Here is a 144,179-nt window from a genome sequence, read left to right as displayed (position 1 = left end):
GCCCCTTCTTTCATTTCCTCTGGTGAACTCCAGTCTGACAATGCTCTCCTGAGAAACTTTACAACAGGTAAGACAGCAATAAATATATGAAAGTGAGCGCTAATTGATGAGCTGCTGAGTACACCAAAAAGATACCAAAAAATCCTTCTAAATATGAATATATGCAGGTGGTGCAGCGCTAGAAATATTGCAATACGCAACAAAGTGACTATGGGCAATACCAGTTGTGTACTGGAGATCAGCAATGAAGTTTCATTCCTCCCTTTTCACATTGTCCTTGTGAGTGACAGATCAGCCTGACACAGGGACTTTGCACCGGGACCGGAGCTCGGCTCTACACGCTGATCATGTTGGCTTTTACAGCGAAGAGCATGACTTGGACCCCACCACCTACAGAATATCCATTCAGATGAGAGGTGCCAGTGATGTTCCAGGAGCGAGTCCTTACCTTGGAATTGACGCTTTCATGACGATCCAGCTGACTTCATGAGATATATATTCTTTTATGCACTGCACTATTGCGCATCTGATGAGTGCGTATTTTTATCATTTGTTTCACACCAGAAGAATTCTGAACGACCACTTGGATTATGAACCTCACGTCTATTCTTTAATGGAAGAACTTTTTCACTTTCACGCACCTGTGACCACTTTGTCATGAGTTATATGTATATCTATGTGCACTTTGTCACTTTAGGTTTGACACTATGTTGGCACTTATATGTCATTATTCTGTGAGAATTTAGCTCTGTACCATCAAAGCCTTGTCACACTGTGCTTTGATTTTAGGTTTACTATCTCTTTGTTGCGTACTGCAATATTTCTAGCGCTGCACCACCTGCATATATTGTTCATATTTAGGTAAGACAGCAACACAGAAGTTCTGAAAAGTGAGGAGGGTCTGTAGCTTGTACTTCCATAATGGTGATTTACCCATCGATTCCTATCCAGCTGATGGATGTCAAATAAAACATTAAGAGTAATCTCCTCTATGAAAGTAGACTATTTAAAAATGGACTGGTCTGACCGACTCTTTCCCACCCCATTCAAATCTAGGAAAAGTGCTGGCTTTAGTTACACTTTAAGCAAAAGCAGCACATAGATAGTGTGGGAGGCTTGATTGATCTATAAAAGATATAAAAGTAAAATTAACACTCTTTAATAAGAGGCCTTGAAAAAACTAAACAAAAAAATAAATAAAAAACACAAAAGCAATGGGAACATACAGTAACTCTTCAAAAAAATTTTAAACCCACACCTTGCACTTCTTTCCCTTTTCTATAAACAAGAGGCTGAAGAAATTTTGATTTGTGTCGGAGTCATTGTTCTTATGACACAAAATGCATGTACAAGAAATGGAAATTACACCAACATGGTAAAAAATTATTCAGGTTCCATACAGCCAAGAAAGTAAGTGGCTGGTGACAAAGACTTGCCTACAAATCCTCTGCTTTCAAAAGGCACCGGAACTAAAAAAAAAAAACAAAAACAAAAAACCTTGATGTTTATGAGGGACATATGATAAAAATGACTTACCATGTGCCAGCATTTTGGGGAAAAAAAGTGCTTTTTTGTAAAACATACACAGCTCGATTTGTAAGTGTGAGGCTGCAGTGTGGTCAGCTTACACAAACTTTGCAGGTTTGACAGCACTGAAAAGGCTCAGAACTTGCTCGCTTACCTGAATGTAACATGCACTGACAATAAGAATGCAAAAGTATATATAAAACATTCTCAAGAGATGGCCCACTCCATCGTGGACCCGAAGATTAGGCTTTCTTGCTTGCATCCAGCATGCTTTGTGCTTGCCGATTGCCCACACACAAGTTCTGGTATATTTTTCTGCTTGCAGCCTCTGCTCAGTGGTCTCACCTCCGTAGTAGGGAAAGGGCAGATATGCAAGGATTTGATTCATATGTATAAACTGGATAATTTTAGTTGTACTCTGGTCTATGTGTTACCTACTCCTGAGTGTGTGATACACACTACTGAGCTCTGTACTTCGGAGCCTTGCACTTTGTAGGTACACTTTGTTGTACCCTTCATACTACTTCATGCTATATATTACATACTTCTGTCCAAAGTGTTTTGTATGTTAACAGTAGCTGGTTGCTAAGCACTCATGGATTATTTTAAGATGTTCTCCTTTAACCACTTCCCGTCCAGCAATGTACCAGTACGTCACTGGATTGGAGGGGTAATAGTTCAGTTTTTGCTGCAGTTGCATTAAAATTAATTAAAGTGTATTTCTTCTAAAAATGTGAGTTTGAAAAACAGCTGCACAAATATCATGTGACAAAAATATGCAACACCCAACATTCTATTCTCCAAGGCCTCTGCTTAAAAAATATATACCATGTTTGGCGGTTCCAAGTAGTGGTACACCGAAATTAAAACTCTGGTGCCGAAACTGAAACTTTAGGATGCACTTGGCCAAAAAAATAAAACCAAAATGGACAGATTTTAAAAATTAATATATTTTTCAAACAAAATTTTTTTGGAAAAAAAATACACTTTAATGATTAAAAAAACCCACAATATATACTCCATTTTTTGGTAACATACAGTGAGGAACAGAGGTATTTGAACACCCTGCGATTTTGCAAGCTCTCCCACTTAGAAATCATGGAGGGGTCTGAAAATCACATTGTAGGTGCATTCCCACTTTGAGAGACAGAATTTAAAAAAAAAAAAAAAAAAAAAAAAGTCAGGAAATCACATTGTATGATTTTTAAAGAATTTATTTGTCTTGCACTGCTGAACATAAGTATTTGAACACCTAAAAAACAGCAAGAATTCTAGCTCTCAAAGACCTGTTACTGTGCATTTAAAAAGTCTACCTCTACTCCACTCATTAATCTAACTTAGTAGCACCTGTCTGAGCTCCTTAAAGACACCTGTCCACCCCACAGTCAGTCAGACGCCAACTACTACCATGGGCAAGACCAAAGAGCTGTCATAAGACACCAGAGACAAAATTGTGGACCTCCACAAGGCTGGAAAGGGCTACGGGGCAATTGCCAAGCAGCTTGGTGAAAATAGATCAACTGTTGGAGCAATTGTTAGAAAATGGAAGAGGCTAAAAAGACGACTGTCAGTCTCCCTCGGACTGGGGCTCCATGCAAGATCTCACCTCGTGGGGTATCACTGATAAGAAAGGTATCAGCCCAGAACTACAAGAGAGGAGCTGGTCAATGACATGAAGAGAGCTGAGACCACAGTTTCAAAGGTCACTGTCGGTAGAACACTACGCCTTCATGGTTTCAAATCATGCATTGCACGGAAGGTTCCCCTGCTCAAGTCATCACATGTCCAGGCCCATCTGAAGTTTGCCAATGACCATCTGGATGATCCACAGGAGGCATGGGAGAAAGTCATGTGGTCAGATGAGACCAAAGTAGAACTTTTTGGTCTAAACTTCACTCGTCGTGTTTGGAGGAAAAAGAAGGATTAGTTGAATCCCAAGGACACCATCCCTACTGTGAAGCATGGGGGTGGTAACATCATGCTTTGGGGGTGCTTTTCTGCGAAGGGGACAGGACGACTGCACTGTATTAAGGAGAGGATGAATGGGGCCATTTATTGTGAGATTTTGAGCAACAACCTCCTTCCCTCAGTCAGAACATTGAAGATGGGTCGTGGCTGGGTCTTCCAACATGACAACGACCTGAAGCACACAGCCAGGATAACCAAGGAGTGGCTCCGTAAGAAGCATATCAAGGTTCTGGAGTGGCCTAGCCAGTCTCCAGACCTAAATCCAATAGAACATCTTTAGAGGGAGCTGAAACTCTGTGTTGCTCAGCGACAGCCCCGAAACCTGACAGATCTAGAGGAGATGTGTGTGGAGGAGTGGGCCAAAATCCCTGTTGCAGTGTGTGCAAACCTGGTCAAGAACTACATGAAACGTTTGACCTGTGTAATTGCAAACAAAGGCTTCTGTACCAAATATTAACACTGATTTTCTCAGGTGTTCAAATACTTATGTTCAGCAGTGCAAGACAAATAAATTCTTTAAAAATTATACAATGTGATTTCCTGAATTTGTTTTTTAAATTCTGTCTGAGTGGTAATGCACCTACAATGTGAATTTCAGACCCCTCCATGATTTCTAAGTGGGGAGAACTTGCAAAATCGCAGGGTGTTCAAATACTTCTGTTCCTCACTGTACAAGTGGTGTTTATGGATCTGAACATAGTTGCATTATTTTCAATGGACATTCACACAGGTGCGTAAACATGAGTTTCTTTCAGAAAAGAAATCTGCATGTAAGAACATGCGATTTACATGCTTTCACATATAAACGCATGTATACAAATTTGTACATGCGTAAATTAAGTCTAAACAAAGGGGAAAAAAAGAGTGATAATAAAAATAAAGTTATGTATTCATACACATCTTTACACATTTAAAATGCATTTATACACAAGTATTTTACTGATCATTATCCTAGAAAACACACGTGTAATAACATTAGTAAAATTTTTACGGCTGTATGAGTGAAACCTAATGCAGAGTGGAGGCAAACCAATGTAAACAGTAGACTGAGTGACTCAATGATGCAGGAGTATGGATGTTCTAGGTAACAAGAAGAATATGAGGGATATAGCTACATTTAGTATGTTCAGTCCATGTTCGCATGCTAATCTTCCAGGTACCTAGTTTCCATCCACAAAACAAAAACCTACTGGCAGCTTATTCAGCTTTCAACCAAAACTGGTCCTAGTGTGATAGTGGTACATACGCTGTGTTAGGGCAAGCAGTAATGGGAATATTCTATTCTGACAAAAAAAAAAACTTGATGTTGATGTATTAAAGTGGAAGTAAACTATATAAATACAAAATCCACTGACAGGCAAGGCTTTTATACCAGAAGAGACCCTATGTCTCTTCTGTCATAACCCTCCCCCCTGCCTGTCAACGGGTTATGTGATCTGAGCCACACATGTGCAGCTCAGACCACATTTAAGGCATGTGCATGCGTGGGAGAGATGTCACCGCTGCCTGACCACTCAAGCGGCCGAAGATTCCAAATCCAGAAGGAAGACCAGGTGAAAATGGAAGCGCTGGAAAGCCTCGACAGCACAGCACTGGAGGGCTCCAGTTGTAGGTACAGTCATGGCCAAAAACATTGGCACCCCTGCATTTGTCAGATAATGCACCACTTCAGCTAGAAAACTGTTGCAATTACAAATGTTTAGGCATTCTCATGTTTACTTCTTTTGTTTGTATTGGTATTACACAAAAAAAGTGGAAAAACAAAAAGCCAAATTTGACACATTCCACGCATAAAACCAAAAATGGACTGGACAAAACTATTGGCACCGTCAATGTAATATTGGTAGCACACCCCTTGGAAAAACTAAAATCAATTGCTTCTTGTAAACATCAGTGAGTTTCTTATACCTCTCTAATGGAATTTTGGAGCACTCTTCTTTCTTCAACTGCTCCAGGTCTCTCAGATTGGAAGGGTTCCTTTTCCTAACTGCTGTTTTGAGATCTCTCCACAGGTGTTCTATGGGATTGAGATCTGGACTCATTGCTAGCTTGTTCAGTACTCTTCAGTGCTTTGTCTCAAAGCATTGTTGGGTCATTGTCCTGCTTTAAGATTCATGACCTATGACGGAAACCCAACTTTCTGACTCTGGGCCTTACATTGCACCCCAGAATTCTTTGGTAGCTTCAGATTTCATAATGCCATGCACACTGTAAAGACACATACTTCTTGAATCAGCAAAGCAACCCCAAAACATCAGTGAACCTCCATGTTTGACTGTAGGGACTGCAATCTTTTCTTTAAAGGCCGCTGCTTTTTCTCAGAACAGTAGAATGATGGGCTTTACTAAAAACCCATAATTTTGTTTCGTCTGTCCACAGCACATTCTACCAAAGGGATTTTAGCTTCCTCAAGTAAGTTTTGGCAAACTCCAATCTGGCTTTTTTTTAATGTTTCTGTGTCAACAGTGGAGTCTTACTGGGTCTCCTACCATAGAGTCCCTTTTCTTTCAGATTGCGACTTATAGTGTGAGCTGACACAGTTGTACCCTGTGCCTGAAGGTCAGCTTGAATTTGTCTGGAAATTGAATGAGGTACTTTATCTACCATTCGAACAGTTTTTCGTTGCAAACCTTGATCAAGTTATTCTCTTTCATCCACATCCAGAGAGATTAGCTACAGTGCCATGGGCTGTAAACTTCTTGACAATGTAGTGCACAGTGGACACAGGAACATTAAGATCTGTTCATTGATACAGGTGAGTTTAATTACAAATTACAGGAGCATCACAAACTTGCAATGCAATTATTTCTTACAACTTTGAGATGGTGCAAATAATTTTGTCCAGTCGATTTTTGGGGTTTTGCATGGAAAGGTGTTAGATTTGGCTTTTTGTTTCTCTACTTTTTTTGTGTCACACCAATACTAACAAAAGAAACATGAGACTGCCTAAACATTTGTAACTGGAACAATTTTCTGGACAAAGTGGTGCATTGTCTGACAGAAATGCAGGGGTGCCAATATTTTTGGCCATGCCCCAGTCTTTCATTAAGTACTAGTATGCAGTGCATTACGACTTGAACCTACAGGGGCCCCATTTTCTTCATTTAATAACAAGACTTTACTATAGCAGAAGAGTAAATTCAAATGGAAAGATGGAGAAATTGAATTGTAATAAATGAATAAATGATAAAAAGGAGGAAACATACTTTCTTCATCAATCTTCAATTCCTCATTGTTCTTCACCTTTTCTGCAACCTCTTCTTCATTGAAACCCTTGCTAGCGAGAAACTTGATCTTATACTCATCCCAAGACACATGTCCTGCAAACGAACCAATGTGAAGTTTAATAAAGGGCATTCAACCTCCGAGAAAAGGGCAAACACAAAAGGATGTGTATTACGTAAATGAAGTCATGCTGCAAATATTTCCAGTGGTACTAAGTGAAATTAATAATTTTTATTGTGCTTCAGATTAAGAATAAAGTAATGATTTGCTTCTGATGCCTCTCCTGACACCAAGCAATCCTTGGAGGAAACCTTGCTCTACCCCCCCCCAGCACACAGGTGATCAGCAGCGTCAGCTGTGCATGTTTCCCTATGAGACAGTGCCTCCAGGTGAGTGGCGATCATGCCTTTTAGCAGCTTGTGTCTATTCTCCCAGGTCTCCTGCCCTGCTTGTTAACGTAATAAGTTTGGCAGCTAACGCCCTCCATCCCGATCTGCAACACCTCCCACCTCCTGCCCTGCTGATAAGATGACATCGGTGGCCAGGCAGGAGACCTTGGAGAATAGACACAGGCTTATAGCTGCCTATACCAAAAGGTACGACTGTGCAGGGGAGGCAGAGACTGGAAGGGGCACGGTGTTGTTAAAGAGGAAAGGGGGTGGGGGCATGACTGCAAAATGGACTGTGATGGGAGAGGGAGTCCCCTTACAGTGCAGTCCCCTTTAAATCAGTGACCCTTTCAGTGCAGTCTCCTTGGGACTGCTTTAACCAGTTCTTGACCGCTTTAGCCAAAAGATACAGCGCAGTCAGCTAGTTCTGGGAGGGTGTCCATGTACGTACTCCCAAAACCATGCTCCCTGGGGTGCGCAATCTGGATTTAGGTAAAGGGCCAGAGTGGTCTTTTACCATGTGATCAGTTGTGCCTAATCACAGCTGATCATAGTGTAAACAGGAAATGCCGTTTTTTGGCAGTCCTCTCGCTGACACGCGTGTGAGAAGAGGAGCACCAGTAAGCGGCATTCCTCAGAGGGGACATCTACACTGATCATCAAGGAACTGATGATCAGTGTAGCCCCATCAGTGCTGGTTAATAGTGCCCATCAGTGCTTTGTATTTGTGCTATCAGTACCCACCAGTGCTGGCCATCAGTGCCTCAGTGCTGCCTATCAGTGATGCCTGTCAGTGCCCATCAGAAAAACTTATTTCCAAAACATTTTAGAATTTTTGTTTAGCAAAAAATAAAAACCCCAGTGGCGATAAAATACTACCAAAAGAAAGCACTATTAGTCTCAAATGATAAAAATTTCATTTGAGTACAGTGTTGCATGACCACGCAATTGTCATTCAAAGTGCAACAGTGCTGAAAGCTGAACATTGGCCTGGGCAGGAAGGGGGGATGTGGTTAAAGGGGGAACTGTGGATACTGATATAAAGAGGGGTTGTAAGACTCCATTAACACTGCATCACTCCCCCCCCCCATTCTCAAAAAGGTAAGGAACCGCTGCTTAATGCTGTGCAGTGTGTGAGACATCAGATCCCCATTCCCTGCCTCCTGAAGCTCAGAAGTGCTGTGTAAACTGTGCACTTTGAACAGCTGTAGCAGAGAGAGGGCTGTAAGAAAAAGGTACAACCTATGTAGGAGGATAGCCACTTGAAGGCCCCCTTTCACACTATAACGCGCGGTACATTCCAATGGACTGCCCTACGTTCGCAAAGCAAAAATAAAAAAAAACCCTGATGGTTGACTATCACTTTGCATTAAAGTTTTTGTGCCTAGAGATTAGCTTTGAAATGACCCTGTTGGCTTGCTCAAGCTGGTCAAAAAGAAACAGCCTCACTTTAATACCACATACTTGGCATGCTTTCACTCCTTTCCAGCCTGTTCAGTCTGAGTTAGCGTTAAAGATATTTTGCCCTCCCTGGTTCCTCCCTTTACCAATGAACAGACTAATTCATTTTTTTGTAATAAAACACATTTTCATTACATTCCTTATCTTAGACTCGGTGATATCATCAATGGGTCTATGCGCTTCTGTATGCAATTTGGACAGATCATAGCTGGTAGGATGGGCTGTACATAGCTTCATGAAAACATCACTGCAACCTCAGTATTCCTCTCAAAATCCTTGATGTAGGTTGGCTCTTTGAAGGAGTTATGCAAATATCAGAATTCCTCAATGGGCTGATGTCAGTTTGGAGAAGTGGGTGTTCCTAGTCAGACTATATTCGCAGGCAGAATGCCCTAGTTAACTCCCACATGTGATGCTGAGCCTCTATTATTATTATTATACAGTATTTATAAAGTGACAATAGTTCACTCAGCGCTGTACATTACAAAGGGGGACAGAACATGTGACAGAACAATACCAATACAATGCAAAACATGAGAGGATTGAGGGTCCTGCTCTTTCGAGCCTCCATAGCTGAAATCCAATAAATTAAAGGGGAAGGCTAGGGACAGTCAGGCTGGGGAGGAAAGCGCTACATGATGCTGGACCAGTGGTGTATTTAGGTTTCATGCTGCCTTAGGCAACACAAAAATCCCCCCCCCCACAGAGAGACTCTGACACTGACAAACACCCCCCTCCCCCATGATAAGAGCCTGACATTGACCAACACCACTTTGTTCATATTTACATTCCCATGAATTAAACTATATATTTTCTTTTGTTTTCCCTCATCAATTATTACTTCTAAATCCCTTTCCCATTTCTCTATAAATTATGGCCTTATAGCCGTGGTTAATCCTGTGAGAATCTTATATATTTTAGTAATCCCGTGCTTCCCATCTCCTCGTGTATCTAATAAGTGCTCAAAGGGTTACAATCTTTTTTTCTTAATGGCATTGGGAAACTCCCTACAGAATGTTTTAGTTAACAATAACGCCATTCATCCATTCTCGTAAATATATCCCTCTTACTTTCCAGTTCACTAAGTGGACATATTTCTTCTCCCGCCATTATATCTCTTAATTGAACATCTTTCTTCTTTATCCACTTCCCTGTAATACTCTCTTTACCTGGAGGAAAAAACTCTGTGGATCCTAGGGGCATTAACAGTGAATTAAATTCCCTCCCCCTTTGCTTGTGTAAAGTATCCCAAACTCTCAAAACATTACGTGTAAACAGACCTGTGCTATCTTTTTATCTAATCCTCGAAATTGAGGAGGTAACCAGATGATTCTACTTAAATTAGTATAACTTAGTGTGTTTTCTATATTTACCCAACTTTTCTCCTGTGCATTATGTGTCCAATCAAAAATTCTTGCCAATATTACTGAGTTATAGTATCTCTTCAGGTCCGGTACCCCCAGTCTGCCTTTTCCTTTATCTCTACTTAAGATTTCATAGTTTATTCTAGGCTTCTTATTTCTCCAGATATATGTTACATGTTTTTTAATTATTCTGAAATATGCCTCTGGGAGCTTAATTGGTATCATTTGAAATTTATATAGAATTTTAGGAGCAATTACCATTTTTATCAAGTTTACTGACCAATCCATGACTGAAATCCTCTTCCTAATTTCTTTATTTCGTCCTTAATCTCATTTAGTAGTGAGATATAATTTAATCTATATAGATTCTTTAAGGATACAGTCAGCTTTATACCCAGATATTTTAGATCTCTTTCCCTCCAGATGAAAGGAAATTCCTCCCAAAGCATTCATATATATTCTCAATTTAGGTAGTAAAATTTCTTCATATTTTTTATAATATCTCACTGTATACCCATCGGGTCCTGGACTTTTCCCAGCTACTGTGCTTTTTAATGCAAGGTGTATTTCTTCCTGAGTTATTGCAGTTTATTGCAGGGATTCTAATTGTTCTTCGCTTAATTTCGGTAATCCCGCCTTTTTTAAATATGCCTGTCTTCTCTCTTTATTTCTTACTTCATCTTCTCCTATGGTACCATGAGGCTTAATATTATATAACTTATTGTAATATTCTTTAAAAACTTTTACTATATCTTTGGTTGAATGAACCAATTCTCCTTTATTATCTCTTATTTTCTCAATATGATTCCTAGACTTGTTTTTCCTCTGAGCCCTCACTTTCCTGGTCTATCCCCCCATCTATACCTCTCACTTAGTTTATTAAACACTCTCCTCCTCTCTTCTTCCAGGATATTATTTAATTCTTCTCTTTTATTTATTATCTTCTGCGTGATCTCTTTTGTTACTCTATTTTTGTGTCAGCTCTAAATCACAGTTCCCTTAAAAGTGGGTTTATTTTTTCTCTTCTTTCCCTCTTCTTTTTTGTTCCTATAGCTATTAAAATTCCTCTAATATAGATCTTGTGTGTTTCCCACACCATAGCTACCAACACTTCCTCAGAGTAATTTTCTTCAAAAAATTGCACTATTTCCTTCTTAACTTCCCCGTCCGTCTCTTGATCCTGGAGAAGTGACTCATTCAGCCTCCATAATTTTCCTCCCCTCTGTTCATTACGCCAAAGCAATTGCATTGTGACAGGAGCATGGTCAGAAATCGACATAACTTCTATGTTTACTTTGACCAGAGACTCAATAAGCCTATGGTCCAACAATATGTATTCCAGTCCTAAATACATCTAATGTGCATGAGAGTAAAAAGTGTAGTCTCTTTCCTTTCCTTAATTATTGATCTGCAACACAGATTGACCATTAACACTAAATTTGTACATTTTCACCCAGAGCTTTACAACTTAGCTTACAAGGCATGTCCTCTGGCAGTCTTTTACACAATCTAACTGAACCATTTCCTACCATCCCCATCTGGATCCACAGCCTGGAAGTGAAGCTTATTCTCCTTCACAGCCTCCTTAAAATGCTCCTCGGTCTTATCCATTATCCATTGCTGCATCTCCTGTGCACTAATTTGGTTGTCTTTGTTCACATCCACCCTTGAAAAAAAGGAGAAAGAAAATAAAGCAAACCTGTTTTATCACATGAAAGATAAACTATGCTTTTACAGTGTGCATAGAAAAGAATCACTCCCTTTAAAATAATCACATTTTGTTGCGTAGCAGCCTGAAATGAAGACAGTATTTGTTTTATCCAGCTGTATTTACTCACTGCAACATATAAACAATCGACATGTCAGAGAAAAAAAAAATAATTCAAAAACAGAATCACTGAACAGAGTTGGAAAAAGGATCACCCCCTTGTATCAGTATTTTGTTGACCCACCTTTTGCTTTAATTCCAGCCTTTAGTCTGTTGGGATATGTCTCTACGAACATCTAGGCTTTGAAATATTTGCCCACTCTTTGCAGAACTGCTCAAGTTCAGTTAAATTTGATGGTGACCATTTGTGTACTGCAGTCTTCAAGTCATCCCACAGATTTTCAATGGGATTTAGGTCTGGGCTCTGACTAGGCCATGCAAGGACATTCACCTTTTTCTCCTTCAACCACTGTGTGGTCATTTTTGCTGTGTGCTTTGGGACATTCACCTTTTTCTCCTTCAACCACTGTGTGGTCATTTTTCCTGTGTGCTTTGGATCGTTGTCATGTTGGAAGGTAAACCTTTTACCCAATTGACAACTTTCTGGTTGAGGGCAGCAAAATTTTCCTCAAGAATTTGACAGTATTTTGCCTTCTATACGGACAAGTGCTCCAGTCCCTGATACAGAGAAACACCCCCATAACAGGATATTACCACCTCCATAGTTTACTGTAGGAATGGTGTGGTTTGGGTGGTGAGTTGTATTATATTTCCGCCACACAACATTTCATTTAGTGTTGAGGCCAAATAATTACATTTTTGTCTCATCTGATCAGAACATTTTTCCATGTGGCCTCAGAATCTTCAAGGTGCATTTTGGTAAAGGTCAGTCATGACTGCATGTGGCCTTTCTTAAGGAGTGGCTTTTTTCTTGCAACCCTCCCATACAAGCCACATTTGTGGAGAATTTGTGATATTGTCACATGCACACAATGACCACTCTTTGTCATCAATTCCTGCAACTGCTTCAGAGTTGCTATAGGTTCTTGGTAGCCTCTCTTACCAGTTTTCTCCTGGCTCTTTCTTCCAGTTTGGAGCAACATCCTGATCCAAGGAGGGTCTGTGTTGTACCAAATACCTTCCACTTAGTAATAGACTTCACTGTGCTTCTAGGCATTGACAAAGAATTTGAGAATTGTTTTAGAACCATCTCCTGACTTGTGCCTGTCCACAACTTTATCCTGGAGATTTTTTGACAGTGACTTGCCACCCATAGTTGATAGATTGCTTCAGTTGCACTACAGGCACTGAAATGCTCCAGAAAAGCTCTTCTCATGCTAAGCCAATTTAAAATAAACACAGCTGTTCACAGTTGAAAGTCAAATGGCGTTGTGTGCCACTGAGAATGTGATTAGCTACACCTCTCTGAGTTTACAAGTCATGTGTAGGAAGTTGGGGGGGGGGGATTTGATTTGGATGCTATAATTTTCACTGAGTAAATACAGCTGGATAAAACAAAAACTGTGTCTGTCTTCATTTCAGAATGCAAAGCAACAGCAGGTGAATACTTTAAAGGGGGGTGATTCTTTTCTATACCCACAGTATGTGACCGCAAAGTATTTTTTTTAACCCAGATACAAAAATTTAGTATAGGCTGTCATATTCAATATATTTAAATCTGCAGCTTCATTAAAATAATACCTGGTGATCCGACCATGGCGTTCCCCACTTCAGGCACTTTTGTTATGCTGACAATGTTGTATCCCAATTGTACTCCTGTGCTTTCACAATGGAGACTGCAAGGGGTTGTGTGGATGCACATTACATAGGTATGGTCTGCTATTGTCACAATCAGGAAACTCACCCGGAATACTATTCAGCCTTTGCTGGAATACATGTAGTCACAAAGTAGCTGCAAAGAGGTTGAAGGAGATCAGCAGTGCTGATGTTCAACACATTATGAAACTGTTTATGCTTTAGCAAAGTAAATGTCAGTTAAGTTTTTCATGAGCTTTACTGTAACAGAGAATGTGGTCACTCTCTTGGTTGTTCTATCTGCAAGTGAATTATGAATCAGAAAAGTGACTGGGTTTATCCACAAATCCTTTGCCAGATAAGACATGTTACCTAAGTGTCAGTCCAACTGGGTACTTCGCAGTTTGACACAAAAAAAAAAAAAAAAAAAAAAAAAAAAAGGACACCCTTTGGGTATGTCACTGGGTCACCTCAAATAATGCTTAAAGAGTTTTTTTTGTTAAATAATGAAACATCTACCCTACTTTCTCTCCTCTGAACTACCCACTATCATTCTCGGAGATTTTAACATCCCTATTAATGTCAACAACCCAGCTATATCCCAACTCTTCACCATAACCTCATCTTTTGCATTAGCACAGTGTATACAGTCCTCCACTCATTGATGGGGAATACATTAGACCTTGTTTTCTCCCATCTTTGCCCTCCCTACATCCTCACAAACACCCCCTTTCCTCTCTCTGATCACAATCTCATCACCTTTAAAGTGTTGTCATCTTCAAACACCTATCCCTCCAAGCAGCAAGCAATTACCTGCAGAAACCTTCACAACTTGAACCCTGTTCCTTTCCACTTTGCAACTGACTAACTCTATAACAGAATCTCTCCCTTGTCCTGCCCTGACCTGGCCACAACTGTCTACAACAGTTCGCTTTCATCCGCATTAAACTCACTTGCTCCTCTAACAACACAAAGCATCAGGCCCCGACCGTTACAACCTTGGCAGACTGACAACACCAGAAATCTTAAAACGACATAGCCGTGTGCTGGAGTGATTGTGGCGTAAAACCAAATCCCAGCAAGCATTCACCCTATATAAATCTGCTTTTTTAACATACAATTCCTCCCTTTATGCTGCCAAACAAGCCTACTTTGTCACTCTTATTAATACCTTGTCATCCAGTCCCCGTTGTCTCTTCTCTACTTTTAACGCTCTACTTCCTCCACCTCCACCCAGTACCTCACTAACTGCTCAAGAGATTGCAAATCATTTCAAAAACAAGATTGATGCAATTCGTAGGGGCATCGCCACTGCACAGACATCCATCCCACTTAGCATACCTTATACTAAACCTCCCTCAACACTTTCCTCAATATTTCCCTCTCTACTGATGCCTTCCCCCCTAAAGCATGTGCACATCACTCCCATACTTAAAAAGCCCTCCCTGGACCCCACCAACCTGAACAACTTAAGACCCATCTCCCTGCTGCCATTTACCTCTAAACTCCTAGAACGCTTAGTCTACAATCGCCTGAGCTCCTACCTCACTGACAACCTTCTTGACCCTCTACAGTCTGGCTTTCGCTCACTACACTCCACTGGAACTGCCCTACCAAAACTCACTAATGATCTACTAACAGCTAAAACCAATGGCCACTACTCCATACTCTTACTACTTGACCATCCCCTCCTCCTCAAAAAACTCCACTCTCTTGGCCTCAGAGACTCTGCTCTCTCCTGGTTCTCCTCCTACCTATCGCAGCACTCCTTCAGTGTTACCTTTAACTCAGTCTCCTCCTCTTCACTCCCTCTTTCTGTAGTGGTCCTTCAAGGTTCTATCCTTGGACCCCTTCTCTTCTCCATCTACACCTCCTCCCTTGGTCACTTGATAAACTCCCATGGCTCTAAGTACCATCTCTATGCTGATGACACAAATCTATCTTTCTACCCTTCACCTCACCTCTTCAGTCTCCTCTCACATTATTAACCTACTAAGCGACATAACAGCATGGATGTCACTCCACTTCCTCAAACTCAATCTTTCCAAAACTGAGCTCTTAGCATTCCCCCCAGCCCGTGCCCCCTCCCCTGACTTCTCCATCAAGATCAATAACACAATCATCAGTCCCTTCCCTCATGCCAGGGTACTAGGTGTAATCCTAGACTCCCATCTGTCCTTTCAGTCCCAAATCCATTCACTGTCCAAATCTTGTAGACTTCACCTCCGCAACATCTCCAAGATAAGTCTGTTCCTAACCTCGGAAACCACTAAGCAACTTATTCACTCCCTCCTCATTGGCCTACCTCATCGCAGGCTATCCCCTCTTCAGTCTATCATGAATGCTGCTGCCAGACTCATCCACCTTACTAACTGTTCTGTATCTGCCACCCCTCTCTGCCAATCCCTCCACTGTCTTCCCATTGCCCCACAAATAAAATTCAAGACATTAACAGTAACATATAAAGCCATTTATAACTCTGCCCCAAATTACATCACCGATCTTGTCTCTAAATATCACCCAAACCGTACTCTACGCTCCTCACACGACCTCCTACTCTCTAGCTCCCTTGTCTCCTCCTCCCATGCTGGTCTCCGGGACTTCTCCAGAGCTTCCCCCATCCTCTGGAACTCTCTACCCCAATTTATCAGAGTATCGCCTACTCTTCTCACTTTTAGGCAATCTCTGAAAACCTCTCTCTTCAGGGAAGCCTATCCTGCCCTCAGCTAATAATGGAACCTTCTACTCTTTCAACCAGTCCATCCCCCACAGTTACTACCTTTTGTACCACTAGCCCCTCCCTCCGAGATTGTAAGCTCCAAGGAGCAGGGCCCTCCTATCCCTCTTGTATTGAACTGTATTGTTACTGTACTGTCTCCCGTTATATTGTAAAGTGCTGAGCAAACTGTTGGCGCTTTATAAATCCTGTATAATAATACTTTGTAACGCACTGGACACCGCAAAGCACTGTATTCTGTAACTTTCTGTTCCAGAGACAACAGAAAGTGAGAAGAAATCTCTCCTAGGTGCTGAGAAATCCACTGTACTGGTGGGCACTGCAATAGGTGTGTCTTCATTGAAAAAAAATCCAAGGTAATGGATTTCCCATCACTTTTAGTGACAATGACCACCAGGATAAATGGGGGGAATTTTCCCAGTGGGGACACACAGTAAAAAAACCTGACCTGGCTTTTGACACTTTCCCAGTTTATCCAAATTTAATAAGAAAGGAAGAAACTTTGGCTTTAGATCTACTGCAAGTGGACAAGATGCTCCTAGATTGTAAGCTCCAAGAAGCAGGGCCCTCCTAACCCTCTTGTATTGAATTGTATTGTTGCTGTATTGTCTCCTGTTATATTGTAAAGCGCTGAGCAAACTGTTGGCGCTATATAAATCCTGTATAATAATAATAATCTGGGGGTGGGCAATGGCAGACTTGGAGTCCAGTGCCTGGTGTTCTGCCTTAACGCTCAGTGTCAGCATACTAGAGTACAACTGAACAGTCTTTATCTGAAAGGACCTGCAGAACATTTTTGCTGTAATAAGTGGTGACATTTGGAGAGAAGCGGAACTTCCTACATCCGCACAAAGCCCGATCAGAAAAATAGAAGATGATGTGGTTGTGTGGGCACACTTTAAGCAAGGCTTCATTTCCCCAAATCAGATATTCGCTTAGCAGGATGACAAACAGCCACAGGTGACGAAGCTGCTGGGATTTTTTTCTATATCTTCAGAATAAAGAAAACAAGATTTTTTAGAAAAAAAAAAAAAAAAAAACACAAGTTGTTTACAATATAAAGTGAACTGATATCGGTGACCATCTGACATGTATGAAGTCAGTTGTATGACTGATGACAAGACTCCTATGCCCCAGAGGCGAGTAACTAGAGAACCGTGGGCGCAATGCAGAGAAATCAGATTTCACATCTCAAAAGAAATAAAAGGAAAAGTATAGTGTTTTTTCAGTGAGTAGTGCTTATCTCTAAATAGTAAGGACACTTAAGCTAAAGTACACACGGGCTGAATATCGGGCGTTACCGGAACAGAAACCGGCTGACATTCAGCCCGTGTGTACGGCAGCCTGTCCGGCTTCTGTCGAACAGGCTTGACCGAAGGTGGTCCACTGATTGTCTTCAGATCGGCACTCTCAGCCAATGGCTGACAGTACTGACTGGTATGTTCTGGGGGGGCAGTCCCCTGTTAGAACACAACACACAACAGTATGGGGGGGGGGGGAGATTGGTGTACTTGTGTTGGTACAGCGATCAGTCGGTCTGTTTTCCGTTCAACCCTCCTTAGTGTGTACAAAGCCTTACACACGTTTCCTTACACCTTCCCCCCTACCCTAAGTAGGTGTAACCTCAACCCTGCCCTCCTTTTCCCATCAAATCCCTATACTTAAAAACTGGCTAAACATTCGGCAAATTCTGGAGAATTGGACAAAATTCTAACTGTCGGTGGCCCTGCCAGCTTGCCCAAAGTGGATTACTCAGATTGACTTTTGTCAAAAAAGCTGGTGTAGCAGCTAACAGAATACAATATCCATTCTCAGTGTTTGTGTGGATAGAGGAATCTGATGAACTTATTTTGTTCAAGTCTAAGGCTGAATGAAAGAAACCCATTTTTGTTCAGCCAGCTTTACCTAGATCTCACTTGGTGGTCTGTAGCATTGGTTACATTCCTCCACTGACATCTTAATCTGAGGTATAGTATGCACATGTGCAGTTTGGCCCCACAGATTTCTACAGGGCCATGGTCAGATCAGATACCATCTGCCAACCTCACAGACGTCCATGAGTGGAGGAATGTAATGTATGCCATTAACCTTGGAACAAGATCTAAGTAAAGCCGGTCATAGATGGATCGAATCTCAGTTGGGTCAGCAGGGACCAGCCAACATTTAAAGCACCTATGGACAAGCTAGTTGTAATGAAGTTGATCCATCGATTGACTTCAGTACAACTAACCTGTCAGATTTTTCACGTGATTACTGTTGGTGGCTATAGCCACTAGCAGTAATCATTGGGTTCTGCTGACAAAAAAAAGCTCCCCACCAGCAAAACACAATTGCTCCATGGGAGGGATTACCCCATCCACACGACTGTGTTAATAGGAGAATCGTGTGATTTTCTTTCCTGCAACCTGTTTTTGCAGAAAAAAAAAATTGCATCATCTATGGCTTGCTTATATTTTGTGTGAAAGTTTCCTTACCCTTAAAGAGGAACTGTACATCAAAAAAGACCGACAGAGGATAAAGGACTAGTCATCAGTACTGCCTTTGATCTCCTTACATTTGATCTTTTATCCAATGCTAATTTCCCATGCCTTATTCTGTGCTGTCGTTCTGTTTGCAGACAGCCATCCTAGCAGACACAGGGTCTTGCTTTCTCATTTTAAAGCCTCCAGCAAGGAGAACAGTGAGCAGCACAATGGAGACATTACTGAATTTTCCTCCAAATCTCCTGACACTAACAGCCAAAGGCAGCAGTGCCTTAGCTCTCACACTGCAGATATATAGCTATGAGGATGGGGGCACAAGAGTGCCCAGGCACCTTATCTACCAAGAAGTGCACTGCTTTTTTTAGGAGGAATTCCAGAAAAAAAAAATTTTTTTCACTATCAAAGCTGTGGAACAAGTGTTTAGTCAGGTTGTGAGTACAATGAACACTAAAGTTCAGCATCTGTCCAACAGCTGATGAATTAACTACTGGCTTTCTAAGGCAGTCCATAGACCCTCTGAGTGAAGGGGAAAAAAAACAAAACAAAAAAAAAACCAACAACATCAATTTCCTTATCCACACATTCTAGGTCAGCGGTTCTCAACCTGGGGGTCGCGACCCCTTTGGGGGTCGAACAACACTTTCCCAGGGGTCGCCTAAGACCATCGGAAAACACATATTTCCGATGGCCTTAGGAACCGAGACACCACTCCTTGATCCGTCTGCAGGTGTGGGCGGGATGACATGCCGTCCCTGTCATCTGGACACACCCCCGGGATCAATCCTTCCTCGTCGGTGATTGGCCGCCGGAACTGTAGCTCAAGAGAGGCACACAGGCGGCCAATCACCGGCGAGGAGGTGGAGCTTGGAAAGGAGGAGCCGAGCGGCACCGCGAAGCACGAGCGAGTGAAGAGGAGGAAAGCGGCCGGAGAAGGAAGCCATCTGACCGGTAAGTGTTTGTACCATGGGAGAGGGAGGGAGCGAGCGAGCCCTGGCTGGAGCAGGGGTCAGCAAGGTAAGTATCATTGGTGTCAGTGGGAGGAATAGTGCCCAATCATTGGTGTCACTATTACCAATGATGGGGCACTATTCCTCCCCCCACTGACACCAACGATGGGGCACTATTCCTCCCACTGACACCAACGATGGGGCACTATTCCTCCCACTGACACCAACGATGGGGCACTATTCCTCCCACTGATACCATTTATGGGGCACTATTCCTCCCACTGACGCCAATGATGGGGCACTATTCCTCCCACTGACGCCAATGATGGGGCACTATTCCTCCCACTGACACCAATGATGGGGCACTATTCCTCCCACTGACACCAATGATAAGGCCGTATTCCCCCCACTGACACCAATGATGGGGCACTATTCCTCCCACTGATACCATTTATGGGGCACTATTGCTCCCTCTGATGCCAACGATGGGGCACTATTCCTCCCACTGACGCCAACGATGGGGCACTATTCCTCCCACTGACGCCAATGATGGGGCACTATTCCTCCCACTGACGCCAATGATGGGGCACTATTCCCCCCACTGACACCAATGATGGGGCCGTATTCCCCCCACTGACACCAATGATGGGGCACTATTCCCCCCACTGACACCAATGATGGGGCACTATTCCCCCCACTGACACCAATGATGGGGCACTATTCCCCCCACTGACACCTATGATGGGGCACTATTCCTCCCACTGACACCAACGATGGGGCACTATTCCTCCCCCCACTGACACCAACGATGGGGCACTATTCCTCCCACTGACACCAACGATGGGGCACTATTCCTCCCACTGACACCAACGATGGGGCACTATTCCCCCCACTGACACCTATGATGGGGCACTATTCCTACCACTGGCACCAATGATGGGGCACTATTCCTACCACTGATACCAATGATGGGGCACTATTCCTCCCATTGACATCAGTGATGGGACACTATTCCTCCCACTGACACCAATGACGTGGCACTATTCCTCCCACTGATACCAATGATGGGGCACTATTCCTCCCACTGACACCAATGATGGGGCACTATTCCCCCCACTGACACCTATGATGGGGCACTATTCCTCCCATTGACATCAGTGATGGGGCACTATTCCTCCCACTGACACCAATGATGAGGCACTATTCCTCCCACTGCAAAATTACAGTTATGAAGTAGCAACGAAAATAATTTTATGGCTGGGGGTCACCACAACATGAGGAACTGTATTAAGGGGTCGCGGCATTAGAAAGGTTGAGAACCACTGTTCTAGGTGGATGGGGCAATCCTTCCCATCACACCTTTGTATTCTGACAGTGGGGAGACTTCTGCGCTGTCAGAATACACTGATCAGTACTGCCAGCTATAGTCGGTGGTGCTGAGTGAGTGGCAAAAATTTGACAGGGCAGTTGTACAGAAGTTGATCGGTAGATCAATTTCTGTACAACCACCCTGTCCATACAAAGACTGAAATTCTGCCTGTTCATGCTGAACCTGCCAAATTTTGATATGTGTATGCTCAGCATAAAAGGAATAAAAAAGGAGAAAACCCCCTTAAAACACCCAGGAATGCTGAAAAGGGATCTCTGTTATGCATCTGTTTACAACGATCATACTGCAATCACTCTACTATGAATGGCACCTAATTTTTGTAAACATCCCATTACTATAAAACACAAACTAAAAGCAAAAACAAACTAACAATTCTAGGAAATAAAAACCACAAAGTAAAAACAATATCTCTTCATGAAATCACACTTGAAATGCAGATAAAATACACAAACTAAAAAAAAACAAAACAAACAAACATTGGAGTGTAAAAACCACAATTCTCTTCACACTCCTGTGCAATGTGATTATTGTAGGAAACCACCTAGCATGCATGCCCCCCCTTTCCTTACACACTGCAGCCCCCACAGATATGGTGAGGAAACCCAATACGTGAAAGTGAGGATGACACCCACCTAAGAGGTCTGAGGTTTCTGCTTAGGAGGGCTCTGTGTGTTTACAAATCAGACACTTTCTTCCCTCTGGTCAAACAAAGGAAACAAGCAAGATAGGCAGCTTGGTAGCAATATGTGGCCTCCTAACCACTTGTTTTACCCTCTAAAGGCTGAAACACCATGTCGTAGCCATGCACATTGCACACAGCTGCAGCCCTATCATCTTGAATGGGTCACGTTAGGTGGTGGTGTTGCCCACCAAACTTGATAGGGGGTTTAATTTTTTGCCAGAATGTGTACAGCCCTTAATGGCTTCATGTCCTTGTTTAGGAGGTGGTAAAATCACAGCACGACCATTTGCTTTTACCACCCCTGGTCACCCACGTGAATGGGCATAAAGGCTAGCCATATACAGTCAGGTCCATAAATATTGGGACATCGACACAATTCTAACATTTTTGGCTCTATACACCACCACAATGGATTTGAAATGAAACGAACAAGATGTGCTTTAACTGCAGACTGTCAGCTTTAACTTGAGGGTATTTACATCCAAATCAGGTTAACGGTGTAGGACTTACAACAGTTTGCATATGTGCCTCCCACTTGTTAAGGGACCAAAAGTAATGGGACAATTGGCTTCTCAGCTGTTCCATGGCCAGGTTTGTGTTATTCCCTCATTATCCCAATTACAATGAGCAGATAAAAGGTCCAGAGTTAATTTCAAGTGTGCTATTTGCATTTGGAATCTGTTGCTGTCAACTCTCAAGATGAGATCCAAAGAGCTGTCACCATCAGTGAAGCAAGCCATCATTAGGCTGAAAAAACAAAACAAACCCATCAGAGAGATAGCAAAAACATTAGGCGTGGCCAAAACAACTGTTTGGAACATTCTTTAAAAGAAGGAACGCACCGGTGAGCTCAGCAACACCAAAAGACCCGGAAGACCAAGGAAAACAACTGTGGTGGATGACCGAAGAATTCTTTCCCTGGTAAAGAAAACACCCTTCACAACAGTTGGCCAGATCAAGAACACTCTCCAGGAGGTAGGTGTATGTGTGTCAAAGTCAACAATCAAGAGAAGACTTCACCAGAGTGAATACAGAGGGTTCACCACAAGATGTAAACCATTGGTGAGCCTCAAAAACAGGAAGGCCAGATTAGAGTTTGCCAAAAGACATGTAAAAAAGCCTTCACAGTTCTGGAACAACATCCTATGGACATATGAGACTAAGATCAACTTGTACCAGAGTGATGGGAAGAGAGAGTATGGAGAAGGAAAGGAACTGCTCATGATCCTAAGCATACCACCTCATCAGTGAAGCATGGTGGTGGTAGTGTCATGGAGTGGGCATGTATGGCTGCCAATGGAACTGGTTCTCTTGTATTTATTGATGATGTGACTGCTGACAAAAGCAGCAGGATGAATTCTGAAGTGTTTCGGGAATATTATCTGCTCATATTCAGCCAAATGCTTCACAACTCATTGGACGCTTCACAGTGCAGATGGACAATGACCCAAAGCATACTGCAAAAGCAACCAAAGAGTTTTTTAAGGGAAAGAAGTGGAATGTTATGCAATGGCCAAGTCAATCACCTGACCTGAATCCGATTGAGCATGCATTTCACTTGCTGAAGACAAAACTGAAGGGAAAATGCCCCAAGAACAAGCAGGAACTGAAGACAGTTGCAGTAGAGGCCTGGCAGAGCATCACCAGGGATGAAACCCAGCGTCTGGTGATGTCTATTCGTTCCACACTTCAGGCTGTAATTGACTGCAAAGGATTTGCAACCAAGTATTAAAAAGTGAAAGTTTGATTTATGATTATTATTCTGTCCCATTACTTTTGGTCCCTTAACAAGTGGGAGGCACATATGCAAACTGTTGTAATTCCTACACCGTTCACCTGATTTGGATGTAAATACCCTCAAATTAAAGCTGACAGTCTGCAGTTAAAGCACATCTTGTTCATTTCATTTCAAATCCATTGTGGTGGTGTATAGAGCCAAAAATGTTAGAATTGTGACGATGTCCCAATATTTATGGACCTGACTGTATGTATAGATTTCTTCAAACAAGAGAAGTCTAAAGCTGGCCATACATGGATCAAAATTCAGCCAGTTCAGTGGGTACTGGCTGAATTTTGATCCATGCATGGGCACAAAGATTGTACAGAAATAGATAAACCAATCAACACAACCGCCCTGTTAAAATTTTCCCCACTTATGGATCATTTCCCATATTTTTCCTTTTTCACACTAAATACAAACGAGTGCAATGGAGTTCAGCAAAAATCACCTAGCTCAGCAAAGTCTGCAAATACTGTAACAGAGATCTATAAGTGCGTGGGCGATTATTCTGCACCTCTCAGAACCACAACGTTCAGTCAGGTTTCAGGTTATCAAGCTGTTTCAATCAGACAGGTTTAGTTTCTTGTAAAAGTACGTGAAGAGGCATTGCTTCCAACAGGAAGAGCCAATGAGCACTCTCTTACCGAAGACGTGGGCCACGATTTCTCAGAATCAGGTATTTGCTCTAAAGCAATGGTGAATAGCCAAATGTGATCACTTATTTTGCACAGATATGGGATTTACCCTATACCCCACATACAAAAAAATCAGCCTGCCATGCATATATAGTATAAAGCAGAGCTGCAGCCAAACTGCTGACTAAACAAACGTTAACTGTTTTGCTCACCAAATATTTCTAATTCTGCTCATTCTGCTAATTCTGTAATTGACAAGAACAGAAAAAAAAAAAAAAAAAAACACCAATACAGCGGGTAGGCTGTGTCCACTTAATTTAAATGCAGAATCTTTGTTTGCGTGGGCCACACATTATGAGATTTAGCAGGGTCAAGCAATTATGACCTTAATGACCCTACAGGGTCATCTAGCCTTGTAATCCTTGCCTATAAAGAAGATACCTCTGAATACTCTTTAGAGAACCGGAGGATTCCCAAAACATGGGCTCTTTTTTTTTTTTCCAAAAATAAATAAGCTTCCATGGGCAAGCTGTGGCCCACCTCTTCCTGCCCTATATTCTTCTGTTGACCCATGAAGACACCAGTTGCATGTGGGGAAGGTTGATATTTTTCCCAAAACAGTACAAAGTGGCTGCCATAAACCTTTGAGCTTTAAACTGTCTGGCTTTTGGTATTTGTGAGACACCAAGAAGCCTGTAGTGAGATTAATTGGGAATCCCTTCCTTCACTGCTAAAGTGTAAACAGAGGTGTTCCAAAAATTACCAGATGTTCCTCATAATGGGAAGGGGAGGACTTGTATATTATAACTTTGCTTGCAGAATATGTTGGGCTTATTCAGATGAGTGGCAGTTCCTCTCTTTCAATTCCTCTCTTCCTCTATTAATTATCCCAGTGTTTTTTCAATGCAAGTGAAAATGAATGACAGCATTCTTCTGTTAATTCAAAAACAACACAACAAACACTTTACTCCAGCGCTAGGAAAGGACTCAGTAGACCCAATAGGAATGTTCTGGAATTTTCTGGAATATGCACAGCTTGCTGCCCTCGACAAACCGGGGTGGTCCGAATACACTGGATAAAAAATGGAGAAACAGAAAAAGGGCGCACCGACCTAGTGCATTATTGTTTAAAATAATTTATTAAAGAAACAAAAAATAGGTATCATACTCACAATGGACATAACACAGGCATGTCAAACTGAACGGATCATACACCTTGTTCAGTTTGACATGCCGGTGTTATTATGTCCATTGTGAGTATGATACCTATTTTTGTTTCTTTAACAAATTATTTTAAACGATAATGCACTAGGTCGGTGCACCCTTTTTCTGTTTCTCCATTTGTATCTAATTAATTCAAAAACCCTGACTGCAGCAATACATCCACTGTAATGATTTTTTCACAGTACTTGATGTGCATGTTAGGCCTCACGCACACTAGCGCTTTTTCCTGTGGGCATTAAATCCCAGTATTTTCAGGTGTCCACCCCCTGCTACTGGCAGCCTGTCAAAATTTATGACAGGCTGAAATACGTAGCGACTGGACACTGTACTTAGTGGTATTGTGTGCAAGGCATATGTCCAAGAATGCAAATCATGCGAGTAGTATGCATCCCCATATATATAATTAAACCTGTTGGCTGTAGACCCTGCACCAGTTCCTCCCAGGCACACGAAACACCAGGTTCCAACACACAGACTAAACCACTAGTATACATGAGGCCTAAGAGTATATATATATATATTGCATCAATCACAAATCAGCTTGGATGTTAATTTTCAGCTGACCTGACCCCCCCCCTAGGTTCTACAACATGGAATAAAAAAAAAAAAAAAAGGACACATGGCAGCGTTAGGCAAGCTATCACAAGCATTCCCGCCCCTTTGTGCACATGCACCTGTAGGTAAGCATGGCCTGGCCACAGCTGATTAGCCTAGTTGTGATGCAATCATATAACAACTTCCCACAGGTTCTGTACACTGGGTTTGGACAAAAGCCAGCTCATCTCTATTTTTAGCCTCTCAGAGCTCACAGTTTTCCCCGACAATGCCATAAAGCCCATCACTGGGATAGAGAAGCCCCACAAAACACAAAAAATGAAAAAAAAAATAAAACACAAAAAAACTTGCAGTGAGATTGTTATACTTACCATATTACTTGCTCCGGCAGGCTCTATACTTTAATTTGATGCTTCAGGCAGGCCTTTGGTGCCCTCACGTATAATGCAGGGCTGCTAGTCCTGCATTCCACGTGATACAACCACTGGCTGGAGTGCCTTACAGAAGAGGCTAGGAGATAGGTCACACAGATTGAGGGAGCCTGCCAGAGTGAGCAGTAACCCAAGTATTGTATAAATAGAAAGTGCAGCACTTGTAAAAATATGAATGATAAAAATAATAATAAAAAGTTCAGATCAGTTCATCCCCTCCGTAGCAGAATTCAAAAAGCTTGTGCCTGGAAACAACAGTAAAAATGCGCACTCACCAGAAGCGCATAGGTAATGCGCATGTAAATATATCCACCATGGACCACTTAGGCAGGCAGGGTGTAGTAGGCATCTGGTGAGCTTCCTTTTAAAGGTAGGTCAGCACAGCGGTAGGTCTTGGAGTTAGTTACAACTTTTTGGTAAAGCCCATCATTCTACGAGGACACAGCACAGTATACCAGCTTCCTAACCCTTCTACAGGCCCTGCTGCCACCAAGCGTAACCCAACTATTACACCTTATTCTTCTACCTCTTGACCTAACAAGCATTTTTTTTTTGTTGGAACTTTAATATGCTGGCTTATAGATGACGCAATCATGTAAATCCTGCCACTTTTGCAGTTCTTTGCTATGCTCACAAATATATGACACAGATCAGCCACTGCAGCAACCTCTCGCCTTGTAACTTGCTACAAAGTGTAACATCTGATCACTGGGGGAGAGGAGATTGAAGAAATTCATACTCAAGTCTGCAGCAGACCGATGACATCATCCTTGACTAGGCATCACCACTGACTGGAGCTCAAGGATGACATTTTAATGGTAAATGGAGGGTTTTTTTTGTAAATAATACAGTTGCTGTATATTGTGACAGTCAGAAATGTAATCATGCAACCTTGTAAAATTACTGAGAGGTTCATGATAAAGTGGTTGTAAAGGTACAAGGTTTTTTACCTTCATGCATTATATGCATAAAATGGTAAAAAAAAAAACCACCTTCTGTGTGCAGCAGCTCAGCTCCCCCCTAAATATTTACCCGAGCTTCATCTGGCTGTCCGGGACTCCCCCTCCTTATTGGCTGAGACAGCAGCGGGAGCCACTGACTCTTTCTACTGTCAATCACAACCAGTGAATAAAGAGCAGGGGAGGGGTCGAGCACCATGTGTAAAGGAACACACAGCAGCGGCTAGGGACCGAGCCTGCTAGGGTGCCCCCATAGCAAGTTGCTTGCTCTGGGGGCACTTGGCAGGAGGGAGGAGCCAGGAGCACAAGTGGAGGACCCGAGAAGAGGAGGATCAAGGCTGCTCTGTACAAAACCACTGCACAGAGCAGGTAAGTATGACATGTTTGTCATTAACAAAATACCTTTAATATCACTTTAACAAAGTAAGCCACAAAGTGCAGTAACCTATATGAGCAAGTAAAAGCAGATCTTTCAGTGACATAACTTCAGTGAGCTAAACGCTTTCTGGTTGATAGGCGTTACCACATTTTGTACTTTACTTCGTCAATAAACATGACTAGGTAGTAGTCTTTCGACTGATTATTTTTTCGGTCAAATTAATGAGAAAATTATTGGACAGGCTCGAAAATTTTCATATGGTTGCAGCAAGTGTTGCATAATAAGCTCAATTTTCTAATAAAATTATTCTGACCAAAAAAATGTAAAACAAAATCCAAACAATTAACATTTGATGAAAACTCAAACATTGGATGGCATACAACAAAAAAGCAAACAGAATGTTGCATCACCAAAAGAAAATATTTGCTAATGTGACTGAAAATTCCAGCTAAACCCAAAACTGAAAAACAATGCAAAATTGATGTGTTACCAGCTGGGAGACCTTTATACCTGCCGTCAGCACTGCACTGAGGAGTAGAGGATCTTCACTCAAAAATGTTTGTTAACATTCAGTAAAAATTAGCCTTTTCTCATTCCAAATCCATGGGCATTAAAGAGTTGGCAACCACCCTTGGTGGCTACAACAGCCTCTACAAGTTCTTGGAGTATGTTGTAGTTTGTGCCCATTTAGCCAAGAGAACTTTTGTATGGTCGGGTATGAATATTGGATGAGAAGACCTGACTCACAATCAACGTTTCCAATTCATCCTAAAAGTCTTCAATAGGATGAGATCAGGACTCTGGGCAGGCCACACAAATTCCTCTACACCATCTCTTTATGAAGCTGGCTTTGTGCACATGGCACAGCCGAAATGGACCTTCCCCAATCGGTTACCACAAGGTTCAGCAATGCTCAATTGTCTTTTTAAGCTGTAGCATTAACAGTAGCCTTCAACAGAAACACTTGAACTCAGAGTGGGTGCATACTTTTTGCCATATATAATGTATGTAATTCACCTGGGAGAGGTGGGGTAGCCCAAGTCTCCAATACTACGCAAGGTATTGCGTGGTGTTCAGTATGAGACCAGGGCGCAATCTAAAACACAAAAGATATCTACAAACCTTCAACTTGTGCATGACCAGTAAAGCCATAACCACCAGCCTAAAGGTAGCCTCTGTGCACCAATTATGGAATTCAGTTTAAGCAGCTCATCTGAACTATCCCACCTCAATCTTCCAGCTGTGTAAAAAAAAATATAGGAGGAAAGAATCATTGGGACCCTTTCACATGGGGCGGATTCTGTTGTGATCAGCAGGAGATCTGTGAGCTGATCCCTTGCTGATCAAAGCAGAGCGGGCCAATGACACATCCGTCTCCACTCAGTTTCTGCAGAGCGGACACAGACACAGCCCGCTCTGCTCTATGGGTGGCCAGGAGTAAACGGACTGTGCTGTCTGTTTACACTTAGCTACCTCAGATCTGCTCGGCCTAGAACACGTGTCAAGCACAAGGCATGGAGGCCAAATCTGTCCCTCCAGGCCATTTCACGTGGCACTTGCACCTCTCAGGTGCTACAGCACTCCTCATCTCTACCCCCATCTTGTCTCAGCAGTCAGCAGCAGAGAGGACAGGACTACACCACCAGATCCTGATCCTCTTTGTGCAACCACAGCACCGCATCGTCTCCGCCTTCCCTGGTCTCAATATTCAGCTGACTCTGCCATCTTCTGGTTCACCTCCAGACCCTGCTTCCCAACTCTGCCTCCAACTTCTTCCTGGCAGCAGCACAAGGTGGGGGGGGGGAATACACTGATGTAAGGGAGGATGGGGAACTCTTGACTTCTGATGGTGGGAGGGGCTCTTGACATCTGATGTAAGAGGAGTGGGGTGCTCCAAACATCTAGTCTTACAGATATGGTTGCCATTGTAACACTGAGGAATTTAGTCTGACACCCCTGGCCTAGACAGAAGAGGATGGAGTTTTTTTTTTTGTTTTTTTTTTAAAGCAGACTCGATTTACGCTCGCCTGCCCATAGAATTGCACTGACCTCCCAATTAGGTCTGCCTGAAAAACGACAGACAGATCTGATCAGAATGCCAGTCTGAAAGGGACCTTACACTGGACCTAAAGCAGAGAAAAGAGAAATACATGAGCCCAAAGTTAAGGGAATAGGAGGACACCCACATGCACACAGGTATTTGTTAGAAATTATCTGGACACAAAAGAAGAAGAAAATGTCAGGAGACCTACCACAAATCATTAAAGCCTCAGCCCAGCCAATACTGAAATCCAGTGGATCAAAAGGTGGCATGGAAAGCCAGTAAAAGAGAGATCAACTGCAGAAAGCAGATAGTCCCCTTGTACCGAACCTGCAGACATTAGTCCATGTTTTGGCAATGTCTAGAAATCTCGGCTAATGTGTCTTCAGTCTATGACCGTGTTTAACAACTCCTAGAACATTACCTTCTCTTGTTGGTAGGCTCTGACCATCTTCTGTTGTCTGTGGTCTCTGTTAGCTTTCTGAAATATTGCATATATTGAATATAATGTACTGCCCTTTGGTGATGTCAGGGGGCCACACTTCAGGCCTTCTATAACAAATGCATTTGACTACCACTAACGTAAGCAATACTTGTGACTAGTTCTATGCCCCTTAGCTTGCATTTTTGGAACCCGCTGATACAATACAGGTCCTCTTTAATGAAAAATGAAACACAGAGAGTGGAAACTCCTTTGTAAGGGCCATCACAATTGGATGGAGCAGGATATTTAGGAGTCTTCAGCAGAAACATCCAGATCTGTTAAACAATTCATCCTAGTGGCATCTTTTCAATGCTGAAATATCGATTCTGAGTGATCTGTTACTCTACTGCACCAGAAAAACAACTTGTGATTCAGACTCATGTCACAGCAGTCAAATGTCTAGCACTTTTAGGTTGTGATATAGTAGTGATGTATTGTAGATTAGTCATATTAGTCAGTACTAATAATGACTAACTTTTCTTAAAATCCACCATAATTTTACTATGGTTTCTACATATAAATTTCAAGGATGCATCCCCTGATCACATTACTGCAAAGTTTCCAAAGACTTCAATAGAGAGGTGTGCCATAACAAACCCACATAAAGAGCTATTTCTGTCTCAGTTTTTGTTCCTTCTTTGTGTCAGTCACACATGCTTCCATTCCGGGGGCCGAGATGCTCCAGTAAAAAAAAACAAAACAAACTATCAATAACTCCTTTATTTACTTTGAAAAGCCTGTAAGGAGGGCAAATATGTGGGTTCCTATGACTAATCTTGTCTCCTAAAGCAGTGGTCTCCAAACTGTGGTCCTGGGGCCAGATGCGGCCCTTTGCTTGCTTTTATCCGGCCCTTACAGCATTATTCCCCCACTGTCAGCAACAGTGGGTCATAGTTCCTACCACTAACACCAATGATGGGGCACCAGTCCTCCCACTGACACCAATGGGGCACTAGTCCTCCCATTGATATTAGAATAGACAGAATATAGGATTTTATTGTTTCTATTTGGGGTCTTCTTTTTAGGAGGTTCTTTCTTGTAGGAGGTTTATACTTTTTATTATTGCATAAGAAAATAAAGATTATTGAGGCATATCTATACCAGATACAGGATTTTTGCTTCTTGGAGTGAACTATAGTTTCCTATACATGCCTCTTTAAATGTTTTATGGGTTTTAGGAGTTAATATCATGGCCAATTAATCTGGCCAGTCAGCTCCCTTTTGGACTGCCTCTATCCTTATGGTTAAGGCCTGGGATGGGTGACATGCATTAGAATGTAGCCTCAGGTGGGAAGATTCTCAGCGTGTGCCGTTTCATCTGTATCCCCATAAAAGGTGACTGAACTTTCTTCACAGCATCGCAGTATGGTCTGATTCTTCAATTCATGTGCAGTGGTGGGCTTCTGAGCATTACACCTGGCTCCTCCACGGTTATAAGGAACTTTGGTACTTTGCAGAAGTGACCAATACTTAGATCGTCTAACAGTCACATTATGCTCCACCACACTGAACTGAATATGAACTTGTACTGTTACTAATTTAAGGGAATTGTGCTATCTTTAAGCTTTTTCAGACACTGCACTACAAAAATTAATTTCCCTATAAACATATATAATCACTAACCTTTGAGCGCACTGCCTGACTCACGTTGAAATCACTAACTTACTTAGAAAAGATAGCTGATAGTTTCTTCCTATTCCTGCTTGGCTCAGAGTCTTCATTGAAGTCATCTGTGCCCAGGAACACCTCTTGATGGAACTCCTTGTTCAAATGGCCATCCATTTCCAACTTCACCCCGTTCAGGTGATCTGGGGGCAGTATCTCATTCTCGTTTTTGTTGTCCAGGGGTTTCTCCTTTAAGGATGAATTGTTTGCAGGCCTGGCATAAACATCCATGAGAAGGAACACAAATAGAAGAGAGAGATAGAGGGAGCCCAAGCTGAACATGAAGGCCTGCTTAGATACCATCATTTCTGGCAATGTTGAGGAGTAGAGCGATACCTGCCAAACAAATACATAAAAAAAAAAAAATTATTACATAGAACAGAAACCTTTAAAAGGGTTAGTTCACCTTTAAAAAAAAAAAAAAAAAAAAAAGTGAACCAACATCCACTGTACTTACCCAAATGGGTGATAAGCAGTTAGAGCCCACACAGCTGGTGTAGAGGTCTGGGGATTTTAAATCCCCATTTTTTTCCTCTCTTCTTTCTGTACGGCTTCCAGGACAGATCAGAGTGGTTCTCTGTGTCAGTGCTGACCAATCAGAATCGCTCTGACCTATCCCAGATGCCTGGCAGAAGGAGGGGGAAAAGGAGGGGGAAAATAGTAGCTACACTGGCTACATGGGCACAGACAGTTCATCACCCACACAGGTAAATATAGGGGACTGATGAAGGATGTTGTGTTAGTTTATCGTTTCGTGTTTTGTTAAAGGTGAGTTTACACTTTAAAGCTGATCTCCTTATCTTCAGTCTTGCACAGTTATATGTGCTCATGTCTTGTAGTGAAAATGCTTACACTGATTTCAGTGCACACTGTGAGATTCTCGCAGAACGCATTAAAAGCTGCTGCAAGTCAAATAGAGCACATCTTGTTTCTTGGCTGGAGGACATCCAGCGTCATCTAGCGCTTTCCTCCCCAGCCTGTCTCTGCCCTGCCTTATTCATTTGTTGAATTTCAGTTCTTTAAGCAGAGACTCAGCATCCCATGTGGGCTGGGCTTATTTACAAATGTCTACATGCAATTACAGCCTGTGTAGGACTTCCAGTCCTCCAGATTGATATCCACAGATCAATGAATTTTGATATCTGCATACCTCCTCCCAAAATGTACTGTGAAGTTTTCAGGAAGCTATGTTCAGCACCCTGCTGGCCCCACCCACCAGAAGTGCAAAGAGAAGCCTAGAGACCCAGTGATTATAGGTATGCAATGAAAAATTTACTTTAAAAATACATCAAGGGGATAGGGAGGAACCAGACACAGCAAAATATACACAGATCAAACTTCAGCTTTAATTCAAGATGAAGAACTCCTGGGATGCTGTGCAAATGTAGACTGTTATGGCTCAGCCATACATGCCGCAATTTATAGTTTTGCTTTAATGCGATCACAATGCAATAACTATGTATGTGAACCTTATGATATATAATGAACCCAACAGAAGTTTTAGACCCCATTCACACTGTGTTACTCTGCTGTACATTTCCTTACAAGGGTAATACATGTGGCATGTGACCAGGCGGACCTACCTGTGAAGAATGCAGTGCCCATCCCCTGCCCTTTTCACCAACATGTGACAAGTCACTGGCCAATCTCACACCACACTGTTACTTACAGTGGGAAAAATAATTATTTGATCCCCTTCAGATTTTGTAAGTTTGCCCACTTACAAAGAAATGACGTGTCTATAATTTTTTTTAACATTGGTGTATTTTAAATGATAGAGAGAATATCGGCCAAAAAGGATAGGATTGGATTAAGATCTGGAGACTGGCTAGGCCACTTCATGATCTTGATGTGCTTCTTTTTAAGCCACTCCTTTGATGCCTTGGCAGTATGTGTTGGGTCACTGTCATGCTGGAAGACCCATCCACGACCCATCTTCAGTGTTCTGGCTGAGGGAAGAAGGTTCTCATCCAAGATTTTACTATACATGGCCCTGTCCTTTGGCCCCTCAATGTGGCAAAGTCAGCTTGTACCTTTAGCAGAGAAAAAGCCCTAAAGTATAATGTTTCCACCTCTGTGCTTGACTGTAGGGATGGTGTTCTCAGGGTCATATTCTTCCTCCAAACACAGAAAGTCGAGTTAATGTCAAGGAGCTCAATTTTGGTCTCATCTGATCACAGCACTTTCTCCCAATCCTTCTCTGAAATATTTAGATGTTAATTGGCAAACTTCACATGGTCCTGTACATGTGCCTTCTTGAGGAGGGGACCTTGCGGACACTGCAAAATTTCAATCCTTGGCAGCGTATTGTGTTACCAATGGTTTTTTGGTGACTGTGGTCCCAACTGCCTTGAGATCATTTACAAGCTCCTCTCTTGTAGTTCTGGGCTGATCCCTCACTTTTCTCATGATCATCCTTACCCTAGGAGGCAAAATCTTGCATGGAGCTCCAGACCGAAGGCGAATGATGGTTATTTTGTATTTCATACATTTGTGAATAATCTCTCCAACAGTTGTCTCCTTCTCACCAAGCTGCTTGCTGATGGTCTTGTAGCCCAGTTCAGCCTTGTTCCGATCTACAATTTTGTCCATGACATCCTTTGGCAGCTATTTGATATTGACCATGATGGTGAAGTTTGAATGGAAGAAAGATTCTGTGGACATTTATCTTTTATAGACATAATGTCAAATCAGAGCACCTTCTTAAATTGACAGGACTAATCTGTGTACCACATAGTGTTGGTTAGTAGGGGATCAAATAACCATTTTACTCACTGGACTGCATCTCAATTTATAACATTTGTATCAGGTGTTTTTTCTGGAGTTTTGGTTGATATTTTGTCTCTATCATATAAAATACACTTATGATAAAAATTATAGGTCCTTCAATCTTTGTAAGTGAGCAAACTTACAAAATCTGTAGGGGATCAAATAATTATTTTCCCCACTGTATAGAATGCCACTCTCAGCATAAAGATTTTCCAGCTCGTGGGACCACAATCTAGATGCCAGCCATCTGAGAGCAATTGTCACTGGGTTAAGTTAATTAAGCAATTTAATCACTTTCAGCTACCACCACCACCTTTTGACTGAGAAGGCAGAAACTCCAGGTGCCCTACAAGACATGCTCGACAGAACTGACGGGTTTTGTCAGTTTTACGATAGGTCAGAGGGAAGTGTTAATCTGTAGAGTTTTTTTTGTCATTAGAAACTAAACAGGCATCCTGTCAGGACTCAATTAGCTGTTTACAGCTCTGACCAAGGCTTGTGTGCCGGTGTCTACTGTTCCTAAGTTGAGATAACAGGCTCTTTTGAGGTGTGTTAAAAGTTAAGGATATGAATTCCATAGATTGTGTGAAGAGGGTGGAGGAAACATCACTGAGCTCATGAAAAAAAATGTCTGAGACCTGAACAAGATGGCTGTCACCTACAGCTTCCATGTGTCTAATGCGCACAACCATTACATTACCCATCTCATCTGCAATGTATCGGGCTGCGTATGGATTTGGAACTGTGGTTCATGTGATGTGAAGTGGATGTTCTGCTGGCTCTAGCAGTGTCAGTTTGTAACATTAAGGAACCTCTGCTGACTGTGACAAAAAATTTTTTATTTCTGACACACAAGCATTTAAAGGTCAATTAACACAGAAAAGCAGTAATAAACAAATAGCAGGACAAACGTGACAGTTTAATGACCACTGATTAAGAAAAAACAGAAATAGATCACAGGGAGCAATGACACACCATAACAGGGCATATGACACTTGACTAAATTCTAAACAGAAGATGAGGGAATTTTGGAGAGGATAATGACAGATGGCTTGAGTATAGTCTGCATGACACTTGCATAAATAGCATAAGGAAGACAAGGTAGTTTTGTAGAAGGAGGATACCAGATAACGATTACTTACATTTACAGGTCACCCAACAGAAGTTTTAATAAACAGGACAGGGACACCGGACAGAGTGTACTGCACTATTGGGTATTGAGGCAACACACATTTTACTGTTACCACAATGTACAGGCCGGGGGGCATAATGAAAACTCATGTGGAAGTTCAATGACACCTGACTGAAGGTTAATAGAAGAGGAAGCATGGACAATGAGATATGTCCAAAATGAACACCACATGTACAGGGAGTTCCAGGGAGCTGCAACAAGACTTGTACGAGGTCTCAGGGAGTGCTGCAGGAGAGTTAAAGTGAAACTGAACTTAGAAAGTGAAGGTCTTCTATGTCCTAGGGAACATCTAGAAATGTTATTTCTGCCGAAGCAGTACCCTGAATAGACCTTTTGTCTAGAATTCCTCCCGAACAATATCAAAGTAAGTCCTGGTATGTGAGGATGCCTATGTGTTTACAGCCCTATGGGTGTGTATCTGCAGTATGAGACTAAGGCACTGCAGCCCCTAACTGCTAGTCTGAGGAAATTTAGAAAAAGATTTGGTGATGTCATTACTGTTCTTATTATCCTCCTTGCTGAAGGCTCTAACATGAGGAAGCAAAGCCCTGCTGTTCCAAGTTGGCTGTCTACAAAGATACACAGAGTAAAACAAAGCATGGTAAATCAGTAAAGGGGTAAGATCATGTGCAAGAAGACCACAGACAATACTGGTGAGTAGTCCTATGCTCAGAGCTCACCACTGTCACTCTGCTTCCTGTCAGCACATGAATTTATTGGGTTATTATACAGCTTTTTCCACACACACAACCCCAAAGCACCCCCCATGTTGAGGGCACATGGCCTGGTACGGTTCAGGAGGGGAAGTGGGGGGGGGGGATGTCGATCGCCTGCCCAGATAAGGGTCTGGTATGGAATTTGCGGGGGCCCCCCATGCCGTTTTTTTGGCATGGGGTTCTCCTTAAAATCCATACCAGAACCAAACGGGCCTGGTAAGGATTGGGGGGAGACCCAACACTGTTTTCTTTTTTTTTTTTTTTTTTTAATTGCTGGCAATAGGTTTATATTCAGCTGTCAGCGGCTGTCTGCTCCTTAACGACCATGTTTACTGGTTGTCAAGGATGCCGGCTGCCAACCGCTCCTTGACAACCAGCTAAAGTCACACAAAGCACAAAATGCTTTAAAAATATGCAAAAAAAAAACCACACACATCAAAAACGGGTGTGAAAAAAAAGGCAAAACTGTACCCTGAAATGCATCAACCACAATCTACGTAGATGTGAACCTAGCCTTATAGTATAAAGGCAAAACTTTTTAAATTTTGGTCATATTGGAGGTGGATTAGCACAGCTGACATGTTTTTTTTTTTGTTGTCTGTGTCCCTGTTAGGGAGATTCACACTATTTGTGTCTTGCTTTCCACTATTACTGAATGTGAAAGCAAAAGAACCACCTGAATTTTGGGTTGTCCCCAGAACAGTTACAGAGGGAAAACCTTCCAATGGGGACCCTAGTTTTGTGATAATCAGGGATTTAGAGGGATTTCTACTAACTTCCTGTTTTAGCTGTGGGAAAGGTAGTGAAGGGAAATCCCCCCCCCCCCCAATGGTACACATAAAAATACATAAAACTGACAGGGATTATAACCCTCTCTGATGCTAGGTTCATATTTATGTTTTTAGTGACTTTGCTGAACTGAAGAAATGCAACTACAATCCATTTTAAATGATTTCCTATGGGTCCCAATAACATCCATGCAGTTTCCTGCAGTGTGTTTTTTGGAAAAGTGCAGGGATTTCTTTTTTTTTTCACATGCAGAGCATGCATTTTTGGGCCCATAGACTTCCATGGAAACACATAAAAAAGCATGAAAAATGCAGATACATTTGTTTTTGGTGTGTTATCGGTGCGCACATGCAGGCATGAACATAGCCTAACCAAAAAAAAAAAAAGGGTTTGCTTTTAGGGATGCACCGATGCCAATACTGAGCATTTTCACGAGTACTTATACTTGTGAAAAGGCTTCCGATACCGGAAACTGATACTTTATGGTGCAATTTGCATCAATAAAAAATTCAAAATGCTTGCAAAGCATAGTATGAGATTTGAACAGGAATGCGATTCCTGTCCAAATCGCATGCGGTTTCACCACCGCTTCTGTGTGAACCCAGGCTTGTCAAAGCCAGAGTTCACACAGGAGTGGTGCAGGAAACCTCCCTGCAGGCATCCCATGCTGACGGAGAGTGGACGTGTGGGGATGTATACCATGGAGGCAGATGATCCGTACTTGAAATCCCTGCCACTTTCTCTCCTCTCCTTGCTGGGATGACAGTTTGGGCTAGAGGGCTTTTAACTGGTCAGCACCGTCTATGTGTAAAGCCGCAGGGATTTCAAATCTCCAGATCTGTGAAGCAGCTTTCTCTCCTCTCCTTGCAGGGATAACAGTACAGGCTAGACAGCTTCTGATTGGTCAGCATGGTCCATGTGACAGTTCTAGACCGAACTGTTATCCCTCAAGGAGAGGACAGAAAGCCGCAAGGATTTCAAATCACCGCAGCTTTCCCTCCTCTCCTACAGCTGAGAATAGGGAGCATCTGCCTCCATGGTATACATCCCCACGTCCCTCTCTCCCACTCTCCGCTGTGGGAAACCTCCCTGCAACATTCCTATGTGAACTCAGGCTATGACAAGCCTGGGTTCACATTGGAGCAGTGTGGAAACTGCATGTGATTTGGACAGGAATAGCATTCCTGTTCAAATCGCACCACAAAGTATCGGTACTCAGTATCGGCGAGTACTTCACTAAAAGTATCGGTGCTCGTACTCGCTGATCAAAAAAAGGGTATTGGTGCATTGCTTTTATTTCTACTTTAAATATTATTGATTACAGAGCTGCATTAATTTCTGTTTATTGTATCAGCTTTAAAAAAAAAAACAGTCTCAAAGACTCCACACAGATGTAAGAACTAGAGACAGGGAGGGAGTTGTATCCCTTTGAATCAATTAGTTGTGTGTGTTTCGAATGGAGCTAAAGATGGGGGACTAAATCAGATTCTCATTGCAACATTTTACATACTTACTTGCAAGATTACTTGCCTGTGAAATTGATAGAAAAGCTGATTATTCCAGAAAAGTCAATTCTGTAGCACAGCATCCTGCCTCCTTGCACATCATAGCCCTCCTCTGGGAGTGACAAATTACTCTCTGTGCTGACCCAGCTCCTCCACCCCTTTCCATACACAAAGTTTGATGAAGCTGTTGGAGGAGTGAAGAGAAGGGTTTCTCAACCAGGGTTCCTCCAGAGGTTACCAGGGGTTCCTTTAGCAATAAGTAATTTCTGTCTCTCATAAGTTCCCACTGGCACTATTGATCTTTTTATCTATCTGTAAGGGGGCACTTCTTCCCACTGACCATAACACAAAGTATCATGAGGTGTAGATATAGTAATTTCTAGCAGGGGTTCCCCGAGACCAAAAAGTTATTTCAAGGGTTCCTCTGTGTTGAAAAGTTCGAGAAAGGCTGCTATAGAGTGTCAATTGAGTGACAGCTTTAAATCTGCTGGAGCTGCAGACATCATATCCAAGATGGAGGCACCCACCAGCAGTTTCAGGGCTTTTGGATGTCTGCATAAAGGGAGGTTTTACAGATAAACAACTCACATAATATAGGTTTACTGCTTCAATACCACCGTATGTACACGTACAACCTCATATTGAAGCAGTTATACCAAGGTCATGACTGCATTACGTTTTGTTAAAATAATAGATCAACGCTTTACATTGTAGAGGAGAGATGTGGGGGTCTTATTGACCCCATATCTCCCCATAAAGAGGACCTGTCATTAATTATTTCTATCACAGGTGATGCATGCATTCCTTGTGAGAGGAGTAAATAGATTAATTTTTTTTTTTTTTTTTAACTTGTTGCCGACCGCAGATAGCCCAATGACGGCTGCACTGCGGCCAGCCAGTTCTGGGTGGACGTCATATGAAGTCCGGCCAGTTCTGGGTGGACGTCATATGAAGTCCGCCCAGAACGCGCTGGGGCGCGCACCCGGCGATCTCCGTGATCGCTGTTTCCTACGGACAGAGCTGATCACGTGATGTGGTAAAAGGCCAATAACAGCGGCCTTTTACCACCTGATCAGCGGTGTCCAATGACACGCTGATCAGAGGGAAATGCAAGTGCCGGTTCTCGGCTGCACTTTCCTCACGCTGTCAGATCGTGAGGAAAGTACTGCCGAGAACCGGCAGTTGTCAGAGCGGGGATCGGCACCGATCATCAGGCACCTGTGCCCAGCAGTGCGCCCACTAGCTCCGCCCACCTGTGCCCAGCAGTGCACCCACCTGTGCCCAGCAGTGCACCCACCTGTGCCACTCTGCAGTGTCACCCACCTGTGCCCAGCAGTGCACCCACCTGTGCCACTCTGCAGTGTCACCCACCTTTGCCCAGAAGTGCCACCTACCTGTGCCCAGAAGTGCCACCCACCTGTGCCCACCCACCTGTGCCCACCAGTGCCACCCACCTGTGCCCACCCACCAGTGCTGCCCACCAGTGCCACCAGTCAGTGTCCAGCGGTTGTGCCAGTCAGTGCTGCCAGTCAGTGCCCAGCAGTGATGCCAGTCAGTGCCATCTATCAGTACCCATCATCAGTGTCACCTATCAGTGCCGCCTATCAGTGCTGCATTTTAGTGCCACCTATCCGTGCCACCTCATTAGTGCGGTCTATCAGTGCCGTCTATCCGTGCCACCTCATTAGTACTGCCTATCAGTGCCCATCAGTGCCGCCTATCAGTGCCAATCAGTGCTGCTTCATCAACGCACATCAGTGAAGGAGAAAAATTACCTGTTTGAAAAATTTTATAATAGAAACAAAGAAACTTTTTTTTTTTTTCAAATTTTTTGCACTTTTTTTATTTATAGCGCAAAAAAAAATAAAACGCGCAGTGGCGATTAAATACCACCGAAAGAAAGCTCTATTTGTGAGAAAAAAATGATCAAAATTTCATATAGGTGCAATGTTGCATGACCGCGCAATTGTCAATCAAAGTGTGGCAGCGCTGAAAGCTGAAAATTGGCCTGGTAAATAAGGGGGTATAAGTGCCTGGTAGGCAAGTGGTTAATAAAGGGACAGTGTAAAAAAATAAGTAAATAAATTAGACCAAAAAATAAAAAAGGAAAAAAGTAGACAAAAATAGTTTAAAGTGCCCCCGTCCTCCCGTGTGCACTCAATACTTGGTCGGGGCTCCTTTTGCATGAATTACTGCATCAATGTGGCGTGGTATGGAGGCGATCAGCCTGTGACACCAATAAGGTGTTCTGTAATGAATCTATATAATATAGGAATTTCACTTTTTGAACTGAATTACTGAATTAACTTTTTGATGATATTCTAATTTATTGAGATGCACTTGTACTCTATGATAACAGAAATCTGCAGTAACATATGTACTTTGGACAAAAACAATAAAACATCTACAACAGCTTACTCTTTTCTACTGTCAGTGAGCACTGTAAACAGAAAACCTCTGAGCAGATGCAGGACACAAATAGGATTTTATAACAGAGCAAAGAAAACTTCAAGGACACTGCAGGAATTTTAGAAGCACTCAGTCTCCGTAGTCCCTGATGGGGAAAATAGAATACAGGACCATAGGCTAAAAATGCCGACATGGCACTGATGGCAGGATTTCATTACACTGCAATTTGATGATTCATAGCCATTAAAGAGGTTTTTTTTTACCTAATCAATTATAAGTGATCTCCTGCACCCTCTGCAGCCACTTTCTATCTACATATACAATCACTGGCCACTTTATTAGGTACACCTGTTCAATTGCTTGGTAACATAAAACGTTAATCAGCCAATCACATGGCAGCAACTCAATGCATTTAGGCATGTAGACGTGGTGAAGACAACTTGCTGAAGTTCAAACTGAGCATCAGAAGGGGGAAGAAAGTTGATTTAAGTGACTTTGACCGTGGCATGGTTGTTGGTGCCAAACGGACTGGTCTGAGTATTTAAAAAACTGCTGATCTGCTGGGATTTTCACGCACAACCATCTCTAGGGTTTATAGAGAAGGTCCGAAAAAGAAAATATACAGTGAGCAGCAGTTCTGTGGACAAAAAAGCCTTGATGTCAGAGTAGAATGGGCAGCCTGGTTCAGCTGTGACATTCAGATGGTAGGGTCAGAATTTGGCATAAACAACATAAATTATGGATCCATCCTGCCTTGTATCAAGGTTCAGGCTGGTGTTGGTGGTGTAATGGTGTGAAGGATATTTTCTGGCACTAGCAAGGTGTACCTAATACAGTAACCAGTGAGTGTATACTTTAGTGATGGCAGCATGGCATTTCTCAGGGTGGGGATAAAAACAGTGGACCATGCCATGCAATGGCCTCTTCAAAAGAGCTCTATCAAAAGCCCATGTAACAGGGTGATCGCATGGGAGAACAATTGGGACACAGTATTGTTACCTTATTACAAGACGTTTCTGAGCAAAGACTTTCATGAGAGGATAAAGTCTGCTTAGAAATTCAGAAGTCAAAATGCTTCAGGAAAAAAAAAAAAAAAAAAGTACATTTATGCATCGTAGCTTGGGGTTCTGCACTGCAACTCATGTCACCATTCCAGTGAGATCTTGAGAAATAGTGAGCACTCAAATCTTGCTAGAAGACACTCCTGAACTGTCCTGGAATGTGACCCGGAGTGCTCAGCATTTCCTGGGAACTTACAAGATGGACTGTGTTGTTACTCCAGCCTAGGCATAAAGAGCAGGGAAGCCATGGGAAAGGTATATAATCACAGGTATAGGGCACCCTCCGGCTGCCATATCAGACTTTCAGTGGGCGGTAAAAATGCAGCCGAACTGCTTGTTTTAACCACCTGTGTGAATGAGGCTTAAAAACGTGTCAGTCATGAACCACAGGCCAACTGTGGAACAGTGCATTCTTACCAAAAGTGAACATACACCCTTTTCTCTCTGGTCATACATACATGCTCACATAATATAAGCTTCTCTTGCACAGTAAATTATTCTGTTTGACTGTCATATAAAGAAGACAGTCCTGTCTTATGACAAAAGCCAAGACACTGGTCACAAGCTTTCTCCAGAAGAGGCCTTATATTGCAGGAGAGCTAGTCATTAGGCACTGTAATAAGTCTGAGCTTTACTTCTCAGGAATTAATCAATTGATCTTTAGGCTTTGGCCATGAAATTGCTTCCATGTGTATATACATTTGGAGGGTGTTGTAGAAATGAGGCTGGTGTGTAAAGAATGACTAAGGTCCTATATACAGGGGTTGGACAAAAAAAATAAAAATGGAAACGCTACATAATTTGCAGGTGACATGTTTTTGTGTCGATGGAACGATCTTTTGCTTCCACCTAGCTAACACACACAGAGCAAGATAAAGGGGGAGGATGAAGCTGGTATGTAGGCGATAACAGGGGGCTCCATGTAAACATACAGCAAAGGGGGGTGGAATTGAGTCTGGAGAGTATGTGGGGTTCCTATGTAAATGTGGAGTAGAGACAGTGCAGTTGTGATGGCAAGGGTATATATTTAATAATAAAAAAAACAAAAAACACTATATTGCCAAAAGTATTGGGCCAGCCCTCCAAATCATTGGATTCAGATGTTCCAATCACCTCCATGGCCACAGATGTATAAAATCAAGCACCTAGGCATGCAGACTGCTTCTACAAACATTTGTGAAAGAATGGGTCACTCTCAGGAGCTCAGTGAATCCAAGCGTGGTACTGTGATAGGTTGCCACCTGTGCAATAAATCCATCCGTGAAATTTCCTGGCTACTAAATATTCCACGGTCAGCTGTTAGTGGGATCACAAAGTGGAAGCAACTGGGAACAACAGCAACTCAGCCATGAAGTGGTAGGCCACGTAAAATGACAGAGCGGGGTGTGTGTATGCTGAAGTGCGCAGAAGTCGCCAATTGTCTGCAGAGTCAACAGCTAAAGACCTCCAAACTTTGTATGTCCTTCAGATTAGCACAATAGTGCATAGAGAGCTTCATGGAATGGGTTTCCATGGCCGAGTAGCTGCACCCAAGCCTTACATCACCAAGTGCAATGCAAAGCATCGGATGCAGTAGTGTAAAGCACGCCGCCACTGGACTCTAGAGCAGTGGAGACGTGTTCTATGGAGTGAAGAATCACGCTTCTTTGTCTGGCAATCCGATGGACATGTCTGGGTTTGGCAGTTGCCAGGAGAAAGGTACTTGCCTGACTGCATTGTGCCAAGTGTAAAGTTTGGTGGAGGGGGGGGGATTATGGTGTGGGGTTGCGCTTGACTTCTTAGTTTCAGTGAAGGGAACTCTTAAAGGGGAGCTCCACCCAAAAGGGGAAGTTTGGCTTTAAGGACCCCTCCCCTGCTCCCCATTAAGGATTGGCACCTTTGGGGGGGGACCCGAATTTGACAGGTACCTGCGCCCACTTCCAGTCGGATCGCCTAGGTGACCAGAAGGTGTCCTCCCTGTAGTCTTTTGGGACATGTGACAGGTCCTAGAAGACTACAGGACCATTCATGCAGCGCTACTTGTGCATGCGCAGTGGGTACCCGGCTGTGAAGCCGCAAGCTGTCACAGCCAGGTGACCACACTGAAGATACCGGCCTCCTGGAATACAGGACGGCCGGTGAAAGGGGCTGCAGGGGACACACAGAGGGACAGGTAAGTAGCTCTTTTTTTTAAAAGTCAGCAGCTACAGTTTTTGTAGCTGCTTATTTTTTTGACAGGGTGAGTGGAACTCTGCTTTAAAGTGTCAGACATTTTGGACAATTTCATGCTCCCAATTTTGTGGGAACAGTTTGGGGATGGCCCCTTCCTGTTCCAACATGACTGTGCACCAGTGCACAGAGCAAGGTCTATTTAGACATAGATGAGTGAGTTTGGGGTGGAGGAACTTGACTGGCCTGCACAGAGTCCTGACCTCAACCACTTTTGGGATGAATTAGAGTGGAGACTGTGAGCCAGGCCTTCTCATCTGACATCAGTGCCTGACCTCACAAATGCACTTCTGGAAGAATGGTCAAACATTCCCATAGACACTCCTAAACCTTGTGGACAGCCTTCCCAGAAGAGTTGAAGCTGTTATGGCTGCAGGGGGGGGGGGGGGCAACTCAATATTGAGCCCTATGTACTAAGACTGGGATGCTATTAAAGTTCAGGTGTAAAGGAAGGAGTCCCAATACTTTTGGATATATATATATATATATATATACACACACACACACAGTAGGATGAGGGGGGGTAGAAATGTGTGTAGTATACGATGACAGAGGTCCCGTGTATATACAGCAGAGGGGTGTAGAAATGAATCAGCATGCACGTGATGAATGAGTTCAATGAATATATACAGCACAGAGGGAGGTGCAGACATCAGCCTGGTGTCTCCATGTACACATACAGCAGAGGGATGTAGGAGTGACACTGAACTGTAGGTGATGCCAGGAGCCTGTGTGTATATAAAAATAAATATATATATATATATATACACACACACACACACAGCTGCCTATAGGACCCAGAGTGAGACTGTCTGAAATCGGCTTCCACACACACAGAAATCTATCAGTACATACGATCAGTTACCTGAACACAGAGCCACAACCCGCAGACCAGCTCCCCCGCACCTTCCTTCCTGCACACCGGAAGTAGGAAGAAAGAGGCGTAGGGGGAAGGTGAAGGAGAGGACACGCCCGCACATAGGTGACACGTTCCGACTCTACCCGTGTGCTCCAGCCAGGGCGTTGGGAGGACGCCGGGCGATTGGGCGGAGTCTGAGCTTGCTGCAGTGCTGATAACCACAGAGCTGACTACGAGGAGAACGACTGGGTCAAAGGCAGTCACATGATAGTGTAGAGTGCTGGCTCCCCCTGCTGGGGGTTGGAGGTGCTGCTAATGTGTACTAGCTGCTTATGTGGGAACTGCAGGCAGAAGAGAACCCCCAGCAATGCATTGATGACGTGTAAAGTATTCATTCCAGATTAAAGCTGAACAGTAGATTTTTTTCATATTTGGGGAGGGGCGGGAATACAGAACCAAACACAGTAGTTGCCTGTAATAAGGTGTAACTCCTTACCTGCAGGTTGCTGCTTCATGTAAACATCCTCCCTAAATGCCAGATATTGTCCAGAGCAACAATATCCCGGGGATAATAAGAGTGGCTACTAGTGCGTACGACCCGCGACACTCATTTCCTGTCTCCTGCCCCTTCACCATTCACAGAGCTATTGACCCCTTACATTGGTGGTCAGTGTAGATGTGGTCTCATACATTGGTGGTCAGTGTAGATGTGGTCCCTTACATTGGTGGTCAGTGTAGATGTGGTCTCATACATTGGTGGTCAGTGTAGATGTGGTCCCTTACATTGGTGGTCAGTGTAGAAGTGACCCGTTACATTGGTGGTCAGTGTAGAAGTGACCCGTTACATTTGTGGTCAGTGTAGATGTGGTCCCTTACATTGGTGGTCAGTGTAGAAGTGGTCCCTTACATTGGTGGTCAGTGTAGAAGTGACCTGTTACATTGGTGGTCAGTGTAGAAGTGGTCCCTTACATTGGTGGTCAGTGTAGATGTGGTCCGTTACATTGGTGGTCAGTGTAGATGTGGTCTGTTACATTGGTGGTCAGTGTAGAAGTGGTCCCTTACATTGGTGGTTAGTGTAGATGCGGTCCCTTACATTGGTGATTAGTGTAGATGTGGTCCCTTACATTGGTGGTCAGTGTAGATGTGGTCCCTTACATTGGTGATTAGTGTAGATGTGGTCCCTTACATTGGTGGTCAGTGTAGATGTGGTCCCTTACATTGGTGATTAGTGTAGATGTGGTCCCTTACATTGGTGGTTAGTGTAGATGTGGTCCCTTACATTGGCAGGAGAGGAGTGAAGGGAAATACTGTAGTGCAGGGGTCTCCAAACTTTTCAAACAAAGGGCTGATTTATGGTCCTTCCAACTTTAGGGGAGGGCCGGAGTGTGGCCAGTGGGGGTAGAAAATGTTTTGGGACTAGCATCAGTGAGAATAAACATGGCCTCAGGGATGGCGGTCAGTAGGAGGAAGAGTAGTGCCCCATCATTGGTATTAATGGGAGGAATAGAACCCCATAAGTGTTATCAGTGGAAGAAATAGTGCCCCATTGTTGGTGTCAGTGCACCAAGGGCCAGATAAAGGCTAGCAAAGGGCCACATCCGGCCCTCGGGCTGCAGTTTGGTGACCCCTGCTGTAGAGAATCAGTTGAGTGACAGCTCAGAGCCTACTGACATCACATCCAAGATGGCGGCACCAGCAACAGTTTCATGGCTTTTGAATGTCTACACAAGGGAAGTTTTAACTGGTAAATAAAATGCATAAACGTTATTAAACACAGATATCATTTTATGACATGGTCTCTTTATAGATTAAAGGGGAACTACACTATATCTGAGCACCACAAACTGAAAACACTATGAAATTCATTTTTTATATTCACAACAAACTCTCCCATCCATCCATATCTCCATGCTTTATTCTGTTGAGAAATAACTTTGACACCTCCCCCGGCATTTCTAGCCATGGCCAGAAAGGGCAGATGATTCATGTAGAATTTACCTCCTGGAATCCATCTTCCCTTAGCTCAGGCATGCAGGCAAGAGGGTATGTGTACGTAATTGAGAAAGCCTCTTCTCCCCTTTTCCCCTCCTCCAGATGAAAGAACAAAATGCCCATGAAGACTCCTGGGATGTATGAAATCATTTTGGTCTAGGCCAGAAACCAGGAAGCAGCTGAAGAAATGTAAAAAAAAAAGTATATATAATATACCTCCCTATGGACCTACGAGGGTTAGCAGCATACAGATTCAAACTATTTCATGTTGATTGAGAGACTTTAGTTCCTCTTTACATAGGTGTTCAGCTAGATTTCAGCATTGGGGTATATTGTACACAGGTGTTTGATATCATTTCTTTTCCATACATGTCAGTGTGTGTGCATGCTAAGCATGTCAGATACATCTCATAGGTCAGTGTACAAAAGTCCTTCAATTGCTGGAAAAAGTGACCACAAGGATTATTACTGTATCTACATCAAATAAAAATGGAATGCTGCTGACACCTGCTGGGCACTTTTACTTATTACAGATTCCTTTTAACTACAATAACACCAATTTTGTAAAAGAACAAACTTTGTAAATATGGGAAAGGCAAAAGCATCAAAACTGTAAGGTATATAATGAAATAATAACCCAAAGTATACTGTATTTTCTCGGAAAATGTCCTGGGCTTTCCCCCTTATTAAAACCAGTGTTTGGAGAACTACATTAGAGCAAACAGGTCTGTATGTCGTGTCAGTATTGAGTCAATGTATGGGAGAAATGTCAAGAAACAATGTGCATGTTCTGGAGAAAGTCACTAAAGGAAAGTATTTGTGATGCAAATAGGAGCCAATAGGATTCTTTGATACAGTGTTTCTCGAAGTTCTTTAAAGCTGAATTCCAAATATGGATTTTTTCGCATAGGTACATTGGTTCAGCTTGGTCCAAGGTAAGTATGCATATGCCATACCTGTGGGACCAGTGTGAAAGTGGAGAATCACTGTAGTAGTCTTTGCTACTACAGTGATTGCCACAGTCTTCTGGGTCCTGTGCCAAGTGGCTGCCATGCTGCATAGTGAACACAGGGGCTTGCTTGATGGGTACAGGCACTATTCACAGAACACCTTGCATTTTTCTCAATTAAAACAAAGCATATCTAATTGGAGAGAGTGGAGATCATGACATCACCTTTCCATCCTCTCCACTTCATCCAGTCAGATTCATTGAGAATAATGCAAGGTGTTCTGTGAGTAGCACCATGCCAAGCAAGCAACCTCCTGCGTTCAGTAATCAGATCTACTGCCCTGTCAGAAATACAAATTTGGTGACTGGTAAACAGCTCTCATATACAGTATGTTTTTAATCTGTGTTCCGCTTTAAAAGCGGTATTAAACCCAAAACCAATCATGCATTATATTGCAGCTTACCAGTCATAAGATGTGATGGCTGCATCAGTGTTCGTTGGCTTCTCCCCCTATATTTTCACCTGGTGATCTGGCCAGTAACATACCTCCTGTATTAGTGAGACACAACTCTGGAGGAATGTGTACAGGACACAGCAGACAACAGTATTGTCAGTCTGGGATGGGAGGGGGGGGAGTGCTAAATATATTAGCAGATTTGAATACAAATAACAAATTGAGGCCAAACTCCAGCAAACACTTTATAATCAATTACAGTAACAGTTTTTTCTTTTGGATAAAAGTTCTATATGAATAAAAAAAAATTGATCATTTTAATCACCCATCAGTGGTAAATGGATGGGCTTGTAAACTGACACATTCTGCTGGAGAGCTTAAATTTCTGAAAAACAACAGACTTGGTGGCTGAGTCACCAGATGAAGATAGAAGAAAGATAGCCAAAAAGGAAACGAATACAACCATCACATCTAAGAATTGAGAAGCTGCAATATAAAATATTTTTCTTTTGGGTTTAATACTGCTTTAACACTGTAGTTCACATCACACACATTCAACCAACTCTGGATTGAGAGGTCTGAAAACTGGTCTTTCAATGTTGCACACCCATTGCCGCACACATCTGTTCCTTAAGGGCATCATACACAACAGTGAGAACATTTTCTAGAGCTCTTAACATGTGGCCTGGAGGTAATTGTAAATCATACTAAATCACAGTGCTTTTATTCAACTGTGCGTGCCTTATTACTGCAGGGCAAGGTATGAGTTTCATTTAAAGCATATAACATTTCATTTAAAGCATATAACATTTGGGCCCCCTCCCCCTTTAAAAAATCACCCAATGTAAGTAGTTCCAAAATGTACCTGAAAAAAAGATCCAATTTATGTGCCACTGCTTGCAGCAACCTATGCTTGCCCTTCGCTTAGCACTCTACATTCCATAACCCCTGGTTCACATATCCGCATTCCTGCGGGCCATGTTTTGCGCGGGCACAAGAGCCCATTCATTTGAATGGACTCCTGTGCCCCAGGACACGCAGGGAAGAAGTCCCTGCACTTCTTTGGAAACACCAGCCCTCGCGGGAACCTCAGTTCCCAGTGCAGTTGCGATTTCCAGTGCGGGCGGCCTGCCATTAGAATTAATGGAACCCGCCCGCAGGTCCGCATTCTTCTGTGTGGGTGGTGCGGCTGCACAAATATTTGTGCGGATCCGCAGCGGCACCACCTGCACATATGTGAACCTAGCCTAAGTCAGGGTTTCTCAATCATTTCACCCGAGAGGAACCCTTGAAATAATTTTAAGTTCTCAGGGAACCCTTGCTAAAACTAGTGGGGAGAATGTCCCTTACATTTGTTGTAAGTAGGAAGGAGCTCCTTTACAGTGGTGGTCAGAATCAGGGGCGGACTGACCATTTGGAATCTCGGGCAGTGCCCGAGGGCCCGGGGTCAGTAGGGGGCCCCATGAGATGCCCCTGGTACCTTTTTCATAGGCTTTTTTAAGTTTGGGCAAGGACACAGGGGCCCCATGATCCCCTATTGCCCGGAGGCCCCATGAGTTGTCAGTCCGCCCCTGGTCAGAATGCCACCCTTACTAACAGCTAAGAAGATCATTAGTATCATGCCGCTCTGCTGAGTGGAATTGGACCTAGAACCTTGCAGGCATCATCAGAATAGAGGTCCTTTAGCTACAGATCAAGGAACACTTAGCAACCTCTGGAGGAACTGTAGGGGTTAGTGTAATCCTAGTTGACAATGTCTGCCCTAAGTAAACGTTACATGCCTGCTACTTCCCAGTATGGGGTAACATGTTGCTCCCCTTCTCACATCACAGGGCTTATGTTTGATGGTTGACCACTTAAGCAGGCTATAGAACATAAGATTTTACTTGATCGCTTGATTCCCCCATCAACACAGTCAGTGTTGATGGGGAAATCCCTCCCATGAAGCTATTGTGTTCTTACAGCCCGGGGGGTTGGGTAAGGGGAACTTTCCCTGCCGCAAGGACACAGTGATTATTGCTCTTTGTAGAGTGAATTGGGAACATACTGCATTATGGCCACCAGATGGAGCTGAAAGAGTAAATAAATCATGTATTTCATGTGATCATCAGCTCCATTTAGAGATCATAATGCACTAGTTTTCTGATTCCCCTATGAAGAACATTCAAACTGGAGAGAAAATATCCCAATAATATTCAATTTTGCCCCCATTTGCACAGAACAAATGTGCATGCAGTTTCACAGGACAAATAGCTTGGATTTTTTTTTTTTCATAAATACACCACTACGTAAAAACATGTTTCTTTGGCTGATGTGTGGACTCTAAAAACACACTTTTGTAGATGATGCATTCCCTTTAATCATTGAAAAAAGTGTTTATATTTTTCAGACTTGGATAAGCCTTGTGGCTTCATTCTATTCATTCGGTTTTACAAAAGAAAAGAAAAGGAGGAAGAGGGAAAAAGTAGGAAGGAGTGCAACAAGAGGATAGAAGGGCAACGGCAAACAGCAAAGGGAGGAGGAGGTGATGAGTGAGCTGGATGGGGCGAGGGAAGTTTGAGCATGGGGGTGCTCCTAGCCCACTAGGGCATCCTACATGGCATACTGCGTTAATTAAAAGTCATAATAGATGTCTATCTAAAGTAGATGAAAGGAAATACCTAACCCAAAGGTTCCAGCAGCTTTGCTGTTGTTTTCTTATAAATTATTGGCTTTGACTTTGTGGAAGTTTAGAGTTGAGGTTTTCCAGTATTTGGCAAAGTCTTTTAGTTGCTTTGTGGCTTCATTCTAGATGTGCATCCTCAGTTAACCCCGCTTGTTCTTGAAGGTAAGTAGACGCTTGGAAGTGTCCCAGCAGAGCTGCCCTTTGTATTGCATTGAGGCCAAGACTATCTTTTGTATTTAGAGAGGCTCCATTCTGAACCAGCAACTGTATGACACTGAGGTGTCCTGCACCCGCTGCTCTGTGTAGCGCTGTTCGCCCATGCTTGTCTGCGATGTCCACCTGAGCTTTTCTCTCTAACAGCAGCCGGACCACCTGTGAGAGTAGAATAACAAGGTAGGGATGTTGATATCAGCAATCTGGAAACTGTTCAGTAGACATGTAAGGAAATAAACTCCAGAGCAACATACTGAAAGAGGTGCTGGGAACTTTTAAACTTGTACATAAAGTCAAAACAAGGACAATTTCAAACAATCGCAAGAACTCTGGTGAGTGGCTCCCACACAGCAAGGCTTCCCTCAATGGGCACCCAAAAGTAGCTCAAACCAAAGAAATACAAAAAGGAGCAAAAGACCAAACCTAGATGAAAGAGACCAATGTAGTTTTAATTGTTAAAAGTAAGTAATATAAAAACATCCAAAGCATTTTGTGCTGAACGCTCCACGTGGAGTAACAACTTGACACTAATTGCTGTAATCAAACTGGGTGTTTTCTGGAGACTGGACCCCAATCAGTGCTGAAGCCATTTTTGCACACATGCTAAAATGCAAATTTTGGGCCTGAAGATTAGTCAAAACCACCAAACATTATATATTTTCTGAAAGCAAAGACCCTGGGAAACAAATGGTAGTTTTTACTATTTTTTATTTCACTTGTTATTAGCACATGTTATGAAAGCTATATTTTTAGTAAAGAAAATACTGGTGGTTTCTTCATCAGTGTGTCATAGTGATTGGGCAGCTTTACATAGTTGCATAGTTAGTCTGGCTGAAAAAAGGCAAAAGTCCATCCAGTTCAAAAAAAAAAAAAAGTTATAATCCTATACCCACAGTTGATCCAGAGGAAGGCAAAAAAAAAAACTCAGCAAAGCATGATCCAATTTGCTCCTGCAGGGAAAAAAATTCCTTCCTGATCCCCCAAGAGGCAATCAGATATTCCCTGGATCAACTTAATCTATAAATGTTAGTATCCAGTTATATTCTGTGTATCTAAGACATAATCCAGGCCTTTTTTTAAAGCAATCCACTGAGCTGGCTGGAACCAACTCTTGAGGGAGTCTATTCCAGATTTTCACAGCTCTCACTGTGAAGAAACCTTTCCGTGTTTGAAGATTACATTTCTTTTCCTCCAGACATAAAGAGTGTCCCCTTGTCCTCTGTGATGACCTCAGGGTGAATAGCTCTACACCGAGTTCACTATATGAACCACTGATGTATTTATACATGTTGATCATATCCCTCCTTAATCTCCTCTTCTCAAGAGAGAATAAATTCAGTTCCTCTAATCTTTCCTCATAGCTGAGCTCCTCCATGCCTCGTATCAGTTTGGTTGCCCTTCTCTGTACTTTCTCCAGTTCCCCAATGTTCTTTTTGTGAATTGGTACCAAAAACTGAACTGCATATTCCAGATGAGGTGTTACTAATGATTTGTACCGGGGTAATATGATATCTCTCTCTCTGGAGTCTATACCTCTTTTAATACAAGAGAGGATTTTGCTCAATTTAGAAACTGCAGCTTGGCATTGTATGCCGTTATTAAGCTTGTGATCTACCAGAGCCCCCAGATCCTTCTCCACCATTGATTCCCCCTGTTGTACCCCCCATAGTATGTATGATACATGCATATTCTTAGCCCCCAAGTGCATAACCTTACATTTATCAACATTAAACCTCATTTGCCAAATAGTTTACAGATGGTAAATTTCTATGACTGACTCCTGGATATCAGTAAGAACCTGACAGGGTTTCAAACTCTTTACCACTCCACCCATAACTAAGTAAACAGTTTTGACTTGACATATACTTACGTGAAGGAAAAGAACATAAATATTTCACCCACCTATGGACTCTAAAAACACCATGTGGAAACTGGCTCATATGTGCAAGTTTTGTACAGCATCATATACTTATAGGATTTTGGTAGTATTGCTCTCTAATTTGTGACTACCATTGCACACTTTTGCTTTGTATAGAATATTGCACATTTTTGGATTGTTGCACATTTTTGCTTTGTATAGGAACGTTCTACAAAAACAGAAATCTATAATGGCTCAGATCTTTAACAGCTTTGGTCGCACATAAGGATAGCCCATAGCAGGATAGCAGGCTCTTGGCATCAGATCCCAGCATTGCTTTACGATATAGAAAATCAATATGGACTGGGACAGAGACTGGGTGGTATAGACAGGGTTCTGTAGTCCAGTAGGGGAGAACATGGCTCACAACACTGCTTGGGATTTATGTATAGAAATTTTTATTTTGTTGTGTTTTTTATTGCCAAGACTAGATTTTTAGAGTAACCCAAATTTAAATAATCTATTGGCAAACTCGGTATAAGATGTTAAAGCCATCAAGTATTTAATTTGACTATATTCTATTGTCGCTATGGCAGGAACTTAGGGAAAGTCTTCCCAAAAGAGACAGCAATAAAGCTGACGATGTTTCCACCTTCCCTATTCAAAAAGACAAATAAATGAAGAGGATAAACTGTATTCCACATGCCTCTCTAACCTTCTGTGTTGTCTAACAACGTGCCAATATATGTTCCTGCATGTGCATTTATTCTCCTTTGTCCAGATCAAAGGCATCTTTACAAGAGACCAGTGCCTGCCAGGACTAATTACCTGTCTTTCTTTCCTTGTGTACTGTAATTAAGTACATCTTGTTCTTTGTGTGGGGGAATTCAGTCGTCCTAGTTACTGAAATGAGAGTTCCTTGCCATAATCAGTCTAGCTCTGTTGCTTCGTTTACTCACCTCCAAGTTCCCATTATTGGCTGCCACAGCCAGCGCAGTCCTGCCTAGCTGGTCTTGAATGTTTACATCAGTTCCCTTTTCTAGCAGGTAGTCCAAAGCTTCTAGTTTTCCAGTCTCTGTAGCGATGTGTAATGGGGTCAGATTCCCAGCAGCCTCTAGGGCTAGGGGGACCCCATAGTCACCAAGAAGCTCCATGATGTGAACATGATTACTCACTGTGGCCCAATGTAATGGACTCCATTGGTTGTTATCACCTATACAGGGGTCCAGGTTTTGTTTTAGCAGTAGCTGGGTGATGAGCGTGTGCCCATTGGCAGCAGATAAGTGCAGAGCTGTGAGGCCTCCCTTTGTAACAGCTGTGGCTTGGGCTCCACGCTTAAGAAGTACTTCAGACAGGTTGGTATGGCCACTCCATGCGGCATGGTGGAGAGGTGTGCAGCCTGAGGCATCTTGGATATTCAGAGAAGCTCCCCGTTGTATCAACAATTTTGCTGTGGCCAAATGACCGTTTGAAGCTGCACAGTGTAGAGGGGTCCAGCCAAGATCATCCCTTAAGGAGAAATAAATATGAATGAAATATTTTAACATTTGCATTGAGAAAATAATTGCAATGTTAGTATGTGCCCATATGCTGAAAAATGTTAGCGGTGATGGCATGGTATTTGTGGACAATAGCAAAACCATTTATTTTCTGTTTTTTTGCACCCTTTACCCACTACAACAGGGAGATCACTCCTCAGTCTCCTGCATTGTTGTTACAACCTACAGTACCTCTGTTTTAGCACTTTAGTCCATTGTTGGGGCATAAATGGTCACTAACAACGAGAATTTTGGCTAAAGAAAAATTAGGAAGCTTGGAGAGGACAGAGACCCCTGTGTTTGGATACATAGCAGAGTAGGGTGGTAATCCTCCATGTGATGCTGTCATTGGTTATCCTCCAAGTTATGCTGCTGGAAATTATCTAGTGAACCAAGGGGTCCTGCTCATCTATATGGGTGCTATGGCCAGTGACATTCCTGCCTTTCAGAACTAGAATGCATAATCCCAACATACACGTTCCTGCGCTTAAAGATGGCTGTATGTGAAAGCAGATGCTGCAGCGACCATCGGCTGGAACCGAGAGCAGTCAGAGGAGAAGAATGTCACCAGCACACCATGGATCTCCAATGTGGGTCCAAAGATAATGAAAAAAGTGTATCCTATGCCACCTATAGGTGAAATATGTGATTCAATACACCACTGTATAATAAGCTGTAAATAATATTAAGTCTTATTCTGGGAGTGGCTGCAAACATAAGAGAGTGTTCCCACAGTAATAATAATAATAAACCAAAAAATATACTGTATACGCTGCACCTCTCTGTGATCATGTGATCTGTGCACCAAAAACTCATCATCAAATAAACAATTTCCTCATTTTAAACAATACAACAAATATCTTCTTTAAAACAGACCACATAACATATAGGCCCTGATTCACTATTGGGCGTGGGCGCATATTTATGGGCTTAAGCCCAATTTTCATGGGCGTCCGTCATTTTTTACCCTGCAACCTAATTCACTATTGACCAGAGCCCATAAGCAGACGCCCAATCTAATTCACAAAAAGACACACGCCCGAAATCAGACTCACAAAACAGACTTGCTAAGAAGCAAGTCTAAAACCATGAAAAATCACTGCAGAGACATGTTCACTTAGAAATTTGCTTTGCCAAATATCAGGACTTCACTTTAAACAATATCTGCTATTTCCAAAAAAATTAAGAATGTGTTAAAAATGGTTTTTTTCAAGGAAATCGACACAGTAAAAATCTAGAAGCCCGTGCAGTGTCTTTGGCAGATACAACTGAGCATGTGCAGAACACATTTTAGACTTCTGCCATGGGCGTTTGCTTTTTAGCCACTGACTAATAGTGAATCTTACTGTGGATTCCTCTGACAGCCGGCACTCGGTCGCGTCTATTGTGTTTAATAAACAGCACTCGGCATATCTTCATGTAATCTAACTAGATTTCCTTAGTTCTAGTGATTCTATTTTTGTTTCTTATCCTTTATAATTATTTCTGTAATGATTTTACTTATTTCAAAGGTCTAGATAATATTTATTTTGACAGCTGAATGTAAAAATAAAGGTCCACAATAAAAAAAAAAAAAAAAAAAAAAAAACAGCGTGGGTCCCCCTTCTCATCCTTACCAAGCCCTTCAGGTCTGGTATGGATATTAAGATGGAACTCCACGCTGAAATGTAAAAAAAAAACAGCGTGGGTCCCCCTCAATATCCATACCAGACCCTTATCCGAGCATGCAGCCCGGCAGGTCAGGAAAGGGGGGGGACGAGCAAGCGCCCCCCCCTCCTGAACCATACCAGGCCACATGCCCTCAACATGGGGGGGTGCTTTGAGGCAGGGGGGGCTCCCCCCCCCAAAGCACCTTGTCCCCATGTTGATGAGGACAAGGGTCTCTTCCCCACAACCCTGGCCGGTGGTTGTGGGGGTCTGCGGGCGGGGGGCTTATCAGAATCTGGAAGCCCCCTTTAACAAGGGGGCCCCCAGATCCCGGCCCCCCCCCTACGTGAACGAGTCTGCGGTACATGCTCCCGCAGACTCCTTCACAAAAAAAAAAAGTGTGGTGTAAAAAAAACACAGTACAGGGTCTTTGACAAGTCCTTTATTAAAACAATGTCCCCCGAAGTAGATCCAACGTCAATCGCGGCAGCGGCAGGGACCCGAAAAAAGGAAAAAAAAAAAAAAGGTTCCGCTCCAGTCCCAGGCTTCCAGCCTTGTGAAGAAAAGCCTAGCTGACATTTCTTATATAGGTATGGGGCGGGGCCAGCCGGGGACATCATCCGAGTGACCCGCCCCATGTCACATGCTTGCTGTTCCCGGCTGGCCCCGCCCCATAGCTATATAAGAAATGTCAGACTGTCTCCTGCATTCAGCTAGTTAGCCTCAGTGGAGAGACAGGGTGACATTTCTCAAATAGGTAAGGGGCGGGGATGATGTGCCCGGCTGGCCCCGCCCCTAACCTATTTAAGAAATGTCAGCTAGCCTCTTCTTCACAAGGCTGGAAGCCTCCGACGGGAGCGGAACCTTTTTTTTTTTTTTTTTCTTTTTTCGGGTCCCTGCCGCCGCCGCCGTGATTGACGTTGGATCTACTTCGGGGGACATTGTTTTAATAAAGGACTTGTCAAAGACCCTGTACTGTGTTTTTTTTACACCACACTTAGTTTTTTTGTGAATAAGTCTGCGGGACCATGTACCGCAGACTCGTTCACGTAGGGGGGGGGCCGGGATCTGGGGGCCCCCTTGTTAAAGGGGGCTTCCAGATTCTGATAAGCCCCCCGCCCGTAGACCCCCACAACCACCGGCCAGGGTTGTGGGGAAGAGGCCCTTGTCCTCATCAACATGGGGACAAGGTGCTTTGGGGGGGAGCCCCCCCTGCCCCAAAGCACCCCCCCATGTTGAGGGCATGTGGCCTGGTATGGTTCAGGAGGGGGGGGCGCTCGCTCGTCCCCCCCCCTTTTCTGACCTGCCGGGCTGCATGCTCGGATAAGGGTCTGGTATGGATATTGAGGGGGACCCACGCTGTTTTTTTTTTTAATTTCAGTGTGGAGTTCCCCCTTAATATCCATACCAGACCTGAAGGGCTTGGTAAGGATGAGAGGGGGGGACCCACGCTGTTTTTTTTATTATTTATTTAATTCACGGAAATAATTTGAAATTCAGCTGTCAGTGGGAAACCCCGATGACAGCTGAAACATTCCTTCTGTCCCTGCAGAGAGCTCCGCTATTATATTTGACATTAAAAAGTATAGAGACTGCAACATTGTATCTATTTGTATCCATTTCGGATATAGATGTTTTTATTCGGATACAAGTAGATACAATGTTGCAACCTTTATACTTTTTAATGTCAAATATAATAGCGCAGCTCTCTGCAGGGACAGAAGTAATTACTTTGCTATTATATTTGCAGGCCGTAGACAGGGCGAAAATCGAACAATTTTTTTACCATTGGTGGTAACGTCGGCCCATTGAACAACCAAATTTTTTTTTTTTTTTTTAAAACGGTCAGTTTTCGCCCCATCTATGGCCTGCATTTTTCTTTTTCTTATTCTTTTTTTTATTCTTCTTTTTTCTTGCAGGTCATGGCTCATGTGCAGATTTTTTATCTGTTAAAAGATCAGCCAATTTGCCAATCATTGCAGCTAAAATCGGCCGATCTGCAAAATCGGCCAATTTTTATCCAAATTTACCAATTAAAAAAAGTTGCAAAATCCCCAAAAATGGCTGACCAATTAACCCACTAACGGGCCGAAAATCAGCCGATTTTTTTTGCGCACGATTTTAGACCCATGTAAAGCAGGCCATAGATGGGTCTAAAATCGGCCGATTTTTCTGCCGAAAAAAATATCGAACGATTTTCGGGCCGTTAGTGGGTTAATTGGTCAGCTGTTTTTCGGGATTTTGGCACATTTTTTTTATCAGTAAATTTGGAACAAAAAATTTTCAACTTTACTGGTAAACAAAATATGCTAAAATCCCAAAAAATGGCCGACCAATTATCCCAATAACGGAAGAGGCCCTTGTCCCCATTAACATGGGGACAAGGTGCTTTGGGGGGGAGCCCCCCTTCCCCAAAGCACCCCCCCATGTTGAGGGCATGTGGCCTGGTATAGTTCAGGAGGGGGGGCGCTCGCTCGTCCCCCCCCCCTTTCCTGACCTGCCGGGCTGCATGCTCGGATAAGGGTCTGGTATGGATTTTGGGGGGATCCCCAAGCTGTTTTTTTTTTTATTTCAGCGTGGAGTTCCCCCTTAATATCCATACCAGATCCGAAGGGCTTGGTACGGATGTGAGGGGGGACCCCACGCTTTTTTTTTTTTTTGTACATTCAGCTGTCAGTGGGGAACCCCGCTGACAGTTGAAACATTAACACATGGCTGTCGCTCCTACAATCCCGCATGAGTTATGTTATCAACTCATGCAGCATTTTAGTAGCGAAAACCAATGCAGCGCTCATGTTTCAGCTGTCGGCGGAGTTCCCCACTGACAGTTGATGTAAAAGTATTGCAGGGAATTATAAACAATTTGTAAAAAACCCGGCGTGGGGTCCCCCCTCTCATCCATAATAAGCCCTTCGGGTCTCGTATGGATGTTAAGGGGTAACTCCACGCTGAAATTAAATAAAAAACAGCATGGGGTACCCCCCAAAATCCATAACAGATACTTATCTGAGCATGCAGCCCAGCAGGTCAGGAAAGGGGGGGGGACAAGCGAGCGCCTCCCCCCCTCCTGAACCATACCAGGCCACATGCCCATACCAAATTATTCAAACATTTGTAAACAGACCAATTAACTGAAATGGTTTGGCATTTGTACCCCAAATATGACGTTCCCTGAGGCATTGGTAAACCGAGGTACGCCTGTATTAGTATTGCAATCCTTTGTATTGGGATACATAGAACCAACATACATCTGAATTGGCAACATAGCACAACATTTGTGTCACATTGGAGATATCTGGTAGTTATACTGACCTTGCCCAGGGACCTAAGATTGATTCACAGCACAGAAATACAGGCTGGATTAGCAATGTAGCTCCGTGGATTAGTGGTTAGCACTACTGCCTCACAACTCTAGGGTTGTCGGTTTGAATCCCAACCCCGGTGAGGAAGTAGCATGATCTCCGTGTGTGGCTGTCTTCAAATAGATGTTCTGGCAACATCTTTGCTTTCTGTCTAAATGATCCCTAAAATGTGAATTAGAATGAGGCCTTGTCTGTTGAAACACCTTCAAAGCTGCACCTTATGTGAATGTCATACAATGGAATGTCATACAATGGGATAAGAGCCTGGAGCACTAATAGATTTGATAATGATGGTTTACACTCCATCCACTTTTGTGAAGGATTTGGCAAGCAAAGAGCTGACAGAGAGAGAGAAAGTCTGCAAAGTCGCACCCTATTGTATGCTATTAGAGCGACCACATGGGTGTGTTTCAAACATTGATTTCTATAGTACATATAGTATATGTATATAGTATGTAGTATATAGTAGTACATGTACTACTTTAGTGGCAATTTGCATAGAGATCTGTGTCAGATGTCTTGAAAATTGCATTGAAATGGTCAATTTTACTGTAAGTCGCAGGATTTGTAAATCAGCTTTGCCCAGAGTGTAATGTTTGGTGAAGTTTGATTTCTGGAGTGTTTTGCCAATTGATGGGAAATTCACCATACTACTCAAATCGATTTGTCATTTTCAGTATTGCATACAAGATGTGGTCATGTGACTGTCTTAACTCATGCGAGAATCTGGAGGGAATTGTGACCATAGTAGCAATAAAGGTTCCAATTGGGGTTCCCTTTCACATCCCTGCTCAATGTTCTGTTGTATGCTGCACACGTACATTTCACTGTATATTTCTTTCTGATTTGTGGGGCCTGTATACCAAGGGTTAATGCAGGTAGGAAGCGGATTCATCAGGTGAAAACACTTTCACTGACCAAATTAAGGTCAGTGGTGGGTGAGGCTTCGTTGGGTGTGGGGCCTTGTTTGGCACGCTCCTAATACAACCTAGCTTATATAAAGATGTGCAGTAGGGAGTGATTTGGCCTGTTACTAGGCCGGGTGGTTTGTGACTAAGTCCTTGCATGGTGTGGTTTGGGGGGAAGAAGAGATTTTGTGCTGAATTGCCCCAGACACCACTCAGGCTGTGTTTGGAAGTGGGCTGGAAATGTTTGCATATTTTTGGCCTTGTAAAGTGTGTTTGTGTGTTATTGCACAATGATTGTGTTTTTTCTCTTTCCATTGAAAGCCTCACACATGTCAATCGTTTTGTTTAAAATCTGCTCTTGTTTTAATTTTGTTTGCTTATTTAGACTCCAATGCATTTTTCTGACAAACCTGCTGACAAATGTATGTGTAGGGGGTTTGTAGAGGTGGGAGGGGTTTTTTTTCACATGCTTTGTTTTCTTGATATTTTGATCTGTAGACTTTTTTTTGTGAATGGATCTTCATACTAAGTGATTGTGTAAGTAAACCTTATGTGCACGAAAATGTTACTTGATTCATCTTCCCCTTTGTTTCCTGCTATAACCTGAGCACACACAGTTCACTAGAAGTATCTTTAGATTGTAAGCTCTTATGAGCAGGAGTGTTTTATTTTTGCCACGTGAATCCTATTTTTGTGACTCACCAAGATATTGACTGTACCTACTTGTTCCTGCTGACCAAATAAATGACGATATATTTGATCAATAAATGTTTGACCGATGTTTTTGTGTTTATTTTATGTTCAATATATGAACAACCTTAATAGTTACTTTGTATACTTATATAATCTGCTCAAATGTAGCTTGTAAGAGCGTGAATATGCAAGTGTGTGCAAACTGGCTTTTTCAAAACCAAAAAAAAAAAAACCCACTTGCACCACAATATTGTTATGTACTAATGAATGTCACATTCACTGTGCAGCCAGCTACAGCTTTTCTACAATTCGATTTACAGTAATAAAATAGTCCACACTTTGTTGATTTTTGGCCTTTGGCAACAAATATTAGCCAAGGTTAAAAAAAACAAATCAATAAGAAACACACATTTGCGAAAGCTATCATAGCCGTGCATAGAAATGCGCGATTGCAAACAAATAGGCACCAAACAGGTGTCCGCATGGCGCATGAACGGCTATCCTGGAAGTCCGTCATCACGTGCGCGCGCACCCGGAAGTGGTTGTGGGGAGTGTAAGTGGATGAGAAGTGGTTGGAGGTTTTGTGTTGGTTGAAAATTTTGATAACTTTATTGGCATTTGGACATGGCGAGAGCACAGTTCTCAACTGAGGAGATGATCCTTATATGTAAAGTAAGTGTGGCCATTGCAAATATGTTTATAACATGTGAGGGACAGGTAATTGCAATTTTGTGGGTGGGGCCTAGCAGAATCTCACTTGGTGCACATGCTACTTATCTGTACATTAGCTCCTGGGTATTGATGGGTCAATTATATTAACCACTTGCCTACTGGGTACTCATACCCCCTTCCTGTCCTGGCCAATTTTCATCTTTCTGCACTGTTACACTTTGAATGACAATTGTGCAGTCATGCCACATTGTACCCATCTTAAATTTGTATCAGTTTTTTCAGACAAATAGAGCTTTCTTTGGGTGGTATTGACTTGCTGCTGTGAGTTTTACTTTTTGCTCGATAAACCACAAAATAGCTCATAATGAATAAAAGTCTGTTTATATTATAACATTTGGTAAACTGGTAATTTAGCAACACTGATGTGCGTTGATGAGGCGGCACTGCTGGCCACAGGTGGGCGGAACTGTTGGGTGGCACTGGTGGGCACTGATCATCGGGGCCGACCCCTGCTTTGATAACTGCTGGTTCTCGGCAGTACTTTCCACACATTCTGACAGCGTGATGAAAGTGCAGCCAAGACCCGGCAAATGCATTTCCCGGTGATCAGCGTGTCATTGGACATGGCTGATCACATGGTAAAAAGCCACTGTGATTGGCCTTTACCACATCACGTGATCAGCTGTGTCCTTAGGACACAGCAATCACGGAGAGCGCGTTCTGCCAGGATGTCATATGACACCCTCCCAGAGCTGCCTGGATGCAGTGTAGCGTTATTCGGCTATCTGCGGTCACCAAATAGGTAACCAGCTAGGCCTTCATGGCTAATCTTTGAATATCTGGACATGTATACTGCGTATAATGCATTACATTCTACAATGTGTTGGTGTACATGGTATTACAGTGTGCAATGCGTTGCTGGATTCTGCATGACAGTGGACAGCGTATCACAGTGTGCAATGCGTAGCTCCAGCCTGCATGACAGTGTACAGTGCATTACAGTCTACAATGTGTGGGTGTACACGGTATCACAGTGTGCAATGCGTTGCTCCATCCTGCATGACAGTGTACAGTGCATTACAGTCTACAATGTGTGGGTGTACACGGTATTACATTGTACAGTGTATTACAGTGTGCAATGCGTTGTACACTGCAGTGTGCACTAAAGCATTTTACACTCATGCACTGTACACACTAACGCATTTGACATTTCTAGTGTGCAATGCGTTAGTGTGCAATGCCTTGGACAGTACAATGCATTTGCAGTATTGGTGTATGTTTATGAAGCACAGATAATTCATCTGATTTTAGTTATCAAGGAGAAGTCTTCTCTGTCCCCCTGTTTATGAGGTGGAGGACAATTGTTTTCCGAAGAAGAGAGGAGACATTTTTTCAAGGAGATCTGTATAGATTTCCAGAGATATATGTAGATGGTTGAGGGGCTGCATGTGATCGCCGGAGATAATTGTGATTAACGATCACCTGAGTTAAACCAGTGAATGAAAAGTGTAAAAAAACATGGATTGAAAATAATCTGCACTGACCACTGTGCTTTGTCAAGCCACATATTGGCACATTCTGGTGTCACACAGATGCGATGTGAAATTTGCAGTGTTTTCTGTGCAAGCGCTGCACCGCATCACAACCGCAACCCCTTCATGCTACCTGCTGCGGCTTTCTAGGTGAAGTTACCAACACACCAATATTGGTACACAAAGCGTATTGCGATTTGCCAAATTGGATGGCATGCCTATTCACACCCATGTGCATACCCTGAAAAAGGGTCCTGCACATTTTTGGCCCGGATGCGGTGCAATTTGAGGTGTGCAAAATGTTTGTCTCTAATTGCAACGCACACAAATTGCATGTGATTTGCCCAGGAGTGCGGTGTTAGACCACAATGCATGTATGTGAAGCCAGAATAAAAGGATGTGGATTTTGTCTATTTTTACTTGCGCATGTTAACATTATGTAAGTGCATTTTTCTTCTGTTTTAACATGCTATAGAAATGCAACATGCATTTGGATGGAGTGTTTTTGTATGTGCATTTTGGAAGTATTCTAAACACACATTGACCCTAGGGCCACACCATATCTTATGCAGGCCATAGATGGGTCGAAAATCGGCCGATTTTTCGGCCGAAAATAAAATCGGCCGATTTTCGGATCGTTAGTGGGCTATTTGTTCGGCCGTTTTTCGGTATTTTGGCAGATTTTTTTTTTCGGTAAAGTTGGGAAAAAAACGGCCGAATTTGCCGATCGGCCGATTTTCGCGGCAATGATGGGCAAATTGGCCAATTTTTTACTGATAAAAAATCTGCACATGAGCAGTGACCTGCAAGAGGAAGACAAAAAGAAGAAAAAGAAGAAGAGGATGATGAAGAAGATGATGAAGAAGAGGATGATGATGATGATGAAGAAGAAGATGATGAAGAAGAAGAAGATGATGAAGAGGAAGAAGAGGATGATGATGAAGAAGAAGAAGATGATGAAGAAGAAGAGGATGATGAAGAAGAGGATGATGATGAAGAAGAAGAAGAAGAAGAGGATGATGATGATGATGATGAAGAAGAAGAGGATGATGATGAAGAAGAGGATGATGATGCAGAGGATGATGATGATGAAGAAGAAGAAGACGATGAAGAAGAGGATGATGATGAAGAAGATGATGATGAAGAAGAAGAAGAGGATGATGAAGAAGAAGAAGAAGAGGATGATGAAGAAGAAGAAGAAGAGGATGATGAAAAAGAAGAAGAAGAAGAAGAAGAGGATGATGGTGAAGAAGAAGAAGAAGATGAGGATGAAGAAGAAGAGGATGAAGATGAAGAAGAAGAAGAAGAGGATGATGATGATGAAGAAGAAGAAGAAGAGGATGATGATGAAGAAGAAGAAGAAGAGGATGATGATGATGATGATGAAGAAGAGGATGATGATGAAGAAGATGATGAGGATGATGATGATGAAGAAGAAGATGATGAAGAGGATGATGATGATGAAGAAGAAGATGATGATGATGAAGAAGAGGATGATGAAGATGAAGAAGAGGATGATGATGAAGAAGAAGTAGAAGAGGATGATGATGATGAAGAAGAAGAAGAAGAAGAAGAAGAAGAGGAAGAAGAAGGATGAAAAATTAGAGGAATTCCAGTATGGCAAAAAGTGTCCCTGCAGAGAGCTCCGCTATTTCTTTGACAGTTCCTTGACATTTACAGCGGTTGCAACATTGTATCTATTTGTTTCCGAATAAAAACATCTGTATTCAAAATGGATACAAATACATTGTTGCAACCGCTATAAATGTCAAAGAACTGTCAAAGAACTGTCAAAGAAATAGCGGAGCTCTCTGCAGGGACACTTTTTGCCGGCTGTAGACGGGATGAAAATCGGCCGATTTTTTTTTTTTTTACCATTGCTAGTAACATCGGCCGCTTGAACAACCGATTTTTCATTTTTTAAAAGAAAAATCGGCTGTTTTTCTCCCCGTCTATGGCCTGCATAAGCATTAGTGTGCCTGGGGGAGGGGGGGACCTTTGGCCTTTCCAAACACAGTAGATGCTCCAAGAATGTTTCCTTGAACTCTTGAAATGGTTAAAAAGGAAAGACACTCTAGATAGCCTGCACTGAGAATTGACTGTCATGATGACGTGTCAATGATTATTTGCTCTCATTTTTCAGGAGTGGTACTGCTTGCGGTTGAAGCTGGTAGAAATCCACCTTCACGTCCTCCACTCACCTTCACTTGTGGCCAGTGGATATTTTGTGGCCGCAGGCAAGAACTGGCATCGAGGACCTGCATAATGACCCTGGCATGCCAGAGGTGGTTTGGAAGCAGCACAGCAATTTGACCATCCCTTTCCTCTATGTTGGTTTTAGGGGTGCAGAATTGCTTCTCGTTCGTGAACGGACTGTCGCCGGATATCAGAGTCCCCATATTTTCAAGATATGTTTTAGCCATGTTGGCTTATTTTTATGTTATTTTCCAAGTGTGTCGCACCTAACCGCACAGTAGTGTGGTGCCATGCGTATTTGTGGCTGTGAATGGGGCTGTTTTTAATAGACGTGTGTAGGTGCAACAACGTTTTCATCATGGTACCTGCGCACATCTACATAGGGCATTGCATTTCTTTGCTGTGCTGGAAAATGTGTGTTCTTGCATGCGTTTCTGCACCGCCAATGGTGTGAACAAGTCCGAAGGGCTGGTTCACACTATAGAAACAGTTTAGATGTGTTCCTGATGGGTTTTTTTCATGCCCTTTTGGCATGCATGTTTAGTGTGTTCCAGTACATTTTGGATGCGTTTTGGACATGTTTACATTGCATTTTTGTATCCCTTCCACTTATTTTTTTCTATTTTCTTTGTATTCAATGTAGTTAGGGACATGTGCGTTTTAGTACATTCAAGGACGTTTCAATGTGTTCCAGTACAGTTCTGTGCAGAAACAATGCAGCGTGGTCAACTTTGTTTACAGCACCTGCAATGCATTGAAAATGCAAACGCTGATGTGAACTATGACATTGACAACCATATAACCTTCTTTCTGTGCGTTTGTGATGCTGAAAAAGCAACTGAAACACATGTAGTGTGAACTGGCCCTAAAGGTTATTAGAGGTCAGGGAACAGGACTGACCAGGAATTGTGAATTCAATCAGACTAGTGGTGAGATACAATCAGCAATTGTATAATAATGTGAGATCTGAGCTGTAGCTGATAGAAAATGAGACACATTCACTTGATCAGTAAATAGATAGTTAAAGAGTGGGGCGGTGATCCATAGATTTGCATATGGGACAGGTGATGATGGGGTGGGGGAGGGGGTCAAGTTGTATAAGGAGACAGATTTAAAAGAGAAAAAAGTTACAATGAAATATACACGGCATGAAACTTGCACATTTCATAATTGCCAGAAGAACAGTACGCAAGTAACATTAATCCACTTTCTAGTCATTAGGCAAAATCATAATTGATTGATCAATATTCCTGCCACAACCCAGAAAATTGATCTCCATTTTTTTGGGATGTTGCCAAGACTGGGATTAGAACCCATGACCCAAGTGCTGTAAGTTCTGAGCTCTAACCACTAAACCACTGTGGGAGACACAGTTTGAGCTATAATGTAGAATAGATACATTGTTTAAAAATGATAAAGCGAGCGCTGGTCAAATGATATAGACTAGTAAAATGGTATTACACAAGATAAATATAACCACGAACAGTAGTGCATGAACTCGTGAAAAGTCATCCACCCCTGTGACAGTGTACTACACTATTGAGCACCTTTCTGGCTCCTGTGGCTGAGCTAATTCCTCCCCAGGACCATTTGGGCACCCACCCTGATGGATGGATGGATGGAGCTGGATGACTAACCCATAACTGCCAGCATACCGCTGCACCCCCAGATGTGCGATGTGTATAACCCATGCACATTAATACTTTTGTTCTGGTGAGTGTAGACCAGTCCCAAGGGTGGTTTACCTTTCACAAGTTCATGCACTACTGTCCGTCACGGAGAGACCACACGTGCCATTCATAGGCACTCTCTGAGTTGGTACTCTCACACGAAGGACATTCCATTATTCAGGAATGATTCTATGAACTTATTTTAGCACCATTTACAATATTACATCATTGTTGCAATTCTTTGCACTTTTTGGTTTTTACATGCATTCATTATTGATCACATGCATTTATAGCGCTGCACTTGTCTTTACCATAGAATAGTTACGTGATTAAAGAGAATGAAGATATATAATTATATTGGGAAATTAGAAGTATATAAATTATTTGAGATATAAGTGTGAAAATGTTTAACATTTGAGTACAGAATGTATGACATTCATTAGTAAATGCATTAGTTTCCTGATCATTTTGGAGACACAGCAAGAAAAGAAATAGAAGAAAATAGAAAATTCTAATACAGGTGTACTATTTATTACATTCTAAGAATTCTATTTTGCCATCATAAGAACGCCAATGTTAATAAAGCCCACGCTTGTGCGCCATCTAGTGAACATATCCGGTATTGCACCTAAAAATGTGCCAGACGGGATACCACATTTAGTGATAGCAAAGTAGTCAGTAGACGCTCGTCAATGAGCTTGCTAGACGCTGGTCAGACGACTGATTGATTGACTGGAGTCTGCCTGAATGGTCAGTCTCTGCTAATACACTCACATCTTAGTGAATCAAGGCCATAATGTCCGCAGTCCATATATTGTGCTTAATATATGTCTTCCTTCATAAATTGTGCCGCTTTTTCCCTTAAATAAATGTGCACCACCTCCTAAGTAGTTGTGAACCACACCATGTATACACCACCATTCAAATATTGTGCTCACCTCCACTTTTTGACCTGTCCTGTTACAATTCCAAATCCCTTGTTTCACTTTAATGGGGGCCCTTTTATCATCTCCTCTCCTCCTTCTAGATTCCACTCAAATACAGTTCTCCATTCAAAGGTCACTCACTGGTACACTTATTTCAGGTGACTGGCCCTTTATAAATGCACTCCCCGTCCTACAGTATGCTCACATATAAAGAAATAATATCCCCATTGTGTAGTATGTAGGGTAAAATTTGTTTATTGTTTAAAAAAAAATGTCTCTGTCTCCTGATAGTGCTTCTGTGTTGTCACCTTTCTATTTGGACCTTTGATAGATAATTCAAGTGGCCATTTCAACAAACATTACACTGGCATGGTCCAGTGTTGTCACCATTAGTGGAGTACATGCAGCCATCACTAAGGTGCATGCATGTACGCTGGAAGTGGCTTCAAAGAGGCTGCAGGTGATTGGAGCAATAAGATGCAACAAAGAATGAAAAAAGGAAATGACAAGTATTTTATGTAAAAAGACATTCTATGATGCATAGTGCTTATGCAAACTTTTCAGTTAGGATTTACATTTACTTTAAATAACTCATACATCTTAGTGAAATGGCTGACACAACAGAGAATTCCTATGCATTCATATTAATCACTTTTTAAACATTGGCAAATAATTGTTTAGCTACATGTGACAAGGCTCAAAGACTGTCAAAAGCATTTAAACCATTGGATTGTTCTACACCAACAAATGTTCTGTATCTCCTTTCTGTTTACCAGCTCGGGACTTGCAGCCAAGAAACCTCAGTAAATAAATGGCGACATGTGCAAAGTCTTAATGTGTTCAATACAGATTAAGGCTAGTATAGGCTTAACTTAGTAGTACATTCCAAAAAAACCTCAATGCTTTCAGCAGATTTTACATGTATAGTAGAATTGTACTAAAGAGGACTGAAAAGAACCAGTACAGACGTATGTAGTCATTCATTATATAGTCCAAAAATGGACAGACTGCACTCTAGATTTGTCACCACAATAAAAAATTATTGTAATAATTTGCTAGCTGTCAAATCATCCGCTATAAATGGCACTTGGCTCTGATGCGTTTCACCCAAGGAAGAGAGCACTCTAGGGCAGTGTTTTTTTGGGATTGTCTACCATTAATTATCTTGCTTTGAATAAAAACAATACAGTGGGAAAAATAATTATTTGATCCTCTGCAGATTTTGTAAGTTTGCCCACTTACAAAGAAATAAAGGGTCTATAATTTTTATCATAGGTGTATTTTAAATGATAGAGTCAGATTATCAAGCAAAAATACAGAAAAAACACATGATACAAATGTTATAAATTGAGTTGCAGTTCAGTGAGTACAATAAGTATTTGATCCCCTACCAACCAACAATAATTTTGGCTCCCACAGACTGGCTATGTGCTCATGTGGTACACAGATTAGTCCTGTCAATATAGAAAGGTGCTCCGAACGACAACTCGTTATGTGTTTAAAGGACACCTGTCGACAGAAATTCTTTTTTCCATTCAAACCTCACCATCATGGGCAAATGACCAAAGAGCTGACAAGATTGTAGACCTGTACAAGGCTGGAATGGGCTGCAAGCCCATCAGCAAGATGTTTGGTGAGAATGAGACAACTGTTGGAGCAATTAATTGCAAATGGAAGAAATACAAAATAACCATCAATCCCCCCCGATCTGGAGCTCCATGCAAGATTTCGCCTCATGCAGTAAGGACGATCATCAGAAAAGTGAGGGATCAGCCCAGAACTACACACGAGGAGCTTGTGAACGATCTCAAGGCAGTTGGGACCAGTCACCAAACAAACCACTGGTAACACAATACTCCACCATGGATTGAATTCCTGAAGCGCCCGCAAGGTCTAGCTCCTCAAGAAGGTACATGTACAGGCCCGTCTGAAGTTTGCCAATGAACATCTAAATTATTCCAAGAAGGATTGGGAGAAAGGGCTGTGACTAGATGAGACCAAAATTGAGCTCTTTGGCATTAACTTGACTCGCCGCATTTGTAGGAAGAAAAATGCTGACTATGACCCTAAAAACACCATGCCTACAGTCAAGCATGGAGGTGGAAACATTATGCTTTGGGGCTGTTTCTCTGCTAAAGGTACAGGCTGACTTTGTCACATTGAGGGGCCAATGGACAGGGCCATGTATTGTAAAATCTTGGATAAGAACCTTCTTCCCTCAGCCAGAACACTGAAGATGGGTCGTGGATGGATCTTCCAGCATGACAATGACCCAAAACATACCGCCAAGGTAACAAAGGAGTGGCTCAAGAAGAAGCACATTAAGGTCAAGGGGTGGCCTAGCCAGTCTCCAGACCTTAATCCTATAGAAAATGTAAGAAGAGAGCTGAAACTTCGATTTGACAAGCAACAGACAAGAAACCTTAAGGATTTAAAGAAGATCTGTAAAGAAGAGTGGACCAAAATCCCTCCTGAGATGTGTGCAAACCTGGTAACCAACTACAAGAAACGTCTTAAGTCTGTGCTTGCCAACAAGGGTTTCTCCACCAAGCGCTAACTCATGTTTTGCTTGGGGATAAAATATTTTACTCACTGAACTGCAACTCAATTTATAACATTTGTATCATTTTTTCTGGATTTGTGGTTGATATTCTGTCTCTATCATTTAAAATACACCTTTGATAACAAATTATAGACTCCCTTTCTTTGTAAGTGGGAAAACTTACAAAATCGGCAGGGGATCAAATAAATATTTTTCCCACTGTATACAGTACTGTTCAAAAGTTTTAGACCGGTGTGAAATAATGCTGTAAATTAAAGAATAAGTTCACCTTTCAATAAAAAATAATAAATGCACTTTTTTGCAGGTAAAAAAAATGTGCAATTATTTTTTTTGTTGTAGGAGCCTGTAAAGCATTGCACTAGCAATCAGCAATAGCTGGTACCATGAAGGTCTCCTGCAGATCTGTCAGTGTATCTGTTTGCTTGTACCTCATACAGGCAAGCTGATACTTACTGACAGGAAGACTCAATGAACTACAGCGCCGTGGTAGTTCATTGAGAACTACAAGCCGACAGCCACAAAGGTGGTTGGGACTTGTAGTTTCTCATTCACAGAATGGGGGGGGAGCAGGGGACGGTCACCTCATAACATGTTACACCCTAAATATGGGTGTAATATGTTATGAAAGGTGAACTTATCCTTTAAGAATGCTTTCAAAAATAGAAGTGGTAATCGTTTATTTTTAGCAGTTAACAAAATGGAAAGTAAATGAACAGAAGAGAAATCCAAATCTAATCAATATTTGGTGTGACTCCCCTTTGCCTTCAAAACAGCATCAATTTTTCAAGGTACACTTGCACACAATTTTTAACCACTTGCCCTCCAGAGGATTTACCCCTCCCCCCTTCCTGACCAGGCCATTTTTTGTGTTACGGTGATGCGCTATTTTAATTGCTAATTGTGCATCATGCAATGCTGTACTCAAAATATATGGCCCTTTTTTTCACACAAATAGAGATTTATTTTGGTGGTATTTGATCACCTCTGGGTTTTTTATTTTTCGTGCTGTAAACAAAAAAGACCAAAAATGTTGAAAAAAAAAACAATATTTTCTCATTTTTGTTATTAAAAAATATCCTATAAACTCAAATTTTGCCATAAATTTAGGCCAAAATGTATTTTGCTATATGTCTTTGGTAAAAACAAAATCCCAATAAGTGTATATTAATTGGTTTATGTGAAAGTTATAGCATCTTCAAACTATGGTATAGTTACTGGAATTTACGCCATTTTTTACTATACAGCGCTGCATTAGTTTAACTGACAATTGTGTGGTCATGCAATACTGTATATACTGTAAGTCTAGGTTCACACCTATGTATTTTCCGCTGCTTTTGCAGAAAAGCACAGCAGTCCATTTAACATGATTTTCTATGGGACAGGTTCACACCTCATGTTTTCACCCAGTGCACTTTTTGGAAAGGGTCAGGGACTTTTTTACATGCAAAACGTTGCATTTTTGGTTCTATAGACTTCAATGGAGACGCTGCAGAAAAGCAGGTAGTGCGTTTTTTTATGTGTTTTTAATGCATTTTTTCTAAACAGCAACAAGTTGAAAAAAAAATTAAAAATGCAAAATGCATCAAAAACACATGTGCAAAACTGCATAGGTGTGAACCTAGCCTAAATGAAAATTATGTCCATTTTTTCACACAAACAGAGCTTTCTTTTGGTGGTATTTGAACACTTCTGGGTTTTTTATTTTTTGCGCTATATAAAAAAGACCAAGAATTTAAAAAATAATAATATTTTCTCATTTCTGTCATAAAAACTATCCAATAAACTCAAATTTCGTCATAAATGTAGGCCAAAATGTATTTTGCTACATGTCTTTGGTAAAAAAAAATCCCACTGACTGCATAGTGGTTTGTGTGAAAGTTATAGCGTGTACAAACTATGGTATAGATACTGGAATTTACACAGCTTTTACTTTCTGACTGCCTATCACATTTCTTGAGGTGCTAAAATACCAGGATAGTACAAACACCCCCAAATGACCCCTTTATGGAAAGTAAACACGCCAAGCTATCTGCTGAGAGGCATGTTGAGCCCATGAAAGATTTATTCTTTTCCACAAGTTTTTGGAAAATGACAAAATGTTTTTTGATTTTTTTTTAACACAAAGTTGTCATTCAAATGGTATATTGCTCACACGTGCCATGGGTATATTTGTGATTAAACCCCAAAATATATTCTGCTACTTCTCCTGAGTATGGGGATACCACATGTGTGAGACATTTTGGGAGCCTAGCCACATACAGGAGCCCAAAATCCAATGACCTCTTTGAAAGCCTGATGGTGTGTAAATTCCTCATTTCACTTCCTCACTACCTATCACAGTTTCGGAGGCCCTGAAATGCCAGGATAGCACCAAACTCCCCCAAATGACCCCTTTTTGGAAAGTAGGCACCCCAAGGAATTTAATAAGAGGCATGCTGAGTATTTAACAGATCTCATTTTTTCTCACAAGGTTTTGAAAAAAAAAGAAAAAATATGTTTTTGTTCTTCATTTTCCAAAAACTTGTGGCACCAAACAGCACAGTTGTCTAACCGTTTACTTTAGAAGCAGAGGGTTTTGTTGCACACATTTTCAAATATATTCGTAAGCCGCAGTGCCCATGCCAAAGGACCTCTATATATACTGTGGTCCTAACTGTAAATTTCCACAGCCTCCATAATAGGAGCACATACAAGAATAGATAGATTAAGGGCAGGTATGCCTACAGGGAGCCGGCTCCTCCTCAATGGCACAGGGATGCACGTGACACCCAGCAAGAGCACAATGGCAGCAGAGGCCAATCTGTCCAATTCTACAAAAAAGTCGCAACCTCCCCAACCTACACGTAACTGTCCTTTGCAGCAAGGTGCACATGGAAGGACAATGCATATCACAAACAACGGCTTTACCAGCACACATTTCCCTCTGCTTTTAATGTAAACGGTTAGACCGGGCCAATTCAGTGGTTTTGCAGGCTGGCTGATAAGTGTGCTAGAAATCCTTTGTGATGTACATGGCCCTTCCATGTGCACCTTGCTGCAAAGGCCAATTATAGGTTGGCGTGGATGGACTGCAGTATATACAGAAATCCCTTGGCGTGGGCACTGAGGCTTACACATATATTTGCAAATGTGTGCAAACAAAACCCTCTGCTTTTTACATCATTGGTTAGACAGGGCCAATTTGGTTGTTTTGCTGGCTGGCAGGTAAGTGTGCTGGGAAATCCTTTGTAAGTTTGTAGTCACCCTATTGGATGGATGGGAAGATCATAGGTATTTTAAAGAAAATTGCTCGTTTAAAAAATCTTGAAAATGACTTTTGAATTTAAATGTTAAAGCTTACAGTATGTAAAATGTTAATGATTGGGTTTACACATACTTTTAAAGAGACTTTGTCACCAGTGCAAAATCTCTAGTTTGATTGCTTTTTATTAAGGCCTCATGCATGCTGGATGTTTTTGCTATTTTTTTTAGATGCCTTTCCTTCTGGTAGCGTTGTTTTGGCAGAAAAAGTGATTGACTCTTGTAAACGCGTGTTTCGCGTTTAGGTGTGTCAAGCACTTGGGTGTTCATTCAATTCATTGGCCAGAATAATAACTTATTCTGGCCATTGAAATTAAATAACAAGTGCTAAATGCACTCACCATTAACATGTTTAGATGCGTTAACAAGCTTTTACACAAGTCAAGTGTTTTTTTCTGCTAAAATGCTGCTTCTCCTGGATGTGCTGGCTGTGTTTTTTTTTTCTCTGCCTCTAAATTCCTTTAAGCACCTATGCGTGCATGGACACATAGGCCAACATTCAGGGGCGTTCAGAAACAAAAATAAAAAAAATGCCACAGACCCCTAAGAGCAGCATTAAAAATGTCCATGAGGCCTACAACATGAAAAATGACAGATGCTGCCAAGGCTCCAGAATGAAAACTTTCATTTATTCTATCATACTGGCAAGTTGCTGCCGGATTCCTACTGATTATTAAATAAAGGGAGACAAACAAATTTAAAAAATAAACATACAAATATTATTCTATAAACATATCTATTATTCTTCATGTTTTAATAAAAGCATTTGAACTGAAAAGCTTGAACACAATGGCTTAGTGTAGTTAGCACGTCTGCCTTGCAGCACCGTGGTCCCTGGGTTAAATCCAACTGAAGAGAAAATTCCACTTTTATTTATAACAATGGATATATTTATTTGTATAGAATTGCTATACAAATAATTTGGTGAACCGTGCTTGTATAATGTGTATTGAAAGTGACAACAGAAGAGAACAACTGGGAGACAGAACTTGGTCACCCTATTACAGGTAATTCCCGGAACAAGAATGGCAGAAATAGCAGGTGTTCTGTGATCCTCCGTTTATATCAGTCAGGACACTATCTGCATGGAGTTTGCATGTTCTCCATGTGTTTGTATGGGTTTACTCTGGGTATGCAATTTTCTGCCAATACTCCATGACATGGTGGTAGCTTAATTGTATCCTGTCTGTTGGCTCTAGGATCTACAGTTGTGTCCAAAATTATTCAACCCCCACTGAAATTGAGTGTTTTGGCCAGTTTGACATTGCTTTTGATCATTCAGTCATCTTGCTTACATTTACATTAAAGAGGCACTTGTAGGTCAGACAAATATAACATAACAGTTATAATGAAATAACCACAAATGTCTTTTCTGTGCTCACAGCATTATCAGTTTTATTCAACCCCCAAGTGACATTCAATCTTAGTACTTAGTACAGCATCCTTTTACAGTTATAACAGCTTTTAAACGTGAAGCATAGCTTGACACAAGTGTCTTGCAGCGATCTACGGGTATCTTCGCCCATTCTTCATGGGCAAAGGCCTCCAGTTCAGTCACATTCTTAGGCTTGCGCACTGCAACTGCTTTCTTTAAGTCCCACCAGAGGTTCTCAATCGGATTTAAGTCTGGTGACTGCGATGGCCACTCCAAAATGTTCCAGCCTTTCCTCTGCAACCATGCTCTAGTGGACTTGGAGGTATGCTTGGGATCATTGTCCTGTTGAAAGGTCCAACGTCTCCCAAGCCTCAGGTGTGTGACGGACTGCATCACGTTTCCATCCAATATCTCCTGGTACTGAAGAGAATTCATGGTACCTTGCACACGCTGAAGCTTCCCTGTACCTGCAGAAGCAAAACAGCCCCAAAGCATGATTGACCCTCCACCATGCTTCACAGTAGGCAAGGTGTTCTTTTCATCATAGGCCTTGTTCTTCCTCCTCCAAACATAGCGTTGATCCATGGGCCCAAACAGTTCTAATTTTGTTTCATCAGTCCACAGAACACTATCCCACAACTTTTGTGGTTTGTCCACATGGCTTTTGGCATACTGCAGTCGACTCTTCTTATTCTTTGGAGACAGCAAGGGGGTACGCCTGGGAGTTCTGGCACGGAGGCCTTCATTACGCAGTGTGCGTCTTATTGTCTGGGCTGAAACTTCTGTACCCACATCTGACAAATCTTTTCTCAGTTCCTCAGCAGTCACACGGGGACTTCTCTCCACTCTACGCTTCAGGTAGCGCACAGCAGTCGAAGTCAGCATCTTCTTTCTGCCACGACCAGGTAGCGTTTCAACAGTGCCCTTTGCCTTGAATTTGCGAATGATGCTTCCTAAGGTGTCTCTTGGTATGTTTAACATCTTTGCAATCTTCTTATAGCCATTGCCCTTCCTGTGAAGAGAAATCACCTCTTCTCTTGTCTTCCTGGACCATTCTCTTGCCTTCACCATGTTTGTAACCACACCAGTAAATGTCTAGAAGGAGCTGAGTATCACAGTCATTTTAAAGCTGCCTAATTGGTGCTTATTATGCTTGATTGCTGCTCGGTGACATCCACAGGTGTTTTCAATACCTGATGGAAAGCACCTGTATGAACCTCTGTTCTTCAGAGTGGTAGTCTTTAAGGGGTTGAATAATTGTGGCAATGAAGAAACCACATAAGAACCATTTACTACTGTATTACATAAACAATTGATGTCATTTTAGTTGCATTTGGGTAGTTACAACGTCCTTGTAGGATTTGATTCTGAATACAATTCCAAATGTACACTATAGTCCCTAAACCCCTTTACAGCATTGGGGGTTGAATAATTTTGGACACAACTGTATGTATGCAAGCGAGGTGGGGACCTTAAGCCAGCCATATTTGGATCGAAATTTGGTCAGTTCAGCAGGAATCCATGTGTGGGCATGGAGGTTGTACAGAAATCAATCTACCGATTAACTTCTGTACAACCGTCCTATTAAATTGTTACTCTATCAACGCTGCTGTTCTGATGATGGGGAAATCTCCCTGCTGGCAGAGTACAATAGCTCAGTGGGAAGGAATCCCACTCAATGTGGATGGGGGAATCTGATCTTTTTTTTTCCGTTCAACTGAAAACTGAATCATCTATGGGCTGCTCTTTGTGGGCAGGGACTGATTTAAATGTACAGTATGTAAAGCACTGCATAATTGTCAGCACTAAATAAATACCTGTAATATATGGAGACAGGGTCTCTTTAAGAACCTATTCACACAGGCAACTTTGAATTCAGAGGGGTGGCAAGGGCTGCTTCCAGTGTAAATGAGCCCCTAAGTGTAAACTAAGCCTGTTAAATTTACTTACTATGAACAAGTCTGTAGGTCTGAAGGAAATTGTACAATCAGATTGTATGGGGTATTGCTAGACTTAGGTTTACAGTACAGTAACAAACCTGTCATCAATTTGTTCTCCTTGCTGGAGCAATTGTTTTACAAGACGTGTGTTCCCATTCCAGGCGGCCATATGAAGAGCTCTCCATTCTGCATTGGCATTGCCTTGTTTATCCGACAGGCTCATCTCCTCGCTCAGCTGCAGACATCTCCTGGCCAGCTCTGCTTCTGGGGTCAGTCTTCCCACCCTCTGCTGCATGCCTGCAAAATTACACGTAAGGTTTCATTACTGCCCATGCTTTGAAGTAAGGATAATTTAGCAGCAACAAGAGATTTACAGGAGGCTCATCTCACCTTAAAGTGGAACAGATGATCTTCAAACTAAACCAGAAGAGTAGACTGGAAGTGATTGGATACAGGCAGACAATGAAGACTTGTATAGCTGCCATCAATAAAAAGCGCTCTGTGAATGAAGGACAGGCAGATGAATGAAAGGTCTGCCTCCTCCATTCAGAGGTCCCTTTTCATTGATGGAAGACATAGCTTCTATGAATGGAAGAGGGGACAGAGAAGGCGGATATAGTCCTCACTCTTAATGAGTGCCTATGACAGGTCCAACTACTGTATTACCCCCACAGCACTGGAAGATTACCACTACTGGAATAAGGGGGTAGGGGAGGTGGATGAGGACAGAAGACTTCAACTCAAGAGAACAGCCACCAGCACGAGGGACACTTGTCATTGTATGTAAGTTGTAAGTACTATTCCATGTGCTGATTTTTTCTTTACATTTTAACCACTTGCCCTCCTGAGGATTTACCCCCCTTCCTGACCAGGCCATTTTTTGCGTTACGGCGCTGCATTACTTTAACTGACAATTGCGCAGTGATACAACGCTGTACATAAATAAAATTTGTCATTTTTTTTTCCACAAATAGAGCTTTCTTTGTGGTATTTGATCATCTCTGTGTTTTTTATTTTTTGCGCTATAAACAAAAAAAGACCATCAATTTTGAAAAAAAACAAAACAATATTTTTGACTTTTTGCTATAAAACATATCCAATAAAAAAATAAAAATGTCTTCATAAATTTAGGCCAAAATGTATTCTGTTACATGTCTTTACTAAAAAAAAATCCCATGTAAATGAAGTGGTTTACGTGAAAGTTATAGCATCTACAAATGGAAGTATATATATACTGGAATTTTTATTTATTGTTTTATACTAGTAATGGCGGTGATCAGCGACTTATAGCGGGACTGCGGCGGGCATTCTGACACTGGGGGGGGGGGACTGACATCCCCAGTGACACTAATAAAGTGATCAGTGCTAATAAAGAACACTGACACTGTACTAATGACACTGGGCAGGAAGGGGTTAACGTCTGGGGTGATCAAAGGGTTGACTGTGTGTTGTGTTGCGCTTACACTGTGTGTGTGCTGTTTTACTAGGGAGACATGCTGCTTTCTCTCTCTCTGCTGTACAAAGAGAGAGAAAGCAGCATGACCTTAGATTGTACGCTCCTTGAGTGTTAGGGACTGATGTGAATGTACAATATATATGTAAAGCGCTGTATAAATTGACGGCACTATATAAGTACCTGTAATAAATAAATAAATACATAAATGTCCATGCTGACAGAAGAGAGATCTATGCTGTTTACACACAGATGTCTCCCCTCTCAGCTTTAGCGGCGATCACTGAGTGCCGGCTGAGAATCGCTGGACGGGACCCGGTGAATGACATCCGCTGCAACCAATGGCAGCATGGATAGGGCGGCGTGCGCATGCCCTCTACCCAGAACTGCAAAATCACACACATATATATATATATATATATATATATATATATATATATATATATGTAATTTTGCGCAGAGCGGCCACCCTCTAGCAGTATATCTGCTATAGGAAGGTAGGCAAGTGGTTAAAGTGATTGTAAAGCTTTTTTTTTTTTTAAATAACAAATATGTCATACTTACTGTACCTGCTCTGTGCACGGTGTATGGTTTTCCACAGAGCATCCCCGATCCTCCTGTACTTTGGTCCCCCGCTGGCACTCCTGGATCCTTCCCTCTGCCGAGTGCCCACACAGCAAGCTGCTTGTTATGGGGGCACTTGTGCATGCTTGCTCCTGAGCTGGCTCTGTGTGTCCATTGACACAAAGAGAGTGACTCAGCCCAGCCCCCACTCCCTCCTCATTGGCTATGATTGACAACAATGGGAGCCATTGGCTCCTGCTGCTGTCTCTGAGCCCATGAGGGTGAGAAAGTGGAGAGAGCTCTGTGCACATCTCTCGATCGAGGGATAAGGCTCATGTAAGTATAAGGTGGGGGTGGGGGCCAAAGCATTGAAGGTTTTTTACATTCCTGCATAGAATGCATTAAGCTAAAAAATCTTTAGTCTTTACAACCGCTTTAACTTGCTGGCATCGGGAAGACAGGCGAGGACAGCACTGAATCCTTGGATAGGTAAGTGTCCTTTTGTTAAAAGTCAGCAACTACAGTATTTGCAACTTCTGACTTTTATTTTTTTTAATTTTTTTTTATGAGAACTACTTTAAGCTGGCTAATCACTGATCATTTTTTTTTGCTCAGCCAGCAGGCTGAATAAAAAAAAAGGATTCCTCCATTCACACAAGGTGGTGAATGGAGAAATCCACCTCCACTGTCAGACAGAAAGTGGTGGGAAATCCAAAATTTTATGGTTACCACCAGGGGCAGACTGGCAACTCATGGGGCCCCCAGGCAATAGGGGATCATGGGGCCCCTGTGTCCTTGCCCAAAAAAGCCTACAGTCATGGCCGAAATTGTTGGCACCCTTGATATTTTTCCTGAAAATCAAGTATTTCACACAAAAAAGGTATTGCATTAACACATGTTTTGCTATACACATGTTTATTCCCTTTGTATGTATTGGAACAAATATAAAACAGAGGCAGAAAAGCAAATATGACATAATGTCACACAAAACCCCAAAAATGGGCTGGACAAAAGTATTGGCACCCTTAACTTAATATTTGGTTGCACACCCTTTGGAAAACATAACTGAAATCAGTCGCTTCCTATAACCATCAATAAGCTTCTGACACCTCTCACCCGGAATTTTGGACCACTCTTCCTTTGCAAACAGCTCCAGGTCTCTCTTATTGGAAGGACACCTTTTCCCAACAGCAATTTTAAGATCTCTCCACAGGTGTTCAATGGGATTTAGATCTGGGCTCATTGCTGGCCACTTCAGAACTCTCCAGCGCTTCTTTGCCATCCATTTCTGAGTGCTTTTTGACGTATGTTTGGGGTCATTGTCCTGCTGGAAGACCCAGGATCTTGGACGCAAACCCAGCTTTCTGACACTGGGCCCTACAGTGCGACCCAAAATCCTTTGGTAATCCTCAGATTTCATGATGCCTTGCACACAGTCAAGGCACCCAGTGCCAGAGGCAGCAAAACAACCCCAAAACATCATTGAACCTCCACCAAATTTTACCGTAGGTACTGTGTTTTGTTCTTTGTAGGCCTCATTCCGTTTTCGGTAAACAGTAGAATGATGTGCTTTACCGAAAAGCTCTATCTTGGTCTCATCTGTCCACAAGACGTTTTCCCAGAAGGCTTTTGGCTTACTCAAGTACATTTTGGCAAACTGTAGTCTTGCTTTTTTATGTCTCTGTGTCAGCAGTGGGGTCCTCCTGGGTCTCCTGCCATAGCGTTTCATTTCATTTAAATGTCGACGGATAGTTCGCGCTGACACTGATGCTCCCTGAGCCTGCAGGACAGCTTGAATGTCTTTGGAACATGTTTGGGGCTGCTTATCCACCATCCGGACTATTCTGCGTTGCAATCTTTCATCAATTTTCCTCATCCGTCCACGACCAGGGAGATTAGCTACAGTGCCATGGGTTGCAAACTTCTTGATAATGTTGCGCACTGTGGACAAAGGCAAATCTAGTTCTCTGGAGATGGACTTGTAACCTTGAGATTGTTGATATTTTGCCACAATTTTGGTTCTCAGGTCCTCAGACAGTTCTCGTCTCCTCTTTCTGTTGTCCATGCTTAGTGTGGCACAGACAGACACACAATGCAAAGGTTAAGTGAACGTCTCTCCTTTTTATCTGCTTTCAGGTGTGATTTCTATATTGCCCACACCTGTTACTTGCCCCAGGTGAGTTTACAGGAGCATCACATGCTTGTAACATTCTTATTTATCCGCAGTTGTGAAAGGGTGCCAATACTTTTGTCCAGCCCATTTTTGGAGGTTTGTGTGACATTATGTCGAATTTGCTTTCTTTCCTCCCTTTTTTTGTTTTGTCCCAATACACACAAAGGGAATAAACATGTGTATAGCAAAACATGTGTTAATGCAATACGTTTCGTGAGAAATACATGATTTCCTGGAGAAATATCAAGGGTGCCAACAATTTCGGCCATGACTGTATGAAAAAGGTACCAGGGGCATCTCATGGGGCCCCCTACTGACCCCGGGCCCTCGGGCAGAGCCCGAGTTTCCAAATGGTCAGTCTGCCCCTGGTTATCACTCTAACAGGAGCTGAGAGGAAATCTTCCAGCAGAGGCCACTGTTTCTGTGACAAGTGTCTAAAATGACATTACTACTTACGCTGGGAAACAGTTCCTGTTGTGTCTCCAGGACAGGGATCTCTTCAATTGGACACAGACACAGCCCATCAAAGCTGCCTTTCATTGCTAACTATCAGTGCCAGTCAATGACGCCTATCAGTGCCCATCACTGCAGCCTCATTAGCGCATATCAGTGAAGGAAACAACTTACTTATTTACAACATTTTATAAGAGAAACGAAGAAAAAAATTTTTTTTTTTCTTCAAAATGTTCATTCTTTTTTAGTTTGTTTAGCAAAAAATAAAAAACCCAGTGGTGATTAAATACCACCAAAAGAAAGTTCCATTTGTCTCAAAAAAATTATAAAAATTTTGTTTGGGTACAGTGTTGCATGACCGCGCAATTGTCATTCAAAATAAGAGAGTGCTGAAAGCTGAAAATTGGCCTGAGCCCGAAAGGGGTAAAAGTGCCCGGTAGGCTAGTGGTTAAACAAAAATCATTCAATCTGTTTTCATATGCGACAAGTTTTTGTGCTTGTCCCTTTGGATAATTTTAAATGAACTGTTGTGATCGGCTTTTGAAAAATGTGTACTAATAATCAGATTATTGGACAATCGTTCCTAAAGTGGTATTTTTCATCTGATTTTCTCATCACGGGCTGAATATTGGCCACATCGGCTGGTTCAATAGAAACCGGCTGACATTTGGCCTGTGTGTAGGACAGCCAGACCGACTTCCATTGAAGGGGCATGAATGAAAAAGGTCTGCTGATCCGCGCTCTTAGCCAATGGCTGGAATCGCTGATGGGGGGACCCACCCCCCACTGTCAGAACACAATAGCATAGCAGGTGAGGTCCCTGTACTAACAATGGATAGTTAATACAGTGGCTCCTCCTGAGCTGTCACTTTTTTTTTCGTTCAGCCCGTTGGGTTGAACGAAAAAAAAAAATAGAAGTGTGTATGAGGCTTATGCAGGCCATAGACGTTTTGTTTATTGGCCGATTTTTTTTGTCCGAAAGAATAATCGGCCGATTTTCGCACCGTTAGTGGGGCAATGTCATCGGCCGATTTCCCGGTTCCTCCTCATTTCTTTTATCAGTCATGCTGGAAAATCTGTGAAAAACGGACGATTTTTGCAATCATTGGTGGCAACAGAATGACCGATGTTTCGTTTTTCGGACGAAAAGTCGGCCGATAAACGAATCGTCTATGGCCTGCATTAAGTGTTTGTTTCTGCCGAAGAGATATAGCCATAGTGAGATAACTGCTCAGTTTTGTACTACTTAGTTTGGTTCCACTATACCTGCAACAGAGAGAAGGGTGGAGCCTACATTGCTGACGTCACACCATCTTGGTATTTTATTTTACATTCTGCCTTATTCCACGGGGATTTTTACTGTTGTTCTGTGACTTACTAAAATAATTACTACACTATATAAGCATTTCTTGCTCCTGTGATTGAGCTGATTTTCCCCAGGACAAGGGAGACCTGCCCCACATGTATACAGATGAAGGTGTAGGATTAACCCCTGAGCTGCCTCTACACCGCTACACCTCCAGATGTGACATGAAGCTGGAAAGGGTTACAAAAGTATCTCCAAAAGCCTTGATGTTCATGTGTCCACGTAAGACAGAATGTCTACCAATGGAGAAAGTTTAGCACTGTTGCTACTCTCCCTAGGCGTGGTCGTCCTGTAAAAATGACTGCAAGAGCACAGCGCAGAATGCTGCATGAGGTAAAGAAGAATCCCAGAGTGTCAGCTAAAGACCTACAGAAATCTCTGGCACATGCTAACATTTTTGTTGACACATCTACAATAAGGAAAACATTAAACAAGAATGGAGTACATGGGAGGACACCACGGAGGAAGCCATTGCTGTCCAGAAAGAATATTGCAGCATGTTTGAAGTTTGCAAAAAAGCACCTGGATGTTCCACAGCACTACTGGCAAAATATACTGTGGACAGATGAAACCAAGATTGAGTTGTTTGGGAAGAACACACAACACTACATGTGGAGAAAAAAAGGCACAGCACACCAACATCAAAACCTCATCCCCACTGTCAAACATGGCGGAGGGAGCATCATGGTTTGGGGCTGCTTTGCTGCCTCAGGGCCTGGACGGATTGTTGTCATTGATGGGAAAATGAATTCCAGAGTTTATCAAGACATTTTGCAGGAAAACGTACGACCATCTGTCCGCCAACTGAAGCTCCGCAGAGGATGGGTGATGCAACAGGACAATGACCCAAAGCATACAAGTAATTCAACAAAACAATGGCTGCAACAGCACAGAATACGCCTTCTGGAGTGGCCCAGTCAGAGTCCTGACCTCAACCCGATTGAAATGCTGTGGCATGACCTTAAGAGAGCGATTCACACCAGACATCCCAAGAATATTGCTACACTGAAACAGTTTTGTGAAGAGGAGTGGTCCAAAATTACTCCAGATCGTTGTGCAGGTCTGATCTGCAACTACAGGAAACGTTTGGTTGAGGTTATTGCTGCCAAAGGAGGGTCAACCAGTTATTAAGTCCAAAGGTTCACATACTTTTTCCTCCCTGCACTGTGAATGTTTACATGTTATGTGCAATTAAACCATGGCAACATCTAATGTTTGTGTAGTATTATGTTCAGCAGACTGTGTTCTTCTATTGTTGTTACTTAGATGACGTTCAGAGCACATTTTATGCCCAATTCATGCAAAACTCCACGTAATCCCAAGGGGTTCACATACTTTTTCTTGCAACTGTACATCTGTCCAAGTTGGTGGATTCCCTTCATGGATATTTTCATATTTGCACTTCTTCACTTGGATACATTGCAATTGATTTGAGGACTATTATCATTTGTAATTTGCTGATTTATATATGTTATCATTGGACTTTTATTGATTCACTTAGTTGCACAGCTGCACGTTTGTTGCACTTTATTTGTTTGCATAATTCTTAATGAATATTGCATCAATATCTTTTTAATGTTCATGCGTTTATAGCGCTGCACTTTATACACACAAATAAAATAACAAAACCAATGTTCAAGGCCTTATTTCTGTCTGTGGATAAAAGCTGTGTGGAAATGCTGGTCTTGCAGAATATGGAGGCTAATACTTACCCCTAATCCATAAAACCACTACCACCCTTCAAACCTTCCCCACCTAAATGACCGCGCGACTCTCTTTTTGATGAAAAACCGGCCATAGCAGCCATTTATTTAAGATAACTCAAACATAACACTTCTTACAGTACACTCAAATAATAACTGACAGTAATGATCCCAACTGGATCCAAGGTCTTCGAAGGCACCGTTACTTACATCACAAACTCGGCTGTATCTGACACCCAATGAAAAAGGCTCCTAGCCGCTACTACACCGCCTCGGGGACAATACTACAGTTACGTAATCCCAGATACAGCCAATGAACTCCCACATTACCAACGTGACCTTATAATTGGGAAGGGACACCCATACCTACGATGGGTCCAAGCCATAATCCACCAAATTGTCACTCCAGCACCGCCTTCAAAGACCCATGGGCCCCTGCCGGCTGCCATGACAAAACAAACAGACAAACACCTAGGGACACAAAAGCCATTCCCAACAAGAAACAAACTCAAGGAACCCACACAAAACAAACAACAGGACAAACACAAAGAACAAACCAGAACCAAAACAGCAAAACAAAATACGAAACAGCTCCAGGGAGGGAGGGCGGGAGAAACCACCCCCGTGCTGGCACAAGCTCCGACTGACCTCCGACAAGACCCAACCCCCCCCTCCTAATCTTGGCAAGACCACCCCTCAATGTTGCATACTCCAATCAGGTAAGTAACCACCCCCTTACCTCCTGCATATACTCCCACCCAAAATACACACTCCGCCTCGTCTGCACGCCCCAGTCATGCTGGCCCTCTTTTTAGCTTTGCTCAGTCCAGGCCTTGTCTATCCCTAAGGGGGTAATGCTGCATGTATATTATAGTTCATCTATGTATTTAAAGTGATATTAATGGCTTACTTTTTTTTTTTTAAATAACAAACATGTTATACTTACCTGTTGTGTGCAAAGGTTTTGCACAGAGCAGCCCCGATCCTCTTCTCTGAGTGTCCCCATAGCAAGTCGCTTGCTATGGGGCCACTTGTGCGTGCTTGCTCTACAGACCTGTTCTGTTTGTCCATAAGACACACAGGACAAGGCTCAGTCCCACCCCTGCTCCCTCTTCACTGGCTGTGATTGACAGCTGTGGCAGCCACTGGCTCCCGCTGCCATCTCTCAGCCAATGAGGAGGCAGAGAGCTGGGACAGCAGCTGCTCTCTTGCACATCGCTGAATCCAGATCAGGCTCAGGTAAGCATTAGCCAGGGTTGCCGAGGTACTGCAGGTTTTGTTTATTGTCATGCATAGAATGCATGTACGTAAAAAAACTTCAGGTTTTACAACCACTTTATTTTTAAAAAAATACAAACATGGTATACGTACCTGCTCTGTGGGATGGTTTTGCACCATCCTCTTCTCAGGTCCCCTGCTGGTGCTCCTGGCTTCTGCTCTTCTTGGTGTGCCACCATAGGAGGCCTCTTCCTATGGTTGGCACACCTGCAGACTTGATCCTGAGCTGCTTCTGTGTGCCTATAATGCAGGCCATACATGGGTCGAATTCCGAACTAATTTTCTTTAGAAAATCGGACATTTCGTACGTTTTGTAATCCGATGGTGCCACCATTGATTTTGAAATTCAACCAACCGAGCCTTCAATTTCTCATGTTGCTACAGAAAAGAATTTTCCTGGCCCAGAATTTTTTCTTTCCATGTCACAGCTTTATATTTCTTGCACGATTCTCACATCAATGATTCGAAATTTGTTCGCTTTTCAAAATAATTTCCAACATGCTGATCACGCAAATTTGATAGTCACACGAAAATGGCTGTTTCTGCGAGCCACTAATGTTGTGAAATTCAAACGAAAATTCTTAGAAAAGATTTTCGAAAAAAAAGTACTTTCGTAATACGACACGTGTATGGCCGACTTAATACACACAGGGCGTGGCTCAGCCCTGCCCCCTGCTCCTCCCTCACTGGCTGTAATTGACAATGAGCCAATGAAGAGGGAGAGAGCCCGGTGAACTGCTGCTCTCCTGCACATTGCTGGATCGAGGTCGGGTTCAGGTATGTATGGGGGGGGGGGGGTAGGGGGCTGGGGGGGAGCTGCATGCAGAAAGTTTGCATATAACACATAAAGTTCAAAAAAACCTTCTGCCTTTACAACCACTTTAAGGCGCCATGTACACTGGAATGTTTTTCTACTGACAGCAGAAAAACGCTAAATGCAACAAAAATGCAGTACCGCGTTTATCGCTTGGACATTTATTCCTTTTCATTGGCCAGAGTAGTTGCCCAAGCGCAAAATGTGGTTGGCGCTTAGGCACATTTACATCTGTTTTTGCCGCATTTACCCTTTCTTGGCCAAAACCTTCCTTTCCTGAACGTGATTCTTCTACTTTCTGGAAAGGGACGTTTACCTGACCCTAAACTCTGCTGCTGATAAACTCTGATAAAAGTCTATGTGTACATGGACAGGTAGGCTTTTATTGAGCTGAGTTCAGGGGCTTTGGCAAAAAAAAATGCAAAAAGCTCATGAACTCACGTTTAGGAGTAGCAGTATACATGAGGCCTCAGCTGATAAACTCACATTCAGGAGCTTTTCTGCGTTTTTTTCAGCAGCCCCTAAACTCTCCCTAATGTTTTCCTATGTGTCCATGTACACTATGTCATTTACAGTTGTTTACAGGCAGTTGAGTTTACAGTTGTTTTTTTGAATGCACCAAACTTGCATTCAGGAGTAGATTTTATCAGCGTTTCAAACGCCAAACGCTTGTAAACGCGGCTAACTGCGTTTATAAGAGTTTGGTTTAGAAGTGTTTTTTAACTGTTCCATATCCAAATACTGTCCAATGCATGCAAAGCGTTTTCCATGTATTCAAATGGACCTAGCACACCAGTTTCAGGTTTTGCGTGAAGGAAAAAAATGGTAGAACATGCTGCATTATGCTCATGATGGGATCCATAGTGAATACAACCAGAAAAGACAGGTAATCTCAACACATACTTCTCTCTCTGCTTCTGCCCTCTCTTTCTCTCAAAATGTCTGAAATAGTTAATTTTTTACTGTTTTTCAGTGCATTCTGGGCATTTTTGAAGGTCTCCTGAGGTTATCTTAAAAAAACGTTTCTAAACGCAAACGCTCATAAATGCGCAGAAACGCGGTATGCAAACGCACCTAAACAGACATTTTTTAACCTACGTTTTCCAGCAGTCAGTTTCCATCTTTTAGAAGTGTTTTCCAAATGTCCCGTGTACATGGAGCCTAAGGTTCCATGCACACGGGGTGTTTTAATAACGCTGGTAACATTAGCTGTGTAAAGTCATGTTAAAAACATGAGTTTTTCAGCTTTATTTAGCGTTTTTGCATTAGAGATTAGTGGCGTTTTGCCGCGATTAGCTGTGTTTTCCTGTGTTTTTCCACATTTGCGTTTTTTAGCGTTTTTTTACCCAAAAGATTATTTTTTTAATTAAATAAAGTCCAAAAATGCCGGTTTGTGGCTTTTTACCGCATTTTTCAGTGTTTTCCAGCAATAGAATGTTTTTACAGCTAAAAAAACTCCTCTAGAAACCCACTAGTTCTGGGTTTTTTTTCCAGCCAAAAAACATTGATTACAGTCTATGTGTGCATGGACACACAGGAAAACATGCTGGGGGGTTTTTCTGGCTGTAGAAAAAAACATCAAAAGCCAAAAACAGCCGCTGTAAAAACGTCCAGTGTGCATGAGGACCTAAAAGCACTTTCTTCTAGAAGAGTGGAGAAAGATTGGAACCTCTGTAGAATTTGTATTGTCATCTGTGTCCCCATTCAGGAGGTTCTCCATTCTTCCTGTTTTAGTTACAGTGGTCACCTTGACAGGAAGTAAAGAGGGAGAAAAAAACTAATCCTTCCTATTCTATTCAAATGTTTAAAAAAAAGCTTAGCTGCAAATATGCTTTAAATTGTAAATAAACCCTAACATTGCACAATTATTTGCTCTGTTTTGGTCTGTTAAACATACCATTGGAAACGTTATGTTATATCTGTCACAATATTGCCTGTTGATCCTGCCAGGAATCCAGTTCTGTTCTGTACATTCAGCAGTGTTATCTCAGACAGCATTACCAGCAATACCATGTTCTCTTCTGTAATCTCCAGCACACCTCCTTCTATAATATTTAGATGTGGAAAGAATGATCTATATATTTTGATTGTTGATTTGTAAACGTAAAAACATTGCATTTGTTCTTGTTTGTTTTTGTAGCAATCCCATAAAGCTGCATTCACAGAGCAGTTTACTGGCTTAACGTGCCTGCAAAAACACAAGTAAATGTACACTTATGCACGTAAGTTCAGGCTGGGTTCACACTGATGCGGTGCGGTATTCACAGCGTTTTCTGTGCGAATTCTGTACCGCATCAGAATCGCACCCCGTTCATGCGAACCACTGCGGGTGTTTTCAAAACACGGTGTGATGTGCAGAATGGGATTGCATAGGTGAGAATATCCATGCGATCTGATTCTAGTGCAGACCTAAAAAACTGCCCTGAACCTTTTTGGTGCGGGTCTGGTGCGATTTGAGCCATTCAAAATGTATGACTTCGATCGCACTGCACACAATTCGCATGTGATATGCACAGGAATGTGGTGAAATTCCTGTGCAAATTACATGCGATGTACCGCACTGCATTAGTGTGAACCTAGCCTCAATCTAGTGGCTAGGAAAAATGAATATTCTAGCCAAAAATATGGGTTTATGTACATATGCTTAAAAAAACGGCAATTATGCACCAAGTTAAGCATTTTTTTATGCTGGATTTTTCTGCCAGCATAGATAGGGACATTTGAATACACCTGTGTGCATGAGGCCTAAAGCTCTGTACACATGGGGAAAATATCAACAGAAATCAACTGGTACAGTAGAGATAGGGGTGAGGCGAGGGGTAGAGAGATAGATTTGTGTGTCGTCGGCATAGAGATGGTACTTAAAGCCATGGGAGTTTATCAGTTGGCTAAGGGAGGAGGTGTAGATGGAGAAGAGAAGGGGTCTGAGGATAGAACCTTGAGGGACCCCAACAAAGAGAGGGAGTGAAGGGGAGGTGGCAGCTTTATAGGTAACACTGAAGGAGCGCTGCGATAGGTAGGAGGAGAACCAGGAGAGAGTCTCTGAGGCCAAGAGAGTGGAGTTTTTTGAGGAGGAGGGGGTGCTCAGCCGTGTCAACAGCCGCAGAGAGGTTGAGTAGTAGGAGTATAGTATAGTGGCCATTGGTTTTGGCGGTTAGTAGGTCATTGGTGAGTTTGAGTAGGGCAGTTTCGGTGGAGTGTAGGGGGCGGAAGCCGGACTGTAAAGGGTCGAGAAGGTTGTTGTCGGTGAGATGGGAGCTCAGGCGATTGTAGACTAAGCGTTATAGGAGTTTAGAGATAAATGGCAGCAGGCAGATGGGTCTTAAGTTGTTCAGGTCGGTGGAGTCCAGGGAGGGTTTCTTAAGTATGGGAGTGATGTGCGCGTGCTATGGAGGGGAAGGTACTGGTGGGGAGGGAAAGACTGAAGATGTGAGTGACGGAGCATAGTATGGAAGAGGAGGGGGATCACAGGAGTTGTGAGGGCACGGGGTCCAGGAGGCAGGTGGTGAGGCAAGGTTCGGAGAAAATCTTAGTGACCTCTTCGGTGGTAGTGAGGTCAAGGGAGTAAAGTGTTGAGGGGGTTATTGTGTGCGGAGTGCTAAGTGGGGTGAGTGTCTGAGCAGTGGCGAAGTCCCTACGAATTGCGTCAATCTTGTTTTTGAAGTGGTTAGCACGTACGTCTTCAGCTTGAGAAGGGAGCGCGCTTTCTGCCCTCTAGTGGTTTAGCGCATGCTCTGAAACACGTTGCTTTGCATGCTGGTCTCCCGTACGTCATCACGCTGACGCCAACATTGCGCTCTAAGGTGCACTCCACGCCATCTTCAGAGACTTCACATGCCAGCCGGCTTTCTTGTGACATCCACAGTCTCCCTTAGCGCGGATGCGGCCATTGTAGCCAGGACTCGGCTATTACTCCACTTACCTGAGCCTTCTAATTTTTTTACACAATGTGAGTGCTTTTACATTGCTTCACAATAAATATTGTTACATACTGCACTTAGAGGTGCTTTTTTCTTTCTTATCTGTACCAGGCTTAAGGCTAAATTCGTATTGACAACTAGCCCTACTGATTGCTGCCATTGTTTTAGCCACCTGTGAGCAGCTAGCTGCAGCCGCAGAGCCCAATGACAGGTTGGCTGCAACTATGCGTGGCTATGCACACAGCCAGAGATTCCCAGTGGTGATTGCTGCTGGACTGTATGGGCTCAGTGGCTGCAGCTATCCACACACAGCTGTCAATCCTTCAGGAATTAGGGTAGTTGTGTGGCTAAATGCCTGTATGAACACAGAGCTGTCAATTCTGCACTGGTCCAGCAAATATATGCTCTGACGTACAAGAAACTCCTCCCCCCCGTATACCCATTTATTTGTTCTTAATCCCTACTTACCAGATGCTGGGTAGTCCTTAGCTCAGATACTTACCTACCTAGTAGATCAAGCATTGTGCTGCTGCTACCCACTTTCTTGCTTCTACCACGCCACCATCTTCCTCTGTAACATCCCCTGTGGCCTTCTCTGTGGGGTTCAGGCAGGTGCCCCAATGATGCACTGCCAGGCATTAATGGAACTCCATACCTCCTAGGACATGCATATCCCAATAATCAGGAGCTAAGCACGTCATTCCTGCCTTGGAAGACAGGGGGCAGGGCAGAACATGAAAAAAAGGGGGGGGTTCTATGTGGGGGAACGGAGAGGGGGGAATGAAGGGTTGGAAAGGAGAAAAGTTTGATTTCAGTGTGAAGGTCTGCTTTAAATCATTTCAGCTTCCAGAGGAGGAGGGACATTTTGACATTTTCACCCTAGGTGTCCAGGGACCTTGTCCATGTTCAAGCACCTAGACTTATAATTTACAATTGATGCTAATTAGCCGACATCAGATTAGTCCTAATAACAAAGCATTATACAGCTCCAAGCAATAAAGCACTCAGCAGTTACTAATGGGAGCACAATTGCTTGTTTTATCATCTGATCAGCAGGAGATGAATATCAGACAATAACATGCAATTACTGTTTACCTGTTCACATAAAACCACATCTACAAATACACAATGAAAAAAGAAAAGCTGCAATACTGCTCTACAAATAAAGATACCGCAAGATTGTAAATACACCATCGGATAATTTACCATACCATGTAGAAGTGCTGCTTTACCCCGAAAGATGGCCATACATGTAGCTGGCCAGCTAAGACCAGTCCTAGATTGCTAATATGGTTCACATATATGTGTATACCAAACCTGCCAATAACCTCAGTATAGTATATATGTGCATATGTTAAAGCCAAAAGCAAAATCATTGCTGTAATTTATGTCTTTGATTGTTATATGACATTTATATATTCATTGTGTTAGCAGAAGCAGAGGAAAAGGAAAATATGCCTTTAAGAGTTAATTAAAGATGAGCCAATCACAGACAGCCTCATACTGTACAGAGCCTTAACCAATCCCAGCCAGTTTCACATCTATGCCTGTGTAAAACTCCCTGCTAGGATTTTCTAGAGACACATGCTCACCAGACAGAGGAGGAAGCAGACAGTTCCAATCAGAAGAGCTTTATGGAAGCAGAGAAGGCCAAATAGGTATTTAATGCACTTGTGTGTTCCTCTGTTGTTTAACAGTGCAGGTGGATCTGTGTGTTGAAACTGTTGTGTGTGTTTTACTTGTAGTTCCACCGAACGAACTTACGAATTTACGAACTTACGAATCCTATCGAACTTATCAATCTATCGAAATATACAGAACAAATTTATTGAATCTATTGAACCTATCGAGATAAGCTATCGAATCAAACCACTCTAATATGAAAGAAATAAGCTACTGTATGATAAATGAAACAAGCCATTGTAAGCAGTGTTATATGAAGAAGATTGAAGTTATTAAAGAAGTTAACTAAAGTATTCGGTGTGCTCTTTAAACCTACTGCATCCATAGAGCGGCATTGGAGGAATTATAGAGTAAAGTCAGTCTAATCAAACAAAGAACAGCAATTGCATAATTTTTCTAATGCCACAGCGCACTAGGCACCAAAGGGTGCTGCGCCTGCCACAGTGGATCTATTACCCTCAGAGGTCAAGCAACAGCGCTCCTCAACTTGCACAGTAAAGAGTACACTAGAGAAACAGAGCACAAGCATATACCGCCACGCGGAGACACCTCAGGGGAACAACAGTACAGGCCATAGCACGTGGGCATTAGTCAGACTGCAACCGACTCTTAAAGTGGCATAACGGCAAAGGCAAGACAGTCAGAGAAAGAGCGCCAAACCTCCTGCACCCCTAGAGAGAAAGAGATGCATGAGGGGAGAGCCACAGACCAGAGCTAGAGTGCCCGCACCGCTATCCATCAAGAGACCACGTGTTGCATCCAGAGAGTTCACGATACTAGTCGCAAGTCACCGCAGAGCATCGCAAGTCACCACAGAGCATTGCAAGTCACCGCAGAGCATTGCAAAGTCACCGCAAAGCATCACAAGTCATCACAAAACATTGCAAAGTCACCGCAGAGCGTCACAAGTCACCGCATCAAGAAAAGAAAAGTCTCCTTTAAGATTGACGTTTGTTTCTGCAACCTTCAGATCACGATATCCTGCTCTTCAATTAAGGTCAGAGCTTTCCTTTATTATTCACTTATGCACATAGGTTTCTGCAAGAGACATTTTTGTGCTCAAGAGAATACAGACTTTTAATAAAAGAGAGACATTTATAGTATATGACTCTGAAGTATTTAAAGTGAAAGTAATTTATTGCCTGTGTTTTGGTGCTATTACATGTAAAGTGAAAGTCATTTATTCTTGCATTTGTTAGTATTGCATTTAAAGTGACAGGTCCTTATTATTCATATTAATTGTTATAGCATTCAGAAATGGCTGAGCCTAGCATTGCCACCCCACTGTTAGCGAATGCAATGATAGATACGGTAGAAGGTGATGTCAGGGATCTCTCCGATCCCCGCCGCGATGGTCCCGGCGCAGGCGCAGTGCACCGCCCTGTGCAGGGACATGGGCACTAGGTCCGGGCCGGCCGCGGCGTTCGAGTTCGCGCATGCGCAGTAGAAGCCGCGGCCGCCCGCTGGGCACCAATGGCAGCGCAGGGCGGGATATTTAAATGGCCCTGAGCTGTCATTCAGTGCCTTCTGGTCTTCCCTGCATCCTGTGAACCTGTGAACCTGTGAATTGTAAGTTGTGACCCGGATTGTACCTGACCTTGCTGTTTTCTCCTATCCTGACCCTTGCTTTGCCTGACCTCTCTCTTGAATGCCCCTGATTGGATTTGACCTGCTGTTGCTGACCTGGCGTGTGACCTGACCATTCTATGCCCGCTGCCTTGTACCTTGCCGTCCTCTCTGTTACCGACCCGGCCCGTCTGACCTTGCTCATCCATCCATCCATCCCTTGCAGTGGGGTCTTCTGACCTCCTCACATCAGACTCTTCCCCGCGGGAGCCCTTGGCGCATACCACTACCACTGCCGGACGCACCCAGTAGCCATGACCTGGTCTCGGGGGGCTCCAAGTCCATCCCCACCATCAGGGGCCCTGGTGAACAAGCACCCTGGGACTTAGATTCCGTGCGCTGGGGACGCCTATTCAGTGGAGTGCTAGTGGTACCGCCAGGCGGTCCCTTACAGTACCAGAAGGCCATGACTGAGTCTAGAGGAGGGCCCTCGCCGCTTGAGGAGATCTGCAGGCACTTGTCTAATTTGACTCAGGCCGTATCGGCCCTGCAGGATAGATGCCAGCAGATTGAAACCCAATTCCAGACCTGCACTATATCCATTCCTGCCCCACAGGCCGCGGTCCCCGCACCCCCAGCCGTAGCAGCCCCTGTGCTGGTTTCTGGGGCTTCCGCACCACTCCCGGCGGCCGACCCCCGAGTACCCTTACCGGAACGTTTTCACGGGGACCGCACACGCTTCAGGTCATTCCGTGAGTCCTGTCTTCTTTATTTTGAGTTACAACCCCAGACCTTTGTGACTGAATCCATGAAGGTGGGGTTCGTCATCTCCCTCCTGCAGGGTGAACCCCAACACTGGGCCCACCGATTACGGGGAAAAAATGACCCTCACCTTATTTCGGTTGACATTTTTTTTGACGCCATGGCCATCCTGTATGATGACCCGCAGCGGGCAGCTTCTGCTGAAGCTACTTTGTACACGCTCCGGCAAGGCCGCCGAGCGGCGGAGGAGTACGTGCCTGAGTTTAGGCGCTGGATGGGGGACACACGCTGGAACGAATTCGCTTTCCTGCATCAGTTCCGTATAGGCCTATCAGAAGGTCTGAAGGATGAGCTCGCCCGGGTGGAGGTGCCTGAAACTTTAGAGGACTTAATAGCACTGACCATTAAAATTGACCATAGACTGTGGGAACGCAGGTTTGAGAGGTCCGGCCAGGGTCAAGGAAATTCCTGGGGGTCTTTTCAAGGTCCCAGTCAAACACCTAGGCCAAACGTCCAGAACCGGCCACCTGGAGATATCCCTGAACCCATGCAACTCGGCCTGGCACGGCCTAAACTATCTCCAGAGGAATATCAGCGCAGACGATCCCAGAACCTGTGCCTTTACTGTGGTGAAGCTGGCCATATGGTACGATCCTGCCCGCAGAAACTGAGTAAGTGCACCTCTTCTTCCTTATCCATTGGCAATGTTGGTCCATCCCAATACTTAGTGGTGCCCCTTTCCTTTCAGCTTCCAGAAAGGACCGTGGAAGTATCGGCCATAATTGATTCGGGGGCATGCAGCTGCTTCTTGGACATTAATTTTGCTCACCAACAGGGTATTCCTCTCCAATTTAAACGAAAGGGGTTCAATATTTATTTGGCCGACGGTTCCCGAATAAAATCGGGGGTAGTGAACCAGGAAACCCCCTCCATCACCACTGTCATTGCCGGCCAGCACCAGGAACTCCTTCGCCTGGACGCTATAGCTTCACCCCTCTTCCCAGTCATTCTGGGGCTCCCATGGTTACGGGCCCATAACCCCCAGATTGACTGGGAAACCGGAGTAATCTCGTTCCCTTCCCCATACTGTCGGGTATACTGCCGCACTTCGGGCCCGGGGATCCCCCAAATCCTCCTGTGCTCTGAGGGGGAAGCTGAACTAAAACAAGTAATCCCTGCAGTCTACCATGGGTTTCTAGATGTGTTCAGCAAACGGGGAGCCGATTCTCTACCCCCCCACCGCCCTTATGACTGTCCCATTGACCTGTTACCTGGTTCAGAAATTCCTTTTGGGCGAATCTTCCCCCTTTCAGAGCTCGAACTGGGGGCCCTAAAGGAATATCTCGATGACATTCTCCAGAAGGGGTTCATCCGCCACTCCACTTCACCGGCGGGGGCGGGAATTTTCTTTGTTGAAAAAATGGACAAAACCTTAAGGCCGTGTATAGATTACAGGGTCACGATAAAGAACCGTTACCCACTGCCGTTAGTGCCAGAGTTGTTCCAAAGTTTAAAAACAGCAGTGGTTTTTACAAAGCTGGATTTGAGGGGGGCGTACAACTTGGTTCGCATAAGGGAGGGGGACGAGTGGAAGACGGCCTTCCGCACCCGCTTCGGCCATTTTGAATATTTGGTCATGCCGTTCGGGTTGTGTAATGCTCCGGCCACGTTTCAACACTTTGTGAATGATATTTTTAGAGACTTTCTGGATGTCTTTGTTATCGTTTATTTAGATGACATTCTGATTTTCTCCCCTTCTTTGGGGGAACACAGAATACATGTAGCAAAGGTATTGGGGCGATTGCGGCAGCATGGGTTGTACGCCAAGGCAGAGAAATGTTGTTTTGAACAATCCAGCATTGCCTTTTTGGGCCTGATTATCTCCACCACGGGGGTCGCGATGGATCCCCAGAAAGTCGCCGCAATACTGGATTGGCCTGAACCCACGGACAGGAAAAGCGTCCAACGATTTGTCGGTTTTGCGAATTTTTACCGGAAGTTCATCAAGAACTTCTCGGGTCTGGTCTCCCCCATTACTCAGCTAACCAAGCTGGGAACTCGGTTCAGATGGACACCAGAGGCGCAGGAAGCTTTTGAAGCCTTGAAGAAGCTGTTCACCTCGGCACCCATTTTGGGTCACCCAGACGCCGCCCTGCCCTATATCTTGGAAGTAGATGCATCAGAGAATGCGGTAGGTTCCATCCTCTCCCAGCGGAAAGGCACCAAGGAACTGCTCCATCCTGTAGCATTCTTCTCACGGAAGCTTACCCCAGCGGAGAAGAATTATGATATCGGGGATCGAGAGCTACTGGCGATCAAGACGGCGTTAGAGGAATGGAGGTACCTACTGGAAGGTGCGGTACACCCCATCTTAATATTTACTGACCACAAAAACTTGGAATATCTGAGAACCGCCAAGCGTCTTCGCCCGCGACAGGCAAGATGGGCACTATTCTTTTCAAGATTCAACTTCCACATTACGTACCAGCCTGGATCAAAGAACACTAAGCCCGATGCGGTATCACGTATGTACGAGGACGCCAAGGAGATCCCAGTACCCGACACCATCCTGTCCTCGGGTAACTTCTTGGCCCTTCAGTCGGACCTTCGTTCCAAGCTAATGGAGGCATCCACAACCATCTCTACCCCAGGCGGAGGGCCGCTCCAGAACAAGGGGGGACTCCTATGGAGGGAAGATCAAATTGTGGTGCCGGAGGAAGCCCGAACCCTGGTCTTGGGGCATTGCCATGACCACCCGATGGCGGGGCACTTTGGCCCAGAAAAGACCCTGGAACTTCTCCGACGCTCATTCTGGTGGCCGGACATGGCTAAAGATTGTAAGGGCTATGTAAGGTCCTGTATCACCTGCCAGAAGAACAAGCCAGCAAGAAACAAGGTTTGGGGTCTGCTGCGACCCTTACCGATTCCTGAACGGCCTTGGCAAAAGATCTCGTTAGATTTTATAGTCGAGCTTCCACCATCACTAGACCACACGGCAATCCTGGTGGTCGTGGACCGCTTGTCCAAGATGGCCCACTTCATCCCGTTGAAGAAAACCCCCTCGGCGGCCGAGACTGCGCGAGTCTTCATTCGTGAGGTAGTAAGGCTGCATGGGGTCCCCGAAGACATTGTCTCGGACCGGGGGGTCCAGTTCACGTCCAGATTTTGGAGAGCACTGTGCAAAGCCCTGGACATCAAATTGTCTCTCTCCTCTGCGTTCCACCCTCAAACTAACGGTCAAACCGAAAGGACCAATCAGACCCTAGAGCAATACCTAAGATGCTACACTTCATTTACTCAAGATGACTGGATGCCACTTCTACCCCTAGCGGAATTTGCGTATAACAACGCCCGCCACTCAGCGACGGGACAGTCCCCGTTCTTTGCCAACTATGGCTTTCACCCAGTCTTCCTCCCGGATTTGGTCACGGAATGCCCAGTACCAGCAACGCAAGATGTGGTGACGTTCTTCTCCGCGAACAATAAGAAGCTTCAAGAGGCCATCAGTCGGGCCCAGGAAGACTACAGGAAGGCATTCAATAGGAAACGGAGAGGAGATCTGGTATTGCGGCCTGGGGAGAAGGTTTGGCTAGCGACGTCCAATTTAAAAATGCTTTGCCCTTCAAAGAAATTGGGACCCAAATTTATAGGCCCCTTCTGCATTAAACGGATGGTTAACGAAGTGGCCTACGAACTCGTCCTTCCTGACACGCTCAAGATCCACCCAGTCTTCCATGTGTCCCTGCTGAAGCCAGTAGTCCCTGATGCCTTCCCTGACCGGGAATCTAGACCCCCGGAAGCCGTAACGGTCGAGGGAGAAGAAGAATTTGAGGTTGAAACAATCCTGAAGTGTCGAAGGAGGGGAGGCCAGACCCAATTCCTTATCAAATGGAAGGGCTATGGCCCTGAGGACAATTCTTGGGAACCAGCCCATAATGTCCATGCACCCAGACTTGTCCGGAGGTTTTTTCGCGATCACCCGTGGTGGAGAGATCGGGTGGGCATCCGGAGGTTGCCCATAGGGGGGGGGGCAATGTCAGGGATCTCTCCGATCCCCGCCGCGATGGTCCCGGCGCAGGCGCAGTGCACCGCCCTGTGCAGGGACACGGGCACTAGGTCCGGGCCGGCCGCGGCGTTAGAGTTCGCGCATGCGCAGTAGAAGCCGCGGCCGCCCGCTGGGCACCAATGGCAGCGCAGGGCGGGATATTTAAATTGCCCTGAGCTGTCATTCAGTGCCTTCTGGTCTTCCCTGCATCCGTGAACCTGTGAACCTGTGAACCTGTGAATTGTAAGTTGTGACCCGGATTGTACCTGACCTTGCTGTTTTCTCCTATCCTGACCCTTGCTTTGCCTGACCTCTCTCTTGAATGCCCCTGATTGGATTTGACCTGCTGTTGCTGACCTGGCGTGTGACCCGACCATTCTATGCCCGCTGCCTTGTACCTTGCCGTCCTCTCTGTTACCGACCCGGCCCGTCTGACCTTGCTCGTCCATCCATCCATCCCTTGCAGTGGGGTCTTCTGACCTCCTCACATCAGACTCTTCCCCGCGGGAGCCCTTGGCGCATACCACTACCACTGCCGGACGCACCCAGTAGCCACGACCTGGTCTCGGGGGGCTCCAAGTCCATCCCCACCATCAGGGGCCCTGGTGAACAAGCACCCTGGGACTTAGATTCCGTGCGCTGGGGACGCCTATTCAGTGGAGTGCTAGTGGTACCGCCAGGCGGTCCCTTACAGGTGAAGAGCAAGAGAACCCATCTGTATCTGAAAGGTGCAATGAAACGGTAGTCTCGCCCCAAACAAATATAGCTGAAAAAGGTGAACTAAGACGTTCATCACGGGACAGAAAACCGACCCAAAAGGTGCTAGAAAATTTGGAGCAAGAGGCAGCACTGAAAGGAAAAAAGTTTGTCCGAATGTATGAGAGGTGGAAAGCATACATCAAAGACATTCGCAGAAAGCTAAAACAAGACAGCATAAAGGAGAATTTGAGTGAAATAATAGAGACAGTAGAAGATTCTGAGTCAGAGCTTATGACAGCATATGTGAACTTGCGGTCGTTCTTGACACCCTCCCAGGATATTGTAAGAAACATGGATACATGTACTGCAGTCACTAGGGATTTAGTGAAGCTTATGAGAGAACTATCATCTGCAGCAAATTATGATGAAGTCAAGGCGCGAAAGGGAATGAATGAGCTCTTCATGAAAGACTATGCTAGGTCCTTAGGAGAAACCACAATCTCAATTCTGACTTCCATCACTAGCAGAAGCGCCAGCCACATAACAGACTTCTCAAGTACATCAGCCAAAAGAAAGGAATTAGCTTAACAACTCGCTGCCAAAAGAGCAGAAGTAGAGATGGAATCTGCCATTGAGGCTCAGCGCCAGGAAATGGAAGCTCAGCACCATAAAATGGAGGCTCAGCGCCATAAAATGGAAGCTCAGCACCATAAAATGGAGGCTCAGCGCCATAAAATGGAAGCTGAAATGGAGGCTCAGCGCCATAAAATGGAAGCTGAAATGAAAAGTCTGGAAAGGCAGAAGGAAATTAAGATTATAGAAGCCAGACTCAGAGTGCACAAAGAGGATACGAATCAGGGTAGTCATAGATCCAAATCAGTACTAAGTGGAGAAGCTGACTCCTACGTTCTTCCTTACGCCCAGGAAAATGGAAGGAAATCTCCAGCATGTAGTAAAGAAATAAGTCATAGTCCTTCCATCCCTGCTCAGAGAGAAATGAAGAGAGACTCACCTGATTCAGAACAAAGTGGAAAAAGAGAACCAGATAATTCAACTCCCTTATGTCATGGCAGTGGTCACGAGGATGTTACAACTGTTGACCCGGCAAAACCTCAGAGAATATTTCTCACTAGACTTCCTGTTCCGGAACCTACTATATTCTCCGGAGACGTACTGAAGTTTATAGAATGGAAGGCAAGTTTTGAAATGATCATTGAACATAATTGCTCCCGTCCAGTGGACAAGTTATTCTACCTCCAGCGGTATACTGGCGGAGAAGCAAAAAAGGTTCTTGAAGGTAACTTCTATAGGAAAGATGAAGAAGCCTACAAGCAAGCTTGGGAAAAATTAAATGCAAGATATGGTCATCCCTTCTTAGTACAAAGAGCTTTCAGGGAGAAGTTGATAAACTGGCCTAAAATAGGTCCTAAAGAACACTTCAAGCTCCAAGAGTATGGCAACTTCCTGCAAGCATGCAGCAATGCTATCCCACATGTTCAAGGACTAGAAGTATTGAACGACTATCTAGAAAACCACAGGATGCTAGCTAAGCTACCAGAACAAGTGGCTTCTGGATGGAATCGCTATGTGACTAAACAGTTAGATCAAGGCAAAAACTTCCCAAGTTTCAAAGAGTTCTCTGAATTTGTCAATAAGGAAGCACGAATAGCGTGTAATCCAGAAACAGCATCTTATGTCTTAAAACCCTTAGAAGAAAGGCCTACAAGAGAGATAAGACGCTCAAGAGCAACTAGCTTTGCAACCAACACAGCTACTAAAGGTCCAGATGCCCATGAGAGCAAGTTCAATGTCATTACTGGGATCAGAAAAGAGTCAGAACTGACAAGTCTTCAGACTACCTTCAAGTGTATGTTCTGTGAAGAGAATCACTCCATACATAAGTGCCAAAGATTGAAGGAAAGGTCTCCAGACGAAAAGAAGAAGTTTGTGTTTGATAATCAGCTGTGTTTTGGATGTTTAAGAAAAGGCCATATTACTAAAGAATGCAAGAAAAAGGCCACTTGCAGCGTTTGTAAAGGACGCCATCCTACACTACTACATGAAGAACGTCTAAAGAAAGAGAAATCCTTAATGCCCAAGAACACTGAGGAAGAAAATAAAGCAACAGTATTCTCTTGCAGAGTGAGAGAAAGAGAAATCAATGGCACGTCAATGGTTGTACTAGTGTGTATTTCAAATCCTAAAAGGAAGAACAAGAAGGTATACGCCTATGCGCTACTGGATGCCCAGAGTGACGTCACCTTCATTGATCAAGAAATCTGCAAGAAATTACAAGTGGCCACAGAACCAGTGAAACTCAAACTCACCACAATGACAGGAAGAAACACATTGGTGAACAGTCAAAGAGTCAAAGGACTGAGAGTTAGAGGACTCCACTCAAACTGCATATTAGATCTACCTCCAGCTTATACAAAAGACGACATACCTCTGGATCGAGATCGCATACCTACCTGTGAAACAGCCAACAAATGGGAACACCTATCTGTCATATCTCATGAAATGTCGCCGCTGAAGGAATTTGGTGTTGGACTGTTGATAGGCTACGACTGTCCCGAGGCGTTGGTGCCACGAATGATAATCGCAGGAGGAAAGGGTGAACCCTACGCAGTCCAGACTGATCTAGGATGGGGTGTTGTTGGAGGAAAACGACAGATTGCAGATTCAGGACAGGTGACAGGATTGTGTCATAGAATATCTGTCCAAGAGTTACCAACTGTAAGTCCAGCGAAAGTACTCAAAATCCTAGAATCCGACTTTGCAGACGTAAGTTCTAATGAAAAGAATGTACTCGGATTGGGATGGAATGTAGAAAACGACAATTTTTTCTTTGAAATATCCATGGAAGAGAAAGTTCCAACTAGACGTACCATTCTTTCTGCAGTAGCCTCAATATATGATCCATTGGGATTCTTGGCACCAGTAATCCTCAGAGCAAAAGAAATACTGCAAGAATTATGCAGACAGAAGTTGGGATGGGACGAACCCATACCTGCAGGCTTGAGGCCAAGGTGGGAGAGTTGGATAAGAGACTTACAAAATTTGAAAGAAATTCGGATACCCAGATGTTTTGTACCTCCTGATTTCGGAAAGTACAAGAAAATAGAACTTCATCACTTTTCAGATGCCAGTAGTCATGGTTATGGTCAGTGCTCCTACATCAGAGCAATAGGAGAAGAAAAGATACACTGTGCCCTAGTTATGGGAAAGGCCAGAGTAGCACCCAACAATATTCAGACAATACCAAGACTCGAACTAACGGCAGCCGTCGTTTTAGCATCAGTAAGTCAGTTTCTGAGAGAAGAATTGGAATTGAAAATAGATGAAGAGCATTTTTGGACAGACTCACAAGTTGTCCTAGGTTACATAAACAATGAAGCTCGGAGATTCCACACCTTTGTCGGTAACAGAGTTCAAAAAATTCGAAAAGCAACGAATCCAGAACATTGGCACTATGTTGACACAAAGCAAAACCCGGCAGATCATGCTTCAAGAGGATTAAATGTAACAGAATTGAAGAATTCAAACTGGTTCACCGGTCCAGAGTTCCTTTGGGAAAGGGAAATCATACCCAGTGAAGGTTATACAGAACTGTCTATGGGTGATCCAGAAGTAAAGGTAGTTCAAACATTGAGCACTGCTGCCAAGTGTCAAGATGACATACTTGAACGACTAGCCAGATGTTCAAAGTGGAATACAGTCATAAACATTGTAGCTCGAATTCAACGCTTAGCAAAAGGAATCAGAAAGAAAGAATCGTTGAATGTAGAGGAAAGAGTGAAAGCTGAAGAAACGGTTATAAGACTCATTCATAAAAGATTCTACAGTGAAGAGTTGAAGAGACTTAGTCAAGAACCTAAGAGACTTCCAAACAACCACCCATTGTATAAGTTTAATCTTATTCTACAGGATGGTATACTGAAGGTGGGAGGGAGGCTGGAAAATGCATCGCTACCTAACAAAGTTAAGCATCCAGCAATTCTACCCAAAAATTCTACCTTCACAAGATTGATTACTCAAAGCTGTTTGAGAGAAGGTGGTTACTGGATAGTGAAAGGAAGCAAAGCTATAGCAAAGTACATAAGCAAATGTGTAATCTGTAGAAAGACACGTAGACCTACAGAAGAACAAAGAATGGCTGATCTACCAGCTGATCGTGTAAACCCATCACCACCATTTCTTTATAGCGGAATGGATTGCTTCGGCCCATTTATCACCAAACAAAACCGCAAGGAGTACAAGAGATACGGACTGATATTTACGTGTCTAAGCTCCAGAGCAATTCACCTGGAAATGTTGGAAGATATGTCAACCGACACCTTTATCAACGCCTTAAGATGTTTCATAGCCATTAGAGGTACTGTCAGAGAACTTAGATCTGACCAAGGATCTAATTTTGTTGGAGCAAAGAATGAATTGAACAAGGCTCTAAAAGAGATTGATAAAGAAAAAGTAACTGAGTACTTGTTAGAGAAACAGTGTGATTTTCACATGAATGCTCCACATGCAAGCCATACAGGCGGAGTCTGGGAGAGGCAAATCAGAACTGTAAGAAACGTACTAAGTTCAGTGTTGAAAAAGAACGCCGGAAGATTAGATGATGCTTCACTTAGGACACTATTCTATGAAGTAATGTCTATTGTTAACAGTCGTCCACTTACAGTCAACAACATCAACGACCCAACAAGCTTGGAACCTCTAACTCCCAACCATCTACTTCACCTTAGGTCTGATTACATACAGCCACCACCTGGCAACTTCACCAAAGAGGATTTATACGCAAGGAAAAGATGGAGAAGAGTTCAATATCTATCAGAGCAGTTTTGGAATAGATGGAGCAAGGAGTACTTAGCTCATCTCATACTAAGAAGTAAATGGCAAATGCCTAGAAGAAATGTTCATGTTGATGACATAGTGTTAGTAAAGGAAGACGACTTACCTAGAAGTCAATGGAAATTGGCCAAAGTCCTAGAAGCTCGAAAGGACGAAGAAGGACTAGTAAGAAGAGTTTTGTTACAAATGGGAGACTCAAAACTGGACAAAAAGGGAAAACGTCTCACAACTCCACTCAAGTTGGAACGTCCAATACAAAAGTTAGTTGTTCTGCTTGAGAGTAACAAAGACACTTGAGAGTTGAGAAACTGATGGAAAATTCCTCAAATTCATGTTCAATTCCTATTATAGAGAACATAGAATTATAGGTAATTTTGGTGGGAGTGTAGCTGGCCAGCTAAGACCAGTCCTAGATTGCTAATATGGTTCACATATATGTGTATACCAAACCTGCCAATAACCTCAGTATAGTATATATGTGCATATGTTAAAGCCAAAAGCAAAATCATTGCTGTAATTTATGTCTTTGATTGTTATATGACATTTATATATTCATTGTGTTAACAGAAGCAGAAAAGGAAAATATGCCTTTAACAGTTAGTTAAAGATGAGCCAATCACAGACAGCCTCATACTGTACAGAGCCTTAACCAATCCCAGCCAGTTTCACATCTATGCCTGTGTAAAACTCCCTGCTAGGATTTTCTAGAGACACATGCTCACCAGACAGAGGAGGAAGCAGACAGTTCCAATCAGAAGAGCTTTATGGAAGCAGAGAAGGCCAAATAGGTATTTAATGCACTTGTGTGTTCCTCTGTTGTTTAACAGTGCAGGTGGATCTGTGTGTTGAAACTGTTGTATGTGTTTACTTGTAGTTCCACCGAACGAACTTACGAACTTACGAATCCTATTGAACTTATCAATCTATCGAAATATACAGAACAAATTTATTGAATCTATTGAACCTATCGAGATAAGCTATCGAATCAAACCACTGTAATATGAAAGAAATAAGCTACTGTATGATAAATGAAACAAGCCATTGTAAGCAGTGTTATATGAAGAAGATTGAAGTTATTAAAGAAGTTAACTAAAGTATTCGGTGTGCTCTTTAAACCTACTGCATCCATAGAGCAGCATTGGAGGAATTACAGAGTAAAGTCAGTCTAATCAAACAAAAGAAACAGCAATTGCATAATTTTTCTAATGCCACAGCGCACTAGGCACCAAAGGGTGCTGCGCCTGCCACAATACATGCATAGATTTCTTTCATTCAACATCTAATAGATTCCTCCATCCATGCTAAATGTTTAGTCCGTGTGCATCCAATCCTGACATTTAATGTACCGAGGGAGACAGGTGCTGTGTCCAGCCCCATTGCTGACAGCCTGTCAGAGTCTATGGCAGACTGAAATACGCTGCAGCTGGACAGGGCTAAACACTGTACTGGGTGGTACTTGGGTTTAGGGTCCTATATGTGCCGTATGCCTGGAACACAGTAAACCTGGATTCCGGTCATGCATCACTGGACACATACAGAGCTAAGTACCACTCAGTACAACATTCAGTCTATGGTTGCCACCTCATCCCTTTAAAACCAAACACATATTAATTACACAGGTTCTGAGTATAATTTAATTCAGAAAAGGTACTAAGGCTTGGTTCACACCTGTGCGGGTGGTGCCACTGCGGATCCCCACAAAAATCCATGCAGCCTCGCCACCCGCATAGAGGTATGCGGACCCGCGGGCTCCTGTACGGGCAGCGTTTTCAGAAGAAGTGCAGGGACTTCTTCCCTACGTGTCACAGTGCACGGCAGTCCATTCAAATGAATGGGCTCTCATGCCCGTGCAAAACGTAGCCTGCAGCACAGCCGCATGTATGTGAACCAGGGCTAAGTGAGTAGCTCCATGCACACAGGCATTTTAATAATGCTGTTAGCGTTAGCTGTGTAAAATCATGAGTTTTTGAGCTTTTTTACATTAGCGTTTAGGGGTGTTTTGCCATCGTTTTTAACTTTTTTTACCCCCCCCCCACAATTTTTTTTGCTCAAAAAACTGTCCAAAAACACCGGTTTGCCACATTTTACAGCATTTTGCCGTGCTTTATTGCATTTTTCAGCATTAGACTCCATGCACACTGGGCGTTTTAATAATGCTAGCTGTGTAAAGTCACATTAAAAATGGGAGTCTTCAGCTCTTTTGCATTAGCGTTTAGCTGCGTTTTGCTGCTTTTTTTGCGTTGGCGTTTTTTTACCACAAAAAAATTTATTTTTTGCTCAACAAATCTCCAGAAATGCTGGTCGCATTTTACCGCATTTTGCTGCTTTTTTCAGCATTAGAGCATTTTTAGGATCCATGCACATTGGGCATTTTGATAACGCTGGTAACGTTAGCTGTGTAAAGTCACGTTAAAAACATGAGTTTTTCAGCTTTTTTTAACATTTTTGTATTAGCGTTTAGCGGCGTTTTCCCATGTTTTTCCGCGCTTGCGTTTTTAGATGTTTTTTTTACCAAACAAGGTCCAAAAATGCTGGTTTGCAGCGTTTTACTGCGTTTTGCGTGTTTTTCAGCGGTAGAGCGTTTTTACAGCTAAAAACTCCTCTTGAAACCCGCAAGTCCGTTAGAGATTACCTACCACTTCATGTCTTAACAGGAATTGAGGGGATATCTCCCCTCTGGGGACAGACAGCAATAAAAACGTAAGGCTAGATTAACACCTACGGAGGTTGCGTTTGAGCCGTTTTTGCATTGTGTTTTGCGTTGCATTTTTGCCCGTTTTTACCATGTTTTTGATGCAATTTGCATTTCTTTTCTCTTTTTTTCCTTGTTGCTGGGCGGATTTAAAAACACAAAACACATCAAAAACGTGGTAAAAATGCACTACTTGCTTTTGTGCAGCATTTCCATTGACGCCTATAGAATCGAAAACACAATTTTTTGCTTTCAAAAAAGTCCCTGACCCTTTCCAAAAAAACACACTGGGTGAAAACACGCAGATGTGAACATGTCCTATAGGAAATCATGTTAAATGGACTGTACTGCGTTTCTGCAAAACACAAAATGCTGCGGAAATGCTTAGGTGTGAACCTAGGTAAAAGAGGATCTAACACCCTGGTGCCCGAACTGCAGCCCAGGGGCCTCATTTGACCTTTTGGTTATTATTTTGAGGCCCTCAGGGCCTCTGCAGATAGTAGTCTGTGTTTTCCTTGCATAAGTATTTATTCAAGCCAGTGAAGGAAATGTGTTCTTTAGACTGAATTTCTGCATTTAATAGCTTGGTTTAGCTCCTTTAGTATCTTACTTTTTCTGAGCTGTCCATCCCCATTCTCTAGTTATGTTTTTGCAATAGATCTGGTTGTGAGAAATATGAAATGTGGAAAAGTCATTTTTAAAGTGAAACTAAACCCTCCTATTCTTTTCAGCCAAGGATGCCACCATCTTAGCCTCTGTTTGATCTTCAGCTGCCGTGATGCTGCACATGTGATCCGTTATGACACCAGCCATTCTATAGCATCTTTGGTTATGAATGGTCTCTGACCATCTCCTGGAGCATACCTGTAGTCACGGAACATCTCTTGTATCATGTATGCAGTCTCTGATCATCTCCTGTAGCAGGTCTGCAGTCTCTGACCATCTCTTGTATCATGCATGCTTTAGATTGTAAGCTCCACGAGCAGGGCCCTCCTATTCCTTATGTACTGAAATGTATTGTAATTGTATTGTCTCCCGTTATATTGTAAAGCACTGCCCAAACTGTTGGCGCTATATACAGTCAGGTCCATAAATATTGGGACATCGACACAATTCTAACATTTTTGGCTCTATACACCACCACAATGGATTTAAAATGAAACAAACAAGATGTGCTTTAACTGCAGACTGTCAGCTTTAATTTGAGGGTTTTTCAATCCAAATCAGGTAAACGGTGTAGGAATTACAACAGTTTGCATATGTGCCTCCCACTTGTTAAGGGACCAAAAGTAATGGGACAATTGGCTTCTCAGCTGTTCCATGGAAAGGTGTGTGTTATTCCCTCATTATCCCAATTACAATGAGCAGATAAAAGGTCCAGAGTTAATTTCAAGTGTGCTATTTGCATTTGGAATCTGTTGCTGACAACTCTCAAGATGAGATCCAAAGAGCTGTCACTATCAGTGAAGCAAGCCATCATTAGGCTGAAAAAACAAAACAAACCCATCAGAGAGATAGCAAAAACATTAGGCGTGGCCAAAACAACTGTTTGGAACGTTCTTAAAAAGAAGGAACGCACCGGTGAGCTCAGCAACACCAAAAGACCCGGAAGACCACGGAAAACAACTATGGTGGATGACCGAAGAATTCTTTCCCTGGTGAAGAAAACACCCTTCACAACAGTTGGCCAGATCATGAACACTCTCCAGGAGGTAGGTGTATGTGTGTCAAAGTCAACAATCAAGAGAAGACTTCACCAGAGTGAATACAGAGGGTTCACCACAAGATGTAAACCATTGTTGAGCCTCAAAAACAGGAAGGACAGATTAGAGTTTGCCAAACAACATCTAAAAAAGCCTTCACAGTTCTGGAACCACATCCTATGGACAGATGAGACCAAGATCAACTTGTACCAGAGTGATGGGAAGAGAAGAGTATGGAGAAGGAAAGGAACTGCTCATGATACTAAGCATACCACCTCATCAGTGAAGCATGGTGGTGGTAGTGTCATGGCGTGGGCATGTATGGCTGCCAATGGAACTGGTTCTCTTGTATTTATTGATGATGTGACTGCTGACAAAAGCAGCAGGATGAATTCTGAAGTGTTTCGAGCAATATTATCTGCTCATATTCAGCCAAATGCTTCAGAACTCATTGGACGCCGCTTCACAGTGCAGATGGACAATGACCAAAAGCATACTGCAAAAGCAACCAAAAAGTTTTTTAAGGGAAAGAAGTGGAATGTTATGCAATGGCCAAGTCAATCACCTGACCTGAATCCGATTGAGCATGCATTTCACTTGCTGAAGACAAAACTGAAGGGAAAATGCTCCAAGAACAAGCAGGAACTGAAGACAGTTGCAGTAGAGGCCTGGCAGAGCATCACCAGGGATGAAACCCAGCGTCTGGTGATGTGTATGCGTTCCAGACTTCAGGCTGTAATTGACTGCAAAGGATTTGCAACCACGTATTAAAAAGTGAAAGTTTGATTTATGATTATTATTCTGTCCCATTACTTTTGGTCCCTTAACAAGTGGGAGGCACATATGCAAACTGTTGTAATTTCTACACTGTTCACCTGATTTGGATGTAAATACCCTCAAATTAAAGCTGACAGTCTGCAGTTAAAGGACATCTTGTTTGTTTCATTTCAAATCCATTGTGGTGGTGTATAGAGCCAAAAATGTTAGAATTGTGTCGATGTCCCAATATTTATGGACCTGACTGTAAATCCTGTATAATAATAATAATATCTGATCATCTCCTGAAACATGTCTGCAGTCTTTGACCATCTCTTGTATCATGCATGCTTTAGATTGTAAGCTCCACGAGCAGGGCCCTCCTATTCCTTATGTACTGAAATGTATTGTAATTGTACTGTCTCCCTTATATTGTAAAGCACTGCCCAAACTTATATAAATCCTGTATAATAATAATAATAATAATAATAATATCTGATCCATCTCCTGAAACATGTCTGCAGTTTTTGGCCATCTCTTTTAGCTTGTCTGCAGACTCTGACCATCCCCCTGTATCATGTATGCAGATTCTGACCATCTCCTGTAGCATGTCTACAGTCTCTGATCATCCCCTGTGTTTTGAATGTCTGCAGTTTCTCACCATTTTCTTCTACATGCCTGGAGTTTGTGACCATACAGTATATAGTAGCATGTCTGCAGTCTCTGACCATATTCTTTGTTAATGTCACTAGGCTCAGACCATCTCTTGAAGCATGTCTGCAGTTTCTGACCATTTTCTTGTATCATATCTGCAGTTTCTAACCATCCCCCATAGCACATCTGCAGGCCTTGACCATCTCCTGCATTATGTCTGCAGTCTCTGACCATTTCTTGTAGCATGTCTGCAGTCTCTAACCATTCCCTGTAGCATGTCTACAGTCTCTGACCATTCCCTGTAGCATGTTTGCAGTGTCTGACCATCTCGTGTACCATGTCTAGAGTCTCTGACCATCCCCTGTAGCATGTCTGCAGTCCCTGACCATCTCTTGCAGCATGTCTGCAGTCCCTGACCATCTCTTTTAGCATGTCTGCAGTCTCTGACCATCTCTTGTATCATGTATGCAGTCTCTGATCATCTCTTGTAGCATGTCTGCAGTCTCTGACCATCTCTTGTATCATGTATGCAGTCTCTGATCATCTCTTGTAGCATTTCTGCAGTCTCTGACCATCTCTTGTATCATGCATGCTTTAGATTGTAAGCTCCACGAGCAGGGCCCTCCTATTCCTTATGTACTGAAATGTATTGTAATTGTACTGTCTCCCTTATATTGTAAAGCACTGCCCAAACTTATATAAATCCTGTATAATAATAATAATAATATCTGATCATCTCCTGAAACATGTCTGCAGTCTTTGACCATCTCTTGTAGCTTGTCTGCAGACTCTGACCATCCCCTGTATCATGTATGCAGACTCTGACCATCCCCTGTATCATGTATGCAGATTCTGACCATCTCCTGTAGCATGTCTACAGTCTCTGATCATCTCCTGTATCTTGTCTGCAGACTCTGACTATCCCCTGTAGCATGTCTACAGTCTCTGATCATCCCCTGTACAGGGGTGGACTGACCACTTGGAAACTCGGGCACTGCCCGAGGGCCCGGGGTCAGTAGGGGGCCACATGAGATGCCCCTGGTACCTTTTTCATCATAGGCTTTTTGAGTTTGGGCAAGGACACAGGGGCCCCATGATCCCCTATTGCCTTGGGGCCCCATGAGTTGTCAGTCCGCCCCTGCCCCTGTATCATGTCTGCAGACTCTGAGCATCCCCTGTATCATGTCTGCAGACTCTGACCATCTCCTGTATCATGTCTGCAGACTCTGACCATCACCTGTATCATGTCTGCAGACTCTGACCATCCCCTGTATCATGTCTGCAGACTCTGACCATCCCCTGTATCATGTCTGCAGACTCTGACCATCCCCTGTATCATGTATGCAGATTCTGACCATCTCCTGTAGCATGTCTACAGTCTCTGATCATCCCCTGTATCTTGTCTGCAGACTCTGACTATCCCCTGTAGCATGTCTACAGTCTCTGATCATCCCCTGTACAGGGGTGGACTGACCACTTGGAAACTCGGGCACTGCCCGAGGGCCCGGGGTCAGTAGGGGGCCACATGAGATGCCCCTGGTACCTTTTTCATCATAGGCTTTTTGAGTTTGGGCAAGGACACAGGGGCCCCATGATCCCCTATTGCCTGGGGGCCCCATGAGTTGTCAGTCCGCCCCTGCCCCTGTATCATGTCTGCAGACTCTGAGCATCCCCTGTATCATGTCTGCAGACTCTGACCATCTCCTGTATCATGTCTGCAGACTCTGGCCATCTCCTGTATCATGTCTGCAGACTCTGACCATCACCTGTATCATGTCTGCAGACTCTGACCATCCCCTGTATCATGTCTGCAGACTCTGACCATCCCCTGTATCATGTCTGCAGACTCTGACCATCTCCTGTATCATGTCTGCAGACTCTGACCATCTCCTGTATCACGTCTGCAGACTCTGACCATCTCCTGTATCACATCTGCAGACTCTGACCATCCCCTGTATCACGTCTGCAGACTCTGACCATCCCCTGTATCATGTTTGCAGACTCTGACCATCTCCTGTATCATGTTTGCAGACTCTGACCATCTCCTGTATCATGTCTGCAGACTCTGATCATCTCTTGTAGCATGGTTGCAGTCCCAGACAGCTTTCTGTAGCATTACACTAAGTGAATATTTTTTTGGCTCTTTTACTAAGTGACCTTCTTTTCACTTTGTGTCACTGTTCCCGGTTTAGGCTGTATGACCATGGGCTACTGTAAAGTCAGACTGCATGCCAAATGAAACACTTGCTTACAAAGTATCCTATGTCAGGTACACTCTTAAAGGGTAAGCACACTATACGTATCCAACCTTCGTTGGCCCCAGTCCCTTCCTACTGCATGTCTGTAAGAGCACAATACTCCTCTGCCACAGTTCCATCCAGTTGAGGCAGTGTATTGGCACACTGAAGTAGTATTGGCATCTTAAGAGAGGAAGTGTGTTAGGACTACAGGAGGGGAGGTGTTCTGTAGTCCACAGAGAACAATGTAACTGATAACAATACAGCAGAGAGCTCAGGAAACTGTCATAAAACACATACTTGTAATGTTTTAGTGTGTAGAGAACAAATGCAAGAGCCTAAGGAAGCTGCAAAATGAGTGAAAGGTATGCCGCATAAAGGTTTTCATTATTTTATAATGATAGTGAGGACTAGGACTACGGTATGTTTGTTTCTGGTATGTTGTTGTGGTGACTAGAAATTCTGATTTGGCATTGTGTCATTTAATCAGTTGTTATTTGTATTGTTATTGCAATTATTCTGATTCATCCATGTTCCACCACTGCTTTTCCTCTTGTGCACTTGCAGTAGATTTAAAGCCAAAGTTTCTTCCTTTCTTATTAAATTTCGATAAAACGTGAAAGTGTCAAAAGCCAGGTCAGGTTTTATTACTGTGTGTCCCCGCTGGGAAAATTCCCCCTATTTATCCTGGTGGTCATTGCCACTAAAAGTGATGGGAAATCCATTACCTTGGATTTTTTTTTTTAATGAAGACATCTATTGCAGTGCCCACCAGTAACAGTGGATTTCTCAGCACCTAGGAGAGATTTCTTCTCACTTTCTGTTGTGTCTCTGGAATAGAAAGTGAATAGAAATATACACAGCAGGAATCAGGACACAAAAAGCAAAAAAAAAAAAAGACTTTAGATATACTGTACGTTATTGCCTCTCACACTGTCACATGCTCATTGTCCTCAACCAGGGTGCCACAGCACCTTGAGGTGCCATTTGGCTTCCCCTGGGGACCCACAAGCATGAGACCCAATTTGCCCTGGATTGGTGGGAGGACTTTGTGATCTGAGAGAAACTTTGATGTGATGTGGGGGTTCTGTCATAAGGATACTCTGATTTGATGGGGGGGACTCTGATGTGATGTAGGGCTTCTAATGTATAGGGGGGAAACTCTGATGTGATGAATGACCTCTTATATACATATATAATATACATTAAGACCTCTAATGTATAGTGGGGGGAGACTTTTATGTAAAGGGAAGGGTCTGATGTGATGGGGGGATCTCTGATTTGATGGGGGTATTCTGATATGATGGAAAACCTCTAAGGTATAAGGGAAACTTTGATGTTAAGGGAACGCTCTGATGTGATGGAGGACCTCTAATAAATAGGGGTAACTTTGACATGAAGGACTTTGATATGAAGGGAAGGCTCTGATGTGATGGGAGAACTCTGATGTTATGGAGGACCTTTAATGTATAGGGGGATCTCTGATCTGAAGGGGGCTTTTGATATAAGGTTAATTTAATCAAGGTGAAGATTAAGTTTTTTTTACATTTTAGACTGGGGTTAAAGGGTCCCAAAAAAGGTTGAGAAAGGCTGTTCTATCATGTGAACTGGGGATATGCACTCTTGACATGGATAGTGAGTGTATGTTTACAATGGATATACAAAGTCTACACACCCCTGTTAAAATGTTAGGTTTCTGTGATGTAAAAAATGAGACAAAGATAAATAATTTCAGAACCTTTTCCACCTTTAATGTGACCTATAAACTGTACAACTTGTTGAACAACAAACTGAAATCTTTTAGGCGGGGTAAGTAAACTAAAATAATGTGGTTGCATAATTGTGCACACCCTCTTATAACTGGGGATGTAGCTGAAACCAAGTTTGAACTTTTTAGCCATAATTCCAAAAGATATGTTTGGCACAAAAACAACACTGCAGATCACCAAAAGAACACCATACCCACAGTAAAGCATGGTGGTGGGAGCATTATGCTTTGGGGCTGTTTTTCTTCAGCTGGAACTGGGGCCTTAGTCAAGGTAGAGGGAATTATGAACAGTTTCAAATACCAGTCCATATTGGCACAAAACCTTCAGGCTTCTGCTAGAAAGCTGAATATGAAGAGCAACTTCATCTTTCAGCATGACAACAACCCAAAGCATACATCCAAATCAACAAAGGAATGGCTTCACCAGAAGATTAAAGTTTTGGAATGGCCCAGGCAGAGCCCAGACCTGAATCTGATCGAAAATCTGTGGGGTGATCTGAAGAGGACTGTGTACAGGAGATGCCCTCACAATCTGACAGATTTGGACTGTTTTTGCAAGGAAGAGTGGGCAAATATTGCCAAGTCAAGATGTGCCATGCTGATAGACTCATACCCGCAAAGAGTGAGTGCTGGAATCAAATCAAAAGGTGCTTCAACAAAGTATTAGTTTAAGGGTGTGTACACTTATGCAATGATATTATTTTAGTTTTTTATTTTTACTTCCCTCCACCTAAAAGATTTCAGTTTTTTTGTTCAACTGAGTTGTACAGTTTATAAGATACATTAAAGGTGGAAAAAGTTCAGAAATTATTTATCTATGTCTAATTTTTTTACATCACAGAAACCTAACATTCTAACAGGGGTGTGTAGACTTTTTATATCCACTGTATAAGCCCAAAAACAAAAATGTAAGCAGCATTAGTTTTTCTCTTTTCCGGGCTTCTTTCCCTTTATTTTCACCTGGTGATCCTGCCAGTAAGGGCACTTCCTTCCTAGAGTGACAATGCTCACTTTCTGTACTCCATTTATGCAGAAGCAGTGTTGTCACTCTAGGACAGGAATCATGTTAGGACTACAGAACATCTCCTCCTGTCCATAATACAGTGAGGATGTGGGCTGTAGTTCACAAAGGTAATTTTCAGCAGGAAGATGAGACTATATGAGATAACACTGCTGAGAGCACAGGACAGAACTGGATTTCTGCCAGGATCAATGGGATTTATTTTTATTTTTTTTTTGCGCTTTTCGAATACATATAAAAAAAAACTTTGGATGATATATATAACAGACCAAAAGGGAGCAGATAAGAGAAGTTCATTGTAAGAGTTAACATACAGTGTGAGGGCTCATTCACACATGTGCATTGTGGCACGCTACCACAATGCGAGGTAACACACCTGTTCTATGTGTGGTGCATTGCGGTGCCACTCATTGTGAATGGTACCCAATGCACTGCAGAGTATAACCCAATACAAAACGCACCGCAGGGCACCACAGCGCATATATTGTGTATAGTGGTGCACTGTGTTTAAAAAAAAATCATGCACATTTTTCATCTATTATCTTGTGTTGGCAGCTCATTTATAATGAATGGGCCGCCTTAATGCAACGCACACAAATGCAGAATGCTTTAGTGTGAATGGGCCCCTATTTAAGCCTCTTGACATATACCGTACAGTATATATCCTTACCTGTTATACGGTGCACTGTGCTCAGTTCAGCAAGGATCTAGTTTGGCTTTGGCGCATCAAATCCTGCGACCTGTGCAATGAAGATGCTAGGGCTTGGTTGCTCCAAAGATGAAATCCACTCAGCTCCTTCAGACTTATAGCTGCTCGCAGCAGGTTGACGTGCAGAGAAATTGAGAGGGAGATTAAACAAAAGAGATCTTGTGCAATTACTCCCTGGATATTCCGGCAAGTGTGAACATGTTCCCCTACAGAGCGTCCCTCTGTTAAAGGGTAATCTGTTAATGATTCCGGTCAACTTTAACTTTACAAAGAAGCAGGGACTGAGGGAGGGGGACTGGGGAGGAGGGACATCCGAGAAAAGAAACAAGAGAACAATGTTTGTCAGGAGGACAGGTCAGAGCTGTGCGCTTCACCACTGAGGATCCTGTCTGATACTCACTGGCATGTTCTAAAATGGATTATTGTCTTCACAACATGTTTCAGGAAGCGTAAATACCGCAGCTGGCAGGGCAATCCCCATGTAGTGCCGGTAAAGTCATACACTGGCAGATTTTCAAACAACATTCGTACTAAGATTTTCAGTACATTATTTATTTATTACAGGTACTTTTTGGCACTGCCAATTTACACAGCGCTGTACACATATAATATATATATTGTACATTCCCATCAGTCCCTGCCCTCAAGAAGCGTACAAACTAAAATCCCTAACTTACATTCATACATAAACATACTAGGGCCAATTTAGACAGGAACCAATTAACCTACCAGCATGTCTTTGGAGTGTGGGAGGAAACCCACATAGGCACAGGGAAAACATGCAAACTCCAGGCAGGTGGTACCATGGTTGGGATTCAAACAAGCGACCCTAGTACTGCCAGGTAGAAGTGCTAACCATTTAGCCACTGTGCTGCCCCAGTATATCTGATTATTTGCCAAATGTTGTTCGAAAGTACTTAAAAATTTTGTTGTTTTGAACATTTGGAACAAACAGACTTCCCAGATGAAAACCACATTCACTGTTAGCCCTGGTTCACACTAGAATGTGGTGTGGGAAACCCTCGATCCGTGTGCGTTCCTCACATGGTGTTAAAATTACATTGCCCTTGCAATCTGCAGTTGGTGTTGCTGCAATGTGAACGACACCCCAAATGCAGTGCGTTTGCCTTCACCAGATCGCACGGTACAAAACAACCATGCGATCCAGTAGCAGTGCATTTCTGAAATTGGCACATGCACTACTTTGGGGCAATGCAGTATGATTCAAAATAAATGGGCTCAAAACGCACCACGCTGAATCACATGTGAATTGTACAAGAATGCGGTGTGCTTCCTGTGCGATTCACATGTGATTCATAGGTGTCTAAATCTTCCTTTCCCCCTAAGCCCAATCTCCATTCGAATTGTGCTTCAGAGGCTACTGACAGGCAGTGAGGAAGCAACGTGACACCTCCTCACTGACTTTTTTAATCCCCCGTTTTTGCTGACATGCAATGCACACAGTTGCAGGCCATTTGCAGTGCTTCCTTTTTTACTTGAGTGCTGCCAACCGATTGCTACAAGTTGAGTAAACTTTGCTGTGGATACAAAGCAAAGGATTGCAACCATGGCAAGTAAACACTCCTGTTTGATGCCTATTGCAGCTTAAGGTGGGGGGGGGGGGGGGGGGGGGGGGTAGTTGGCAGGCAGCAAAAATGCATCTGAACCATGCATTTTTGACCCCCCCCCCCCACCCAAACTGCGTGTCTAAATGAAGCCTAAGGATTTTTTGATCAGAGAAAACAGATTTCACCATCGACACAAGCGAGGAGAATGGAGGACTCCTCCTTGCTGTGCCATTGTATTCTGACACAAGGGCTCCTCCGGTGTCGGAGTACATTGATCAGTGGCTGCAGCCGGCTGATCGAAAACAGTTTTTTCAACAGTCCTGTGCTATAGAAGTCGATTGTTAGATCTACTTTTGCTGAGCAGGAATGGCCATAGATGGATCTAAATTCAACCAGTCCCTGATGAACTGGCCGAATTTGTATCCATCTTTTGGCAGCTTTAGAAATTTAAGAAAAGTTTTTCATCCTGCTCCTTCAAATTTACAAATTTACTTAGATTGAAAACAAACATCCATTTGCCCTTTGCCAATGATTAAAAAATGGAATTAACGTTCTGGCCAACTTATGGGGTCAACTCACACCATGCAGCGGCTGGTGTGGTGGGCATAGGCAGAATCACATCAATGCTGATCACGGCACATCACACTGTTCTTTTTTCTTTTTTTTTTTAAAGAACTTTATTGAAATGTAACTGTGGGACATTCCATTAAAGCGGCTCTCCAGTCAAATCTGAATAAAAATAAAGTCAGCAGCTACACAAAGTGTAGCTGTTGACGTTTAAAAAACAGCCACTCAGCTGTCCCACAATCCAGCAATGTGCTCACCGCAGCCAGTTTTACCGGCCATCCTCTCTCCCTGGCGCTGGCATCTTAAGTGTGGGCACCTGGCTGTAACAGTTTTCAACTTCACAGCCGGGTGCCAACTCGCATGAAATGAATCTCTGGGACCTGTCACATGTCATGTGGGGGGAGGAGGACAACTTCCGCTTCCAATTGCCTAGGCAGTCGCAGCGGAAGTGGGAGTGGGTACCTGTCAAAATCGGGTACCCTCTCCCCAAAGGTGTCAATTCCTCATGGGGAGCGGGGGACAAGTACTTTTGGGTGGAGCGCCACTTTAAGTTCTATTGGCCGCCACGCTGTGCAAGGTGGTGGATTGCCTTTGCACTGCACTGGAGAAAAGGATGGGCTGCCATACTCTTTTTAGCACACACCACCTGCACATCAATGCAACGCTGTGGTGTGATCTGGCTGGCATTTTGCCTTGTATTGCTGGAATAACCACCCAATGTGGTCCCACTACTCTTGGTGTGAACAGCACAGGGCTTAAAAGTATTAAAGAACGTGGGTCAACATAACAGCCAGACAACTAGTATTTTCAGTAGGAGGCCAGCAATAGACGCTGTATTTCTCTGGTTTACTTTTAGAGCCTGTTAACACTGCCAGCACATTAAACCGGAATGGTACCTATGCTGAGAATGCAACCTCCTGTGTGCAGTAAACAGCAGTACAGCCACTATGCACGGGACCCTGAAGCTAGTGGAACTCACTGGAGTAGTGGTGTCTACTACAGTGATTTCCAGCTTCCACGGAGATCCCACAGGGACGGCACATACATTCTTACATTGGTCCAAGCTGGACCTCCATCTATCTGGTTTGTGTAGATGGAGGAAATGATACTGTAAGTGTATGGCCAGCTTTACTCATATTTAATCTCATTGTGGGCTGGTGATGGTTCCTTGTGTTCATTTCTCTGTCTTTTGTGGTTGTTTTCCTGTGTCGCTGTATACTTTGTACTGTGGTGTCTGCGTGCAGCTAATCCCTTGGAGTGTTGAACACACAAATGTCAGATTACTTCTACTGAATCCGTATCTAAGTAATACAAGGTTTCTCAAACAATACAAGTTATGTACATACTCTCCCCCAGGGGATGAATAGTTGAGCATTTGCCAATGTGTAAACATAGTGGGTTCATCTCAGGAAAGATAGGACAGATGTCCTACACAGACCATACATGTGAACTATCCTTCTGGAACTAAATTCCTCTGTCCTTCTTTATAAAGGACAATGAGGGCCATTCAGTAAAGCATCCTCAGTAAAAGGCAGAGGAAGAGTTCATATGCATAAATTAAAATAAACTCTCCATGGGCATTATCCCTCAGATCATTTAAAACATAATACCTTTCACCTCCATTGTGTGTGGGGGTGATGGTTAATGAAATGGGAACTTATGTATGCTCAAAGAGTGATACCAATACCAAAGTAAAAAATCAATAATATTTTATTACACTCAGAAGATAGGACCATCCATACATTGTTACTGAATTCCAGCACGAATCACATCATATACATATAGTTGTCCACTGTATGGTGTCTAAAATCAACTTGTTTCATGATTCATTTGCTTCTTTAGGGTCCTGCACCATAATATATGTATCTGATGGTCCATTTTCACAGCCAAGATAAAGGATCCCCATATTGGGAACAACATTAACCACCAGGACAAGGATACAACCTCAAACCCAGTTGGTATTTAACAATTTGATGCTATACTGTACAGCAATAAATTCAAAAAGATTTACAGCCAAATATAAGGAAACTGGAGGTAATTAAGACCAGCTTGATGCTGACATACTGAGACAGACCAGTGCTCATAGTGGGGCCGATGTGTAGAGTACAGGTAATCTTTCATGAATGTGACAACTTCTCACTCTAGCTTGCTGGTTGCTAGGACGCCGGCAGCCACAGGTCTGCTAGCAACCAGTGATGCATCCCTAGCTTCATTCATCTGCAAGGGGAGTCCTGGGCCGAGAGATGAATGTGAATATAGAGGCGGGATGTGAGACAGAGATGTGTCATTGGTTGCTAGGATGCTGTCGGCTGCACAGCTGACAGTGTCCTAGCAACCAATGATGTTGTGTGGCTCGAGGACTGAAAATGGACATGGTCTGAGATAAGGACACTCCATCTTCAGTGCTGGCCCCAGCATACCTCCACATGACAAATTCATGTAACTGTTTATGAATTAAAGGGAATGTTTCATTAAACAAAGTAGTACTTTATTGGTATCCAGGGCTGCCATTAGAAATCATGGGGCCCTGTACAGTGCACTTGACAGGGCCCTTTAAACATCCAGAGGACAATACTGAGAAAGCACACTGTGGTGAACTGTGGGTGTGGCAAAAGCAGCTTCACCTTTTTAAAGCTACAGGAACAGGAGAGTGTGACTACTTCTACACCCCTGGGCCTACAAGGGAGAGGGCAGTCAGATGCAATACCCAGCTAATTCTCACTGGAACTACATTCCCATGTGTCTTGGAATTCTTTGCCCTGGGATACTCTCATGATGGCAAGGTGGCTGAGGAGATTTATTTAAGGGGACCAAGTGCTCCTAGTAAAGACTGTGTGCTGATTCTTCAAAAGACAAGAGCCACTCATTATAATTAGAGATGAGCGAATTATTCAAAAATTCGGTTCGGCTGATTCGCCGAATTCGCCGATTAAATTTGCTTCGTGCTGAATATATTCGCTGCGAATTTAACTTATAAAAAGGGTGTTTCTAGGCTTCAGAGAGCCTTTATATTAGTGCAGAACACTGTACCTTTAATTTAAATGCCCTTGGAGTCTGCTGGGGAAGAGAAATAATACTGTCAGTCAGTATGACATGCAGATGAGTGCCGTCGATCTTAGAATCACCGCACACTTCACTCATTTGGGCAGTCACGGGGCCAAAACCAGAGTGTGGAGCCACAGTGTGGCGGTGGAGGCAGCAGCAATGGGAGGCCATACAGCACCCTATGACAAAATGGAACCCACCAGCAGTGTGAGGAGACCTGAAAGTGGCACATGGCAGAGTGTGGCGATGGAGACAGCAGCAATGGGAGGCCGTACAGGGACCCATGACACACTCTGGACCTGGCAGCAGCATGAGGAGGCGGTACAGGGGCCCATGACAGATTACGGGCCTGGCAGCAGCATGAGGAGTCGGTACGGGGGCCCATGGCAGATTACGGGCCTGGCAGCAGCATGAGGAGGCGGTACAGGGGCCCATGGCAGAGTGGCGGAGCGTAAGCAGCTAAAATTGAAGGCCATACAGAGGCCTATGTTAAAAAGTCCCCCCAGCAGCAGCGTGGGGAGACGACTATCAAGAGTTCAATGGCAGAGTGGCGGAGCAGAAGCAGCTTCAATTGAAGGCCATACACAGGCCTAGGTTTAAAAGTCCCTCACAGTTAATTCCAATAACGAACTCTACTCCTCCGTGCAATCTACTTACGAGACCCTGGGCAGGTCTGGGTCCAATTTGTGGTAGAGACTGGTTTTGTTCAGCCATGCTTGAGTGAGTAATAACAGGTCTGTGCTGCCCTTTGGTGTCTGGCTTAATGCGCACAACACTGAACGTCCCAGCGTTTGTCAACGATTTGCCGTTAAGTGATGCAAACCCGCTGAACCACGTTCATGAGGAGCCGGTACAGGGGGCCATGAATCAGTATGGACCTGGCAGCAGTGTGAGGAGACCCGAAAGTGGCACATGGCGCAGGGTGGCGGTGGAGGCAGCAGTATTCGGAAGACATACACAGGACTAGTTTAAAAAGCGGAAGCCGTCAGCAGCGTGAGCAGACGACAGAGGCACATGGCGCAGGGTGGCGATGGAGGCAGCAGTATTCGGAAGCCATACACAGGCCTAGGTTAAAAAGCGGAAGCCGTCAGCAGCGTGAGCAGACGACAGAGGCACATGGCGCAGGGTGGCGGTGGAGGCAACAGTATTCGAAAGCCATACACAGGCCTAGGTTTAAAACTGGAACCCAGCAGCGTGAGCAGACGACAAAGACGCATATGGCAGAGGATGGATCTGGCAGCAGTATGAGAAGGCGGTACAGGGGCCCGTGGCACAGTGTGGTGATGGGGGCTACAGCAACTGGATGCCAGAAAGTGGCCGATAGGGCTATATACTGCATGGAATTATAAAGTTGTAAAGACAGCGGCCTATAAGGCTATACACACTATAACAATCATGACTTGATTGACCATTGGCCTATAAGGCTATACACAGCATGAATATCATGACTTATTCTGAGAGTGGTTTGGAAGGCTATATACAAAAAGTAATTCATGAGCTGTCCGGACAGCGGACAATAAGTACATATATACAAATCAATTCATCAGCTGTCCAGCCAGCGGCCTCAAAGGCGACACATATAGAAAGCAATTCATGAGCTGTTCAGACAGCGGCCTCTAAGGCGACAGATATACAAAGCAATTCCCGAGGTGTTCAGGGAGCGGCCTGAACGGCTAGGTTATTAGGTCAGTTGTGTCAGGAACTGGTGGTTTGAAATCCAGACTAATCCACGCCTGATTCATTTTCACAAACGTGAGTCTCTCCACACTTTGGGTGGACAGTCGTGTCCTCCGCGGAGTTACAATACCTCCTGCCGCACTAAACACGCGCTCCGATGCCACGCTACTGGCCGGGCATGACAGCCTTTCAAGGGCAAATTCAGCTAGTTGGGGCCAAAGGTCAAGTTTCGTTGCCCAGTAGTCAAGGGGATTGTCTACCTCGGTTGGCAGGGTGCTGTCCAAGTAGGCCCAAGCCTGTTGTTTGAGGTCCTGCTCCAGGTCCACCTGATGCTGCTGCTGCTGCGGCTGGTTAGTAGTTTCCTCACTGCGCTGGTGAAGAAAGCTACTCATCATCGACTGCAGACTGAGGCAGCCACTGCTGGTGGAGCTGCCACTGCTCCTACCACCCCACCCCTCCCCTGCTGCCATGGCAGCGGAACGCGAGCGCACAGGGCCCACAGTGTCTGAGGATGGACGTTGGCGCACAAAGGCAGAGACCAACTGACTACATAGGTGGTTTTTATAGTACTTTATTTTGGCCTCCCTCTCAGCAGGTGTGAAAAAGGCCACCATTTTTGAACGGTAGCGAGGGTCCAACAAGATGGACAGCCAAAAGTCATCCCTCTGTCTGATGGTTATTATTCGGCTGTCGCTACGCAAGCAACCGAGCATGCTATGGGCCATTTGTGCCAAGGAATGCGAGAGACTCCCTGCCTCCATCTCCACAGCATACTGCCACGGTGCGTCTGGGTCCTCTGTCTCCTCCTCCTCCTCTACCAGATGCTCCTGCTCCTCCACTCCTGTCCGCTGAGTGGAAAAACCACCCATTTCACTCAATAATTCCTGAGCACCAATGTCCTCCTCTACCTCCTCCTCTTCTTCCTGTCCTGCCCCCACAGGGGTTATGTGGCGTTGAGATCTGTGCGCCACGTCTACCGCACCCTGACCAGCCATTGTTAACAGCATTTGTTCCAGGACGTGCAACAGAGGAATGACGTCGTTCATCCCATAGTCCTGCCGACTCACGAATAGCGTGGCCTCCTCAAAGGGCCTGAGCAAGCGGCAGGTGTCACGCATGAGCTGCCAATGGCTGACATCTAAGTTACACAGGGGAGTACCTTTATCCGCTTGTAACATCAGGAAATCGGTGATGGCCTTTCGCTGTTCGTAAAGGCGGTCTAACATATGTAGGGTTGAATTCCACCTTGTTGCAACGTCGCAGATCAGGCGATGCTGTGGAATTCCGTTCTGCCGCTGCAGCTCAAGGAGGGTGTGCTTTGCGGTGTAGGAATGGCTGAAATGCATGCAAAGTTTACGTGACATTTTAAGGATGTCTTGCAGTGGGATGGTGGATTTTAGGAACCGCTTGACAACCAGATTGAACACGTGAGCCATGCATGGCGCATGGCACAACCTTCCTTGACGCAGAGCAGACACCATGTTCTTTCCGTTGTCGGTCAACATGGTTCCGATTTTCAGTTTGCGCGGAGACAGCCATCTGTCGATTTCTCTGTTCATTACACTCAGAAGTTCCTCCCCTGTGTGACTACGTTCGCCAAGGCATACCAGGTGCAGCACAGCGTGACACCGTTGCACCCTGCACATGTGATATGCCGGTCGGGTAATGGGACTTGGCACGGGGGTGGCGGCTGAGGACACGGCGGAAGAAGAGGTGGTAGAGGCGGACATCTTTACTGGACCAAGGACGTGCAAACGTGGAGGCAAAAGCGGCGTGACCTGTCCAAGTTGCTGGTGCGGCTGTGCCGGCACCACGTTCACCCAGTGGGCCGTAAATGACATGTACTGTCCCTGACCGTAGTTACAGCTCCACACGTCGGCGCTGCCGTGCACTTTGGCAGAGACCGACATGCTCAAAGACTGGCCCACCATCTCTTCTACATGTGAATGCAGGGCTGGCACTGCCTTTTTGGCGAAGAAATGCCGGCTTGGCACTCTCCACCGCGGCTCGGCACAAGCCATCATTTCTCGGAAAGGTGCTGAGTCCACCACTTGGAAAGGGAGGGACTGCAGCACCAGCAACTTGGACAGGAGGACGTTCAGCTTCTGCACCGTCGGGTGCGTGCTCACAAACTGTTGTCTCTTGGAAACGGATTCCAAGAAAGACTGCTGACGGAATCCGTGAAGAGGAGTAGCAGGAGAAGGAGCATCTGAACGAGCGGAAGATGCCAACGAGCGACAACTCCCCTCAGCAGAGGTGTTGGAGCCTTGACTGGCTGATAGAGGGCGATTGACGTCGGGTGACGGAGCAAGTAACGGAGCGGGTGATGGAGCGGGGGCTGGGTCAGGCAGAACCGCCGTATCTTTATCACGGTTTTCCCAGGCCACCGAATGGCGACGCTGCATATGCTGACGCAACGCTGTAGTCCCAACATTGGCCCCCTGGCCACGCTTGACTTTCTGGCCACATAGTCGACATACGGCTACGTTTACTTCCTCAGGCGGCTTGACGAAAAATTGCCACACCGCCGAGTAGGAAACTTTGCCCCCGCTACTCCTCACTGGCTGACTGCTACTTCCTCCGTGCACACCGGCACCACTACTGGCCGTGGTGGTAGGCTGCAGTGGAGCTGGTGCTCTACTCCGTGGCCGTTTGGCTCCACTGACACTGCTGCGACCCTGCTGCCTCCTGGGCAACCCACCGACTGTTTTGCTCGCTGGCAAGCTGGCACCCTCTTCTCCTGATGATGCGGAAGCAATAGCCTGATGACGACGAGGCTGCCAAGTGCGATCAGCCTCATCATCATCAATTAGGGTCTCCGCGTCACTACTAGCCCCCTCGGCTGCGTGTGGGTCAGGAGACAGACCTGTCTCTAGACCGGCTACCGAGCCACTCTCCTCGCCAGTACTTCTTCGCCTGGCTGCTGAAGAGGCGGATGTCTCCCCCCGTTCCTGACCGCCCTCTGTTAGCTCTTCCTCACTGTACAGTGGGGCTGAGCCCACAGCATGCGATACTCCGCTTGGTGAGGGAACACCAAAGGACAGGGGCAGGTCGAGGGCACGTGATTTCAGTGGGCTTGCTCCCGGGCCATGCCAACTAACGGTTGTGTCTGACGTACCCACCGACCGTTGGCTGTAGGTGTCAGAGGTGACCTGGGAAGAGGAAGACGACCGAGTCAACCAATCGATGACGGCAGGGTTGTCGGTGGAGACACGACCGCTGGATGACACCGGGAGCACTGGCCTCTGGCTGCGACTAGTGCTGCCTCGACCCCTTCCTCTGCTGCCACGTCTGCTCGCTCCTGAAACATTGCCTCCTCTGCCACTCCTCTGCGTGTTGTCTGACATACTCTTTAATTCAATAAGCACCCCAAAAATAAAACCGGATTTAACTCTTTGAACGTACAATAGTGGTTGTGAAGCAGAAAGTCAGTTTATTTAGCACAATCGGACAATTGCAGCTTGCCGTTGGCTGTAAACTGTACGTTTATGTCACTGGAATGCACTAATCACCCAAAAAATATTACCGCCACCCGGCGTGTATATGGATCTAACTCTTTGAACGTACAATAGTGGTTGTGAAGCAGAAAGTCCGTTTATTGTACACAATCGGTCAATCGCAGCTTGCCGTTGGCTGGAAACTGTACGTTTAGGTCACTGGAATGCACTAATCACCCAAAAAATATTACCGCCAGCCGGCGTGTAAATGGATTTAACTCTTTGAACGTACAATAGTGGTTGTGAAGCAGAAAGTCAGTTTATTGTACACAATCGGTCAATTGCAGCTTGCCGTTGGCTGGAAACTGTACGTTTATGTCACTGGAATGCACTAATCACCCAAAAAATATTACCGCCACCCGGCGTGTAAATGGATCTAACTCTTTGAACGTACAATAGTGGTTGTGAAGCAGAAAGTCAGTTTATTTAGCACAATCGGTCAATTGCAGCTTGCCGTTGGCTGGAAACTGTACGTTTATGTCACTGGAATGCACTAATCACCCAAAAAATATTACCGCCACCCGGCGTGTAAATGGATCTAACTCTTTGAACGTACAATAGTGGTTGTGAAGCAGAAAGTCAGTTTATTTAGCACAATCGGTCAATTGCAGCTTGCCGTTGGCTGGAAACTGTACGTTTATGTCACTGGAATGCACTAATCACCCAAAAAATATTACCGCCACCCGGCGTGTATATGGATTTAACTCTTTAAACATACAATAGTGGTTGTGAAGCAGAAAGTCAGTTTATTTAGCACAATCGGTCAATTGCAGCTTGCCGTTGGCTGGAAACTGTACGTTTATGTCACTGGAATGCACTAATCACCCAAAAAATATTACCGCCAGCCGGCGTGTAAATGGATTTAACTCTTTGAACGTACAATAGTGGTTGTGAAGCAGAAAGTCAGTTTATTTAGCACAATCGGTCAATTGCAGCTTGCCGTTGGCTGGAAACTGTACGTTTATGTCACTGGAATGCACTAATCACCCAAAAAATATTTCCGCCACCCGGCGTGTAAATGGATCTAACTCTTTGAACGTACAATAGTGGTTGTGAAGCAGAAAGTCAGTTTATTGTTCACAATCGGTCAATTGCAGCTTGCCGTTGGCTGGAAACTGTACGTTTATGTCACTGGAATGCACTAATCACCCAAAAAATATTACCGCCACCCGGCGTGTATATGGATCTAACTCTTTGAACGTACAATAGTGGTTGTGAAGCAGAAAGTCAGTTTATTTAGCACAATCGGTCAATTGCAGCTTGCCGTTGGCTGGAAACTGTACGTTTATGTCACTGGAATGCACTAATCACCCAAAAAATATTACCGCCACCCGGCGTGTAAATGGATCTAACTCTTTGAACGTACAATAGTGGTTGTGAAGCAGAAAGTCAGTTTATTTAGCACAATTGGTCAATTGCAGCTTGCCGTTGGCTGGAAACTGTACGTTTCTGTCACTGGAATGCACTAATCACCCAAAAAATATTACCGCCAGCCGGCGTGTAAATGGATTTAACTCTTTGAACATACAATAGTGGTTGTGAAGCAGAAAGTCAGTTTATTTAGCACAATCGGTCAATTGCAGCTTGCCGTTGGCTGGAAACTGTACGTTTATGTCACTGGAATGCACTAATCACCCAAAAAATATTACCGCCACCCGGCGTGTATATGGATTTAACTCTTTGAACATACAATAGTGGTTGTGAAGCAGAAAGTCAGTTTATTTAGCACAATCGGACAATTGCAGCTTGCCGTTGGCTGGAAACTGTACGTTTATGTCACTGGAATGCACTAATCACCCAAAAAATATTACCGCCAGCCGGCGTGTAAATGGATTTAACTCTTTGAACGTACAATAGTGGTTGTGAAGCAGAAAGTCAGTTTATTTAGCACAATCGGTCAATTGCAGCTTGCCGTTGGCTGGAAACTGTACGTTTATGTCACTGGAATGCACTAATCACCCAAAAAATATTTCCGCCACCCGGCGTGTAAATGGATCTAACTCTTTGAACGTACAATAGTGGTTGTGAAGCAGAAAGTCAGTTTATTGTTCACAATCGGTCAATTGCAGCTTGCCGTTGGCTGGAAACTGTACGTTTATGTCACTGGAATGCACTAATCACCCAAAAAATATTACCGCCACCCGGCGTGTATATGGATCTAACTCTTTGAACGTACAATAGTGGTTGTGAAGCAGAAAGTCAGTTTATTTAGCACAATCGGTCAATTGCAGCTTGCCGTTGGCTGGAAACTGTACGTTTATGTCACTGGAATGCACTAATCACCCAAAAAATATTACCGCCACCCGGCGTGTAAATGGATCTAACTCTTTGAACGTACAATAGTGGTTGTGAAGCAGAAAGTCAGTTTATTTAGCACAATTGGTCAATTGCAGCTTGCCGTTGGCTGGAAACTGTACGTTTCTGTCACTGGAATGCACTAATCACCCAAAAAATATTACCGCCAGCCGGCGTGTAAATGGATTTAACTCTTTGAACGTACAATAGTGGTTGTGAAGCAGAAAGTCAGTTTATTTAGCACAATCGGTCAATTGCAGCTTGCCGTTGGCTGGAAACTGTACGTTTATGTCACTGGAATGCACTAATCACCCAAAAAATATTACCGCCACCCGGCGTGTAAATGGATCTAACTCTTTGAACGTACTATAGTGGTTGTGAAGCAGAAAGTCAGTTTATTTAGCACAATCGGTCAATTGCAGCTTGCCGTAGGCTGGAAACTGTACGTTTATGTCACTGGAATGCACTAATCACCCAAAAAATATTACCGCCAAACGGCGTGTATATGGATCTAACTCTTTGAACGTACAATAGTGGTTGTGAAGCAGAAAGTCAGTTTATTTAGCACAATCGGTCAATTGCAGCTTGCCGTTGGCTGGAAACTGTACGTTTATGTCACTGGAATGCACTAATCACCCAAAAAATATTACCGCCAGCCGGCGTGTAAATGGATTTAACTCTTTGAATGTACAATAGTGGTTGTGAAGCAGAAAGTCAGTTTATTTAGCACAATCGGTCAATTGCAGCTTGCCGTTGGCTGGAAACTGTACGTTTATGTCACTGGAATGCACTAATCACCCAAAAAATATTTCCGCCACCCGGCGTGTAAATGGATCTAACTCTTTGAGCGTACAATAGTGGTTGTGAAGCAGAAAGTCAGTTTATTGTTCACAATCGGTCAATTGCAGCTTGCCGTTGGCTGGAAACTGTATGTTTGTGTCACTGGAATGCACTAATCACCCAAAAAATATTACCGCCAGCCGGCGTGTAAATGGATTTAACTCTTTGAACGTACAATAGTGGTTGTGAAGCAGAAAGTCAGTTTATTTTGCACAATCGGCAAACTGCAGCACCAACTGTGCACGACAGCCACCAAAAAAAAAAGGGTGTATGTCACTTTAAATTTTCGATTCTTTGATAGCTGTGGCCCTAAGTAACGATTCTGTGTCCCTGAGTAACGATTCTGTGTCCCTGAGTAACAATTCTGTGTCCCTGAGTAACAATTCTGTGTCCCTGAGTAACGATTTTGTGTCCCTGAGTAACGATGAGTAACAATTCTGTGTCCCTGAGTAACAATTCTGTGTCCCTGAGTAACGATTTTGTGTCCCTGAGTAACGATTTTGTGTCCCTGAGTAACAATTCTGTGTCCCTGAGTAACGATTCTGTGTCCCTGAGTAACGATTCTTTGTCCCTGAGTAACGATTCTGTGTCCCTGAGTAACGATTCTTTGTCCCTGAGTAACGATTCTGTGTCCCTGAGTAACGATTCTGTGTCCCTGAGTAACGATTCTGTGTCCCTGAGTAACGATTCTGTGTCCCTGAGTAACAATTCTGTGTCCCTGAGTAACGATTCTGTGTCCCTGAGTAACGATTCTGTGGCCCTAAAGTCTCTGTGGCCCTAACTCTGTCCCTTAATACACACAGGTCTGTCTCTCTTGAATGACCGGAGGCTAATGGAGAATTCTAAGATGGCCGCGATTTATAGCTCCACCATTACACAGTGCTTGCTGGCTGCTGATTGGCTAATGCGATCACATGTCATGATTCATGACTCATGAATGCATTATGGGTCAGCGCGCCTTGTCTGCGCGCCTTCCCAGAGATCCCCACCCCATCTTCTCTGTCCATTTTCTCCTGTCGCCACACATGTCGCCGCCATTTTTGGGAAAATTCGATTCGTGCATCCGAAGTTTGCTAATCTTCGGATTCGTCGCGAATCGAATTTTTCCAACTCTTCGGAACGAATTCCACTTCGTCATGTTCGATTCGCTCATCTCTAATTATAATAAAGGACTTATATAGCCCCAACAGTTTTCTCAGTGCTTTACAATATAAAGGGAGGCAATACAGCAATGATACAGTTCATAACAAGAGGGTAAAGAGGGCCCTGCTCCTGTGACCTTACAATCTAATAGGAAGGGGCTGGTGGTACAAAAGATAATAACTGTGGGGGATAGACTGATGGGAGGAATAGAAGATTTGGTTATTAGCTGAAAGCAGAATAGGCTTCCCTGAAGAGATAGGTTTTCAGGGATGACCAAAAAGTGGGCAGAATAGGTGATAGTTCGACAGATTGGAGTAGAGAGCTCCAGAGGATGGGAGAGGCTCTGGAAAAGTCTTTGAGACGAGCATGCGAGGTGGAGACAAGGGAGCTAGAGAGCAAGAGGTCTTGGGAGGAGTGGAGAGGACGGTTAAGGTGATATTTAGGGACAAGCTTGGTGATGTAATTTGGGGTAGAGTTGTAAATGGCTTTGTACTGTATGTTATTGTTATTTGTTTTGAATTTTATTCATTGGGAAATGGGAAGCCAGTGGAGGGATTGGCAGAGAGGGATGGCAGACATGGAACGGTTGGTAAAGTGGATGAGTCTGGGATAGGGGATAGCCTGCGATTAGGTAGGTTAATGAGAAAGGAATAACTCCTGAAGGAGTAGAATGTCCAGGATCTATTTTTCTGCATTTTTTTTTTCATTGCTGAAATCTTGCCTTTTTGTACATAGGAAGTTGTCCTCCAAGTTGTTTCAGTTCCACTGGGCATTTCATATACCCCTAGACCCCCATCCAAGTTGTTAACCCCTAATAAAACAACAAAATCAAGCTCATGGAATGTTTACTGACTTTGGATGCAAGAGTGGAAAATGCGTGTTGCCTGGCTGTGCAGAGCTTAAGGGGGACCCAAAACTCAGTGGCTTTTGCAGGGGTAGTGCTACAAATATAAAGAATTCAGTGGTATGCAGTCGTGATCACCACTTGTACAAGAATAAATATACACTCACAATCAAAATAAATTGCAGATACAACATCGATTTTTTAAAATCTATCAGTGATTGTTGGGTGCAAGACTACTTCAAAAATAATATGTCAGGTTCTGAATGTTATTGTCACCTAATCATCCAAAGAACGTCTAGGATCTATGCAATGATGAAACTTATGTTGTACACTTAATAGCTTTCAACCCATCTCAGTCATTTTCTGAGTTGTCAATAATTCACTGCATTGTGAGCAGAGCTGCTAACGGAGCGTGAATAGAATCGCTGCTTTATATCTGTTTTTCAGGAACAGATTAAGTGTGATTCCTGTTGAAGCTTGCATTTAAAGATTACGTTCCATTATAACATTCAAAAAAGATAACAAGGTAAATATTTTTTTTTGATTGTGGTGTAATGCCAGGCCCCTGCAAACTCTTCCTCCAGTTGTGTTTTTCCAGTACATTTTTGAACACACATTTTTGCTGCATGCCCACACTGAAGATGCCAGTGCCGGGAACACAGGGCAGCTGGTGAAATTGTCTACAGGGACACACCACGGGATCAAGGAACAGGTAGGTGTCCATTTTTTAAAAGTCAGCAGCTACAGTTTTTGTAGCTGCTGACATTTATTTTTTTTATTGTTACTGGAACTCCACTTTAAAGGTGAAAAACCTTCTGTGCTGCAACTCCTCCCAGCCTCCCCCTTTTTCCCCAATCCGGCGATGTGGCTCCAGCCTCATTGGGTAGATTGACAACAGTGGGAGCCATTGGTTCACACTGCTGTCAATCAAATGCTGTGACATGGAAACAGGGGGCAGGACCAAACTGCCAATACTGTGTCAGTGGAGACAGACTGGGTGGCTCAGGAGGGAGCCCGCATGGAGGCCCCCATGGAAAGTTGCTTTCCATGGGGGCACCTACCGAAGAGGAGCACTGGCGGAGCACCCCAGAAGAGGAGGATCAGGGCTGCTCTGTGCAAAAGCATTGCACAGAGCAGGTAAGTATAGACATGTTTGTTATTTTTAATTTAAAAAACATTTGAAGATTTAATATCACTTCAAGGATGGTTTACACCAGATGCAGTCCAGTGCATTTTTATTCTGCATCAGAAACACATGGACAGTGCTTAATATGGATTACAATAGCCCTAGTTCACACCAATACAGTGCAGTCAACAAAAGTAGAACATGTTGCATTTTTTTTTGTATGCAATGCATCTGGAAAAACACACTGGATCGCACATGTCCCAATTGAGATGAGGAAAAGAAAAGGGGGGAAAACGCACTGGAACACATCAAAAACATGCATGCAGAAATGTACATGGAACACAGGAATTGTATTGTGAACTGGTCCTTAGTAAATCAGGGTCAATATTGGAAGTGTAAAACCTGCCAAAGGATTTGTAAATCACTTATACTCCATACACTCGAATCAGACAGCATAGACACATCCCTAAACCTCTATTGCAGGCTTACTCAAGAGCACACATCCAACTGATTGGACAAGGCAGGAGCAGGAGCACCAGGGCTGGGACAAGTGGTGGGCGGGAGGGGCGGCTTGTCTGGGCGCAATGTTTTACTGTAGGGATGGAGGTGCCTTCCTTCTGTTATAAGGCTGACAAGAGAGTGGCTGCTGGGTGTAGGATCCCCTAAGCCTGCACATCATGAATGGGGGGGGCAGTTTGGAATTTTTGCCCTGGGTGACCTTGTACCAGCTCTGAGCAGCTCCATAAGCATGTCACATATGCAGTTCAGCAGGGTTTGACTGGGCATTTTACTTGCTTATGACTCTGCCACCCTTCTATACCTACCCTTCATATCTCTTGTTCTTGAATACTCATTATCACCGAGGGTACTGAAAGTAGTTACACCACCACCACAAGTTAGAAAAAAAAAAGGAAGTCATAGAGTGCTAGTTCATCTGCAGTCTTTTTAAAAGTCCTGAAGTCACCATGCCACCCTTGTAAGAAAGAAATCTGCATTCTAAAAATTGTGATGGCCATTAGGCACCTCATCTAGCTCCAGAATGGATAAGCTTCTTAGTGTAGCACTATCCTCTTAGGAGTCACTAAAGATTTGGATCTCCCTATAGTCCTGCACAGCCAGGCAGCATGCATTTCCACATTAATTTGCATCCAGGAGACAGTTTGTAGACAGCAGATTGTAACCATTTGCTAAGCTTTGTTTTGAAGTTTTATTAGGGGATTTGAACTGGGATAGGGTAGGGGTGTACGGGATGCACAATGGAACTGTGAAACCAAGGACAACTTCCTGGAACTGTATACAGCTTTTGTACAGCAAAATCCTCTTCTTGGAGAGCTACCCAGCGTCTCCAGTTGTACCACCCCAGACCCCACTTTAAACAGTAGAAATAGGTCATACAGAGACATTCCTTCCTAACAAGTTTTGGGGCCTGGCTGCTGGTTTCTACTATTGCCAAGTGCCCAGTAAATGGTGGAACTATAAGTAATTACTGTGCGCTGATGACACTTGATCCATGGGTGCCTATAGCTTTCTATGGCTTCTCCCAGCAGAGCACCTCTTCCAACTAGTGAGTAGTCCAGCCATGGACATAACACTGAGTTGGAATGTTCTTCTACAGCCATCACGGTATGATGGTGCCCTACTGGTTTCTTTGGCACTTCTATAAAGTTTTCTCATCACCAGATTGCAGGCGGGAGGGAGGCCAGGTAGTGGGCACCGCAGAAAGAAGGATGACACACTCAGGGGCCCAAAGTTGTAAGAACATCCAACACAAAGTAACAGAATCTATTCAAAGGTTCAGAACTGGCAGCAGCCCTCATAGATGATGATGCAGTTTCAGGGAAGAACTAGTAGCGGAAAGATCCCTCACAGCAGCACTAATGACCACTCCCTATGCTGTTCCTCCTTCTCAGGAACTTTTCCCTATGCTAGGCACACTCTTCCTGTCCAGGGGGTTCCCAACAGACCTAGCCACATGTAAAATTCATGCCAACTGCAATGAGTTAGTGCTTTTTAAAAGTACTGCTCTCACTAAAGATGGTGGTGGGGGTAGCAGCAGCATCTAATTGGACAGCAGCTCACAGTGGTCTAAAAGGAATATGTATTTCTCCTGTCCTCTACTCTCCCTGCATGGCATTTGTGACAGCGCCACCTGTGGAGGGCAGTCAACCTACACCTGCCTACAAGATAACCTGTAAATTGAAGCATATCTAAACCCAAACACGCCTGAAGCGGTTTCAGGCGTTTGGTAACATGGATAAAAGAAACCTGCAGGATCAAGGGAAAAGGTAAGTAAAAGTACTTTTTAATGCCTTGTTAAACAAAAACAAGCATTTAACCCTTGCTGTGCAATGGAAGCCACACTGCGAGGGTAGTTTTTTTTAAATACCTGGAGTTCAGCTTTAAACAAGTAAAATGTCTCATTTTTATAGCAGGTATGTTACTGTATAACTGTCCTTTTACTTCTGCTTTCTTCCCCGAAGTGCTGGGTATCTAAGCAACCTGTCTGTGTTATGGCACTTAAGCTTTCTTTACATACTTTAACATTTAATGGATCATGTCCTGGTACGATAATGTCAAAGCAATTAAGCAGTTAAGCAATACTCCTGAGATGTTCTTTATAAGTAGTTTAGTTTTTTGTAGTGCCTTTTTAACCAAAGGCTACAACTTGGGAACATTTTACAAAGGAATATTATAGGAAGAACTTTCACACGAAAAGCAAAAATTGAATTTAGTTATTTTATGTACAGGTTAAAAAAATACTTACTGGAAGACATTTTGCAAATAATAAAATTGCTCAGTAAATTGTTATCCAAGAAATATTATCTTTGTATCAGAAAATCTATCCAATTTGGCTTATTTGGAGACATACAATTTTCCAGGCTGTTCCAGGCTGAAGCAGGTCTATCAGAATGCCACTGAGGTATCCTGCTTGTCGGTAGCACAGGGGGTAGCTGATGATGGACTTCCCTCCATGTTTCCCATTAACTCACTGGGTGCCAAGCATAGGTCACATGTGAGGACTATCCCTGGGGTGGGTTCTTCTGGGGTACACTAGGCATCTATACAGGATCACCCTACTTCACACATATGCAGTACCTTTACTTTTTACAAGGCTGAGGCTGCCATCAGGGAATACTTGACCTTAAGGCAGGCCTTTACTTTCAGAGATAAACATACACCTAGTACATCTGCACAACTGTTCCCCAGTTAACTGTGAAAATGTACATCTTCCTGCTGTAGCTTGCAATTAGGTGGGCTGTGCAGAACACAGACCGCAGCCACCTGTCCAGTGTTTCCCCACTACCAGTCCTGGTAGTAGCATTGAACCCCAGCATGCACATAGTGTGGACTCCATCATGCACTTAATTTTAACTCTTCAATTTCTGTGCCTCTGTACAGGATGGGAACCGCTGCAATGCACTTTGGTTGCTATGGGAGACAGAATGCAGCGTAGGGAGTGCCAACAAGATCTCCCTCGCAGCTAGAGACTGACCCACCTATAACAGGAACATGTTTCCAACAGGTTGTTTACTGACTGTATCTGCAATACTTGTGACAACCACATGTATAACTTGCACTAGAATGACATGCTGACCCTTAATGCCTAAGTACAATTTTGCAACTTTGACATGTGTTAGTAAAACCGTACATATAATGGATATCTCTTGATTTTTTTTTTTTATATTATCAAAGAGAAACTGGCCAAAATAGTAAAAAAAAAAATATATTTTTAAAATATTTAGCTGTGTGTTTCTTCTTTCTACCATAACCTACCACCAAAGTACAACCCAAAATAAATTCTCCAGCTCCTGATGATCACAGTGATACCACATATGTGTATGTTATTTGTTATTCGTACCCGTAGTACAACCCAGAAACAAAAGTGCACATTTGGCTTTATTTTTTTGTCCTACCCAAAACACTGTCACTGATACAAATTAAAAAAAAATCCTGACCTCTGACCCTGACCTTGGCCCAAACACTAATCCTGAAACTGACCTAGATTAAAACCTTGATCTAAGTATTTTTTTCTTTAATATTTATTTATTTATTTTATGCACTGTTGTTTTTTTTTCCTCTCTGCAAGGAGAGAGAGGCAGGCAATGTATCTCTCTCCTACATTCAGATAGAAAGAAAATATGGGTGCGGGCTTCACAGTGTCTGTTCACTGTGATGGCCAATCAGAGGCTATCACAGCGATTAGGTGACCTAGAATCGGGAGTTCCGGGTCCCAATCGTTAGTTGGGGACCTGGGGCTTTTGGTGACACCTCTGTCTTTGAGTTGGGAGTGTGCCAGCACAAAGACAGATGCACAAATATGCGGCCCTATGGAAAAAGGCCAGTTCTATGAGGCCAAATATTTGTGTGATGTCGGCGCCAAGGGGTTAAAGAACTTCAGACCATGTAGAAGGCAAAGAGTGAACACGTTACTGTAAAAATGCAGAACTGTACAGAAAAGTCCCTATTTCCCTACTCCTATTCAGGCTATGTGCTGCCCTGGCATACCTGCAAAAGACAAAGTCCATGCAAATAAGGGTCCATCAGTGGCATTGGGAGACCCCAGTGTGTGCGGCTTTCACATCCTCAAGGCCAAAATACCTGTGGTAGAACTCCTTGGTTCTTAGACAGCATAGTGGCTTCCAAGAATTCTTTGGGACTCTCTCTCTTTACTGATATACCTTTCCCTGGGGATTATCAGGAATTATTGCTGTAGATAATAAAAGGCAATATATAAACACAGTTAGCATTGGTAAATGTTTGGCGCCCTCTGCTTTCAAGCTCAGTTTAAAGGCAGTGTTTTTACAGTGCCCTCTGGTAAGCTAAAAAATTATTCTTTTTTCTTTTCATTATATCTTTTCATTATATCTTTAATTGAAAATTTTCAGTACAAAATAAGAACAACCTTATACACAAAAACTTTGTATATACATGAATTCCATTTTACATCACCTTATCTCCTATCAAAAGCCTTTCCAGCATCAATAGACAGGAAAATTGTCGGCGGTTTCTCTCTCTTTACTTTTTGTATCCACTCCAGCATCAGCTCCTTCAATCTAGTTGCTAACACCTTAGCATACAATTTTGTATCAATGTTTAGTAAAGATATGGACCTATAATTAGCGCACTCTGAGCTATCCTTCCCTTCTTTAAGTATGGTAGTTAAATTTGGCTGCAGTGATTCTTCCCTCATTTCCAACCCCTCTCTTATTGCATTCATATAACCACACATTTTGGGGACCAAGATATCTCTAAATTTTTTAAAATAGCTCATAGTATATCCATCTGGATCAGGGCTCTTTCCTGCGGCCGTATTCTTTAGGGCCAAGGTAATTTCCTCTAGGGTAATAGCTCTCTCTAGGGCTTCTAATTTTTTCTGCTGCTATTGCTGACATCTCCGCCTCATTTAAGTATTTCTGCCTATTCTCTTCTTTTCGTCTTCTATTTCTTTTTGATTTCTGGGGCTCACATCGTACAGCCTACTATAATATTTTTGGAACCTACTAGCAATATCAGTGGTGGTGTACACCATTTCTCCTTTACCATCTTTAATTTTTTAGATTTCTTTTCCTTTAGCCTCTTCATTAAGTCTTTTCTGGGTCTATTCCCCCTTTCTTTTGAGACCCTATGAAGTATCCTTCTCGACTCCTGTTCCATAAGATCTTTTAGTTCTTCTCTTTTAAAGATTATGTTCTGATACAAGTCTGTACCTATCTTCTTTTTATGTAACTGTTCTAACATATAGAGATCCTGCATCACCATCTTTATTTTTTTCCCCCTGTTCTTTCTTTTTTTCTGCCCCTATCGAAATCAATATTCCCGTGATATATGCTTTATGTACCTCCCAGATTGTGGTCACCGAAAAACATCCTCTGACTGCGCTCCAAAAATTGCTCAATTTCCTGCCTTAGCCTTTTCTTTATTTCAGAATCTTGTATAAGCATCTCATTTAATTGCCACATAGCTATTTTAGCCTTTTCCTCTCCTGTCTGTAGTCTCATTGTGACAGGAGCATGATCAGAGATGGATGTAACCTATGTTAGAACTAACCAACGACTTCAGTTATCTATGCCCGATAATTATACTCAGTCTTGAATACGATCCATGTACTGGAGATAAGAAGGTATAGTCTCTTTCACTTGAATGTTTCACTCTTCAAGTGTCTGCAATGGACATTGATATAATATCTTCTTCAATAGTTTTAAATTCCTAGCACCTTCTCTCTGTGTACCTGATGATGCATCCAACTGAGGATCCAGACACAAATTAAAATCTCCTGCCACAACCAGACTACCCTTCTTAAATTCAGAAAGTCTTCTTAACATACCCTCCAAGAATGTTTCCAAGTTTTTATTTGGACAGTAAATAATAGCTAATATATATTCAAGTTCTTGTAATTTTCCTCAGAAATAGAAACCAGCCCTCTGGGTCCTCCAATCTCCCTTCTAGGGTAAAACTAACATTTTTTGAAAACCCGTTTACTTCTCCTTTTAGCCCTTTTAACTGGAGATTCGGCATAGTACCACATTGGGTAGTACTTCGTATACAGCTTAACATTTGTATCATGAGTTATATGTGTCTCTTGTAGAAACACAACATCTATGTAGTATTGGTGAGTTTCCCTTCTTATCTTATGTCTTTTTTCGGAGAGTTTAATCCTTTTACATTGTAAGTCATAAACTTAATCACACTCATTTCCGGTGCTATTCCACTACCCTACCAAATTTCCCATCAGAGAGGCACAGATATAGATACCTTAAGATGTGGACATTTTCCCCCCCCTCCCACATCCCCCCATTTTCCCCCACCCTCCCCCCTCTGTTTACCCCCCCACCACTCCACTTCCCCCACTCCAATCCCTAACTAGAATCATTAATCTGATTGTAGTTTACCAGCATGTTCGGCTTCCAGGCAACCCGCCAAATCAAAAGTTCTCTCTTCCACTCACTCCCTCCTACTCGTGATTTCAAACCGGGGAGGGAGCAGGGGAAAAGGAACCATGGTGCAGCTGGGAGAGGACCGGGGGGGGGGTCCAGGTGACACCTAGGGATTCTCCTCCTCTCTTATCCCTGGACTCCCTTCCTCCCCGACCCCTCTCCCATGCCTCCCTACACTTTCTTCTTAGATACCAGTTGCCACTTTCCTGACCCTTGCCCTCCACTTTCTTTAGGCCCCTCCAACCACCCTTCAAGGTCTATTTTCTGTAAATCTAATTTCTTGCAAAAATCACTAAGATCTTCTGGGAACCTCACTCTTGCCAATTTTCCATCTTTCCATCTGATCAAGCATGTTGGAAAGCCCCAATTATATCTTTTTTCTCTCTCATATGTTCCAGCAGCGGATTCAGCGATCTTCTTCTAGCCAGTGTCTCTGGAGCAATGTCTGCAAAAATATGCAACTTTGTCTCCTTATATTTTATTTCGGTAGTATAACGCAACCTTTCCATACCCTTTCTCTGTCTTCATAGTGATGGAATCGAACTTTCACATCTCTGGGGCTTTCCACCGACACTCCCTATAGTCATCTGATCCTATGTGCTCTCTCAATTTTAACATTTTGTATCGCTGATCTTCCCATTATTGGATTACACACTCTCTTTATTTTCTCCCGTAGATTCTCTCCCTGTTCTTCTTCTGGTAACCCCGGATCCTTAGATTATTTCTTCTATCATGGTTCTCTTGGTCTTCCAATTTAAATGAGAGCTATCTCTTCCACCTATATTTCTAATTTATTGATTAATTGTGAGTAGGTCTCCATTCTCTCCTCTACTTATTCCACTCGCGTTAATATCTGACCCAAATCATTGCATAGTGTCCCCATCTTATTTTTCATAAACATCTCCACTTTCGCGAACATTTTCGCCACCTCAGTTTTTGTAGGTATTTGTGACATGGCTCCTTGTTGTTTCGTGACAGTTTGTTCCATTACACTGTCCAGATTTATCGATTCATTGGTCTGGTTCCCTTCCCAGGACCCTCTGGGCTTTTTTCTTGAGGGGACATATATTTTTTAATTGTACTGGCATTTGCATTCGATTGTGGTTTTTTTGAGCCCCCTCCTTTAGATGATTTACTCTTCATTCCTATTCGGTACTCCTGTTACTTTTCTATGATCACAGGCTTCCGATAGTTGTCACAGAAATGGTCGCCTAAGCGTCCCAGCGCTCATTTCTCTATTAAAATACAGATTTATAATCCCTGAGAAAAGTCTCTATTTTTCCTTCTGTGATTTTTACCGCCCATAATCAATTTCTTTTGGGGCCAGCTTTAGTTAAACAGTTCAAGCAATCTAAGAGAGCACCGTGCAATATAGTCCTCAGTCACCCCCACTGCTCAGGTATGTTTATCAAACATTCATCAGGTCAACAGAAACTAAAATGTCCTGCCATTGCCCACAGCAACTCACCATCACCCTTTGAACCGACTCTTCAGTCTCTGCACTTGGCTCCCGCTGGGGCTTCCAAGCCAAACTTCCAGGCACACCTGAGGGGGTACTTCTATGGCTTGGCAAAGATCTGGGGTGTCTCTGGGTCTCTTGCAGTTAATGGGATCCCATCAGAGCCCTGTGTCCTCTTCATCTGCAGAGCCTCCTGCTCTCCCAGACCTTTAAGACTTCCCTGTCACATGGGAAGTCATCTGTTACCTGGGCACTCCCAGCCGCCGCATCCTGCTCCCAGCTCACGGAGCTCTTGGTACTCCTGTGGCCCTCACAACCGCCTCCATCTGCCTGCTGTCCTGCCTCACCAGGGGCCCAGGTCCTGCAGGGTCTCCCAGCTCCACAAGGCCACAGCCGGGACCATCCGAACACCGCGGCCAGCGGGTCCTCCCTCCGGTAAGCTCTGGGAGGTCAGGAACTAGGCTCTAGTGAGTGGCAGGTGCCTGGAGCTCATTCTGCTCACAGCGCCATGTTCCGGCCCCTCCCCAGCTAAACAATGATTCTATGGCGTATATATTGTCTTCAGAGCTGTCTGAGCACCTATCTGCATTCATGTTATTTAAAGGAGAACTAAATGCAAAACATTTTTTTTTTTGGATAAAGTGGAGAGACTTTAGAACACCTGGTTTTTATTGCTGCCTGTACCCCTGTTATGGAGATTCACCCTCTCTATTTGTCCTGTTTACCATTATCATTTAAAGTGAAAGTAAAAAAGAATCCCAAATTCTTGGTTGTCTGCAGAACAAGATTAGAAGGTCTAGTGACCTTGGGGGGAGGGGGGGGATTTAATTTTGAGGGATTTACTCTCACTTCCTGTTTTAGCTATGTGACAGGAAGTGAAGGCAAATCTCCCCAATGGGACAGAGACGGCAAAAAAAAACCAAACAACTTGACAAGGGTTATAACCCTCGCTTACTGTATCCAAAATGAAAAAAAAATTGATTTCTGCATAAAAGAAAAGCAGTATACAGACAGGCAGTACTGGACCCAGTGGTGATGGAACAAAGGTTGCAGAAGAAAAAGGACCCCTGTGTTATTTTTTTTAAAGTGTATCTAACCCAGGAATAAAAATGTAATATATTGAAGATTACCTCTCATATGTGGTGGCTGCACTAGTTTTTTTCTGAATATATTTTTTGCAAGTACAGAAAAAATTCTATTGTTGCTGTAAGAATTCCAGTGTCTATATATGTACTGTGTGCGGATCTAAAATCTCAATATTATCCACTGCCGCAGTTATCTTCTGTGACTTACAAAACATCTCCCCTTTTGTAATGGTGATAAAGGGAGGGGAAATTGTTTGTAGTCCAAATACCCAAATTCCTTTTATTTCCGCTGCAATCCAACTTTCTGTTAGAGGGTGGCTACATTCATTCTCCGTGGTCCCTCCATATTTCAGAACTTAGCCACCCTTTTTTACTCACTCCCAAGATTATATTCCTTTTATACTGAATATATTCCTTTTAAAACCAGTATAAAGGAAAAATAATAGTAAAAAGTTTGCAGTTGTGAGTTTAACTAATTGTTTTTTATTTATTATTTTCTTGTGGGCCTCATACAAATGGGTGTGTCTTATGCCTACATACTTTGATGAAAAAAAATAACTAATGGATGAGAGGTGGAACATGAGTGGTTTGGGAGCTCACAGTGGATATTTACAAGGATGGAAGAAACCACAAAAACAATCAATTTAATGAAAATCAGATCACAAGGGCATTAAGTAGTGGGAATGTATGGATTATTTTTTGGAGAATAAGGATATTGTTTAGTGTCACTAAAAGTCCCCTGATTTGGCACAAGCAAGCAGCAAGTGAAATCAGTGGAAAGTCAGAATTCCCAACAAAACTTGTGTCTCATAAAGTACTAAAGCCTTTAGATTAACATAACAGTCGGGAAACTATTATTAGTACTACTATTATTATTATTGAGTTTAACCGTATCAGCTTGCGCGTTTTCTCAGTACACATTTCCCTAAAATAACAGAAATATGATTACAAAATTCAGACAATAATCACATTGGCCTTTTATGAATCATTAGAAGTGTGAGAAAATCTTTTTCAATACAAGTCCACTAGATGGCACTGGTGCTACAGGAGCAGCAGTGCAGTAGATGTGAACAGTCCCGAATGCCCCAAGGACACCTCCGGCATTCGGAAGATACATTTAAACCATTAGGAAACGCGTATATGATTTATCCATTTCACTGTGTAGCATGAATTTATAATAAGAGATTGAAGTAGGGCTTTCTGTACAATGTAGGCCACTTCCTGTCGTTTACTGCTGTCACCGGTCCTTTTAAAAACTGTTCTACTAATGATGTGTGAAAAGTGAGTCTTACCCCCCCCCCCTTCCAACTCAAGTTAAAGATTGATTCCACCCAATAACAATATTTCAGTTTTGTTTGGTTGCTAACAAATTAAATCTTTCCCTTCTCTCTTCCGTTTTGATGACCACACAGTTGAAATATTCCAGCTGTTATTTCCCAGGACTGTCCTACAGCCGGGGCCATCACTAAGTGTGCTG

At 43.4% G+C, this 144,179-nt stretch overlaps 2 protein-coding genes across 2 annotated transcripts in view; both read right to left on the bottom strand.

Moving 5' to 3' along the window:
- The window catches only part of SDF4 (stromal cell derived factor 4), a 67,262-nt gene extending 21,734 nt beyond the window's left edge, over window positions 1-45,528 (bottom strand). Inside the window, exons 1-4 of the mRNA XM_089652558.1 lie at window positions 45,304-45,528; window positions 31,791-32,125; window positions 11,464-11,600; window positions 6,702-6,815 (exon numbers count right to left, since the gene is read on the bottom strand). Coding sequence (XP_089508684.1) covers window positions 6,702-6,815; window positions 11,464-11,600; window positions 31,791-32,095 — 556 coding nt within the window. The 5' untranslated portion in view covers window positions 32,096-32,125; window positions 45,304-45,528. The remainder of the gene's footprint in view (window positions 1-6,701; window positions 6,816-11,463; window positions 11,601-31,790; window positions 32,126-45,303) is intronic.
- A 5,505-nt stretch (window positions 45,529-51,033) lies between these two features.
- Window positions 51,034-116,901, bottom strand: ANKRD65 (ankyrin repeat domain 65). Its single transcript, XM_089652533.1, has 4 exons — window positions 116,583-116,901; window positions 77,850-78,048; window positions 54,389-54,938; window positions 51,034-51,730 (listed from the first exon to the last, which is right to left on the bottom strand). The coding sequence occupies exons 2-4, from the start codon at window positions 78,044-78,046 to the stop codon at window positions 51,476-51,478; spliced, it is 1,002 nt and encodes a 333-aa protein (XP_089508659.1). The 5' UTR covers window positions 78,047-78,048; window positions 116,583-116,901; the 3' UTR covers window positions 51,034-51,475.
- Window positions 116,902-144,179: the final 27,278 nt, after the last annotated feature.

Source organism: Staurois parvus, unplaced genomic scaffold (genome assembly GCF_062004578.1).
Source record: "Staurois parvus isolate SC_StPar_1 unplaced genomic scaffold, SC_StPar_1.0 ptg000686l, whole genome shotgun sequence".
NCBI lineage: Eukaryota > Metazoa > Chordata > Amphibia > Anura > Ranidae > Staurois > Staurois parvus.
The sequence above is the reverse complement of the archived record's forward strand: the minus strand, read 5'-3'. Positions and strand labels throughout refer to the sequence as shown.

Excerpts from the sequence above, each read along its gene's own strand:
- ANKRD65 (XM_089652533.1), bottom strand. The coding sequence starts at position 78,046 with ATGCAGCAGAGGGTGGGAAGACTGACCCCAGAAGCAGAGCTGGCCAGG. Across the intron at positions 54,939-77,849 it reads GGAGAACAAATTGATGACAG|GGATGATCTTGGCTGGACCC; the intron begins GTTTGTTACTGT and ends TTTCTCCTTAAG. Across the intron at positions 51,731-54,388 it reads CCAATAATGGGAACTTGGAG|GTGGTCCGGCTGCTGTTAGA; the intron begins GTGAGTAAACGA and ends CTACTCTCACAG.